This window comes from Micromys minutus (assembly GCF_963924665.1).
Source record: "Micromys minutus genome assembly, chromosome: 32".
NCBI lineage: Eukaryota > Metazoa > Chordata > Mammalia > Rodentia > Muridae > Micromys > Micromys minutus.
This window is the reverse complement of record NC_137967.1, coordinates 16,078,707-16,209,847: the sequence shown is the minus strand read 5'-3', so window position 1 is coordinate 16,209,847 and position 131,141 is coordinate 16,078,707. Positions and strand designations below refer to the sequence as shown.

The 131,141-nt window shown below is 49.6% G+C and overlaps 8 protein-coding genes across 10 annotated transcripts; 4 read left to right on the top strand and 4 right to left on the bottom strand.

Moving 5' to 3' along the window:
- The first annotated feature begins 11,938 nt into the window (after positions 1 to 11,938).
- Positions 11,939 to 14,167, top strand: RPS16 (ribosomal protein S16). Its single transcript, XM_080908203.1, has 5 exons — positions 11,939 to 12,075; positions 12,211 to 12,312; positions 13,643 to 13,739; positions 13,831 to 13,878; positions 13,965 to 14,167. The coding sequence occupies exons 1-5, from the start codon at positions 12,028 to 12,030 to the stop codon at positions 14,108 to 14,110; spliced, it is 441 nt and encodes a 146-aa protein (XP_080764329.1). The 5' UTR covers positions 11,939 to 12,027; the 3' UTR covers positions 14,111 to 14,167.
- Positions 14,168 to 19,443: 5,276 nt separating this feature from the next.
- PLEKHG2 (pleckstrin homology and RhoGEF domain containing G2) lies at positions 19,444 to 31,329 on the bottom strand. Of its 2 annotated transcripts, none has more exons than XM_080908533.1 (19): positions 30,589 to 31,329; positions 29,845 to 29,975; positions 28,976 to 29,235; positions 28,797 to 28,897; positions 27,645 to 27,711; positions 27,490 to 27,536; positions 27,154 to 27,304; positions 26,845 to 26,982; positions 26,500 to 26,700; positions 24,608 to 24,700; positions 24,437 to 24,523; positions 24,062 to 24,095; positions 23,873 to 23,974; positions 23,735 to 23,782; positions 23,621 to 23,659; positions 23,449 to 23,465; positions 22,448 to 22,624; positions 21,425 to 22,325; positions 19,444 to 21,037 (listed from the first exon to the last, which is right to left on the bottom strand). In XM_080908533.1, exons 2-19 carry the CDS (start codon positions 29,951 to 29,953, stop codon positions 19,569 to 19,571), a joined length of 4,041 nt encoding a protein of 1,346 aa, XP_080764659.1. In that variant the 5' UTR covers positions 29,954 to 29,975; positions 30,589 to 31,329; the 3' UTR covers positions 19,444 to 19,568. The 2 variants fall into 2 exon arrangements, with proteins under 2 accessions (XP_080764659.1, XP_080764660.1); XM_080908534.1 differs by having other exon boundaries at positions 28,976 to 29,232.
- A 3,654-nt stretch (positions 31,330 to 34,983) lies between these two features.
- On the bottom strand, positions 34,984 to 37,439 carry ZFP36 (ZFP36 ring finger protein). The gene is made up of 2 exons (XM_080908763.1): positions 37,373 to 37,439; positions 34,984 to 36,693 (listed from the first exon to the last, which is right to left on the bottom strand). Exons 1-2 carry the CDS (start codon positions 37,394 to 37,396, stop codon positions 35,755 to 35,757), a joined length of 963 nt encoding a protein of 320 aa, XP_080764889.1. The 5' UTR covers positions 37,397 to 37,439; the 3' UTR covers positions 34,984 to 35,754.
- On the top strand, positions 35,782 to 54,263 carry PAF1 (PAF1 homolog, Paf1/RNA polymerase II complex component). Its single transcript, XM_080908762.1, has 16 exons — positions 35,782 to 35,846; positions 48,769 to 48,838; positions 48,925 to 49,087; positions 49,468 to 49,497; positions 50,413 to 50,505; positions 50,783 to 50,904; positions 50,994 to 51,060; positions 51,135 to 51,236; positions 51,320 to 51,425; positions 51,502 to 51,570; positions 51,648 to 51,751; positions 51,942 to 52,058; positions 52,156 to 52,284; positions 53,346 to 53,451; positions 53,545 to 53,635; positions 53,711 to 54,263. The coding sequence occupies exons 3-16, from the start codon at positions 49,041 to 49,043 to the stop codon at positions 54,130 to 54,132; spliced, it is 1,605 nt and encodes a 534-aa protein (XP_080764888.1). The 5' UTR covers positions 35,782 to 35,846; positions 48,769 to 48,838; positions 48,925 to 49,040; the 3' UTR covers positions 54,133 to 54,263.
- MED29 (mediator complex subunit 29) lies at positions 43,149 to 48,491 on the bottom strand (the record flags this gene model as incomplete). The annotated part of the gene is made up of 4 exons (XM_080909130.1): positions 43,149 to 44,938; positions 47,320 to 47,404; positions 47,594 to 47,652; positions 48,279 to 48,491. The coding sequence occupies 4 exons, from the start codon at positions 48,489 to 48,491 to the stop codon at positions 44,696 to 44,698; spliced, it is 600 nt and encodes a 199-aa protein (XP_080765256.1). The 3' UTR covers positions 43,149 to 44,695.
- Positions 54,264 to 54,447: 184 nt separating the features above from the next.
- SAMD4B (sterile alpha motif domain containing 4B) lies at positions 54,448 to 92,112 on the bottom strand. The gene is made up of 13 exons (XM_080908840.1): positions 91,977 to 92,112; positions 77,828 to 78,229; positions 68,375 to 68,845; positions 62,520 to 62,759; positions 62,091 to 62,200; positions 61,852 to 61,938; positions 60,991 to 61,309; positions 60,586 to 60,671; positions 60,135 to 60,253; positions 58,724 to 58,922; positions 58,478 to 58,601; positions 56,728 to 56,811; positions 54,448 to 56,521 (listed from the first exon to the last, which is right to left on the bottom strand). The coding sequence occupies exons 2-13, from the start codon at positions 78,021 to 78,023 to the stop codon at positions 56,493 to 56,495; spliced, it is 2,064 nt and encodes a 687-aa protein (XP_080764966.1). The 5' UTR covers positions 78,024 to 78,229; positions 91,977 to 92,112; the 3' UTR covers positions 54,448 to 56,492.
- A 5,032-nt stretch (positions 92,113 to 97,144) lies between these two features.
- Positions 97,145 to 101,975, top strand: GMFG (glia maturation factor gamma). Of its 2 annotated transcripts, none has more exons than XM_080908842.1 (7): positions 97,145 to 97,227; positions 97,628 to 97,724; positions 97,844 to 97,893; positions 99,142 to 99,191; positions 100,923 to 101,005; positions 101,340 to 101,413; positions 101,784 to 101,975. In XM_080908842.1, exons 1-7 carry the CDS (start codon positions 97,225 to 97,227, stop codon positions 101,853 to 101,855), a joined length of 429 nt encoding a protein of 142 aa, XP_080764968.1. In that variant the 5' UTR covers positions 97,145 to 97,224; the 3' UTR covers positions 101,856 to 101,975. The 2 variants fall into 2 exon arrangements, with proteins under 2 accessions (XP_080764968.1, XP_080764969.1); XM_080908843.1 differs by having other exon boundaries at positions 97,210 to 97,241.
- Positions 101,976 to 113,281: 11,306 nt separating this feature from the next.
- On the top strand, positions 113,282 to 122,024 carry LRFN1 (leucine rich repeat and fibronectin type III domain containing 1; the record flags this gene model as incomplete). The annotated part of the gene is made up of 2 exons (XM_080908841.1): positions 113,282 to 114,735; positions 121,130 to 122,024. The coding sequence occupies exons 1-2, from the start codon at positions 113,330 to 113,332 to the stop codon at positions 122,022 to 122,024; spliced, it is 2,301 nt and encodes a 766-aa protein (XP_080764967.1). The 5' UTR covers positions 113,282 to 113,329.
- Between the last annotated feature and the right edge of the window lie 9,117 nt (positions 122,025 to 131,141).

Genomic DNA, 131,141 nt, shown 5'->3' with positions numbered 1-131,141 from the left:
AACTTTTTCAGGAAACTTGATTACATGGTTTTCAAAGAATCTTTATATTCCATAAGTTTATAGTACGTTTGAGGCAATAGTTCATATCATAAATCAATAAGACTTAAAGAACTACAGCAGAATTGTTTACATGTCTTTCTACTAAGACTAGTACCTGAATAAACAGTTCTTATCTGATATTAGCTCCCATACATTTACTAGAAGTTTAAAGCAGGCACTGGAAAGATGGCTCAGTGGTTAGAGCATTGACTGCTCTTCCAGAGGTCCTGAGTTCAATTCCCAGCAACCACATAGTAGCTCACAACCATCTGTAATGGCATCCAATGCCCTTTTTTGGTGTGTCTGAAGAGAATGACAGTGAACTCATATATAATAAATAAATAAATATATAAAAAAAGAAAGATCTCTGAAACACAATTCTGGGGTGGCCCCTAGCTAGGCATTGAGACACCCACACAAACACAAACACTAAATAATAAGATTACGGCCCACAATTCGGGTTCCGGAGATGAACTGAGACATCGGATCAAGATCCTACATGATCTTTATGTCTAAAATCCACAAAAATCTGTACCAAGTTACTACACCCATCTGGATTTAGGGATAGGTGAATCTCTTAGGAACACGTCTTTGTCGTCCACTTATCCTGCTCCCACTAGGGGTATTGGACTGTGACAGGGGACCCCCTTCGTTGGTCTAACATTTATGTCTCAACTTGCCAACAAGGATATCAGTGGCCCACATACACAGACGTCTCTTTCTGCCGAGTAGGACCTCAGTTTTCAGGGGGCTCACACTTTTAGTCACATACACCACACTCAAAACAGAAGTCTGGTTCCAAATAGTCTCTGCACCAAATCAGTGCAGGTGTTTGTCTTGTGTTGGTGGTGGTTCGTCCCTGGCTGGGACAGCTTATAAAAGCAAATACCATCAAAGTTTATACATGGGTGGGTGCAGAAATGCCACTGGGTGGTCGGGTCGGGTCGGGTGCAATTTATCTTGGGTAACTATAGAACAAAGAAAGCAGTTCTACAGGCTTCTATCCTGTTTGGTTTCTGAGGACATGGCACCTAACAGGATATGTAATCAACTCGGACAGTAACAGCAGCAGCAATGTATGAGAAGGGGTCCTTAGAATATTAGTAACAGCACAAAATGGTAAGCTAGCCAGGTGAGAGTTACCTAGGCCTTAACCAATCTGACCTAGGCCTTCACATTTCATCTAGGCCTTCCTTGAGATTTTACCTAGACCTTAATAGGCAGCAGCTTCACCCTCTGAGCCATGAATATGTAGATGAACAGATAGATTTGCTCATTTATGGGAGACAACATTTTTCTACATGGTGCCAAAACATACTAGACAGACCAGGCTGGCCTCCCAAGTAAATCCTACCTCTGTCTTGGCCTCCCCAAAGCTGAGATCAAAGGCATGCATTACCATGTCACCTGTCACATCCCCCCCCTCCTTTATTTCATCCTAGCTGGGTTGTGTGTGTGTATGTGTGTGTGTGTGTGTGTGTGTGTCTGTCTGTCTGTCTGTCTGTCTCTATCTGTGTCTCTGTATATGGATAGGATATATTGACTATGAAGCTATGATCCAGACACTTTGTAGATCACAGTTCAAAAGTGTTTAATACCCATTGTGAAGGAGAGAGAGAGAGAGACAGAGAGAGAGAGAGAGAGAGAGAGAGGACTTTGAAATTAGCCTTCAAGCCTTTTCTTATCCCACCCCCTTACCCCCCCCCAAAAAAAAACCAGCACTTGGGAGAAAGAGGGAGGTGAATCTCAGAGTTTGAGTCCTGCCTGGTCTACTGAGGACTACATAGAGAAACTATGTCTGGAAAAACTAGGGGAAAGAGAGAGAGAGAGAGAGAGAGAGAGATATCTGTGTCTGTCTGTCTTTCTCTTGTGTGTGTGTGTGTGTGTGTGTGTGTGTGTGTGTGTGTGTGTGTGTCTCATTTCAACTGAGGAGGCAATGGCAGACCAGTGTTTGCTCATCCCATATAAGCCAGGCCACCCCATGACTGCCTTCCCCTTTTTCTTACTTTGTTCGGTTTATTCCAAGTTAATTGCATCTATTTCTTTATTGGACTCTTCATTTCTTTAGTTGAGTCAGGGGTCTCTGAACGTAAACCTCGTAAAGGAGCTTTGGAATGGGAAACTATGATCAGAATATTGTATAGAAAATACGATTTAGGGGCTAGAGAGATGGCTCAGTGGTTAAAAGCACTGGCTGCTCTTCCGGAGGTCCAGAGTTCCAATCCCAGCAACCACAGGGTGACTCCCAGCCATATGTAATAAGATCTGATGCCCTCTTCTGTATGTCTGAAAACAGTTACAATGTACTTATATATAATAAATAAATAAATAAATATTAAAAATACAATTTATAGTATTATTTTTTAAAGGCTCTTCACCCTGCCCCCTCCCAAAAAAAGGAAAGAAAAAAAAAAAAAAAAACTACTGACTGCAAAACTTTACTTCTCTACTCTCCAACCACTCCCAGCTATATATGTAGTGTGCAATTCTGTCCCAGATGGGCTATTGAAGTTATGGAAAAGGGAACCACTTATATGGTTATGTGATGTATGTATATGGTGTATAAAATTTAAAAATATAAAATAAAATAAAAGGAGTGGAAAGATAGATAGACATGCCTGGTATTTTCAAGATGCTCAAATTCTTCGAGAGGTTTGTTTTATTTTTCTAAAAGGTGTATTTGCTTGTATTTATAGGAGTACATATACTGCAGTTGTCTTCAGGCACAACGCCAGAAGAAGGCATCAGATCCCATTACAGACAGTTGTGAGCCACCATGCTGGTTGCTGGTGAAGGGAACTCAGGACCTCTGGAAGAGCAGTTAGTGCTCTTAGCCATCTTTCCAGCCCTTCACAAGCCTTATTTACCTAACATTAAACATTAAGTAGAAATACCAAATTCTGTAACTTTGGCCCAGATGAGGCCTTGGAAATCCCTAAGATGGCTGGGTTGAGAACGGCTGAATGAAGTCTTCCTCTTTCTGTTAGGGTGTGTTAACAACTCCATTAGCATTTCCAAAGAGTTCGGCGAGTGCCTAAGGGATTTATTTATTTATTTATTTATTTATTTAGTTAGTTAGTTAGTTAGTTAGTTCAGTCAGTTGCAGGAGCCAGAGCAAGATGGACCTGAGAGGACAGTGAGTTAGTTGTCACCACTCACTGATTTCACACAGAAATCTCTCTACACAGCCCTGGAACTCACTGTCTAGATCAGACTCTCCTCCAGTTCTCGGCATTCCACCCGCCTCTGTCTCCTTCCTGAGTGATGGGATTAAAGGCATGTCCACACCCAGTTTCATTATTTATTTAACCCAGGAAGAGTTTTTGGATTTTCTTTGGCTTTCTTTTGGCCTCCGTTTTTCAATTTTTAATTGTTTTATTTTTTAAATCAACATAAATATCATTCATTGTTCTGGAACTTCAAGAAACTTTCTAGGTAGGCCCGGTTTCAGATATCTGTCATGCCAAACTGACCTAGTCTATACGGCGACTTTCCAGACAGCCAAAAATACATGGAGAGACATTTCACCACCTTCTCAGTTTTGTAACATAAACAAAACTGCGAAAAGAACTGAACTGCTAATATCCTGACAGCCCAGACTGGATTGGCTCCAAAGAACTATTTCTAAACAGATCTGCATCCTCCTTTGCCCCATCAACCTCTCCTTTCCACTGCTTTCTGATACAGAGCTCCAGCTGCAGCTTTTGTTCCATAGGGGGGCTTGAAATTACTTGTATCAATTTAGGAATTGTATCCAATCATCAGGAATTATGAAGTCACTAATTTGTCTATACAGCACAACTTGAATGTACATCTTAATATTGGTTCTGCAGGAAATCTGCCCAATAGGGGTGGGCTGGTGCCTAAGAATCCTTAGGCTCTGTAATAGTGACGGGAAAGGCATATCAGCAGCAAGACGCATTCCTGGGATGAAGGCTCTGAGGACCCTGCCAGCTCAGGGCTCACCTCCAGCAGCCATGCAAAACGGTGGGCCATCTCCATCTTTCCTAGATGGCTTCTGACACTACCATGAGCTATATAGCTCCAGTTTTCATAGGCGTGCTAGTGTATTCTAAAAAATAATGTGTTACATGTGTATGACAGGTTAGACAACAGCTAGAGCAGACTTAAAACGTAACAAAAGAAGGTAGACGCCAGACATGCAAGTATTGACGTTGGTGTCATTGACCTTTGTCAGTCTTAAGGCCGCCTGCCGCTCAGCCAGCAAGCCTGAGGGCCACCAGCAGCAGCTAGACTGAAAGGAGACTGAAGCCTTCATGAGGCCAGCCAGCTCGCTCCAGCAGTGCCCATACACTGTGTGAGCATTTCAGCCGCTCCAAGCGGACAGTTTGCAGAGTTCCTGGATATCTTACCTTGTGAGGAGCTGCCGATAGTTTAATTCCATCTCTAGGTTTCCTGCAGGTACACGCACAGCTTTACTAAGGAAGAGATGGACTACCATGTTCTCGATGAAGGCTTTACTGCCAAGGACATTCTGGGCCAAACGTTAAGGAGCTTTCCTCCTCTGAAGATAAGGATGCTTTTTAAACCACGGACATTCTAAAGAAGCATTAACGAGAGCTAAAGGTTCTTCTTCATGTCACTCCCTTTTATGAAATCATATACAAAGATAGCAGAGCCATAGTAAATACCCTAGCCACCAATGGGGCAGTACCTGCCTGAAATAAAGTTGGTACAGGGTCTTGGGTGGCTCCAGAGAGGTAAATCCTTGTAAACAAGTATCCCAAATCAAGTATGCTGCAGTAATGGAATCCAGATGATTACTTTATTATTATTATTATTATTATTATTATTATTATATTATTATCATCATCATCACTATTATTATTATATAGCTGTCTTCAGACACACCAGAAGAGGGAATCAGATCCCATTAAGGATGGTTGTGAGCCACCATGTGGTTGCTGGGAATTGAACTCAGGACCTCAGGAAGAGCTGCCAGTGCTCTTAACCACTGAGCCATCTCAGATGATTACTTTTGACAGTGAAGTTGATGAAAGCTGCCAGAGCACACCCAAAGGCAAAGCTGTCTTCCCCCACCTCCCACTTCTGCCCCTCATGCCACAGAAGATTCCAAAGCACGTTGTCACCTCAGTGTTAAGTTTAATGGCACACTCAAAACCAGCAGGCTTCTCTTAGAAAGGGCAGAAGACCTATTTTTTTCCTGGAACTTGCTCTCTCAAACTCACAAATTTGCCTGCCTCTGCCTCTTGAGTGCTGAGATTAAAAGCGTGTGTCACCATACCCCCCACCCGCAAAAGAGCTAAATACTGACGTCATTGGTGTCGGCTGCCCTGATCCTGAGACCCTCCTACACAGAGAGTGTCAGACGTTCTTTGATAGGATCAGGAGGAGTTGGTTTCAGCATGAATCTGCTTGATATTGGTGGTGGCTTTCCTGGATCTCAGGATGTGAAAATTAAATGTGAAGAGCTCAACAGTGTAACCAACCCAGCTCAGGACAAGTACTTCCTTTCAGACTCCCCAGGGAGAAGGACTGCAGATACTATGTTGCATTACATCAGCTTTCTGGCTTGCAGTCCGTATCACTGCTTAAAAAAAAAAAAAAGAAAAGAAAAGAAAAAGAAAAAGAAAAAAGAAATCAAAGGAGCAGACAGCTCCAGTGCTGAGAAGTCAGATGAGCAAACCTCCCTGCATTACCTGAATTGTGAAGGCCTGGGTAACTGTTGCCTGTCTATCCAGCCATTTAAGTTGTTACTCCTGTTACAAGGAAACTGTCTCACATCCAAGGTGATTGCATATTTGGTTGTCTTCTGTGCTTTCCTGTTCTTGGAAACCAATCACCAAAGAGGGGTCCTGTCAGAACTGCTTTGTACAATTAACCACAAGAAGCTCCGACCCAAACCAACTGCAGGCACTCCCTGCACCTATGTATAAACTTTTATGTTTTTTTTTCTTCCTTTTTAAACTGCTCGAACATAGAGAGACACCTACACCAATATAAGAAGCCATTTGGAGTCAAGCTTCTATTTTGAGTAGAAGTCTGGTAAAGTTCCCAAGACCTCCCAGGGAACTGACATCCTACTTAGCAGAAAGAGACATGTATGTGGGTAGCTGACATCCTGGCTGGTAAGTTAAGATAGGAATACCCCAACCAATGGGAACAGAATAAATGTAGAGCGAAGACATGTTCCCTATCCCTAAATCCTGATTAGTGGAAAAACTTGGCACAGATGTTTATGGATTTCAGGTGTAAAAGCTCTATAGGAGGCCGGAGAGATGGCTCAGTCTCACAACCATCTGTAATGGGATCCAATACCCTCTTCTGGTGTGTCTGAAGACAGCTACAGTGTACTCATATAAATAAAAATTAATAAAAAAAAATAAAATCAAAAGGCTCTGTAGGATTCTGGCTTGGGGGTTGCAATCAGCTGGTGTGTGACCCTGGTCGATCAGTCCTGGAATAAATGCTCAATAAACTATCCCTCTCAGCCTGAGATCAGTGTTCGCTTGGTTTGTGGGGTAAATTCTGGGCCCAACATGGGTGATGGAATGTATGGATCGTTTAACTGCATTCTTGGTGCTCAGGCACTACTGCAGATGAGAAGATGCTTACCCAGCATCTGAGGATGGACAAGTGATGGCCTCGATTTGACCATGGACCACTGTCACCTCATCAAAATGCATGTGGGTGCATATACTGTTGCCACTACTTCTGATTTCAATGGATTCCAGAGGCCCATTATCTGCTGTGTAATGTCACAGCCAATGTGGCAACCTGTGAACCAGTTCTAGAGCCATGGCTTCCTACCGGAAGTTGAGGAATAGGATGTTGACCCTCTATCCATGTCTCATGCCCAGGAGAAGGAGATGGACAGTCCTCCTGCACCCTGTGCTTCTGCTAGGATTAGTGTGTAGATGCCATTCTTGTAGCTCTTACTTGTAAGTTTAGGTTGAATTAAGAGAATTAGAGGGTGTGAGGAACCATTTAACAATTACTGCTAGTTTTGGAATGTCTTTGTAACACACAGACGCAGCAGTATAGTAAGCTAGAAGATGGAAGTCATGTTTACCTGTGTTCCTATAAAAACCTGAAATATTTGATTTATATGGAGTTTTATTCACTTTTCAGACATGATGCTAACATCAGTAGCTAAGCAAGCATTTGTAGCTTGTACATTGGCAGAATGGGGCAAAACCTTATGCTGTGACCCATTCTGAAAACAAAGTATCTTGGAATAGTTAGAAAACAAAACGAACAAAGACTGTGGCTGGGTAGGATATAGCTTCGAGCTCTGCATTCAGAGGTCTGAGGCAGAGAGATGGAAGTACGAAGTCAGGGGCTAGAGAAATGGCTCTGTGTTTAGGAGCACAGATGGCCCTTACAGGGGACCAGTATTTAAAGAGCCCCATCATACAATTCACAACTGCAGGTAACACCAGCTCCAGGGAATATGGTGCCCTCTTCTGGCCTCTGCAGGCATTGCAGCTACATGCAGAAACTTACAGACATATATACGAATAACCAATAAATATATATAGCCAGCCACGGTGTCAGGGCACGCCTTTAATCCCAGCACTTGGGAGGCAGACGCAGAGGCAGATGAATTTTTGAGTTGGAGGCCAGCTGGTCTAAAGAGTGAGTTTCTGGCTGGAGAGATGGCTCAGTGGTTAAGAGCACTGACTGCTCTTCTTAAAGGTCCTGAGTTCACATCCCAGCAACCACATGGTGGCTCACAACCATCTGTAGTGATCCAGTGTCCTCTTCTGGTGTGTCTGAAGACAGCAACAGTGTACTTACATACAATAGATAAGAAAATCTTTAAAAAAAAAATAAAAATAAAAAAATAAATAAAGAGGAAGCTAAGGGTTTAGCCAGAAGGGGCTAAACTAACTGAGGATGCTTCACAGGACAGGCAGGACCCAGAGCCTCAGTAAGCACAGGAACATAGAGCTGGTTTTTCTCAAACCCAGGCACCAACAATCCCCATCCTGATGTGACCGACATTCTCAGCAGGCCAGACTTGTGGAGCAGAGTAACCTGGTGTCTCTAAGCAGGAACCTGGTCCCAAACCTCCAGTTCTGAGGTTTCTATTGCTTAGCTTGGGACAAGTCCCATTACTTCTCTGGGCCTCAATTTCCTTATCTGCAAAACTTCTCTTATCTCCAAACAACCCTGCCCTAAAGAAGGACATAGTTAGAAAGACATTCCTTCCACCAGATTTCTATAAGATGTATGTATGTATGTATGTATGTATGCAGAGCCAGCCCAGATTCTTTTAATTAAAAAAAATCATTGCTTTATTTTCAGAGTGTGTTGGGTCATGTCCAATCCAGCTCTCTAGCGTAGCACCTGAGAGGTAGAGGCAGCTGGATCTCTATGACTTCAAGGCTAGCCTGGTCTACATAGGGAGTTCCAGATCTGCCAGAGAAACATAGTGAGGATCTGTGTCAAAATATTATTCTATGTGTAGAGATGTTCTGTCTATGTGTCTATGTACCATGCTTGTTCGGTGCTGCAGAGGCCAGAAGAAATAGTCTAATCCTCTGAAACCGAGATTACAGTTAGTTATGAGGTTGGAGGCTAAGGCAGGAGCACTATTAGAAACTCCAGGGTATATAGCTGGGTTCCACACACTGGGTATAATCTCAGTATTTGAGGGACAGAGACAAGAATATCAGGAATTTAAGATCATAGTTTGAAAATACCCTGTTTGTTTGTTTCTTTCTTTCAAACATGGAACACTTCATGAATTTGCGTGTCAACCTTGCACAGGGGCCATGCTAATCTTCCTTGTATCGTTCCAATTTTAGTATATGTGCTGCTGAAGCGAGCATGAAAATATCCTGTTTCAAAACACTCATGCAATGTGCTGGAGAGAGACGGCTCCGAAGTCCAGAGATTGCTCTGCTCTGCTGAGTATCAAAGTTCAGCTGTGGCATTCTGTTGGGAAGCTCACAACTTCACAAATGACTGTGAATCCAGGGGATCTGATGCCTTCTTCTGGCCTCTTTGGATCTGTACACTGTACACACACACACACACACACACACACACACACACACACACACACACCTCACTCTGTAAGACCAGGCTGACCTCAAACTCAGAGATCTGTCTGCCTCTGCCTCTCCAGTGCTGGGATTAAAGGCACACACTACCATTGTCCAGCTAATAAAATAAATCTTAAAAGACATACAAACAAAAGGAAAAAAAAGACACCCTTTCCTTAAGACACTTTTTATTTTTATTTTTTAAAAGATTTATTTATTTTAAATATGTGAGTACACTGTAGCTGTCTTCAGACACCCTTAAGACACATTTAAAACTGGATGTAGTAGTATATATACATCTGTAGTCCCAGAACTGGGAGGTGGAGGCAGGAGAATCAGGGGTTCAAAGCCATCTTCCCCTTAGCCATAATGTGAGTTCCAGCCAGCCTAGACTCTCAAAGAAACTGTGGGGTGGAGCAGAGCAGGGCAGGCATAAGGGGCCGGGTGGACAGAAGGACCAACGGATTAGGATAAAGTATTTTACTGCCATCTGCTGGACGTTGACAAATATGAATCAGTGATATCCAGGACAAATACCATCTTGTGTAGATGTCACGTCTGCCCACCTCATGCAGTTAGCCCGGAGAGAACACCGGCCAATATACTCTATACATTTAGATTATTAGATCAGCACCTAGCACGGAGTAAACACTATTTAAGTGTGACTGTAATCAACATAATTATCATGTATGCGTCTGGAAGGTGTTTACCGGCTGAAGTTTGAGGGAGTGGGTCAGAAACAGCCCATCCAGAGCACCAGCCCTACTGCGCATGTTCGAGCATGCGCAACTGCTCGCACACGGAGCTCCGAGGTTTTTCCCTAATTTTCCAGCTCCGGGAAGGAGTTACCACCGCCAAAGGCGTGGTCACGCAAGTGTGGACGGTGCCATGCTTTGTTTTTTTTGGCTGGCCTGGAACACTCTGTAAGCCACACTGACCTCTAATCCAGAGATTGACTGTGCGTTCTTCATTTTACTACACGGAAATGTGTGTGTGTGTGTGTGTGTGTGTGTGTGTGTGTGTGTGTATACACATGCCACAGTACACATGTGGAGCTTGGAAGTATTCCTCCTGATCCTTCCCCTTCGACCTTCCAAATGTTACGGGTGTACGTGGTGACCATACCTTGTCTTTTTGTTGACAAGTCTGCCTTCCAAATGCCTCCACATCCCTGTGCTGCTGGAGAAACTGAGGCAATCCTGAGAAGGCGGTCGCCCCTTGAGAAAATTCTCTTGACTTAGAAGGATTCTAGGGTGGGTTTCCTCGGGTTGGTGAGAACTCTAGGGTAAAGACATAGGGCAGAGGGTTTAGGGAAGCATTACGATCATTTGGAGGTTGGAAAGACGGCTGGTTAAAAGCACTTACTGATTTTCTTAGAGAGGACCTGAGTGTGGTCACAGGATGAGTGGCTCAGACACCCCGTAACTAACATTACCGGGGAGACTGGAGGCCTCCCTCGGGAACCTGCCCTAGCAAAAGTGTTACATCTTAAAACAAGGCTATTTGGAGGATTCTGGACAAAGATCTTCTAGGATAAATGCCCTGCAGACCGGTCCTGAGGGTAGGCTCTCTAGGGACAGAGACGGGTCAAGCTGACGCCCCTTACTCCACTGTTTATAACTTTTGCCCTGATCAGTTAAAATGATACTGAGAGGGTTGCAAAGCCCCGCCTTTTCACAGGTAGAGAGACAATACCCGCTATTAGTCTCTGTCTTTCCTTTCTCGGCTGACGCTAATTAAGTCAGAGCTCACCTTTTTCCAGTACTCATTCCCAGTTGTCTCTCAACCCCAGGCTGCACAGAAAAAGTGGTTCACTGGCCGTTTGGGAACCACGCCCATCTCTTGGGCAGCCATAGAAGGGGGTGGCCTTCATGTCACACTGTGCTCGGGGAAGCTACACCCTAAGTAACCCCAATCTATTTGTTTCTGAGCGGCCCGATAATCATGGTCTTTAAGCCGAGGTGGCAGTTCTGTCTTCCCGTCTAATCCTGGGATATCCTAGGCATCTAATCCTGCCTCTAAAGAGCACGTATGCCAGGAAGTGGGGGTGGGCTCTTTCGCGATTGACCAAATTACGTCCCAGGTCTGCGAAAGTACCTGCCAAGTCAGTTTTTGGGGCGCATGGGGGTTAGGGGCACTTGCGGCGAAGGTTTACTGGGAAGAGTCTCGGATAGGAAGGCAATTTCGGTGAAAGGCAGATTCGCGGTGGAGGATCTGAAGAACTAGGGAAGAGGGTTCTGGGAGGCAGGATTCTGAAACCCAGCTCGGCTTAGAGCAGTAGATGCAGGAAGACTCAGATGGGATGGGAATTCTGGGAAGGAGCGGAAGGAAGAGGGCGAGTTGGGCGAGGGTGAGAATTGGTCTGGAGAAGGACTGAAGGGGAGTATCAGGAGAGCAGGAATGTATAAGAATTGGCCGAGGGCTGCAGAGATAGCTCAGTGGTTAAGAACACTGACTGCTCTTCCAGAGGTCCTGAGTTCAAATCCCAGCAACCACATGGTGGCTCACAACCATCTGTAATGGGATCTGATGACCTCTTCTGGTGTGTCTGAGGACAGCTACAGTGTACTTATATGTAATAAATAAACAAAACCTTTAAAAAAAAAAAAGATTTGGCCGAAAGCCAAGACCAAGGCTGAGAAAAAGTAATGGAAAAAGAAGCCCAGCCACCCATCTTAACTAAGAGCCGCACCGAGGCCCCGCCCCGTCCCACACAGCTCTGCCCCGCCCATCGAAGGCCGCCCCCTCCCTTGCTTGAGGGCGTTCCCGCCGCAATTCACACATCCTGGTCTTAGACTTCGACGTCAGCCGTAAAGCTCGCTTCTGTCGTGACGTTGCGCTCAGTGCGCCTGCGCAAACCCTGGAAAATCGGCCGGGGTGGCCTCACGCTTTCCTTTTCCGGTGGCGGCGCCGCGCGGTGAGGAGCTCGTGTTCGTACTTCTAGCTTGTCGCTATGCCGTCCAAGGGTCCGCTGCAGTCAGTTCAGGTCTTCGGACGCAAGGTGTGCCAGGGGCGGGGTGATAAGACACGGGTGGGGTGGGAAGGCCCGGGCTGGGAGACATCAGGAACTGGGGCCCACTTGAGAGCCGGGGTCCCGAACTCACACGGCCCCGCCGTCTCCCTCGCCTTTTCGTAGAAGACAGCCACGGCTGTGGCCCACTGCAAACGAGGAAATGGGCTCATCAAGGTGAACGGACGTCCCCTGGAGATGATTGAACCGCGCACGCTGCAGTACAAGGTAATGGGGACTGGCGTCTGAGTGGCGGAGAGACGGAAGGAAAGGCCCCGGGACTATTAGAAACAGAGGTGGAGAAAGGAGGATGATTTGCCCAGCGGTAGATCTAGACCTGAGATTGGTAAAGTCCGAGTTGGTAAAGTGAAGACGTGAGCTGTTTATAATGTGCCGTGTGGTCTCGAACTCTCCAGATGGGAGGAGCCGGTGGCCAGGCGAATATAGCGATGTGTATCCGATCGGATTGAGGATTTCTGTTCTAGAGGCTTGAGTCTAGAGGCTCCCTGGGGAATGACATACGAGTTACAAGTCTATAAAATGCAGTTTAGGTCAGCATGGGGCTACAGTGTGAAACTTTGCAAAATAAAGAAAAGTTACTAGAGCCAGCCCTCTGGAATCTAACATTGGTAGCACTTGTATGGGTTTTTGTTGAACTAGTGGACAAAGACTTTAAAACAGGTGCAAGAACAAATCCTCTTCTGCAACCCAGAACTCATTGTTGTATGAGTTTTTGGTACATGTAAGAAGGAATATCACACCCAAGACAATGCACTAGAAGCCTACTGCTTAGTCTTAATTCAAATCGGTCAGGTGACTGAAAAGGACACTTGGGCTGTCAGCAATCCTGAACTGGGAAGTTTTACGTTCCAGTACAAGACCCCAGCCAATCAGAGTCACTGCTAGACTTGCTCTCCCTTAGGTCCACTCTATAAAATGGGGACTGTTTTCTATTCTTGTGGGTTATATGAGAACACATATGAAAACCTGGCTTAAATTCTATTCCTCTCAAAGGGTAAGAACCATCGCAGAGTGGAAAATACCAGGTTTTCTTTGTAATTCCATATGCAAAATGCATTTTGTATAACAAGATAGGGAGTTTTGTTCAGTGTTTAAACTGAGGGATTCCTGTGTTGTGAACTGGGCAAACATCTATGATCCAGATGGCTCTAGGCCTGGTGCTCATAGAGCTTCTGGATAGACTGGTCTTAGATGCTGGGCTTCATTTGATCCAAAGTAGTCTGGACTGGGGTGTGTGCTGGGTTCAAGAGAGGGTGGAATGACCACTGTAAGCACAGTGGACCCGGCTTTGCTTCCTGTTTCGGGCAGTTCATAATTACCCATAATTCCAGCTCCAGGGTGTCTGAGGCCTTCTTCTGCACTTCGTGGGCATGTGTGCATGCAAGTCTGAAGGGTACAGGGATCCTAGGATGGGTTGCCTCCTTGATTCTGGTGATGGTGGACGCCACACAAGGGGAGGTGCCCACAGAGGGTGGTTAATCCAGGCTCTTACTTATAACTTGACTCCTTAACGTCTTCATTTCCCATTTCTTTATAGTTATTGGAGCCTGTTTTGCTTCTGGGCAAGGAGCGGTTTGCTGGTGTGGATATCCGGGTCCGTGTGAAGGGTGGTGGCCATGTGGCCCAAATTTACGGTGAGTCTCAGTATCTGGGCCTACAGGTGTAAGCCAGCTTCTGGAGCAAGACTGGGTCTTCACAAAGCCTTTCGGTCATTGTGTCTTGCAGCCATCCGTCAGTCCATCTCGAAAGCCCTGGTGGCCTATTACCAGAAATGTGAGTGACAGCTCCTGGTGGTGGGCTATGTGTGAGGGCCAAGGTAAAGGCTAGGGTTACTTGAATCTTGTCTTATTTGTCTCTAGATGTGGATGAAGCCTCTAAGAAGGAGATCAAAGATATCCTCATCCAGTACGATCGGACCCTGCTTGTAGCTGACCCCCGTCGCTGCGAATCCAAAAAGTTTGGAGGTCCTGGTGCCCGTGCCCGATACCAGAAATCCTACCGATAAACCAATCTCAAGGATCAGGGTTTACCTTTGTAATAAAAATCCTAGGATTTTAACGTTCCTGTGTTGTGGTCTCTTTGTACTCTTTGGTTAAACAATGCAGGTGACACTCGGTGTCCATGAAAGCTGGAGTCATGGCTGCCTTCCCGGAGGTAGCCTTAAACTCAAGAACTGTGGCTGCTTCTGTTTTACCTGTGCTAGGGTTGAAGGTGTGAACCATTTAACATTTTAGGGCACCTTCTCTGGCCTTTGATTTGTAGAGGTGGCAGGTAGGTTTAGTTTTGTTTTCCTTGGGTAGAATGTACTGTGGGCAGAGCCCAGGGTATAATGTGTGTAAATGCATGTAGACATGAGAGGGCCATCTTGGATGTTCAGATGCTGCCATTTTTTTTATTGAAAGGTTTTATGTGTATTGAATTTTTGTAGGTATTACTACATGCCCAGTTCCTGTAGAGGCTGAGACAGGTTTCTGCTTTTCTGGCTGTCCTAAAGCCCCAGAGCAGACTGGACTCAAATACCCATATCCACCTGCTTCTGCAAGTATGGGATTGAAGGTGTATGCCATGGGGCTGGCCCCAAGGCTATGTCCCCACCTCTGTAGCCAGGACCTGACTGGGCAACTATCAAATCTTTTCTTTGCCTACTTTTGTTTTGCCTGGGAGCAGACCCAGGGCTTTGCACAAAGCGAGATGTCCCTGCCCTTTTGCTCTTCACTGAGCTGTCCTAACTCCACAGCTTTTGCTCAATCCTGAACTCCAGGGCTCAGGAATGCCTCTGCCTCCCAAAAGCTGGGACTAGCTTTGTGAAGTGCCACACCCAGCCCTGCTGAACACAATGGAGGAACTGTGAGGCCTGTGGTCTTCAATACAAGGAAAGTGGGTGGAAGTTTTAAAATGTCAGCCGGCAGTATGGATATTTGATAACCTGGAAGGGCCACCCAAGTTTAAGGAGCCTCCTATCTGTAGGCAGTAGGCCAGGCAAACTGCATCTGCTCTTCTGAAATGGCAGGGTCTAGTTTAGGTTGAGCCCAACTTCAAGGCAGATCCCCATTGTGCTCAATGTGGGAAGCCCATGGAGAATTTCTTTAACTTAGGTGGGCTCAAGTGCTTACCTCTCACCTATGGGAGCATTTACCTGCTGGGTCTGCTATGGGAGCACATGCCTTTTTTTTTTTTTTTGAAGGGGCGTGTCGAGGCATTGATCTTTGATGTTGATGCTGGTTTCTTTGCATATCCTTGGCTGTCCTTGAACTCTTGAGATGTCTCTTCCTAGGATTAAAGGCAGTGTACCACCACTGCCTGGCATACGTCTACATTCTTAGTGCTTGCAAAGGAAAGGCAGGAAGATCGGAGGTCCAAGGTCACACCTGGCTGTGGAGGAGGTGAGTTCAAATTGGTCGACTTGGGCTGGAGAGATGGCTCAGCGGTTAAGAACACTGACTGCTCCTCCAGTGGTCCTGAGTTCAATCCCAGCAACCACAGGGTTACTCATACATAAAATAAATGCATTTTTAAAAACAAAACTGGCCTGACTTAATGTTTCAAAAGTAATTCAGGGGATGGAGAGATGGTTCAGAGGTTAAAGCACTGGCTGCTCTTCTACAGGATCCCGATTTAATTCCCAGAACTCACATGGCAGATTAGAACTGTAACTTCCGCTCCAGGGGATCTGACACCCTCACACAGACATACGTGCAGGCCAAACACCAGTGCACATTACAAGGTTAGAAGAATAGGAGCCAGTACTTAGTTATCTCTGTGGAGGTCAGTCCTCTTGAATGATCTTTGTAGAGGAAGACAGAATGCCAGGCAATGGCTCACTCAAGGGCACAGTGGAAGCTGGAAGTGAGCCACAACCGAGGCAGGTGGGCGGTCCTGTTTGGGGAATATAAGGTCAGAGCATTCAGTCTTAGGGGAGAAGCTGGCCCAGCCCAGAGGGTCAGGTTGGTTTCTTGGGGGTAGTATAAGTCAGGATCTGTTGGTGGATTGTTAGGTCTTATTGTTCACATACACCTCTGAGAGGTGATCCTGGGACCTCGGTAACCAGAACCCACAAAGCTGTTATTGGTAGAGTTGGCCTAGAAGCAGTTGAGTGGTCAGTGAGCTGCACTATTGGGTACCGGCCTTACATGTCAGTTTAGGCTAAAGTTCACACACCTAGAAGATTCACTGCACATAGCCACTGTCCTCAGCTCATACGTTTAGTTTTTTGGTGAGATGGGGCTTCATTATGTAGTCTTGGCTGACCTAGAACTAGCTATGTAGACCAGGTTAGCCCTCAGAGATCTGCTTGCCTCTAGCATGCTAGGATTAAAGGCATGTTTACCACTTTGGACCCAACCGATAGGCTGTTCCCATAGATAAGAAAAGCTCCATGAACAGCAATGACATCTGGCAATCAATGGAGTGGGGCTTATTGATGCCTGACACGCCTCAAGGTGGCCTTGTGATGGTGAGGAGGGGTGTCCCTGAAAAAACTTTAACAGCAAAAGCATGCTCTGCAGCAGCTAAAGGCAATGAGAACTGTAAAAGGGCACATACTCCCCCCACCCTTTTAAATCAGGGTCTCTACATTGTCCTGGAACTCCCTCTGTAGACCAGGCTGGCCTCTTAACAGCCAGTTGCCTCTGCCCCTAAAGTGCTGGGACTAAAGACATGCGCCATCACGCCTGGCCTGGTTTTTCACTCTTTAAGAAGGGCTTTTGCTGTGTTACCAAGGCTGGCCTCAAGGATCCTCCTTCCTCAGCTTCTGGAACAGCTGGGACTCCAGGCCACGTCCCCACCATCCTCCACCTTTTGGAGCCTGCCGGTAGCTGTATGCAGGCTGATGGATGGGTGGGCAAACGCCCTCCTGGCCCTGGCAATCTGGGGCTTGGAAGATGCATAGATAGAAGCTGAGGTGGGATGAAGAATGGAACTCATCAAGAGGAGGCAGGGCTGAGGCTAGCCTGGAACCTAAGGTTTTCCCAGAGGCACAGCTGGAACACATCTGGAGAGGGGAACTGCTTCTCTTCCTCTTGCCAGGCTCTGAAGCAGACAGCCCTCTCTCCCTCCCTGCCTCCTTTGAATGCCGGGAATTCCGGCGCCGCTGGGAGCCCAGGCCAGGCTGGGAACTTTCCTAAGGCTGGGGGTGGCTGGGAATGTGCAACTCTGCAGAGGAGGGGAGGGCCAGCCTCAGTCCTGACCTTGGGGAAAGTCTTCAGTCACTGTGGATATGTGTATGACGGGGAACACAGAACACAGCTGCTAGGAAGCTCCCAGACACAGTCCAGGCACTGTGGGCACAATGGCATTTAGTAAGAATGTTGCTCCTTGGTGTGGTTGACTCACAAGCTCCCTCTTGTATCCCTGGTGGCTCTTGGCACTAGATGGGCCACTCAGGCTGACTTGTCCCTGCTCAGTCCTTTCCTAGCAGTGAGACCAAGGAGGTGCTTCTGGGTGTCTGTTTCCTCTTCCTGTTTTGGGGGGTTGAGAAAGGGAGGAGCTGGAGAGATGCTTGTAGTTCAAAGTGGTTAATACTGCTCTTCCAGAGGACCCAAGTTAGTTCCCAGCATCCATGCTGGTTGGCTCTTAACTACCCACCCACAAGTCCAGCTCCAGAGGAATCTGACACCCTCTTGTAGACGCCCGGGTCACTTGTAGGCACACAAACAATTAAAACAAACCAAACCCATCAATAATGAAGGCCTGCGGAGAGATGAGATGCAGTGTTAGAGAGTGCTTGCCTAGCAAGCCCAGGGCCCAGGATGGCAAACACAAAAGCCATCTTTACCCGGTAGGGGAGGTAGCTCATGGCCAACCTCTTGAAAGAATGCAGCCCCAGTTTGGTTCTCAGTGCAAAACAAAACCCAGTAGAACCTTCATTAACCTCTTAGGGATGCCGGGGGCCAAAGAATGAGCTCACACGGAGTGACAACCTTAAAGCCAGAAGCTAGTTTGTAATAAAGCACAGTCTCTGGCCTCTAGCCAAAGGCTAACAATCAGATGCCTGAGCTCTGTAGGTCAGGACTGGACCTTATGTGTGTGATAAGACTTAACTCCCTGGTGAGTCATGGGTTAAGACGTCCTGGAGGTGACAGGATGTGTTTACTGGATGCTAAGCTCGTTCTGAGAAGTGGTCCCATTAAAGACAGGAAAGCCAGAGCTCTTGAGGAATGTCACACACCAAATGGAAAGGGGACTTGAATTTACAGCTGTGACTCCGGAATGCCTTAGAATTCTTGGGAGGATTACAGAGGGCGAAGGAAGGAGCTGGCATTGTATCATGGAGCACATTGTTTAAACCAGCCTGCCCTGCAGACCACTGCAGGGAGGGGGCTGGATTTAAACAGAAAATCCCTTTTGTCTCCACCACAAACTTAAATTGCTCTGTGGGTGGCGAGACCACAATGAGGAATCGCACAGGTCCCAAACATGGAGGGACATGGGGTGTGTATGGAGGCTGGACACAGAATATTATTCAGAATATTCATGGGAAAGGGGGGGGGAACTGGGTGTTCCCAGGACAACCAAATGAGGAACAGAGCTCCCACACAACCCCATCTAAATCTGCCCTGGTGTCAGCATGTAAAGGTCCTGAGGTTTCATGGTACCTGGAAGAACCCTATCAAGGAGAGAAGGCCAGGGAGGGGGGTGATGATTGGAGGTGACAGCAGTATTGAGGTCTATAGATGGAACAATGGGTGGTTGGGCGGGCGGCAGCATGCGAGGGTAAATGGTGGAGACACAGATACCAGGTGTATTTAGATGGAAGAGTGGAAAGGAGTTGGAATGAGAGACTATAATTGGATGTGTGGATGGAGTACAGGACAGACGCTCGTGTGCAAGATACTTGATAGGAAACGGACAGAGATGAATACTGAATGGATTTCAGAGGGTCTACCTGGAGGAGGGCTCTTGCCTATGTAGCCCAGGTTGCCACCCAAACTCCTGGGTTCACTTCAGCCTCCCTCGAAGCTGCGACTGGAGGTCGCAGCACCATGCATGTTTGGACAGGTTACCATCGTTCTAAATGCCTCATGTAACGCAGGCTGCCTTTGAACTTGCTATGTAGCCAAGGATGGCCACAAATACCTGATCTTCACAGATTACAGGTATGCCCTGTGACACCCAGTTCTATGTAGTGCTGGGAATCAAACTTAGGACTTTGCCCATGTTAAGCGAGCATTCTACCAACTGAGCTACGGCAAATATTCTCAGAGCTTTGGCATTTTGGGCCACATCAGCCCTTCCCATTTCCCATTACCTCAAGAAAGGCAAAACACACAGCATTTCATAAAATTAATTAACAAAATAACCATGATCTCAGGAAGGCCATCTGAGGGCAGATTCCTGGGGTAGACAGCGACAGCCATTTCTGGACCTGTGTCCAGACTCTGGATGTCATGAAGTTGGGTGGCACCTGGTGGACGTTCTTGAAGCTTAGAAAGCCTAAGGTCCAGGCTTACATATGGAAAGCACTATCAGGAGCCTCCTGGGCCCTGGGAAGGCCCACAGGCTCCCGGGTGAGGGGCTGCCAAGAGAGCAGGGTGGTTTAGCCGGACCTGAGCTTTGGCTGGTCGTAGACGCCCACCTCCTCCTACCTGGAGACTAACTGTGGTGGCGTAACTGAGCCTCCTGGCTGGAGGGGCTGGGGGCTGGGGCTGAGGTGGTGGAGAAGGTGCCCGTGATGTGGGGGCAGAGGAGGACCAGTGACCCTGGGAGGCGACCATGGCCTCTCCCCCGGGTCCCTGGCGCCGAGCCAAGCTCTGGCTGATGTACGAAGCTGCCAGGTACCTTGAGAGGGCGGCTGCGCTGGGGCCCAGGAGCTGGCGGGTGGAGAGTGAGAGGCTATGCGGTGGGGTCAAGTCCGAAGACTCGGACGTGGCAACACGAGAGACTAAACCCCTTGGTTTGGGCAACTCCGAGGTCGTCTGAACTGGGAAAGTTATTTGGCCTTGAGGATCCTCAGTGCATCCTTGTTCGGCACAAGGTGTGGCAGCTGCCGACACGTGGCCATCTGTGGTGTTCTGTTGGCCCAGTGAAGGTAAGAGTCTGGGAGCTGGCATGTCTGCGAGGCTGGGCTCTGGACCCAGAAACTCTGGAGCTTCCTCCTGCTTGGGGAAAGACAGGGGCACTTTGGCGTCTGTAAGGCCTTGTGGCTGGGACATGGGGACAATGGTTGGCATCTGACTATCTTGAGGCAAAGATGGTAGGGGCCTGGACGGGATGCAGCAGTCTGGATGACCTCCCTGTGCAGGCAGAGGTAAGGCACCAGGCCCCTCCATGTCTGGGAGGTCAGGTGACAATGGCAGGGGTGTTGCTGGGATCTGATGGTCAGGGCTGCTTGTGCTCACTGGCACAGGGCTGACACCTTGGCCACCAACAGCAGCTAGGCCCTGGTTAACACTGATATCTCTTTGCTCCGCCGCTGGGGCACTGTCTGGGCTTTGGCCATCTTCATGACCTTCTTGCTTGGGCAATGGCACAGTGGTTGGCATCTCAAAGTCTGCCTGACAATCTTGTCCGGGAAGGGAAGTGGTGGTGGGCTGAACCTGGATCTCCACATAGTTTCTGTGCTCAGTTGAAGCAGTGGCTGCTGGAACTTGGCTTTGTAGCTGACTCGTATCAGGCAAGGTTGAGGTGGTTGGGACCTGGACAACATCTGGAGGGTCTTGCTTAGACACAAGGGACGTGGATGGAACCGGGGGGTTCTGGAAGTTGTTTTGCCCAGGTAAAGGGACAGGAGGTGGAATGCTGTTATCACTCAGTTGGTCTTGCTTGGGCGAATCTGAAACATTTAGACTCTGCTCACTCAGGTCACCTCCTGGTGTACACAAAGGCGTGGCCGCTTGAACCAGAGCAGCAGGGCCCAGAGGGACAGACTCCTGGGCACAGTTCAGTGGGAAGGCCAGCTCACACACAAGCACATGTCCAAATGCAGGCAGGGCCCCTGTATGCAAAAAAAAAAAAAAAAAAAAAGAGGACATAGTGGATCACCTGCCTAGAATCCCCCAGTGCCAGTGAGGGGCTGGGGGTGTGGCTCAGTGGTAGAGCCCCTGCCTAGGATCCCCCAGTGAGGGCTGGGGGCGTGGCTCAGTGGTGGAGCCCCTGCCTAGAATCCCCCAGTGAGGGGCTGAGGGCGTGGCTCTGTGGTAGAGCCCCTGCCTAGAATCCCCCAGTGAGGGGCTGGTGGCGTGGCTCAGTGGTAGAGCCCCTGCCTAGAATCCCCCAGTGAGGTGCTGGGGGCGTGGCTCAGTGGTAGAGCCTGTATCTAGATAGAATGTGATAAATAGGCCACAGGCCTTAGCACTGCAAGGGGTAAAAAGTTTTAAGTCACCTGGTTCAGCCTCTTCCTGGGGTGGGCAAGGGGATGGCTGGGGCTGGGCCAGGACTCGCGGTCTGCGGCGGGGTGCATTGCTGGATGCCCGAGTCTCAGCTCGCTGCATCTGCTGGATCCGCTCACTGTAGAGCCGAGCCAACTCTCGAACCCGTGATGCTGCCCGCTCCGAATGTGGCATTCCTGTCTTCCCGCTGGTGCTGCCTCCACTAAGATCAGAGTCCTCCAGGATCAGCAGAGGTTCTGGGAAGCCAGGTCGGGCCAGCTGCCCCTGTTCCAGTGCTTGCCAGGCACTCCGGATTTCGGAACAAGAGCGGTATTCCAGTTCTTCCGGGAATCCTCGGACTGGGGTGCCATCCTGGGTCTGCACAGCTGGGAATGACACGCCTTCTGTGTCTTCCTCCTGCCCCTCTCTGCCTTCTGAGGGTGGCTCACTCAGTCTTCCCGGATTGCTCCCAGTCAACAGTTCCCTCCTGGTGGCTTGAGACTGCGCTGCCTCCTGCAGGGGTACAGGGAGCCAGGAGCCACATGGGAAGGAAGGGGTGTTGGCTAAGCTGGGAATGTCAGGCACACTGGACATGGGTGAAAGACAGGGCACCTCAAAAACACCAGGGATGTCAGAGAGACTCGGAAGGCAGGGAACCTCGGGAATTTCTGGAAGGCTGGATATGTCACTGGGAATCTTGGTGAGGCCAGGCATGCCAGGAATTTCAGCTGCACTGGAACCTTCCAGCCCCTCTAAGACATGGAGTGGGGAAGGCTCCCGTTCATCTGTCTCCAGCTCTTCCTCCTCCTCCTCTTCTGAAGACTCTCTACTGGGCAGGGCTTGGAACGGGAGGGTTTCAGTTTCAACTGGCACCCTGGAGTCTCTGGAGAACTTGGGAATGTCGTGGGTGGCTGGCTGCAGTGGGTACACAAAGAAAAGCCAAGCTATCAGGGAGACGACGGGGAGGACTGACCGGGACCGTGGGCTTGGCCTGCCCTAGTGCTTCAGAAGGGTTGTGATGGAGTGTGCCAACTCACCCCTGAGTCCCTGAGGCCTCTCTGGTTTAGCAGTTCTAGAATCTCCTCAGTTATGGAAGTCCCCGACGGGTCCAATGTGGGGGGCCCAGCATCCTCCAGGTCTTCAGGAGGGCCGGAAGCAGATACTGGTGGCTGCAGCTCAGATGGGGGATGGAGTTCCCCTTCACTGCCAGCATGCTGTGAGAAGGAAAGGCATAGAAAGCAAGGGCCAGGAGTGCTCCGTGTCCCAAGTTCCCAGCACCTCTCTTGCACATTGTGGAAGTCAAGGAGGACCCCTCCATCTCCTTATCTAATTTTGGGGTAGGGGAAGATTATGTAGCTAAGGTGGTCTTGACCTTCTAATCGTACCTTCTCACCACAGGCAGCCTAGCTCCCCTGCCCCAATAAAATGTGTTGCTGGGAATGAACTCAGGGATCTGATGTTCTAGCTCTGATTGTTATTTCCCCTCGCAAACATCCCCCCCCCCCCACACTTTTGGAGTGACAGGATCTCACTATATAGCTTGAACTGGCCTAGAACTCAATATCTAGACCAGGCTGGCCTCAAACTCACAGAGATGAGACAGAGAACTCGCCTATGCAGTTTCAAACCTTTGACCCCTCTGTTTCAGTTTCCAGTGGGGTGGTGAATTGCAGGAACCTGCCAGGACACCTGGCTTAAGGCCTGTTTTGTTTTTTTGTTTTCTTTTTCCCCCTTTCGGAGAGTCTCACACAGTCTAGGCTAGACCAGAACTTGCCTATAGTCAAGGATAACTTTGACCTCCCAAGTCCTCTGCCTCTACCTCCTGGGTTGGTCTTTCAGGCTTGTGCCAGCACATCTGGTTTTAGGTGCTGCTAAGGGCTCACACTTAAGAGTTCTGTGCACACACAGACACAAGTGCTATGTCCCCGAGCCTTTATTATTAACACATGCTTATTTTGACCCAGGGTTGTAGAACTTCCCTTCTCCACTAGAGCTAGAGATTTAGGTACCCAAACTCTGACAGGGGGGCATTTCTTACCTTGACTTGAGGCTTATCTGGGGATGGAGAAGTAAAGAAACAAGAACAAGACACAGGGGTAAATTATTCCCAGTAACTGATCAGCTGCCCGCTTCTTCCCTTCCCATCCATTCCCAGACATCCCTGGATAAAGAGACAAGGACAGACTGACAGACACAGGCCAGTCACTAACCGTTCTGGGGATAAATAACATAAGGTTCCTTTGCTGGCTCTAGGGGAAGGAAAAAGGATGTCAGGAGGCCAGGCCATTGGTTCCCTGGGTCCCCTTCAAGTGGTGGGTACTCACCAGACTGTCTGCGGCCTCGGCGACTGCCAGAAAGTCTTGGAGATGGAGCTGAGAGGGATGGCCAGAGTTCAGTGTGAGTCCAGCCCTTCGGCCTTGAGAGATGTGCCAAGATCTGAACCCACATCCTATTTCCGTTACCTGGGTTTCTTCTGCCGGGGGTAAAACTTCTAGCATCTAGAGGTCGGGGAGAGTCCAGTGGCGATGGTGGGGGTTCTGGGATATGTTTGCTTTTTGGCGCACCTGTGGCAAGAGTTGGGGGACTGTCTACTTTCTCGGAAACATCTCTTTTGGCAGAGGACCACAGCCAGCCCTGGCCCCCGGACTCACAGTGCAGGCTGTTTTCCAAGAGAACTTGCTTTGCCTGAAAGACAGGGAGATGGAGACGTGTTGGAGAATTAGGGCTGGGAGGGCAGATCCTGAGAACCAACCGTTCCCAGGAACAAATGGCTGCTTCTGATGCCAGGCTGATGACCGTCAGATCCCACCTAAGCCCTACAACAGAGTATTACTGTTCCACCAGGAGAGGAAATGGAAGGCTGTTGCCCAAGATCACAAAGCAAGAATGTGTTGGATTCCAAAACCAGAAAGCAGAGCTTGGCAGGGTTAGCCATCAGGTAGTACAAGGGTCCCACCCACACTACTCAGGGGTGTCATGGACACTGGGTTCCTGCTGTCCAGACCACTTACTGAGCAGGCCCATACCTTGGCAGGGATGGAAGCCGGATGGTTCTCAAAGAAGAGGCGCTGGAGACAGTGGACCCACAGCCGTTTCTCTTCTTGGTTCTTGGCCTGGGGGTGAGGTAGGCGATGAGGGAATCTAGGTTCTGAGCTGCAGGTGGGAGTGGCTGTCAGCCCAGCCCACCCTCTGCATACCTGAAACAGGTGTCTGTGCTTGGGGATGGTCAGATCTGACACCTTAAATCCCAAGGGGTCTCGAGGAGTCTCGCTCACACTGAGGTTACAGCACTGAGGAGAGCAGACAGGGTGGGATGCTGAGAGCTGTCGGGCACCAGACACCCTTTAGAAAACATCGGGTTCCGATCTGCTACAAAGGGGCTCCCCACTGGCTGTTTTGCCTCTTACCCCATCAGGATAGGCTCTGGTCACTCCTTTACCAGATTCCTCCCTATATTCACGTTCCCTCTTCTTCCTGACCCCCATGATGAAACTTCCCACACCTCTCTAAGCTTTTCTCCAATTTTTAAATGATTCCCGAGTCTACCTTACAGGTATTCTGATGAAACACTTTTGTGGGCAATGGCAGGTTTTTTTTTTTTTTGTTTCTGTTTTTTGAGGTAGGTTTTCTTTGCATATCCCTGGCTGCCCTGAAACTACCTCTGCAGGCCAGGCTGGTCTTAAACTCACAGTGTGCGCCATGACTACCAAGTCCCTACATTTTAGAAGTCTGAGTCTCACTATGTAGTTTCAGGCTGCTGCAAAGTACTAATTCTCTGGTCTTAGCTTTTCCACGGCTGGGGTTACAGGCATGGGTAACCACACGTCTGGTTTCCCCCACTCCCTTTTACTACTGAACTGGGACCTCACATATTATAAGTTGGCCTCAGTGAGTTTGTAGTCGATGATGACCATGGACTCCAGACATGCTCTGGTACGACTGGCTTATCCTGGGTTGGGGATGGAATAGGAGGCTCTGTTCATGTGAGACAAGCACTCTAACCACCGAACCACCTTGCTAGCCCATGCTTCCTGTTTTTTGGTTCCCGGGGGGAAAAAATGCTGACTAAATAAGATGGCACACATCTGTAGTCTTAGCATTTGGAGATCTGAGGCAGGAGAATTAAAGCAAGTTCCAGCCAGCTAGGCTTATCAAGAAGGCTGTCGGGAGGGCTTAGTCAGGGCAGAAGCACTTGTGGGTTTCCTGAAGTTTAGAGTTCAGTTCTCAGTTTCCACAGGTGGCAGGACAGAACCAAACTGTGGGAGCCTTCCCCAGCACCCCTTCCTCACACACATACAGATAAAGTCAAATGTGGACCATCGCCGCCCGGCTCAGTCTTCATTCTGTGTCTTCCGTTCTCAAAGTGTATAATGAGACCATGTCTCAGAAGCGAACAAACCATATCTGGGAGACAGGCTATGCGCATGTGCCCCTGGAAACCTTACACAAACACCAGGAGCAAATCTGAATCCTCTATATGAGCTCTCTCCAGCCCTTATGTTTTTATGTTTTTTACATGTACTTGTGTGTGTGGGAGGGGGTATGAACATCACCAAACTGCCAGTGGAGGTCAGAGGACAAGTCTGTGGCATCTTTACGAACTGGGCCCTGTGGCCACCAGCTGTGTTCACTGTTGCTTTTTTGGTTGTGTTTTGAGACAGGGTCTGGCTCACTTTGTAGTCAGTCCTAACTATCCTATAACACGAAGATCAGTGTGTCCCTCCTGAGACAGGATCTCAGGATGTAACCTACGCAGCTTGCCTTGAGCCTTCCTGTCGGTCTTACTGGCCTTAAGCTTTTGCTTCAGGCACCCCCCCAACCCCCACCAAGTGCTTGGTCTTCAGGTGTGAGCTAACACACCCCACTTCTAGCCTTTCCTGTTTTACATCAAGCTGCCCAGGGCTGGTCTTCAACCTTCTCTGTAGCCCAGGGTAGCCTTGAACTTTTGATCCTTGCCTCAGCCTTCCCAGGAACTGGAATCAAAGGTCAAATGTCACTGGGTCCACCTAAACAGTCTGCCCCCTTTGAGTATTCAGGTGGAAATATATTAGTTGTGACTGTCTGACCCAGACCCCTACCCCATACTCACAAAGATGTGGCCTTTGTAGGTGTATTCAGGCCCCCGACGCTTGGCTACCAGTAGCATCCGGGAGAACAGGAAGAGCAGGCGCTCACCCCCACGAAGCCTTGGGCCTCCCCCGCCTCCCCCACGGAAGGTGCCTTCCAGCACCAGCTCTCCAAAGGCGCTGAGCTCCGGGCCAGTCCAGCCAGCCAGCCGCCGCTGCACTTCCTGCTGGGACCACACCAGGCAGAGAGACAGGCGTGGGTTGGTGACACACATTATACAAGCCAAAACAGAGGTGTTAGTGACAGGGACACACAGAGCAATCGGCCCCCACTCAGTTTGGGTGGCCTGGCCCACCCCGGGGGGCACCTGCAGGCGTGCCGCATGCTCTTGCTTTCGCTTCATGTCATTGATGTACCAGGCCACGGCAGTCATGGACACAATAGCTTCCTCCACCATCTCCCGTCCTCCAGTGTCTGGACCCTCCGCCCAGTGCTTGCCCAGTTCCTGCCAGTCATCCATCAGCATAGACAGGATGGGGGAGAAAAAGAAAAGAGGTGTGAGCTAGGAGGCGGAGCAAAAAAAAAGGGGAGGGGCAGACCAGATAGGGTACCAGGGGTGGCAGTTAGACCCAACCATGCCTCCTCCTCTCCATGAGCCAGGCCTCGCACAGCTGACCTGCAGCAGGAGATGGTACTTCAGGATGCGCTGAACAGGCTTCAGCAAGAAGCTCTGCAGAGGCAGGGAGTGACGGAGCTGGGCCTGACGCTCCTGTAGCCACAGAGTGGCTGGCGGGGACAGTGACAGCTCTCGGAGCAGGGCCAGGGAGCTGGGGGCACAGCACAGGTCAGTGGTGGCTGGTGCTCCAGCAGGGAGGTGGCCAGGGCTGGGGATGATCAGATCAGGGGCTGCCCTGGGCATGGGGTGGGGATGGGTAGAGGGTGGAGGATAATGGCTCAGCACATTGGCTCACGGGAATACCCTGGGGCCAAGCAGGGACTTTCTCTGCCTCACCTCGGGTAGTTCATGCAGTACAATGTGTAGATGTCAAAATCTTCGCTCTATGGGGACATGTGAGTCAGCACCACCTAGATTCCCATGGCCCCATGAATCCCCAGCCCAGCAGTTCCCTAGCCTAGAGCTGTCCTCAGAGGCTGGTTCAGACTCACCCTCTGCACGAAGCACTCGGCGATGCCCCCTGCACTGCTGCAGCCCTCCAAGTCCTCCAGGAGCTCGCTGTGTGGGAGGGGGAAGGAAAAGGACTTGCCTACCTCCTTGTCCCATGACCAGACTCCAGAGATCAACCGACAGACGGGAAGGAGCCCGAGATGGCACATGAGAAAGCACAGCCCACTCATTCTGTCTTTGTCCAGCTTCGTTTTATTCAGCCTAATAACCCTGTCACAGCTGGTTGGCATGTCACGACCTAGGGAGTGACACCACAGCCCTGGGAAAGGGGGTGTTGGGAATGCCCAACATTTTAGATATCGCAAAGTGTGTTGTAAGCCAGGGAGTGGTGGTACTACACTGTAATCCTGGGAGGCAAGGGAGGGGGATGGAGGGTTCGACATCAGTGTGGGTCACTTGGTGAGATTCTAGTCCAACAACAACAGAAGAGAAAAGCTGAGTACGTAGCTCTGGAGGCTGAAGCAGGAAGATCTTAATTTGAAGGCCACCTTGAAGCACACCAGGAGACCCTAGGTCATGCTTGCCTCTGATTCCAGCTCTTGGGAAGTGAAGGCAGGGGAATGAGTTAATGTCGTCTTCAGCGACCTAGCAAGTTCCAAGCCTTTATATAGGACCCTGTTTATCTCAAATAATAAAACAAATCACAAAAGCTTGTCTTTTGCTGTGCAGTTGGTGGCACACACCTTCAATCCCAGCTCAAAGGAGGCAGAGGCAGGCAGATCTCGGAGTTCGAGGCCAGCCAGGGCTCCACAGAGAAACCGTGTCTCGACACCCCCATCCTCCCTAAAGAAGCTTCTCTTGGGATTCTGAGATGCCACACTTGGGCCCTAGTGTCTCCTTCACTAGGGCAAGCATCCAGCTAGGTTTGTGCAGAGCGGAGGGTGTCCTAGGCCCATGGAACTGCAGTGGTAAATCTGAGACTGGTCACTCAGACCCCACACGACTCAAGGTCTGCGAGCCTAACATGGCATCTGTATGGCTCTACCCTTCTCCCCACCTGGGGTCCTCACTGTCTCCATCATGCCCAGTGTCACCACACCTCACATGCCAGCCTACATAAGGCCACCAAGAAGCACTCAGGCTAGTGTTAGGACAGCAGCCAGTCCCCTTGAGGTCCCCACCCTGTCCCTCACCTGCTAAACTCATAGATGTCCTCGATGTTGGCAAACAGTGTGCCCACCTGCTCCATGTTCAGCCCCAGGGCCCTGCCATCCATCAGAGGGCCCAGGTAGTCCTGTGGGGATGACAGGGGTTACAGAGGCCAAGGGCCTGGCCTGGGTCACCACCGTCTTCAGGTGCCTGCCCACCTCACCTCCACGATGCTTCGTAGGTCCCGAACATATGCCCGCTCGGTCTCCACAATCTCCCTGGCCACTCTTTCCAACCTGGAAGGTTTCACTGAACCCTGGATTCCCACGGGCGACAGGTGCAGGCTTATGGGAGGCTCTGGCAGGGGCTCTGACCTGGAGGCTGTGCAGGCTGGAGATGGGTCTCCCTCAGAGCCTAAGGTGCTCAAAGAGGTGGAGCTGCCAGAGCCCCTCGGAGAAGCCATGGTGGGGGCTGCAGGAGCTGCTGAGGTGGGGAACAAGTGGTCAGGGCTTCCCAGACAGTCTTTCGGCCCCCACAGTCACCTACACTCAGATGACAGTTCCCACAGGTCTCTCTCTGTTCCACTACTCTAAATGATCCAGTCTGACCCTGTACCTGTCAGGGTTCTTTCGTCTCTGGGGCTTGGATCTCCGCTTTTATTCACCTCCTACATCGACCACAGCTACCATTACGAATTTGTCCACCTGACCTTGTCACTCCCATAAGCACAGGGCCTTTATGTTCAAGTCCAAATTCCTCAGCTCCACAGGGCCCCCCCATCGAATGCGGCCACGGCAGACCCCTTCACCTCGTCCCCTTTCCACATTCCTCTCAACAGCCCCCACCCCTTCACACTCAACGTTGTCCAACTACTTAAAGGTGCAGCCGTGGGCCTTTGCACATACTGTTCCCTGCATGCAGAATTCTTTGTGTCCAACTCCTTTCTCCTGAATCCTCCTCAGCTTAGCAGTCTCCTCCGTGGTGACAGGGCTGGGCTGTCTTGGCCACGCTCTAGGCGAGCCACAGAGGGATGCTCATTGTCCTGAAGGAAGGGACAAATGCCCAAAGGCTCCACCTGTCTGGGCTGCTCACCTGTTGGAGTATCACTCACAGCTGCGCAGTCGCAAACTTCACCTTGGTGGCCACACCCCAGCCTAAGGCTGGGTTTGGACAGGCTGAGTCCCCGGGCTCCCTCTGGCATGGCTGAGTGGCACAATTCGGACCTACAAAGAGACCCACTTCTTGGGAGCTAGACTTCACTGGTCTCCCAGCCGCTCCAACTCACAGGGTTGCTGGAAGTTGATCTAAATCCTAAGGAGGGGCTCCAAGAAGATAGAAAGTGACAGAAAGAAGGGGCTCAGAAGACAAGCTAAAGATGGGAAAAGGTTGAGACAAAGAACGAAGACAGCAAAAGTCCCTGAGTCTGCAAGTCCCATCTGTCTGGGGGGCCCCCCTTCCCAAGGCTCAGGGATCCTGGGAACTCTCAGGCTCAGGCAGAAGCTGAGGGCGAGGGGCAGGGCTGGGAAAAACCGTGGGCGGGAGAGGCCGCGGGGTCCCAGGGGAGGGCGGAGGCTGGGGGACCGGATGCCAGGGTCCTACAGACGGTTCCTTACCCCGCCCAGGACGGCGCACTGGGGCGCTGGCCCCGAGTCCTCCACCCTGCTCCAGACGGTCCCTCGGCGCCCCAACCGCGGTCCCCACCGTTGGACCCTCCCCTGTGCAGTTGCAGCCCCCAACTCCAGCCGGCGCCTCCGCTACCCCCCGCCGGCACGCCCCCTCATTGTTCCGCTTCGGCGCCGCCCCCTCCCCCAGCCCCGGGCCCCTCGCTCCCCTCACCTCCCGGGGAGCCACGGGCCTTGGGGTCGGGAGTCCCGCGCGTCTCCCGGGAGAGGCTCACAACCCAGACTTTAAGGTCGTGAACTTGGGGGTTCTCGGACTCCAGAATCCGGGGAGAGTTGGGATCCAGAGTCCGAAGTCTCGGTGTTCTAAATAGAAGATGCTGCAACCCCTCTACTCGAGTCTCAGACCAGGGCGCTGGGGACCCAAATTCCTCAGTCTTCTAGGTAGGGCTGTGTGTGGTCGGGGGCACCGGGATTCCAGAGTTTCCAGAACCCGAGGGGCAGGGATGAAGTCACCTCCGGGAGGGACCCGCAAGGACTGGCTAACTCCTCGGTCTCCTGGAGGGGATGGATGCTGCAGCCCTAAGTCGAGGCGCGAGGTCCTGTCCCCAAGTGGCTCCAGGAGGGGGGTCTTGGACTCAGAGTTGGGACCCCATGAGAGGGATGCACGGCCAGATCCTACGGTCTTCGAAGCCGGGTGCGGGACGGGCCTCCAGCCTCGGGGCTGACTTCCCGAGCCCCCGGCTCGTCCAGGAGGGGGCGCTGGGCATCAGAGGTCCCGGCCCCGGCGCGGGAGCCGGGACTTGTGGGTCTCTTAAGACGCGGGACAGAAGTCCCGGACGCCTGGGTTCCACACCACGGACGCCTCGGGCTCCGGGATGAGTGTCCTGGGGCTCTGGGGGCGGCGACGCCGCCGCCGCATCTGGGGCGGGGAGAGTCGGGTCCAGATGTGGGGCGGGGGGCGGCCGCCCGAGGCTTCTCCTCCCCCTGGCCGCCTGTGCCGCTCACATCCTGTTCCCGCCCGCTGGGGGGAGGGGCCGCCTTCCGGCACGCCCTCCCGCAAGGGCTTTTTTAAAAATGACTCCCCGCCCCCTACTCTGAATAATCGCGAGCAGGCGGGTCCAACGGCGAGTCGCCGCCCACATTCCGAGAGCCTAGAGCCGGGAGGACTTTTTACCTTTTACAGCAAAGGGACCCACGAGGCGTGAGAATCCCGAATAGTCTCGCGCTCTCGTTCTTATTGGCCGATCGGCCGGCTCCGTATTTGCATATGCAACGTCCGGCCGAGCCGTTCGAGGAAAGTCGCGCGACCGCAGCTGACTGAAGGACTTTGTGGCGCGAGGGTGCGGCCGGAGCTCCAGTGGCGCAATCGGTTAGCGCGCGGTACTTATATGTCAGTGCTAGGCGTAAGCGATGCCGAGGTTGTGAGTTCGATCCTCACCTGGAGCACTTCTTTTTTTTTTTTTTTTTTTTTTTTTTCCTTGTCTTTTGGTGGGCGTGTGTTCTCTCATCAGTTTACAAGTCTTCACATTTTAGAATTCGACCGAACGGCTTGGTTTGTTTGAGACAGGGCTTCACCATGTAACTCTCGGTGATCCAGAAGTCACTATGTAGACCAAGTTGGCCTCGAACTCACGGAGATGCGCCTGCCTCCTCTGCCTCCCGACTACTGGGATTAAAGGCGTGCGTCACGACACCGGGAAACTACAGAAATTTTGAAGAATGAACATTTTCTTGTGAATTTTTTGCAATGGTTGGTGGAACAGTTCCAAAGTTGCAGTTTCTACTATGGTCGCCAGGGGGCAATAACGCCTCTCATTAAAATGGCCCGAGCGTCAAATGGAATCTAAATCTCGGATCCTAGAGATGGATGACGGATACTCACAACAGGCTCTTTTTGTATATTTTTTCTTCTTCGGGTTTCTGAACCGATTTTTTTTTTCAACACATACTGAACACTCACTAGGTACCATCCCTTCTGTCTCTGGGGACTTAACTTTTTACCAAGAAGACTGACTGCTAAAAGTCTATGAATTAAGTACGTTTTTAAATTTGACTTTCACTGTTATCCAGACTGGCCTAAACTCCTGGGTAACCATTTGGGAGTGTAAGTATATCTTTAGATACTGAAAAACAGGGAACAGTAGGGTGGGATGCAGATTATCATAGTTGTCAGGTAGAATTAATTTTTACTTATGCGTATGGGTGTCTGGCTTGCAAGTGTGTCTGTGTACCACGTGCATGCGTGGTTCCCAAAGACACTGGAGGAGGGCGGCAGTTTCAGAGGTTATGAGCCTCGTGCAGGGAGTCAAAGCAGTACGTGTTCTTAACTGCTGATCCATCTCTCCTGCCCCAGGGGAGCTCTTTGAACAGACACCTGGAGGAGGGGAGAGCCATGGGAACCAGGGAGATGTTCCAGATAACACTCTAAGGCTGAAGATGGGTGTGTTAGTGGAGCAGATGAAAAGAGCTAGCAGGGGAGTGTGTTTGTGTGTGTGTGTGTGGCTGTTGGGCTGTGGTGAGGATTTTGAACTCTTGTGATTCGACTCTGGTGTTCTAACACGCTTCCCAGCGCAACTGCTCTATAGGGTTGAACGAGAGAATAGGTACTTTTAGGACTGGGTACTAGCAAGGAGGGCTTTTGATGAGCGGGCCCTGAAGGCTGGAGTTGTAGACTTGGCTGTGTCTCCAGGGCAGGGCTAGGGGGCTGGTGTCAGCATGCCTAGTGTCCAAGGAGGCCAGGAGAGGGCTCTGGATCCTCTGGAATTGGAGTGGTCAGCCGTCAAGTGGGTCCTTTGCAAGAGAAGCAGGTTCATTTTCTTAACCTGTGAGCCATCTGTCCAGGACCTGGAGAGGTCATATACCAGGGTTTTGCAGACGCTGAGCAGGCACTATACTGAGCTACATCCTCAGCCCATGGTGTGTTTATGTGTGTACGTGCATATGCCTGTGGGTAACGAGAGAGACTTTCTGAGGGGGGACCAGTGTCAGGGGTAGCAGCTGTATACTTTCTTCTAGTGACCATCCATTTCTTCTTCTCAATGTCCAGGGCTGCTTACCTCTACCTTCCCGATGCCTCAGGGACCTTTGAGTTTCTGTTTCCCTCCCCCAACCCTGTTCTACGAACCAGGACCTGAGCTCTTTCTCTCAGGGAGGCAGTTTCCTGGGAGAGGAGACCAAAGGTCAGTAGAACGGAGTGACAGACAGGCGGGGTGAGAAGAGCGAGGATAAAGGTATACAGTTAAGGGAGGAAGCAAAGAGGAACCCCCCCCAAAAAAAACCAAACGGAACAAAAGTCCTAGGGGCTATGAGACAGAGGGGAGACTAGGTGGGAGGAGTTGGGGAGAAGAAAAGAGGAGGGATGAGAGGGAGGAGGCTGAGAGGAGGGGAGGAAGCGGAGGAAAACCAAGAGGGGCGGGGCGCGGGCCCTGACGTGGGCAGCTTCCGGGCGCGGCTCGCCCAGCCTAGGCTGGCTGCCGTCGCGGCCTTTTTCCTTGTATGGTCGGACGACGAGGCTGCCCTACCGCTGCGCCCCGCGAGCCGAACTAGATGAAGTTCCGGAAATGCCCGATCGGGGTCTGCAGATGCTAGAAGGCCAAGATTCTTCAGGTGTCTGGAGACTCTCAAGTCGCCTGGTGCTGGGGCCCGAGATTCTCGGGCCAGAACTCTCTCACACTTCTTTAAAGCCCATACATACCCTACCCCAAACCGGGAGGGTTCATATCTATAATCCTAAACATTCATTAAGGCTGAGGCAGGAGGATTGCCAGGAGTTGCTCGGGGTTCAGAGGGAAACCCAGCGTTCCCTTCCCCACCCTCCCCTCAAAAAAAAAAACAAAAAAAAAAAAAAAAAACAAAAAAAACACGAATAAAATCCATAAAGAATCGGGTGAGAGGGCTCAGCAAGGTGCCGGCCACCAAGCCATAAGACCTAGTTGGATCCTGGGATCAACTTTGTGGAAGACACCCGATTCCTGACTTAACACATAACACATTAAAAAGATAAAAGTTGGGCACGGTGACCTGCGCTTGTTATCCCAACATTTCAGAGGCTGAGGCAGGAGGTTGCTGAGAGTTAAGAGCAGTTTGAGCTAGGTTCGACTTTACTTTAAAAAAAAGAAAAAGAACAAACAAAAAAAAAAAAACTCGTTAAACTAAAATCAGTCCTCTGCCAAGCCCGCCCAAGCTGTGTACGCGGGGTTCAGAGTCCCCTAGGGCCCGGCTTTGGGGTGACCCCTGACCCTGGCCTCCCGGGCTCGCCTTCCGGCACATTCCGTCCTCGCCTCCCCGCCCCGCCCTCCTTCCTTGGCCCTGTGGGGACGGAAACATCCCGTCCCTGCCCGAGCTGGGTCAAGAGCCGGAGGGACAGGCCCAGAGCACCCCTTACGCCAGGAGAACTAGCTCTCCTTGTTCCTACTGGGTGATCTCATCTCGCCACGCCCCCTCAGGTGAACAACCGGGCCGGTAACGTCACTTCCTGCCAGGTAGGCGCCCCCAGGCAACACCACTCAAGGGAAGGTCTGGAGGTCAACTTACCATCACAAAGCTGTGGGCCGCGGAGGGGGGGGGGAGAGAAAAAAAAAAAAAGACAAATTCCATCACAGTTCACACTCAAGATTTTATTTAAAAATTCCAAAAAAACCCACAAAAATAGACTTGTACGGTAACAATATATTACTTAATATATTATTGTATATACTTAATACAGCATCAGCTTTAACATTACAAAAAGTAAAACGGAGTAGACGACCCAATATATATAAATACTATAAAATCTTATTACAATAAATAAAGTCGTCATAAATAAAGGGCCCATTGGTTGGGGGGAGATGGGAATTTGGCAATGACTTTGGCTATTTGCTTTGGGAGGGAAATTAAGAGCACCAGGATTCTCAGGAGAGGCTTCAACCACCGGGACACTGAACTTCGGGGTCTGGTAAAAAACTTAGGTTGTATTGTGGGAGCCGGCTCTTCACAGCACTTAAATATTCCAGGAGACCAGAGTTTCAGAGGAGCTGGTGTATACCTGTAACCCCAGAACTTGGAAAAGGCTAAGGCAGGATCATATTGAGTTCAAAGCCAGCCTGGGGTACCGTAATAAGCCTCTCTCTCAAAAACAACATAAGACTCGGGGCCTGGAAGCTAAACTGTCAACCGTCCCCTTCAAACATGCAACATCTTAGGTACCCTAGGAACGGATCCACCCAAACACTGAATCTGCCAACTAGGGACCTGCCCCAGCCCAGCACCAGGGGAATGGGTTAATGCAACTTGGAATGTCCAGAAGGAGGGACTAACTAGAGGAGTCCCCCAGGTCCCCAACAGCAACAAGCAGTCCCCTCCCTCTGAGATCTCTAGCTGATCCATACTGGGTAGGCACTTGTCACTCAGAGACAGAGATGCGATTGAAGATGGGGAGACGCCTTGAGGGTGCAGGAGGCTGGGGAGGCCCAAACACCCCGGCCTCAAAGACAGGTGAGTCTGACCCACCCAGACTGCTGCCGCTGCTGGCATAGTCATCAGGGTCGGATCCCAGAGAGTGTGCAGACGGGCTCCGAGCCAGGCCACCCAAGGGCCCCCAGATGGTGCTAGGGGTAGTAGATCTTCGGCAGGAGGGGCAACAGGTTTGGGTAGGGTCTCTTCGAGTCACAGGGGTCCCAGGGGCAGCAGAGAAGGCAGAAGGGGAAAGTGGAAGGTCCCCAGGCGGAGGCGGGGAGCTGGAAGGCGAAAAGGAACAGGAGGACAGGGAAGGGCCAGAAAAGCCTGGAGGTGGTGGTGAGGTTCTGCGGCCTGAGGGCAAGCCTGAGAAGCTGATGCTTTGTCGGAGCACATGGGGCTGGCCAGGGAGAGCCAGGTCCTCGGTGGGGTTGTGGATAAAGTGGCATCGAGAGCCATAGGGGCAGCGGCCCTGGAGGTAGAACTTGTGGCAGAGTTCCGTTTTGTACTTGGGGTGGCGATTGGCTTGGCGCAGTTCACCCAGGCCGTGGGCAAACTGGCACTTGGCCCCGTAGCGACAACGCCCGCTCTCTGAGTAGGTCCGACAGAGCTCGGTCTTGTATCGAGAGGAGGTGGTGGGAGTTGCTGTGGGCGAAGTAGGTGAGGGTGACAGCTCAGGGCCTGGGCGGGGAGCCAAGGGTGCGAAACCAGGGGGTGGGGGTACCCAGCCACAACTTCGGCCCTCCACCAGGCTAGTGGAGCGGCCAGGCAGGCGAGAGGTGACCCCAGATGGGATGGAGTCCGACGAGTTTATGTTCCAGAGATCTCCGGGGGACTCAGTTCCTCGGTGGTCCGGTGACAGTTCAGGGCTTATCGATTTTAGGCTCTGAAAGAGAAACAGGGTTCGGTTAGGCCACCAGAAAAGGTAAGGTGACGACGCCCCGCCCCCGTTGTAAAGCACTTCATGAGCTTGCCATTCCGGTTTGTGGGTTCTCGGCCTGAGCCCCACCCGACTCACACAAAACTTCAGGGGTTCTCCCGACTACAGAGATTTGAGTGTTTCCACATGACTGAAACTAATCCAGAAGGATCTAGGAAGCCCAGTATCCCGGACGGATCGAGAGAGGGTACCCCTAAATCAAAGCACCACCGCTGCTCACCGATTTTGGGGGCTCTAGACCTCCCCGGATATGACCGCTCATCGGGCCCTCGTTTCACAACTTAGAGAAGCCGGTCAGAGCCTACCCAGGAGGCCAGATCTCTCTAGAACTCTGACCGTGTCAACTGCTCCCCCCTAACCTTAACACCTGCTTGGACGCCAAACCGCACCATGGGCAGGGAAGGGCACTAGACAGGTGTGGGGCCGCTTCCGCCCTGCGCCAGTGACAGCAGCGCGCCAGCTTTCTGTCCCCAGGGGATCGCTGGTATCTGGACCGAGGCGCCGGGCTCGCAGGTTCCGTCTCTCACTTCTAGCCAGCCAGGGCTAGTCTGGGAAGGAATGCCGGGGTCCCCGGGCTAAGTTAGGTGCGTCCGGGACCCGGGGTGTCGTCTAAGCAGTTACTCACCTCGTAGATGGCAGAGAGATCCATGGTGGCGCGAATGGCCGTGGAGAAGACACCGACTGTCGGCTCGCAGAAGTCAGGCTGTGGCTCGCAGCCGGAGCTTTCGCGTTTTATAGGGCGGGCTGGGGGCGTGGCCACGAGGGCTTCCCGGACGCGCCCCCGCGGCATAGCCCGGCCGGCCTGGTACTAGGCCCCTTCCGCCCATCTGCTGGTTAGCCTGCAGAATGTGCCTGAACTTGGCTCTCCGACCTTCCCGGCCCCGGGGAGGAGGGTTGTGTACACGACTGATTCGGTGGTGATGGTTAGCGGGGCATCTGAGTCGTTTTCAGAGGTTGAAGGCAGTCGGGAAGAGAACTGGGGCAGAAGTGGGGGCAGGGCTCTAGGGACAATTGACAAGGGCAGAGACTGAGAGGGCGTGTGCGTGTGAGACAGACGGGGGCGGGGAGAGACAAGCTGGAAGAGACAGAGATGGCCAGAAGCTGAGAGAAAAACAAAGAGACAGTGAGAGACATTCACATGTAGGACCCGCTGGTTTAGGACTGTGATTCCGGGGAATTCCAGCCACTCCTGCCTCAGGAGACTAGTGGGTTCTAGGGCAGCCTGGGTAACTTAATGAGGCTCTTGTCTTAAAAAGTAAAAAGGTGCCAGATGGTGGCTCAAACTTTTAACCTCAGCACTTGGGAGGCAGAAGCAGAGGGATCTCTGTGAGTTCGAGGCCATCCTGGTTTACAGAGCGAGTTCCAGGACAGCCAGGGCTACACACAGAGAAACCCTGTCTTGAAAAAACAAAAGACAAAAGACGGTGGCATGTGGTTATATTTTGGAGGTAGGGGAAGCGGGATCAGGCGTTTAATGTCAGCCTCAGCCATTGAGCGAGTTCCAGGTCCTATTTCTAAAAAAAAAGAGAAACCACCAAGGTAAGGAGGGAGTGAAAAGAAGGCTCAGTGGTTTGGCGTGTACTCCTTAGAGCCAATCCCTACTACAGAAAGAAAAAAAAAAAGGACCTATACAGAGTGGGGAGACAGTAGGGAGAGGGAACTGGGAAACGAATCTAGGCGAGGAAGCAGGTTACAGAAAAATAAAAGGGGAAGATGAAAGTAATACTAAAACCCGAAGGCACAGACAGAATCTTTAAGACAGCTCCCAGGTAGGGAGCGCTCGGAGCCTCTACTTAGCTGTTGACCCTGAGGTGCCCTTCCAACCCCAAGTCTAGCAAGCCTGGACTGAGCCCATTTACCCAAGCTGGGCTTTACATTCTTAAAGAGATTTTGCTTCCGAAAACTCAAGGTTGTAACAGCTTGACTCTTTTATTAGGGAGGAAGTTGGCCTCTTGAAAAGAATGGGCCACCTTCAACGTTGAATGGGGTTCTTGTAATGCAAGCAGTCTTAACCCAACTTTAATCTCTCTCGAGGGCCGTCCAGTTTTTGTTTTTTCAGTCGGCTCTCCCTCGAGATCCTCCGGTCTCCACCACCCAGGTCGTGTTAGGATTACTGGCAGGCCGCCACACCCAAGTAAAAAAGTGTTATTTCAAGGCTATCTCCAGTAAAAAAGTGGGTATGGAGTTTATCATTGCCAGGAGTCTAATTACTATGCTGGGAAGTTCTAGCTCGGTGCGTTGCGCACTCGTATCGAGGTAGGGAGATTCTGCCAGGCTTGCCTCACAGGAGAGGGGTGTGTGTGTGGGGAATCCCTGGTGCAGCGCTTTCTGGGGCTAAGGGGCCTTCCTGGGCTGGTCCCGTGAGCAGGGCGGGCCATAGGTTGCTGTGGCACGGTTGCGGCCTCCGGCTCGCCCGTGACTCACTCGCTTAGGGCGGAGGAGGAGTGGGGGCTTCCTGGAAGCCGTGACGAGGACGCTCAGCCCGGACGCTTGGGTTCCTCTCTTGTAACCAGGGTTCCAGTCTGTTGTAAACAGTCTCGAGGACAACGGGAAAAGAAGGGAAGGAGGGGCGCAAAAACTTGCCTCCCGCCCGGTTTACAAATCCCTGAGCCAGCCAATTTTAGGACCGAACGCAAAAAGCGAGGGTTGGGGTGGGGCATGCCGGGGTTTTCGGAGGCCAGCTGGGACTGGATCACGGAGGAGTAACCCTAGTTTCGATCCCCTGGAGACTGGGAGCCTTTTGCCATCCCTGACTCAGCCTGGCCCCCTCCTCTATCTGCTTAGTCACTGGGACTAAGGTCTGGCATCTAAAGGATGCTGGGGTGGGGGATAGAAGCGGGTAAGCATGACAACCCCTCTGAAAATCGAGACTTTAAAAGTGAGACGTCATTATCTAAAGTACGGGGTCAGGTGCTCAGCTTTTTCCTGCCCGGCACCGGGTGTCTCGACTCTCAACTTTGGTTCCTTTGCTTGTCCAGTGGTCCAGACACCGAGACCACCTCCTTCAGCACCGGGAATCCAGTCTCTACTTATTCCCCCCTAGACCCCTGCCCTCCTCCCTCAGACCTAGGGGTCCGAGATCTAGGCCCCTGCCCCTGTTCTCTGGATCTAGAAGTCCCGGGTTCTGTCCAGCCCCCGCTTGTGTGCCCCAATCCCAGGAGGAAGTTCATGGCCTGACTCCTCCTTGCTCCCCACGTAGCCAGCAGGGAAAACCCGCGGCCCAGACAGTGGCCGGGAATCCCCTCTGGAATGACGGTGGGGAAGGGGGACGGCCAAGGTCCCACGAGGCACACGGCCACGTCCTGTACGCGCTGGGTTTGGGGGGCTGGGGTAGAGAAAGGGGCGGAAACCAGAGAGGCTAAAAATAAAGCAAGCACTTCCGGCCTAGGGGGAGGTGAACTCAGAGCTGAGTTTCCAGAAAAACAAGCAGGGACGGGAAACGCGGGGGTGTGAGAGCCAGTGGGCGGGCTGGGGCCGTGTACACGCGGCACGTGTGTGCCCGTCGTGATTGCCTGCGAGTGTGGTCCAGGTAGGGTATTGCAGAGGGGACAACCAGTATGACAATTGTAGTGTGCCCACAGGATCAGGAGCTGTGCTTCCTCTGTATGTGTTGTGGGGACTTCCTAAGTTCCCACTTATGTAATTGAGGGCGCAGGTGCGGGGACTCGCCTGTGACCGGTGCTTAAGGTCCCCATAGAACAGGGTCCTGTAAATAAATGTGAAGCCAGCAGTCCGTGTCACTGACTACTCCACATGTACTGCAAGTGGCCTCTGGAGAATTGTCAACTGTAATGACTGCAGCTGTCTTTGAAGGGACTTCATGGGAACTGTCATTACTACTCCACCCATCTGTGTGTAACCGAGCTACCCTACCCGTGGGATCTTGGCTGACTAAGTGTGTCATTCCTAGCAGGTGCCTGGGTGACAAGATTGTACACAGAGGACCTTGAAGGAGATAGTGTGGGTTTTCTGTGTACAAATGTGATTTGTGGGTCTGTGCCCTTGTTTGTGGGCTGTCTTGGAGGTTGCCTGTTCCTGACGATGCGGTAGACCTGAGTCTGGACTTAGTTCCTCTGCGGACCAGTCATAAGGCAGTGAAACCAGTGAACTTTGGTGCTTGACGTCGCTGCAGGCGCGTGATGGGGAGAGCGGCTGGCACTCCTGTGTCTGTCTGCCTCTGTGGGCAGAACCGACTTGCACACACCCGAATCCAGATGCTGAGTGTCTGAGCCAATCTTATCTGTCCCCAGCGAATGAGGCTGCTCCGACACAGAGCTGAGTCAGCCTCTGATGGGCAAAGTCTTGATGGGGTGAGAGATAGTGGGTTAAATGGTGGTTACAGGGCTGGGCAGTCACGTGGCTAGATGGTTGCTTTAGTGTTTGTGGTACTTGGTCATGGAGCAGGGTCCATGTGTGTGGGAGGGTGTGCTAATCTCTGCTGGGGGTGGGGCATGTGCCCACAGTCGGTCTTTCTTTTCGGGAAGCAAAGTTGGCCTCGAACTTGTTGCAAGCCTCCTCCTTCTGCCTCTCGAGGGCTGAGATTACAAGCATGAACCACTTTGGCTGGCTGTTGTGGGGTTTGTACAGGCCTGCACAACCCCCCTCTGTGCCTATAAGGGAGAAGGCAAGACTTAGCAAGGACCTTCATGATCCGTCTGGGCTTTCTCCCCTGTGCCCCTGAATCTAGGTCCTGCCAGAGGCTGGCCCATGCTCTGTAGTTCCTTCGATTTTGCTGAGTGTGTGTCCAAAAGACCTAATTCCTTCTGCTTCAAGTCACGGGCCTAATAAGCGTTTGACATGTCAGCTTATTTTTAAGTTCAGGCTGGTCTCAAACCATCCTCTTGCCTTAGGCTCCCAGATGCTAGTATTATGAATGTAGGCCATCAAACTCCTTTTAAAAATGTGTGTGGAGGTCAGAGGACACCTTGTGTGAGTCAGTTCTCTCCTGCTAACATGCCAGCCCAAGGGATTGAACTTGAAAATCAAAATTTTAAAAGTGAGACGTCATTATCTAAAGTACGGGGTCAGGTGCTCAGCTTTTTCCTGCCCCGCACCGGGTGTCTTGACTCTCAATTTTGGTTCCTTTGCTTGTCCAGTGGTCCAGACACCGAGACCACCTCCTTCAGCACCGGGAATCCAGGCACTACTTATTCCCGATTAGACCCCTGCCCTCCTCCCTCAGACCTAGGGGTCCAATTTCTCACTTAGAGATCTAGGCCCCAGCCCCTGTTCTCTGGATCTGGGAGTCCTGGGTTCTGCCCAACCCCCCACTTGTATGCCCCAACCCTAGGAGGAAGTTCATGGCCTGACTCTGACTCCTCCCTGCTCCCCACGTAGTAGCAATTCTCTGAAATCTTCAGCCCAAAAGCTTCCATGTTTTTTGAATGAATATAAATTGTTTTTTAATCTTCTAATAGTGTGGGCTTGTAGAAAACATACCTGTTACCCCATAGTCTGTTGTCGCCCAGAGCGTGGTTTTAAGCAGTCAGGCCTTGTATCCTGGGTGCCATGCCTACCTGCATGTGGTCTGTTGACATCACCCTGAGGGCCTAGCTGTACTTGTCTTCTTGAGCTGCAAACTACCATATCCCAGCCAATGCACAGTGAGCTCCTGGCTGGAAACTGACATGTTCTGCCTTGGACAGGATAAGTGTGTTTTTAGTTGTATCCAAGATTACCGATTTCCTGAACTGTTTCTAGAAACAAAGAACGGTCAAGGAGATGTGCGTTGGGTGGCCAAGTGGCGAGACCCAGGATGAGTTCGATACACCACTTTGGGACTTAGCTCATCGCTAATCATACAGGAATCTAGGCATCACTGAATGAAGACAGCTTTTTTCTTTTGGCTGAGATGAGGCTCAGAACGACTTTGAACTTGAAGGTTTTTGCCTCCACCTCAAGACAAGGTGCTTTGTAAGTGTAAAGGCCCATTGTGGTATGCCCCTACAGTCCCAGGACGTGGGAGCCAGAAGCAAGAAGATCCCAAGTTCAAGACTAGCTTGGGCTACACAGTGAGATGCTATCTCAAGAAGAAATGACTATGACAATACACCGTAGTGACACTTTTGGTTTCTTTAAAAACAGAAATATAAGAATGTGTTGGTTTTAGTCCCAGGTGTGGGGATATGGGGCTGCCTCTGACTAGCTATGGTTTGCCTCGTGTTCTAGCAGAGGTGTGGTTTAGACAGCTGCAGATAGTTCCTGTGATGTTTGGAATTCTGGAACTTTAGACGGTATTTAAATGGTGGAGCCCAGATAGGCTGGGTGGGTGATTGTGGGACATTTAGGGAGGTTGGCTGCGGTTTGTTAGTAGCCATGGTCAAAGATGAAATAAATTAGATTCAGCCGAGTTTCCTTTATTAAAAAAAGATTTATTTATTATATACAAGTACATTGTCGCTGTCTTCACACACACCAGAAGAGGGCATCAAGATCCTCCCTTGTTTATCTAGTGTTAGGGGGTAAAACTGGGCGGGGGGGGGGGGGGCAGGGACAAAGAACCACAATGTACTGAGACCAGCTACAGCGAACTCTCATGACTTGTATGGCAAAGTGGGAGGTGAAGACGGGAACTCGGCTGGGAGCACCTAGGGTAGCCCGCAGGATGGTAAAGGACAAGCAACAGTATGGCAAGAGAGCCCCTGTACCCCAAACAGCAGAGAACTACTCGGCATGAAAGGCCGTGTTCACCCCTACACACGGGTGCCCCTCCATACATGGCGCACACGTCAACCCTGCCCCCCCATACGATATAATCTCAACAGCTGGCATGTTGAAGCAGGTGTTACAGGGTAGCCTGGACTATACTATAAAGCTAGCCCAGGCTATGGAGTGCGATCCTATCTCTACAACTCCAAGTGAGAAATCAGGCCTACGATCAAGCTGGTAGAACTCTTCTTCCCTGCAGAAAACCCATGCGGGGGCATTGAAGCTAGGCAGGGAGAGGAATGCCTGACAGGTGTGTACTCTCACTTTGACGAAGTTCCAGTTTTCCTGGTGTGACAACTTAGGCTCCTGTACTTCATGGATGTCTCCACAGTCTCAAGGACTTTTGCACACACAGGGTCCAGGTCATGAGGCTACTGGCTGGTGACATGGGAACCCAGGGCACAGAGGGTATATGGGGTGGGGCAGCTCCCCAGTCAGTCACCCTAGCCCTTCGCACTGACAGCTGGGCCTGGGTTGGTAGCTCCATCCAGCACTTGTTCAGGCTCAAAGGCTAAGGCCTTCCCTCCCTCCCTGAAGCCCCTTCCCCAGGGCCTGTTTCCCGGAGGAGCTGGGTTCTTCCCCAGAACCTGTGATTCATTCTAGCTGAGGCCTTTTCACTTCTGCTTTGGAGCTAAAAATATAGAGACCAAGGAGTCTTGTTGAGCAGGCCTCCCCACACATTGCACAATGCCCCCTCTTGCATCCCCCCACCCTGCTAGAGAGCTCTGCTGACGCAGGGTCCAATGCTGACCCAAACTGCTCCTAGGCTGTGTGTGCGCTGACCTCAGGGCCTGCATTCATGCACTTCTTTTGTGAGCCAGAAAGTCCCTTCCTGTAGCCCCAGGTAACCCAAGCATTTTGGTTCCTCTTACATACATATGATCCCAGTTAGGCGTTGGGGCAACAAAAGGGACTGGTAGAGAGAGAAAGGCAGGGCTGGAGGAGGAAAGTGGGTTAAAGGAGTCCATACATTGGGACTGACCGAGGAAGGTTTAAAGGCCCAGTCAGTGCTACGTCCAGGGCCCGGCAGGAGTCCCGAGTACAGAGGTCCCCAGATCGCCCAGTGCAGAGGTCCACCCTAGGTCAGGGAGCAGAGTGGGTAGAGGCAGGTGCTGCATGCAAGTCTCTGCTGCCCCCTGCTGGTTCCAGCTACTTTACTGTCATGACAAATCAGACAGGAACCACCTGTTTTCCCTTAGGCCATACTTCATTCTCGGCCCCTTCCCCACTCGCCAAGTCCTCAGAGGCTGCCCCCAGGGCCAGTCGAGGGTGCAGCAGTCTTGCCAGTGACCTTGTTGGCACAGTCCAGCAGGGCAGTGTGAATGTCTTTGGCACAGGTAATCTGGGCTTTGATGACAGCCAGGTACTGTGGGTAGGGCAGGCTGTCTGGCTGCACTGCATCTGGCTTTGTGGCCGTGGGTACCAGTGTTGGAGAGTGCTTGGCGCTGTCACAGCTCTGTGAGAGGCACTCGTGGGCCAGGCGCTGTGGGAAGGCAGGCAAGGAGGAGGTCAGCAACAGTGTCAGTTCCAAGAACCTGTAGCCTTCTCCCACCCTCCCAATCTGGGGCTGAACAGATGGGCTCTGGATATCCAAAGTCAGACTGGATTGTCCAGCATTATGTGGCTACTTCTCTCTGGGATTCTGTTGTTAACTGTTGTTGCTGTTGCTTGAGTCGGAGACTAGCTATGTCGTAGACACGGCTGTCCTCAGACTTTTTTACTCTACTGCTTAGTTCTCCTGAGAGCTGAACTACGTGAGTTGAATACAGCTGAGCTGGTGAGACTGAGGATCTGGGTTCTAATTCCTGAGGACTCACATGGTAGAAGGAAAAAAAAAAAAAAACAACTACTGCAAGATGTCCTCTGACCTCTGTGTGCACACAATGGCAGGCTGTGGAGGAGTGGGAGGCGGGGTAAGCACTGCACTGTTTTAAATACTAACTGTTAGGCATTTGCTGCCCTCGTCCTGTTCCAAGTAAACCCAGGCTTGGTATCTACTCGATGGCACTGCACCCAATGGCTGTCTTGTCCTGGTTCCCTCCAAGACTGCTACTCTCCTTACTGCTGAGGTCCCACCCAGCCTCCCACTATCTCCCCAGAAGGCTTCTTGTCCTTGTCTCAGAGCTGACTCCCTTGGTAGGAGTAGTCCTCCTAACTCAGCCAAAGTAACTCCATCTTGCAACAAAACTCCATTCAGCTGTAATGTGTGCCAGACTGCAAAGAAACCGTCCTTCCCATGGCTGGACAATTCTTGCTGAGGCTAGCAGAAACCCTGATAAGAGCCAGGCGTAGGGGTACAGGATGGGGGTACAAGCCAGTCCTCCCGAGAGGGTGGATCAGGAAGCCCACAGTCACCCTTGGCTACATAGAAAGTTCAGCTCATTTAAACACACACACACACACACACACACACACAAGCAGTAAAATTGAAGGCTGGTGGCAAGGGTTGAGACTGCTCGGTGGTGTAGCTCCTTGTCCAGTCCTGTCCCATCCTGTCCTGTCCTCCCCCAACTCCCATGTGTCTAATGAGCTCACATCACCATGTTGGACTCTGAGCCTTGCTTTATTTAGTTCCTATGCCCTTATTTGGAGGGTGAACAGATGTTTCTCCTATAGCTCCAGAAAAATCATTTAATGCCCACTCTTCCTATTTCAACCATGGTGCTGGGAACTCCTTCCCCAACAGTCCTTCAGCCTCCAAGCTTCTGTCTACCCCTAACTCTTCCTTCACAGCTCAACCAGGGCTGCCTCCTTGGGCTCCCACCTCCAGTCTTAGGCAAGTCTCAACATGCCCCCGATTGCCTCAAAAAGAAACTTCACTTCAAATTCTCCATCACTCTCTGACACACGGCTTATGTCCAGTCTAGTAAGACCCAGCCCACCACACCCCAGCACACACCACACTGACGTGCCGAAAAGAGTGTGCTACTGGGGATTAACTTCACAGCTTTACTTATATACCCAGTTCTCTTAGCCCAGGCTAGCCCGGGACTTATGGTAGTCCTCCTCCATCAGCCTCACGAGTTATGACTGCAGACTGGAACCAACATGTCTACTTCTTTTTACCTTTTAAAGCAAGATCTCACCTAGCCACCCAGACAGGTCTTGAACTTTGACCATCCCAGCAGGCTTGCTCTCTTAGGGGGAACTTTTTTTTTTTGTGTGTGTATGGCCAAAGGTCAACCTTCTATGTTTTCCCCTTGTTTTTTTAAGATAGATCTTTCACTGGGACTGGAGCTAGCTAATTAAGCTGGAGGGTTAGCTAGTGAACCCCAAATATCCAATTCCCTCCACGTCCCCAGCACTGGGACTGTAGGTATGTGTTGCCAAGCCCACATTTTTAATGTAGGTGTTAGGAATCAAACTTTCCCAACTCAACCTCAGTGTTGCTGCCCACATCTCTCATGGTCCTGGCCTACGCTTTATCATGTCTGCTTCTTGGCCTGATCACTCAAGTCTCCTTGGCTTTGTCCTTCCCCTATCAGCTGAAGTCACAGCTTCAAGCTCATGCCAGTCCCTACAACAAAGCACAGGTCCCCATGCTCTCCCCTGTCCTTGCTGCCCTTCCAGCCAGATTGTCAGGAATTCATGCTCCACCAGCTACCTTCTGTGAGTCACTCTCCCCATTCTGGCCTTCCACAGGCCCCTGGGCTTCCTCACCCTACAGAGCTTGACCACTCTGGTCTAGGCTGTGTCATCACAGCCTTGGCCACTCTGAGCTGTCCCTCTTCGGTCTTGTAGTTGTCACTCCACTGAACCAGAAGCTCTGCGAGGGTGAGAATCAGGAGAGATTTCGCCCCCAGCCTCAGCTGAAGCACATGTCTTGCTCAGAGCAAGTAACTGATAAGCTAGGGAGCTCCTCACCAAGCAGAGTTCCAGCTGATCACACAGTGCGTAAAACTCCTCCAGACACTTGTCAAAGCGCTGTATGGATCCATCACTGCTTTTCCTACGGCCAGGGAGAAAACAGTGTTTGGAATCTGAAACATCAGCATCTATGTGTAGACAGTCAAGTGACTACCAAGATATTAAAGGCAGGCGGGGGGGGGGGGGTTCCACGCAGGGCTTAAAAAGAAGGGGGTGGAGCAGCAGGGGAGGGGTTTCTAGGGTTGAGGTAGAGAAGAGGGGGTTCACTCACTGTCCGTTGTCAATGTTAGTGTTCTGAATCAGGTTCTGGGCTGCAACCTTCATCAAAGTCTAGTTTTAAAAGGACATCGAGAGAGAAAAGTAAGTCACAGGAGATGAAAGCGCACAAACAGGATCAATAGTCTTTTGTGAGGTTCACAGGCCTTTTCAGTTGGCACCTCCATCCTGATAATAGAGACTAAAGCTCACTACCATCCCCATATCAATTTCTCCTTGTATTTCCCCATAAACCTGCTCTCGTTTGGAAGTCATCAGGAACAAAAAAATGACACACTCTCACATCTCGTTTTTCAAGACAGGGTTTCTTTGTGTAGCCCCGGGTGTGTTAGAACTCACTCGGTAAATCAGGCTGTCAACCTGACCCACTTTCCTTACCTCCCGAAGGCTGGGATTAAAGACATGCACTACCACACTCAGCTAAAATTCTCATTCTCTATAGGGTTTCATTATGTAGACCCTGGTAAGCCTTGAACTCACAGATCCGTCCCCCTCTGCTGTAGGAGCGCTGAGATTAAGAGCGTGCCATCACTACAGCTGGCCAAAGCTTACGCTTTGGTTAGACACAAACACAGCTAGTCCTACATCTCTTCCTGATCTCCTTCAACAAACAGCCCCTAGGCGCACCTCCCCAGAGTCAGCCCGCCAGCCTCTCTTGCTCCCCACCCCCGGCCCATTACCTGGAGACTCTCCTTCAGTTGCGGGATGAGCATCTTGTAGCGCTGCACAGGATCGAAGTCCTGCTGCTGCTGCTGCAGGAGTCCGCTCTGCGCAGAGCCCACTAGTTGGGTTGGCTGCGGCTGTTGCTGGGGACCCGGACCACCGGCCGAACCCGGACCCGACACACCGGCAGCAGAAGAAACCGCCGCAGATTGTGGCTGGGGCGCAGCCATTTTCCTTAGCTAGAACGCCGGAAACACGTCACAAGCGCGTCTGCTCCGGTGGCTCCTCAGACTCTTCAGTTGGCTGGCCTCCTTTCCTATTTAGCGCTGCCTTACCGACGGGCTAGCCAATAGGAAGAGAGGATATGCATTTTTCTCCGCCCTCTCAAATCCGAGGCCATGACTGGATATGTTTTCACCAATCATAAGAGGAGTTCTCCCGCAGCTCCGCCCCTTAACCCGCAGCTCGCCAATCGCTGTGAGGGACTGACCGCACTCTATTTCCCAGAAGGCCTTGCGGCCAGAAGCGACCTGTCCAGTCTTCAGCGTCTTGGTAGCAGTCGGAGCGGGAGCTGCAAGTCCGTGTCTGACGCTGTCCACGCTTTCCCTTGAGTCACACCGGAGCCTTTCTCGCCGGCCCACTTCATCCCGCCTTTCCCCTCAGAGCCCGCGTCTACTGGAGCCTGTCCTTGGATCCGGCGTCTCTCAAAGTCGGCACGCCCCTCAGCGTCTGCTCGAGGCCAGCGAAGACGCCGTCCGCGCCGCCGTCGCCTGGTCGCGATGGCGCCCACCATCCAGACCCAGGCCCAGCGGGAAGATGGCCACAGGTAAGTCTCCTGTCACCTGCCGTTTCAGTTTGTTTTGTGACCTGAAAGCTGGGACTAGGCCGAGGGGGGCTGTTTACGACGTCACTGGTTCCTTCAGGTCGGCCCGCGATGTCGCGCAGCGCTCACCCCTGACGAAGGGCCGGTCCCCCCTGGGCCTCTGCGGTCGCTTCCTGGTCCCCTGCTATCCAATTTCGGAATTCCACCTTGGGGGAGGTTCCTAGTCCTCAGTCCCCTTCATTGAAGCTTCTGGAGCGCCCTCCTAAGGGGATTGAGCATCTGGCTTCATGCACTGAAGCGTCACTCCTTCATAAATTCGGGGTCCTTTCTTTCCACTCACATGTCAAACTCTTGACACCACTCTCTCTCCTTCCCGAAACCAGGCCCAATTCCCACCGGACCTTGCCTGAGAGGTAAGCTCCCAGCTACGCTTTCCAGGAGGGGTGGGGCACGAACGCATTGGGGGGGGTGGCGGTTGGGGGTCTTTTTTGTGCTTTTGAGACTCTCATAAAGTGGCTTAGACTGACCTCAGACTTGCTTTGTGCCTCAGCCTCCTGGGTGCTGGGATTGTAGCCCTATGCTTCCCAGTATTACAGGCCTAGGTTGTTGTTTTTCTTTTAAATTGTCTGTACACACCTTAGTTGTGTGTGGCACTCTCAAGACAAGTCATAGTCACTTTTTTCCTTCTACCATATAGGTATAGGTCTAAGATATTAAACTTGTCCTCAGGCTTGACAGCAGGCGAGTTTACCTGCTGAGCCATCTTGTTAGCCTGAGGCTCTTTTTAAAAATTGTTACTTCTCTTTCTTTTGATTTTTTTTTTTTTTTTTTTAAGACAGGTTTTCCTCTGTGTAGCCCTGGCTGTCCTGGAACTCACTCTGTAGACCAGTCTAGCCTCAAACTCAGAGCTCCACCTGCCTCTGCCTCAGGAAGGCTGGTATTAAAGTTGTGCACCACCTCTGCCTAGCACTATTATTCCTTTTGAGACAAGAGTTTCACTTTGTATCCCTGACAGGTCTGGGACTCACTATGTAAACCATCAGTAGCTTAAACTCTCAAGTCAGGGCAGGGTTTAAAGGCCTGTCGCCAACTTGAGACATTTATGTTGTTTTAAATTAGATGTGTAAGTATGCGCATGTTTGTGCAGCTGCCTACAGAGGCCACAAATGTCAGGTCCCCTGGATCTGGTATTAAAGTTGGTTGTCAGTAGCTTGATGTGGGTGCTAGGGACCAAACTTGGGTGCTCTGCAGAACAAATGCTCCCCCTTAACTGCTGAAGTCATCTCTGTAGGCCTGCATGGCCTAGCTCTGAGCTACTGTCTTCTTAGGTCTGGAGTGGTCTGCCGAGTCAAGTACTGCAACAGCCTTCCCGACATCCCATTTGACCCCAAGTTCATCACCTACCCCTTCGACCAGAACAGGTGTGACTGAACTCGACGGAAAAACTACTAAAAAAATCATTCACTGAAAGCAAGGACTGCTTATTTCGTTGCCTCTTCATTCCTTGGATTGGCACACAGGAGGTGCTCAGTAACTAACAGAGAAAGCAGCATGCAATACCCTTCTTACTCAGAAGCTGCCAATGCTGGATACTTACATTGGGGGTTCCTCTCCAGAAAAACTTAGCTTCTACAAAGGGAGCATGTTGGGGTGGTAGGGTGGATCATCAAACTGTAACAGGCATGTTTTCCTACCCAGGTTTGTTCAGTACAAAGCAACCTCCTTGGAGAAACAGCACAAACATGACCTCCTGACTGAACCAGATCTGGGGGTCACCATCGATCTCATCAACCCTGACACCTACCGAATTGATCCCAATGGTGTGTGGGGAGACAGGGAGGGTCTGCTCTAGGCTAGCAAACGCCAGGCCTGGGTATCCCTCATGGTCCTCCTGCCCCTCACCCCCTAGTTCTTCTGGATCCGGCTGATGAGAAGCTTCTGGAAGAGGAGATTCAGGCTCCTACTAGTTCCAAGAGGTGAGGTGGACCCCATAAGTACTGGGTGGACTTTGCCAAGCATGGGACCCTGAGTGCCTGGTTTTCCTCTCCAGATCCCAGCAGCATGCAAAGGTGGTGCCATGGATGCGTAAGACAGAGTACATCTCCACTGAGTTCAACAGATACGGCATCTCCAATGAGAAGCCTGAGGTCAAGTAAGTAACAAACAGGTGGGAAGGGAAGAAGACTTTAGTGATGTCCAGAGGGAGGCCCTTAATGACATTTTCTTCACTGCTAGGATTGGGGTTTCTGTGAAACAGCAGTTCACAGAGGAAGAAATATACAAAGACAGGGACAGCCAAATCACAGCCATTGAGAAGACTTTTGAAGATGCCCAGAAAACGGTAATCGGGGGACTAGAATAGAGGCAAAAGTGTTGGCTCAGGTCCTTCCTCTTTCTCACCGTTCTTCTTCTATCAGATTTCCCAGCATTACAGCAAGCCCCGAGTGACACCAGTGGAGGTCATGCCTGTCTTCCCAGACTTTAAGGTCAGACTCAGGGTGGTAGGCAGGGGCAGCCACTTGTGCTTGTCTAGTCCTTACTAACTTTAATATCTATTTTCCAGATGTGGATCAACCCATGTGCTCAGGTCATTTTTGATTCAGACCCAGCCCCGAAGGACACAAGTGGGGCAGCTGCATTAGAGATGATGTCTCAGGCCATGATCAGGTCAGTGCTCCTGCTTTCTACCTTGGTGTGCTCCTTGTTGCCTCTCCTGCATTTGGGTGTTTTTGAGATAGGTTGCTGACCTCTAGGCTCCTTGCATTCCTCTTGCCTCAATCTCTGGAATGTTGAATGTATAGGCATGTGTCACCACACCCAGCTTTGTTATTTCTACTCTCTTTTCCCCCAAACCCAGGGGCATGATGGATGAGGAAGGGAACCAGTTTGTGGCTTATTTTCTGCCTGTGGAAGAGACGCTAAAGAAACGAAAGCGGGACCAAGAAGAAGAGATGGACTATGCACCAGATGATGTGTAAGTGGGTTAGGGTTAGGGTCAGGTTTTAGAATTCAGAAGTATGTCTCTTTTACTCCTCAGGAACCAATGGGCTGATTGTGTACCTTCTTCCCAGGTATGACTACAAGATTGCTCGGGAATACAACTGGAATGTGAAGAACAAGGCCAGTAAGGGCTACGAGGAGAACTACTTCTTCATCTTCAGAGAGGGTGATGGGGTTTACTACAATGAGCTGGAGACCAGGTATTCAGTACTGTTTCGTGAGTTTGGCCCTTTGTGTTTTTGAGACCATGCAAGAACTACCCTGAAGTCATTTGTACCTAAGGATTTGTGGTGGGCTGGACTCAGCTTTGTTCCTAGTACCGTAAACCAGAAAAATTTCACATAGTGAAGGATATAAACCTAGTTCTTCTCACACATGATAGGCAAGTGCCCTCCTATAAGATACATTTCTAAGTCTCAATAGTTTTAATAGGCTTTTTCTATGTGATGTGTTTATGTTCATGTGTGTACATATTGGAGCCAGAGGTTGCAATCAGTTTTCCTTTGGTACTCTTATTTGTGTGCATGCATGATTTATGTATAGACCTAAGCATGCATGTGGAGAAGGTTAGAGGGTAACTTGGGGAGTTATTCTTCCCTCTTCCACCATGGCACTTTACCAGTTGCACCCACGTCTTCTAGTCCTTTAACAGGTTTTAAATACTTGACACAAATTTCAAAAGTGTCACCTCAGAACCTTTCTCTGAGGGCTGAAAGCTAACTTGTCTTAGTGCCTGTGCTTTGAGTTTGTTTAATGTGGCTCTGATCCTGTTGTCTGGCTGGAGATGTGAAAACAGGCAGAGTGACAAGACCTTCAGTGAGCATCACAATCCAGCTGCAGTCCGCTGCTTTTCTATTTAAAAGCCAGAAACCCAAAACTTGCCATTTTCTTGTTTGTATGCTTTGGGTAAGGGTCCTTGGGAAATTACTTTGCAGTGAAGAACACTGGCTGCCCTTCCGGAGACTCTAGTTTGTATACCAGTTCCCAGATAGACACTGTTTTGCCAAGAGAATTTGATGCCCTCTTGTGGCTTCTTGGGGTACTATACATACCACATGCAAAAAACACTCATTCACTTAAAATCTTGAAAACCACCCCCCCAAACTTAAGTCAGGTAAATCAAATTCATAATGCCATCTTTCATGCCCACTGCATGTATACTTTGTTTTCTGGTATGCTCTTGGTCTAATATTGATAGGGATCCAGGTTTCAAGCTAGACTGGTTCCAGTGGGGCCTAACTTCTGCAATTGTCCACTGCAGGGTCCGTCTCAGTAAGCGCCGGGCCAAGGCTGGGGTCCAGTCGGGTACCAATGCTTTGCTTGTCGTCAAACACCGTGACATGAATGAGAAGGAACTAGAAGCTCAGGTAAGCTCTACTGGCTAGGATACCCAAAGGCTTCTAGTGAGTGAGTGAGAACAGGGTCAGGGGTCTTCCATCTTCCCAATTTGCTGGTTCCAGGAGGCACGCAAGGCCCAGTTGGAAAATCACGAACCAGAGGAAGAGGAGGAGGAGGAGATGGAGGCTGAAGAGAAAGAAGCTGGAGGCTCAGGTAAAGGACCAGCCATATCCTGGGAGCCCTGGGAGGGTGGGCCATGGGATCTCACCAGTCCCTACTTTCTCACAGATGAGGAACAGGAGAAAGGCAGCAGCAGTGAGAAGGAAGGCAGCGATGATGAGCGATCTGGCAGTGAGAGTGACCGCGAGGAGGGTGACAGGGATGAGGCAAGTGACAAGAGTGGCAGTGGTGAGGATGAGAGCAGCGAGGACGAAGCACGTGCTGCCCGGGACAAAGAAGAGATTTTCGGTAGTGATGCTGATTCAGAAGATGATGCTGACTCTGATGATGAAGACAGAGGGCAGGACCACAGGGGCAGTGACAATGACTCAGACAGTGGCAGTGATGGTGGCCAGCGGAGCCGTAGCCAGAGCAGGAGTCGTAGCCGGAGCGCCAGCCCTTTCCCTAGTGGGAGTGAACACTCAGCTCAGGAAGATGGCAGCGAAGCTGCAGCTTCTGATTCCAGTGAGGCTGACAGTGACAGTGACTGAGCCTCAAGGCCTTCTAATGAGGTCAGCACAGACACCGTTCTTAGGGCAGGGAAGCACTTTTCTAGTTTGTTTTGTGAGCCCTTTGTTTGTCCCTCCCCCTCAATCTTTGCTGTTAATAAACCTAACTTCTCTTTGACTTCATCTCCCAGAGTCTGTTCCCCTTCACATCGTCACACCCCCCACCCCTCGCTCAAGGATCTCTATGAAGTCCCCATGGATTTCCCAGGAAATGTATCATAAATCAAAAATTAAGAGTCTTTTTTTGGTTTTTTTGTTTTTGTTTTTTTTTTTTTTTGTTTTCCAAAATAAGCCCAGACCATTAACAATTGAAACTCCAACAAATAAGTCTTCTCCAACAGCAAGAAAAATGTACAGTTACTCAAAGCTGATTCTGCCAGTGGGGCTGGGGACAGAAGTGGGTAGGGTAGGGTGAAACCACAGAGGGGAATGGGGTGGGTGGGAGGGTCAGGGTCCTGCCTGTCAGAGCGAGGCCGCCTGCGTCCTGCACTCTGCTGTCAGGTGGGTGGGATGCTCACCTCCCTCTTGGGGAGGGTTATCCCTCATCACCTTCCAGTGCCAGGCAGGGTCAGTAACCCTGATGGGAAGTGAACAAGACAAGACTAGACCGGCTTGTGGAGGTGATGGTCCCATAAGAGGGACAGCCTGCTTATTCCAAACAGGTGGCCTTTCACCCCACTTCCCACTGTTAGTGGGAGGGGCCGGAGAAGCCCGGGAGTTAAGAGGGGGGATGAGCAAAGGCACAGAAACCTGGAGGGCCGGGATGGGGACTTGCATAGGTTGATGAGTGTGCAAGAGGTACATAAATACACCTGACACCCCGCCCAGCCCGGCACTGGGAGAGGTGGTGGGGACCACAGGCAGGTGGTCCCCAGGGCCACTCTACCCCCTGGCTTCTTCTCCCTCCCTGGGCTCAAAGCAGGGGAGGTCCACGGACCAGGAGGCAGGGGCAAGGTCTGGGGGGATGGGCTGATAGTGCAGGGAAGGCTTTCTTTTTTTCCTTTTTTCTTTTTTTTTCTTTTTTTTTTTTTTGGTTTTGTTTTTTTCCCAACATTTTGTATCTTTAATAACATACACAATGGTTACCAGCCATATTCATAACAAAAGTTATTCATAAAATGTATCTAAAAATAACATTTTTTTTCTTTTCGTGTGAAAAGCTTGAGAATGTCCCAATGAGGGTGTAGGTTGAGGGGGAAAGAGGAGTTTGGAATAGGGGACCCTGGCTTCCCCACAGCCTGAATCCCAAATTCCCTCCCTCCACCTGGGCCCCAGCACCAGCCCTCATCAAGAATAGGGAGTAGAAGAGGGTTTATGTGACTCAGGCTGGGCTGCACCTCTGGGTTATGATATAGTGTTCCACTTACATGAGGTCATGACATTATGGGGTTGGGAAAGGTTGACAGAAAGAGAGGAGGGTAGGCAAGAAAACAAAAACCCAACAATCCCCATTCCCTGGTTTCTACCCATAAATCTTGCCAACAGACCTGGGGAACAGAGAAGGGTTATGTTGGTGAGGGGAAGGGACATTAAGGCAACAGACTTCCTGACCTCACTGTGGGCCTGGGGCTGCCCACCTTCAACCTCTGCATCTGGGAGCCGGGGCTGGGATGGGGAAGGGCAGGGGGGTCTGCAGGAGGGGGCTCTGCCCTCTCCTCATAAAGTTCAGGCTCCCCCTGCCACTGTCCTGGCTCAGAGAGAGGCCTGGGGATTCTAAAAATGACAGGGAATGATCAGAGAAAAACCGTTAAGAACTATATAAATATGTATCTTAAATAGGCCTAAGAAATTAATTGTAGAGAACCTCTGATAAACAGGGCAAGAAAAAAAAGGAAAGTGGTGCCTGTCCTGGGGAATGGTAGGGACGATGAAGGATGAGGGGTAAGGAGATGGGCTCTTCTCCAGTGACATACTGGTAGAACAGGCTGTCCACACTGCTCATTCCCCCAGTGTCATGTGTCTAAAGGGCAGGCTGCACAAGGTGGCTGTCAGTTTGTCTCTGAGGAAGTCTGCTCTCTTGGGGAAGGACAGGTGTCAGCAGTCTAAAGGAGGCAGGGATAGGATGGGGCCAGTAGGATTTGGGAGGGAAGGGGCAGGCAGTCTGGCTAGTCCTTGCCTCTGGCTGCCCTCTGTGTCCCCGGCCTCAGCTGAGATCCCTCAATGGGCCTGGGAGTGAGCAAGGCGTGTGCCAATGTTAAACAAAAGTTAAGAGGATGAGTAGAAAAATATCAGAATGTATAGCTGCGCCAGCCCACCCTCTCGCTGCCGAGGAGAAGCCTGTTGGGGGATGGTCCCCGCCCGCCGCCCAGGGAGCCCATGGGTGCGCTGGGCTGTGGGTCCCGTCAGATGGTGGAGGTTTTGTCTGTCCCATCTGTGGTAAGAAAGGGAGGAAGGGAGGAAGGTCAGGAGCTGGTGGGAGGCCTGAGCAAAGGCACTCACATAGCATGTCATCCCAAGTGGGCCCTCCCTGGAGTCTGGCCTCCCCTTGGGACCCTCAGGATGGCTCCAAGTAGCTGGGTTCAGAGCTGGAGAGGCTGGGTAGGTGGGAGGTAGGTCAGGGGAAGAGGAAATGCTCACCACCCAAGGCGTGTTCTGTCATGCTCAGACACAGAGACTCCAGGGTGGGATTGATCTCCAGGTCAGGCCCAGGTACTGGGCAGTCTGAGTGGAAGAGAAGAGAATGGTGGTGGTGAGGGGAGGGCCAACCAGAATGTAAAGTGGGAAGGGCTAGGAGCATAGAGATAAAGTGCTCAGAAAGCATGCACAGGAAGGAGTGGAAGACACTGTTGAGAAGAGACAAAGACAGGCCTAGGGATGTCACAATGCAGATGAGGAGTTGGGCAATGCAGAAAAGGCAAGACTTTTCAGAGAGAAAGTGATATGAAGCTGAGGGAGTGTTCTTGGAGGCCACACACAGGCTTCGACTATTTTGAATAGGGACTCCAAGTTGCCTTGGGCAGTCTGGGCAGACACTGGGCAGCTTCTTGATGACTGATGGCCCACCGTCTATGCTTGGTGGAAAAGCTAAGCTAAAGCTCTTGCTAAGCCTACTTGGACTTGTTCCCTCAGACAGGATGCAATCAAAGCAGGCTGAACAGGTGGCACAAAACAGCACAGCAGCTATGGAGCCTGTCCTCAAAGTACTTCTCAAAAGACCTCCTCTTTAGCACCTGCATGAGAACTCAGGTACCACACTGCTAAGTACTTTGCCTTGTCTCAGGACATCTGAGCTTTTGATCTGTACTCCTAGGGCCTGGATTGTATCTCAAGCCTCATTTTTTACCCCAGCCACTCTAACCTTGAGGTTAGGTCTCAGGGACACTTGTTTCTCTAAAAAACAAGCTTTGAACCTGAATGCTCTTTATACCTGAGTGGTAACTGGTGAGGTGAGAACACATTTGAGCACCCTTTCTATGAGTATCAGGGAGGGTTCCATCCAACAAGTGTAGGAAGGCTCCTTAATGGGCTGGCACACTGGATGGAACAGTTGCTACCTTTTGCACCTCTGGCACACCCATTCACTCAACAGCATTTACACAATATATATCCCTACAGTGCTAAGCCCCGCCCTACGATGAGCAGAGAGGAGTTCTCTGGGACCACAGATGGAGGCCTGCAGTATTTCATCAATTCACAAACTCTACTGGTTACAAAGTTTCTGACTGCAAGAATTTATGTCACCCCCAAATCTAAGACCTGTCCAGAGCAGCTCACTGAAGCCAGCTTCCTGTCACAGATGTCATGCCTAGTCCAAGCATGCAGGATCACAACAGTCAGAAGCCACTCTACCTTGTCTAGTCAAGCAGGGACCCAGAGCTGGCATATTTTTTTGATTTCTCAACCCTCCTGACCTCTGACTTCCAGGCTGATGTGAGCAGAGGGGAGTGAGCCCACTTTCACTACCCTTTTCCACAAAACCTCATTAAGAGGTGTAGTCATTGGTTCCACTGGTCACCCAAAACCTCCACTGACCCCTCAGATTTTAAGCCCTTCTGAGTTCTAAGTGAGCCTACAAAGAGATAGTGACAGATCAATACCAACACTGAGACCATAGCATAGGGAAGGAAAGACATGCAAACAGAGGGGAGCTAACATATGCAGTGAAGGGGAGAGAGCCCCGATACTTAATGGACATACAAGGAAAACGCCTCCCTAAAGATGCAGGGAGATGCATCTTTATCTATATATACTGTGATATATAGAGAGATGGTACATAGCCAGGAGAGACCTGCTACAAAGCTAGAGAGTGGATGTGATGTCCAGGTGAGCAGACAAAAGTCAACTAAGGAGGTTGGCCAGGCTGAATGACAGAGGCAAGGCACCTCACCTGGAGGGAACATGAGAATAGCCTGGGGTGACGAATGAACTGGGAGCGAGTGAGTACGCTGCACAGAGCTTCGGCTCTGGCTGGGCATGCTGTTGCTGCCTCCAGGATTGGCAAACCACAGGTTCTACATAGGACAGGGGGAGAAAGTGTCAGGATGAATAAGAGAAGCCCAGGCCCAAACACACATCCCAAGGTACTGCCACCTCAACCCCAGAAGCATCTGGACTTGTATAGCAGCTGACTCACCTGTCGGCCCTGACCCCCAAGACTGGGGCTGGTTAGGGCATGTCGAGGAGAGACACCCCCAATGCCTGAAGGGCTCAGGAGGCCCATCCTGCCAGGTGGTAATGCCCGAGGAGGCATCGGGAATTGCCGCTGGGTCCGCCGGGCCACACCCATCCCCACAGAACCAGCTATGGGGAGCGAGTTGGAGCCAAATGCCCAGCTGTCAGAGAGCAGAGCACAGGTTATTAAAGCTTAGGCAGGTCTGTATCTGTCCTTCCCACAACTCCCGTGGGTAGGACAAAACAGCAATCTGCTCTGAACAAGGATCTCCTGACCATGTCCTTGCACCCTACACTTCTGTTTCCTCCTAACCCGAGGTGGAGATGGGGAACAGTGAGGTGTCCTTGTACCCTTCAACACAGTTCTTCAAATGTCACTTTTCAATGAAGAAATGTGTTATCTGGTGTGAAAAGGGACCTAAGAGCCGTCTGCATATAGGTAAGGAGACAAAGGTATAGGAGCAGGGTCTATTTGAAAGACGGGTGCTGGGTTTTTGTCACCTCGGCATCCACGTGGTGCTGGGGAAAGAAGTCAGGGCCTTAAGCATTGTAAAGTTGTCCTCTGACATTCACATGTGCACCATGGCATGGGTGTGCACACATAACATAAATAAATGCTCAAAGTATTATGCTGTGACCTCGAGGGTCCTCCCTCTAACAGCTGTCATGGTTCTACCTAATACCTACTTCTGGGTCCTATGGTATGTAAGCTAATTATGTGACATAAAGCTGCTCATTTCCCTGAAAATCTGTTAGAGCCAGAACCCCACTGTTCTCCAGATTTGAAAGCAAAAGCTCCCTCTTCTCTCCCTTCAAAGTCCCACTGTGGCTGCCAATGGCTTGATACATTTCTCCTAAAGAAGCCTCTCCAGACTGAAGGCCTTGTTCTCCCTCTTCAGGGCCCCATCTCTTAAATTCTTCGGGAGGGTAATCAAATGTCAGCGCCTTTCCACAAATCAAGCTTTCTTTCCATGAGTCCCACGTCCTCATTCCCAAACTGTAGAAATCTACTTGCTTCTTCCTCCGAGAGCTGGAATTGAAGTCCTGGACCACACCACACTTAGCCTGTTTCTCTCTCTCCCTCCCTTTCTCTCTCTTTTTTGGCATTTTTGAATCAGGGATTCTCTGTGTAGCCCTCACTGTCCTCGAACTCAGAGATCCAAGTGCCTTTGCCTCCCAAGTGTTGGGATTAAAGGTGTGTGCCACCACATCTGGCCTTTTTTCTCTTTTAAGTTGTATTTCACCTTAATTTTCTAGAAAGTCTGTGCTGGGTGATCTGAGTAAGTATAGCAGGGGGCCCATTTCAAAACACACAATCACCCTTTTAGGCATCCACATGCCAACTCCATCTGCCCAGGGAGGTGCCCACTTACCCCTTTTGCTGCCGGTAGCTCTGCATGTCCAGTGCAGCTTTGCGTGGGAATGTCCGGAGGAGTTTCAGCACTTGCTGCTTCCAGGACAGCAGCCGCTTTTTCTGTGTCTCTGTGAAAGCCTGGAAAGGGGGAAAAGGAGGCTGCTGGACACAGGACCATTTTTATAGGTTGGCTGGGAGAGACAGGTACACAGCGGTAACTTAGTGTAGTCATCTCTCTCTGTGATCAAGAGCAAGAGGCAAGAAACCCTGAGTTGGGAAACGAACAAATATTGGCACTGAGAACAGGGATGAGCAGAAAGAGGTGACCACTTCCCATAGGGTGTATTTAAAAGCTAAGAAGCATTTGATGGCAATGCTGGAGAGGATGGGCTGGAACCTGGTGTACTGGGTGAGCTCTGAGGGGTTGGAACGGCCGCACTGCCTCTTGGGAACCCTAGCAAAAGTCCTACCTCATGAGTCAGGCACTTTTCGATGAGCTGGAGGTAACTGGTGATATTCTCCTCGTCTGGTCGGGACACCAGCAGCTGGGTGCATACTGAGGAACATGGGAAAGGGCAGAGCTTAGTCCCAACATACTCTGCCACTTTGCAGCCTTCCCAGTACTAGCTGGTGGGTACAGAGGAACAAGAAATGTGGGCTAGATGAGTCCCAGCTCCTTGGCTTATAGGGCAATGGGTAGTACCATCAGCCCAGACAGGCCTGCTGGAAGAAACCTAGTCACACTATATCTAACCTACTCACAAGGTTTAATAAGAAGCACTGCTCCCTTTCTCTAACTTGGACTTGATCCCTGGTACCTGGGTTCACCTGGTGTTTTGCCTCAGGATTCTGGGCTAGACACTGGCTGCTCTCACCTTTGCCCATCACCCGTGTAAACTGGCTGGGGATGTCTCCGTCGGCGACGGGAGCTGGGGCTGGCTCACTGCTGTCAGAGGGGGCTGGAGCTGGTGGAGGAGGATAATTTTCTGCAGCTGGAGGGTCCTTGGCCTCAGTGCCCTTGTCTGATCCAGGGTGGGTGAGGGGAGGCTCAGCACCTGGCAGCAGCGGCTCCCCCCGACCCCCATCCTTGGCAGTAGGGGTGGCCTGAAGGACACTGTAGGCCTTGATAGGAGTGATGATGATCTGCTGCAGCTCCTGCAGAGCATTGCGCAGATTGCCACCTTCCAGCACATCCTACAAGGGAAAATGTAGCTAGGTCAGGCACAGACCCCAAGATGATGAGCTTCAGAGAAGCCTACATGGTATGCAAGGTTCTAGCACAAAGGTCAGAAGAGCAGCTCTGCCTATCAGCCAGACAGACTCCTTTTCCCTCCAAGGAAGAAGCAGAGTATCAGACTAAAACAGTTAAGGAAAAACCAGAAGGAGAAAGCAAGGAAAAGAGAGAAGAAAGATAAATGGAAGCAAACTCAGGATGAGTGGAGAAGGAAGCAATGAAAAGATCCCTACACATCTGCAACTCATCCATAAACTCACTCAGGTGGTAAAAGATGGAGACATTCTGGAATCTCAAACCAGGACAGGGAAGGAAACAGGGACAGAGGGTAGGTGGGAGCCACTCAGGCAGCAGCAAATGAACCCTTTGATGACAACTTGCTCAAGGTCTCTAGAATCTAGCTGCCCATGGTAGGGGCCAGCAGAGGTCCAACTGCAGCTGCTAAGAAGACTGATCCACAGTCTTCTACTTGCCCATGGAGATGAGAATACTGGGTCCTCACCTTCTCTAGGGACTTGAGGACACTCTGTCTCTCACGCAGCTTCTGGATGCTCAGGGCTATCTTGTGCCGGGCACCTTTGGTGACATTCTGTGATGGGGACAGAAGGAGATAGGAAACTGAAAATAGGTGAGGTACATAGGAGTAACCCAACAGGAACCAGGAACAGAAGAGACTTGATGACAGGAACAGCACCCATTTGTGCTGGGCCCAACACCTCCCCAGTGGCCTCTTATATTCACCTGCGACTCTAGGTGCTGCTCAGTTAGAGTCATCATCTCTTCGTAGCTCATCTGTGAAAACAGAGCAGCATACTTGTGCAAGCGGAGGCTCTTGAGCCATGAGGGCACATCTGTGGAAAAGGGTGGAGAATAGGTCAGAAAACGAATAGTAGTGACCAGAGGGGGTTGTGGGCAGAAGTCAAGCATAAGCCACAAGTACCCTAGACGACTTAAACTACACTAGGCTGGAGCCAGAAGCTGCCTTTTCAGACACCTTTCCCTAGCAAATGCCTAACCTACTGAGCTGCCAGGATGGGCTCCATGATTTATCTCCTCTATCAATTATCTGAGCTCTGGCTGGCTGTGAGGGTTCTCTTCAAACCTGCCCCCTCCCTGAGGTAGCAGCTACAGGCAATTTTCTGTCCTTCTGGCCCAGCCCTCTGGAAGCACCTTTCATCCCGCTGCCATCCTCCTGGAAAGTGTTCCGGCTGGAGCCCTGCTCCTCCGTCTGCTCACTGCCAGAGGAGGCCACACTGCTCTGTGGCGAGAGGGGTGCGTGGTCGGGCGTGGTGAAAGCAGCCCGGGCCCCAAGCTCCTCTGGACTCGGCCACTCACCAGGGGCCTGGGGGCTCGTAGGGATGAGTGACATGGAGCGCTTCAGTGGGCTAGGGTGGATTTGGCAAGGGAGACCTGGCCAGAGAAGAAAAACCAAAAGGTCAGGTTGAAGGATCTGAGCATTAAAAAAAGACCATGGCCTGATCAATCTTATAATCCTTGAAGGGAAGAAGCAAAGGGACTTCAAGGGGAAGGAACTGTCTACAGATATTGTTCAGACTCCCACCCAAACACCCAACTTCCCAGCATGATGCCAGGAGCCCATGGACTTACCCCACTCCTTTACTCACACTCATCCAAGCCCCAGCAGCTGTGGCTGGAATTCTTTTCATGCCTAACTAGATTTTTCCCTTCATTCTTGCTTATAGCCCCCTTGCCTTAAAGCAGCCATGCTGACCGTTTTTAGAGGTGGGGCTTTCTGAGATTGATTCTCACTTTGTACCCAGGTTGACCTCAAACCCAGTGGTCTTCCTGTGTGCTGCAACTACACAACAACACCTTCAAATGTGCAAATTTGGTCTGCTTTTAGATCCTGGTGGCTTCCTTCACACTGACAAACCCAAAATTTGTATACACCTGAAAGCCCTGGCCCCTAGTTAACTTTCATCTCTGATAGCCCAGTCCTTGGCTCAAGACCATTCTAATCCTCATTTCTCTGGAACCACCCCACTCCTCCTTTGAGACAGGGTCTCTTAAAGAATTCTTGTGCATCTATCTTGTAAGTGCTGGGATTAAAGATACATGCAACCATGCTGACTCTGAACACAAAATGCTTGCTCCTGGTTCAATCAAGTTTACACCAAAGGACTTTGGCACTTGCTTTATTAATGGGTGATGTTGGTCATAGGTGCCATAGTAGAGAGAGAAGTTCACCAAGATGCTAAGCCTTCATTTTCCAAAGGAACAGAGGCATTTAGCCTTCTTGGAAAGGACTGAAACCCTGACTAGTTACTCCAGTTATTTCTACTCAATCATTATACAAAACTAATTGGGGTTGGTTGGGAAAGGTTCCAACTACCAAAGGTATCTTGCTTTGCTGCCTGAGAGAGTAGACAAACCACACAAATTTTTGATTATGGCTATTCATAATCAAAGGTAAAAATCCCAAGTTTGCCAGGAGTATCTCAGTACCAAGTACAGACTTTCTGGGAAGATATCTCTTAAAGGTTCAAACAGTCTCAAAACAATTTCTCAGCTTTTCCTCATTAACCCAAACACAGTAAAGGCTTTGCTGAAACATTTCACTCAAAGCCAGATACAAAGGCTTCACTTTTCACATCACTACACTATATCTGTTATTTTCTTTTTAAAGATTTATTTTATGTATGAGTACACTGTAGCTGTTTTCAGACACACCAGAAGAGAAATTTGATCCCACTGCAGATGGTTATGAGCCACCATGTGGTTGCTGGGAATTGAACTCAGAACCTCTGGAATATCAGCCAGTGCTCTTGACCACAGAGCATCTCTCCAGCCCATACACTATATTTCTTTACCTTCTTCCTGTCCTCTTTTCTGTGCTACTGAACACGACAGAACCCAGGATCTCCTGTATACCAGACAAATACTCTACCTCTGAACCCAGCCCCACATTTTCAACTCACCAATCATAGCAGTTGGCAGCCTCAAGCCTCAGTTAACTGTTACCTCCTAAGGCCTACATTAAGTCTTCCATCCTGTCAATGCCTTCTAATCCACCATTCCAACTACTCTCCCATCTTTCTCTTAACACCAATCACAAGCCATATTCTCTTGCTTATTTAACTAAACCCCTTTGCTCTGCTGTGAGCAGAGACCTACATACTACATTATCATATCCTCAGCAATCACAGGGGTATGGCCCAGGAAGCTGCTTCCTTAGTACTTACAGGTTGGCCTCAAACTTATGATCTCCTGCTTTAGTCTCTCAAGTGTTGGGATAGGTATAAACCATCACTACTAGCTAATGAACTGCTTCTTTAACATCTCTGTGACTAGGCCTCACATCTCCATTTTTTTCTTGGACTGAATCCAAACTGACCACCACCTAAGAGGCCTGTAACTCAGGGTGAAGTTAATACCCTCTTTCCCCTTTCAAAGTCTATCCATTCCATTTCTGAGGTAAGCAAAGGGCTCCAAGTTCTCTAGGTAAGGCAGTAAACACCCAGACCTTGCCGCTGCCTTTTCCCTGTCCTATCAATGCTTCAGCATTCCTTTCCAGTGGCTGCTTCTGCCTCTGGGTCGTGCTCAAGCACCTCCTTATGGCCCCTGAAAGCCAGGCACTTGTTCCTCTCTGTGCTAGCCAGTCTCTTGTACTGGCCTGTGGGCTTATGAAGGACAGCAACACGGCCTAATCATTTTTGCTCCTCAGGCTCAGGGTATATCACACAAAAGCCTTCCAACTGAGTTTCATAAAAAACAAATGAGTGCTAAGAGGGCTTGTGAGCTCAGCACAGGGAATCCAGGAGTTCCCGTGGCAGCCTAGAGAGAAAAAAAGGAAGCCAAAAAGCCTGGTTAGGTGAGGACAAGGCCCAGGAAGCTGAACTCCGTCGTCCCAGTTCCCACAGGAAAGAGGAGCCAGAGAAAGAGTACAGGCCTTGTTCTGGTAGTGAGGCTGAGGTTCCTGTCATTTCCCAGTGACATTCTACCCACTCTGGTTCAGGCCCCACAGTACCTTCCATTACTATCTGTGACTATACTGAAGCTCCTAGCCAGAAAGTTATCTAAGAGAGAGGATTTTAACTGACCCACTGCACACAGCTAGTGTCAGGCTCTGTGTTTATCCAGGATCTTGTTGAGTCCTCTACTCAAGATTCCTTTTAAGTTTCTGGACACTGTGAACTCTGGCTTCTGCCCCATTTGGGGCCTCTTGGAAGAAGATGGCACTCTGGGCCCCAAGGCTGGAAGACCATCAATACAGGCCTTTGTGCCTATCTTGGTGTGCTTGGCCACCTCCGTTCTCCCTCTTTAGCCAAGAAGTGGGCTGGTGAGGCTGAGAGGGCAGGAAATTACCCCGACTAGAATGACCATGCAGTTCCTGAGGAACCCTGCTTGGCCTGTGTTGGGGTGGAGGCTGGCCACTGCCTGAGGATTATAAAAACAGAAATGTCGGCTGCAGATCCATGGCCTTGTACTCTCCAAGAAATCCTGGTCTGTCCTTGGCAGTACACCAAACTCACCCTGCCTGCCCTACCAGGCAATCTTTGCTTCCCACTCAAAAATATTTTAATTGTTTCCTGCTTCCTGCAACTGTCTGATGTCCAAATGTTTCATTTTATCCTTCAAAGTCCCAAATTGTATCCCTAAGATGTGAGTTCAAATTCTAACTCTTTACCTCTAAAACCAGTGCTCTTAAATAGGAACCTGTTTCTGTGACCACATGAAGTCCTCAATGGATGCAAGTTAGCATAGCATGTACTAATATGATCAATCACTGGAAGAATCTCTAGACCTGCATACTGGACACCATCATGCCTTTCAATCATGCTGTGCCCACTACATGGCATGGCCCTTTCTTTTCTCTCTTTTGCTCTAGAACAAACACTATCCAACACTGTGAAAGCTGGTTCTTCAAAGCTACTGGAGTGGTAGGGCTGCAGCTCAGTGGTATAGCCCTGTTTAATACAGTCAATATTCTGAGTTCTACCCCCAGTGTTGCCAAAAAGAAAAGCAGAACCCAAAGCCTACCAGGGTTTCTGAGCCAGGAAGTACAGAGGTATGGGGTAGTTACTGCATGAGTCATTCTTAGGCAGAGTCAGTGCAATAGAGGTGTTCAGGCTCTGGGCTCCAGAGCCACACTACTTGGATTATTCTGATACCATCTTGGGCTGATGACTTCTAAGACTAAGCCAAGTTTTAGAGTTTACATTTCTCAAGTTCTCAGACTAGCTCCTAGCAAAGTGCTCAATATTTCCCAGTGTTACCAATCACTGTTAATATAACCTCCAAACCTGGTATAGGAAGTGTGGTACACTGAAACCAGAAAACAAATCCAAAGTAACAGGGCAGCTAGAGTCCCTGGAAATGCCCTATTTCCCCTGGCCTGCACTAGCCATAGCCTGATGAAAGGGGCCGACCGCCTAAGGCTACATTCCAAGCATTCACCTTCAATCAGGTCATGCTACTCTCTGTGGCTTAGAAAAGCCAGTGTCTCACATTGCTCATGTCAAACAGACTCTCAATACCAACTCCTATTTTACCCAGTTTACCTCTGGGCTTAGCTGGTTAGGACAGCACTGGTCAGAGGTAACTCTGGACCAGACTGCTCAGGCCTGAACCTTGCCAGTTCCATTATTTGTTCTATGTGAGACCTCAACTACGTGGTTACAGTTCTTTGAGTTCTAAGTCCTCATCTGTGAAATGGGCCAATGGTCTAAGAGGCTTAGATGAGACTGTATCTGTAAAAGTGCTGCGGAGAGCACTTGGCACTGAAGCTCAGCAGTATAAATGTACAGACATACTTCTCATGCTGGCCCCTAAGACCAGAGACAAAAATCCTGAATGAGCTAAAGAGAACTCAGGTATGGTAACCATCCTAGTCAGGGGTCCTCAGCAGCCAGTTGGGTATCAGAAATGTGGACAGGGAGTGCTGGAGAGATAACTCAGTGGTTAACAACCCTTGTTGTTCTTGCAGAAAATTAGGGTTCAGTTCCCAGAATCCACATGGTAGTTCACAATCATCTGCCATCCTCCCGACCCCCACTTTTTCTCCAAGACAGGGTTTCTCTGTGTAGCCTTGGCTGTCCTGGAACCTGCTCTATAGACCAGGCTGACCTTAAGCACAGCAATCTGGCTGCCTTTACCTCCCAAGAGTGTTCACCACCACACTTGGCCTAACTGCCACTATTGTTCCAGAGATTCAACAACCTCTTCTGACCCCTTGGACAATGCATGCAAGTGATGCAGACAAACCTGCAAAATATCCACCCACACATTAAATAAAATGCTGAGAGGGTCATGCACCTCATGCACAGGCGTGGCAACTCAGCTTTCTTTCAGGCTACAACTAGGAATATAGGCTGTGAAGCTCCAGATACCTGGACTTTTCAAGAGAAGCTAGAAAGTCAATTCTTAAAACTTTGTATAATGTATTTACTTAAAAACAAAAATCAAGAGCAGAAGAGATGGCTCAGTGGTTAAGAGGACTGGCCATTCTGAAGTCAGAGAACCTGGGTTTAATTCCCAGCAGTCACATGGCAGCTCACAATTGTCCATATTATTAATTCCAGTTCCAGGGGATCTGATACCCTCTTCTGGCCTCCAAGGGCAACAACCCAATAAAACGGAAAAGTGACATACCTAGAAGAAACACACACACACACACACACACACACACACACACATATATATAAAATACAAATTAAAAAGGAAGCCGGGTATTGTGGGGCACAGCTTTAATCCCAGCACTCAGGAGGTGGAGGCAGGTGGATCTCTGAGTTTGAGGCCAGCTCAATCTACAGAGTGAGTTCCAGGACAGGAAGGGCTACACAGAGAAACCTCATCCTAAAAAAAATTAAACAAACAAACTTAAATGTGAGTTCCTAAGACAAAGCTACAGGTCAGATTTAGCTCTAAGAATGCCAGTTCATCCTCTGCACTGCCACTCACATAAAGCTGAGGCCAAGAGATGGGACTTGCCAAAGCCAGAGTAAGAGAAGACAGCTCAGTTTTATTTCCAAATAGATATGGCCACCTAAGAAGATGGCCCTCACCTGTGTTTGCATTGCTCCCAATACTGTTGATGGCCGGCGGCACAGAGCTGGATGGGTGGAAGGGTACATGTCCGTTTTCCCGGGGTGGCTTGTCCTGCCAGCCTGGCCCTGCCTCTCCAGGGGCCAGCTCAGCAGGTCCACCCCATTCATCTGAGCCCTGGCGTGAATGGTAGGAGGGCTCTGGTCGGGTGCGGAACCCACTAGCTAGCCGCTCTTCCAGGTGGCTCAGCCAGAGGGCTAGCGCGTTGCGGTCCTCCAGCGTGGTGGCTGGGTGGATGAGGGCATAGGAGAGGAGCTGGCGGCTCTCCTCAATGAAGGCATTGCTCTCGATGGAATAGGCCAGCACTTTCTGCAGCAGTCTCATGTACTCAGACTTGGCCTCCGTGTTGCCTGGCTGGAGCAGGGGTAGATGGGACAGCAGGAGGGACACCACCTTCTCTTTGGACTCCTGTTGCCACTGGCTGACAATGGCTACAGCAGGAATAAGAGAACATCAGGAGTGTGAGTGGACAGTGTCAGAACCCAAAGCCCATGGTCTCTCCCTCATCTTTAATCTTCTCCACCTTCGACCATGTCCCTTACAGAGCTGAGACCAAACACATGTTCCCGCTTCTGAAGTCATTGTTGCTAGTTCTATCACTCCTGTCCTCAAAACCTTGCAGTGACCTCCAGTTCAGTCAGTCATGTGGAAGTCCTCTTACAACATGAAGGCCTGTTTCTTTGCCTATATCTACCTGCCTACCACCATCAGCAATATTTCCCTCTCTATCAAACAGCTTCTTGCCTAAAGGGAGAAGGTGCTGGAATATAAGTCAGAAGTTTGTTTTCTGGCATAAGATGGTATAGATTCTTCACCAGTTAGATTCAGGTAAGTCACCTTAAATCCCAATGAACATTGATTTCTTTGTTTACTTTTGGAGGCAGACTCTTGCTAGGTAGCCCAGGGTGGCCTTAAGCCTTGTCCCAAAACACTCTACCTGTAAAATTTGAGAGGAAATTATAGTACTTGATTCACAGTTTGGGCTTGAGACTCAATGAGCTAATAAGAAAAGCAGAGTGGGACTGGTGAGGTAGTCCACTGGGTAAAGAAGGCACTTGTTCCTGAGTCTGACAGGCTGACATGAATTTCTGGGAGGTACACGCTGCAAAACATCAGCTTCCTATAAATTGTCTTCTGACTGCTATACTGCTATGGCTTACAACCATCTTTCAAATGAGTGAATGAGTAAGTAAAAGCTAAAAATAATGGCCTGGAATAAAAAACTCTACATATGGGCTGGAGAGACAGCTCAATAGAGCACTGACGGCTCTTCCAGAGGTCCTGAGTTCAATTCCCAGCAACGACATGGTGGCTCACAACCATCTGTAATGGGATCAGATGCCCTCTTCTGGTGTGTCTGAAGACAGCTACAGTGTACTCATATACATACAACAAAATCTTTTTAAAAAGCTCTATATACAGTTGCTACAGTTTTTTAAACTGGTTTCTCTGCCTTCAAGTGACCACCTCCAATCTGTCCTGTCCATACAGGTGGGTTTATCTTTCTAAACCACTCTTCTGAGCAGAAGTTTACTATGGCAGCCTGCACCCAGACTCAAACCCAAAAACTCACAACACAATAGCAATTTCATTTCTATGCCACGCCTCCCCCCAAACACACTCATCATCAGATACTGATTTAGTACAAGTAGACCACCCCGTCTTCCTTGGGGCTCACCACTGTATTCATTCAAGCTCCCACAGTGAGGGTGAGTGAGATTCAAGGGTTCAGCTGCAATCACTTCCCCCCCTAGCCAAATACTAAGTATTAGCTCTGCCTTCCTCTCTACCCCTATAACTGTGGACTGAGCCTGAGGTCTTGAATGTGTTCAAGAAACACTCTACCACTGAGCTATGCCCTCAGCCTTCTTTTTCCCTTGTATTTTAAGATAGGGCCCACTAAAAGTAGCGCAGGCTAGTCTTGAACTCATTCTGTAATCCAGAGAGGCAATGAAGTGTAAGTGTAGTCCTCTTGCCTCAGTATACTAACTAGCTGCCATTTCAAGCCTGAACCACTAGGCCCAGATTGGTTGTGTATATTTATGCCCATATGTGTGTGTGTGTCCATATCTGTGTCTCATAGTACACTCATGGTGGTCACAACTTGTAAGAGTCAATTCTCTCCAAATACCATGTGGGTCCCAGAAATCCAACTTGGGATGTGAGGCTCACTTGCAAGTACCTTTACCAACTGAGCCAGCCATCTGCCAGCCCAGCTTGGTTATTTTAACATGATACACAAAACTAATATGGAATACTTTATAAATTTGAGTATCATTTCTGCACAACACTCATGTTAATTTTCTTGCTACTGTTTCAATTTTAGTATATGTGCTGTTAAAAACGAGCTGCAAATTCCACATTGTTTTTTTCCTTTTCTTTGAGATAGGATCTCACTAGCTCAGACTGGCCCCAAACTCTAAATTCTCTTGCTTCAGTTTCCTAAGTGTCCTGCTGTATTAAGCTTCAGCTCTACTGTATCAAGGGAACTCAGAATCATTCCTACTCGGCGTAGCTGTTACGAACTAAGTGAGATTCAGTTTATGGTCAGTCCTCTGGAAACACTGTTTTAACTTTTTATTATCAGTATTGTGGTCAGTGTATTTTACTGTGGTTTCTTCATTTTTCAACAATATACAAAGACTCTAGTTAGCCTAGGAAACAGAATGGGATTAGACCTCAGAAACCTAGATACAGCCAGGCCTGATGGTGCAAGCCTACGATTTCTATTCAAGCTCAAGGCCTGCAGTAGCTACAGGGTAAGTTCAAGGGCAGTGTTAGCAAGAGCATGTCTCAAAGGAAGAGAGAGAGGAAGGAAGGATGAGAGGGAGTGTGCACTGGGAATCCAGCTCATGGTGCAGAGCACACATCTGATGTATATGAGGCCTCCACATTCAAGACTAGGGGAAAAAGAAAGTCATGTGCCCGTAGCCAGTGTAGAATGGACACGCAGAAACTTGCAAATTGCTCCTCTGTACCTTCTGTTTTAATTCTGTAGCCTGGAATTCACATTAGTTTCTAATTCTACTTAAATGTGTATTTGGGAATACGTCATAGAACTGGGGCCTGGCCTGCAAGTCTCTGTTCTATGCTTTCTTGGAGAGCCCTGCTAAAGTACCAGGAGATCCATCCAGTCAAAGCCACCAGCTCACTTCATGACATCACTAGCTCCAGAGTAACAGAACTAGCAGTACTGCAAGCACCTCTCAACAGACCAATAGTGACGGCTGAAACTTGCTGAGCTCATACTAAGTATGGCTGTCCACCCCAAGCTTGACCATTTTATTATTTCTACACACAAGGAAGACTTGGGAAGGTAAAGTAACAGAACTGGCAAGTGACAAAGCTGACACCTAAGTTGCATGTCCTGCCTTGACAACTGGAAGAAACTTTCTCCATGACTTTCTTCCTTCATTTTATATGTACAGGAGTTGGTCTCCATGTGCATGCAATGCCTGTAGACGCCAGAAGAGGGTGTCAGATCCCCAGGTACTGGAGCTAATTGTGAGCCAACATGTGGGTGCTGGGAATGGGCCTGGGCCTCTGGAAAAGCAGTCAGTGATTACTGAGTTATCCCTGCAGCCTTCACTATGTAACTTTTCACCTTCCAGTACCAATGCTTTCTTCTCACACTGTACCTGCCACTCAAAGCCAGGAAACTGCCTCCCTTATCTATCTCATCTGAACCAGCTCTCAATGTACACAAAGCTCTCCCTCCAACCATCACAGCATTTAAAAAATAAAATAAACTTCTGATGGGGCAAGTTCTTCCTCAAGTCAGGAAACCCTTTCTACCCTACCCTTCTACTTCCAACTGGCATGGAGTCACATTAACTCTTTGATATCTTTCTTTTTTTGGACTTAGTTCCAACCTTTAATTTTTGATAATATAGTAAGTAATATTAAGGACAAAGTCAAAGGCCCTGCATTCCAGATTTCTGTAAAAGAAGTACAGGGTTGCCGAGATGTGAGCTGCTCAGATCTAGGCAAGGGCATCCATGAAGGATTAACAGTCTGGATGTAGTTAATGTGCAAGATGTGGCTCAGTGATGGGCGTATTTCTCTTTGCTCCTGCATCCCTACCCAGACTTCTCAATTGCTGTTGTTTAGGCGTTACAGTGTAGCCAGAGGCATCTAGGACAGAGAGAAGCCTTGTCTAAAGCTTCCCCCACCCACAGAGTACTGCCAGGACCCCAGGGCTATGGGATGCAGCTTCTCCTCTGGTACTGCCAGGGGACGTGACAGAATAGCCTCAAGGGTCGGGCTCAAAGAAGGACCTTGTTCTACTGCCCAGAAAGAGAGTAATTCTGAACCAATGAAGGCTGATCCTGGGGAAATGTGTGTTCATGTGTCTGAGTGGTGGTGGTAGGAAGGGCGGGCCTCCCAGGACTGGGAAGCATCAATGAGCACTGGAATGAGTCCAAGGAATGTGCACAGCCTCAGGCCTCGTGGGGTGAGCCCAGCTGGGGCTGCAGATGACGGGTGGAGATGGAACTTCTAGTTTCCTGTCCAGATCAGAAAACTCTGGCCCAGAGTTAAGGCACAGCAGGGGGCCAGTGAATACCTGCACAATTGAACCCAGATGGTCTGTTGGTAGGCAGTGGTGTCTATGTGTGTAATGTGCTCTCTCTGGGATCCCAAACATTCAGTCATCCTGCCTTAAGTTCTAGCAGAGCATATTCTGCAATTTCAAAAGGAAAAACCTGCCTGGAGTTGTAAAGAACAACAACAACAAGAACCTTTGTCTCCACGACTCAGTATACTGTAACCATGAACCAGTTCTTTAGATTCACTGAATCTTGGTTGGTTGTCTATGTAACGTTGGCTGTAAAAGCCCAGCAATCACAGGGTTGTACAGAATAAGGGTGCAAAACACCTGGCATGAGCAAGTGCCCAGCACATGAACATAGTATGTCCACTGTTCCTGGGTGGAAATCTTTCTTGAGGCCGTCTCAAGGCTCACCCACCCAGTGGTTCACTTAGCACAGCACATATGGGACTCCCCCTTAGGATTTCCCATGGGGTTGGGAAATTTACAATTATTTACCCAAGCCAGACATATGCCTGCCCTGAAGTTAGAGGCATAATTTGTAGTGATAAAATCCTGGAGGTGGGTGGACTGGCTTTGGGGGACCAAGCAACACAAGGATGCCAGTAGTCCGTCCTGTCAGAGATTCAAATTCGGGCTCTGAGGACATGGAGAGGGTAGACTGTGTGAGTGCCCTCTTTGGCTATGGGACAGGACTGACCAGGTGATCCAAGCAAAGTAGGTCATGACCCTGGGCCCTGGCAAATCATAGGAGCCAGTCTTTGAGATGATCACAAGAGTAAACCCATTTTTATACGCTTAGTGTTGCAACAATCATGCTGGCCTCTGGCACTAATCAGAGGAGCTGGGGCTTGGCTTCAGACATACTCTTCTCTGCCTCACCCCAGCTCAGAGACACGGGTTCACATTTTTGTTTGATGAACTATGTCAGTAGAGCCTGAAAGGGAAGGGTGGGGGTATCGGAGGATGAGTTCTCATGACTCACTCGCCATGGTCCCTTCTGACCCCAGTTTTCCCACCCAAATTCAGGGGGCTAGAAAGGAAGAGGCTTACATCTGCTAGATATGGAGACTGACTCAGAAGACTAGATGTAGAAAGAAATGCAATAACTGTAGACCAGGAAGCCACAGGATGAGGGAGAAGAGATCTTGGTTGCCTAGGCCCAATCTCCTCCTACCAGTCTATGGGAACATCCTTATGGTTCAAGACACACTAAGTGGGAAGGAGGCCAGGATTATTGTTGGAGCTCTAAACAGCAGAGAATTAGGAGAATTAGGGGTGATGACAAAATTCTAGGCCTCTCTGTCCTGGTTGGTTATTTTTGTCAACCTACCACAAGCTAGAATTTTCCTTAGAAGAGGAACTTCAATTGAGAAAATGCTTCCAGAAGATTGGCCTATAAGCAAGCCTGTGAAACATTTTCTTGATTAATTTTCTGTGGGTGGGCCCAGACAACTATGGACAGGTGATCCTGAGTGGTATTAAGAAGGCAGGTAGAGTAAGCTATAAAAATCCATTAAGTGGTGTTCCTCTGTGATATCTGCTTCAGTTCCTGCCTCCGGGCGCCTGTATGGAGTTCCTGCTTTGCTATCTCTTCAGGATGGACTGTCAGCTTAAGATGAGTAAGCCCTTTCTTCCCCAAGTTGCTTTGATCAACGTGCCTGCAACTCTAAGACAAGTAGATGGACCAGAAGGACATATGTCACACTACTTGGTCTTTATAAGAAGCTGGATCTCTCTCTGTGCCCATCCCTTCAGGATTCTCATTTATTGTGTCTGGGGTTGGGGGAAGGGAGGATTAGGAATCTAGATTTTAAGTTTTTCTGACCCTGTTCCTGAGATTCTGAGAATACATGCACGGGAAACACAAAGGAATGAAGAACCATAATGAGCAGAAAGAAATCAGTATCAGGAGAAACAGCTTTTCCCGAGGGCCAGGTACCAGTTCCAAGAGGCAGGAACAAACAGATAACTGGGGAAGTCTACCTAAGGGTGGATGTGACGGGAGATGCCACCTCTTTAGACCTAAAGCCTCAATCCATTAGGAACAAGTATTCAAGGCCCAGACTTTATCCATGGGCAGTTCCCTGAAAGTGATGCTGTGCTGGCAGATACCCTCCCTGCTCGATATGAGATATGCCGAGGCCTCCCTCTCTTCCTCATTCTGTTTTCCTTACCACTCTACCCATCAGTTTCATAGAAAACCTCTCAACAACTGACAGAAATGTAAGAGCAAATACGTTAGAATAACATATCTTCAGACCAAGAGCTCTAAGATGTCTAGAGATTCATCCTAGAGCTGCTTAAAGGATCTTTATTACAGCTTGAAAGAGCAAAACCAAGTGGACCAGGTGGTGGACAGAGCTAGCGGTCAACTATTCCCAAGTCAAAGTTGATTCCTACCCTCTAACCCGGCAGTTCTCAACCTTTGGTTCACGACCCCTTTGGGGATTGTGTATCAGATATTGTGTATATCAGATTATGATTCTTAATAGCAAAATTGCAGTTATGAAGCAGCAATAAAATGATTTTATGGTTAGGGGGGTCAACATAACATGAGGGACTACGTTAAAGTGCTGCAGCATTAGGAAGGCTGAGACCCACTGCTCAGACCCTATTCTGTGACTCAAAGCAAGTCACTCAGCTTCCCCATCCATAAAAATAGGCTTTTCTTACAGGTGCTGTGAGGGTTAGACAGCAATAGACAAAGCACTGCTGAGCATTACTGCGCGTGCCTGCAACCTCAGACTTGAGAGGCAGAGGCAGAAGTCACTGCACTGAAAGTTTGAGGCCAGCATAGGCTATAGGCTGAAATCCTGCCTCAAAAATATAAAAAAATAAAGGCCAAGTGTGGAGGTGCACACCTTTTATCCCAGCACCCAGAAAGAAACAGAAGCAGAAGCAGATGGATCTCAAGTTTGAAGACAGCCTGGTCTATATGGAGAGTTTCAGGCCAGGCAAGGCTACAAACAAAACAAGACCTTGTCTCAACAAACAGACCAAAACCAATAAATGAAAGACCCCACCTTTAACCTTCTATAGCAGTTGGTTTTTCTTGGAAGTTCTGAAACCAAATGCAAAACCTGAAAGTGCTCTAATAAATTAACAGTGAAAGCAATGGCTGACCTGATAAACAGATAAGGCTGGTGCTCAGGACTTGGTGGTGATGAAGAATGTGTAATGAGAATGTGATGAAGCTGTGTAAAACACTGGCTTGTCCCAAAGGAACACCACCCCACTTCTCCAGTGTGGGCAGAGCCATTCACTAAACAGACTTCCATCCTGGGGTACCAGAGCATGAGGAGCCTTCTTCTTTGGTGGAGAGGCTGGCAAGAGTGGAAGATCGCTGAGCTCTGAGCCTGCTGCAGCTAAACTGAGCTCAAACTGCTTTTTGCCTGCTAGGCCAATGTGACTCCTTGTCTACACAACTATTTTCTGTTGTGTGTGGTGCTTTTGCAGCTTTTACATCCAATTTAATAAGAAATAAGGGTGTTTTTATGGTGAGTGGGCCTGGAGAGATAGGAGAGGCCAGGTAGCTCTGTGGCTCCTCAAATCCCAATCTTGGAGACACATGCTGGAGCCCTCACCTATGAAACAGGGACAGCAGCACTAATCTTATAAGGTAGCTCTCGGGAGTGTTAAGTATGGCTGACAATAAAAACAATGGACAGTTACTGAGTATCTCCTGCTTATCGGGCATTGTGGGAAGAATTCCACCTGCATAAACTTACTGGCTCCTTATAAGCACCCTAAACATAGGTGGAATTAACCTTAAAGATGAGGAAACTGATGCATAATTATGGCAACTAACAACTGTTACTTCAGTCTAGGCAATGTGACTCAAGAGCCACCAAAGGACTCGACACAGTTAAGAGGCATTTGGTTTACAAGGGCTACATGAAAACTGCTGTTATGAAGATAAAGATAGAAAGAACAAAGGTGGGGCTGAAGTGATGGCTCAGTGGTTGAGAGCACCGACTGCTCTTCCAGAGGTTCTGAGTTCAAATCCCAGCAACCACATGGTGGCTCACAGCCATCTGTAATGAGATCTGATGCCCTCTTCTGATGCTCTTCTGGTGTGTCTAAAGATAGCTACAGAGTACTCACATACATAAAATAAATAAATAATTCTTAAAAAGAAAAAAAAAAAGAGAGACTCTGCAAGGAGTCCCCCAGTCCCCTTCTCAGCCAGCTTTTGGTTACTGACAACTCCCCATCTCCTACCTGTGTCACTGAGATCACCAGCTCTGCATCCAGCTAGCTGTGTCAAGGCCAAGAAGACGGTTACGCTTTTAGCAGTAGCCTTTGAGACAGTTCTCTAGACTGACTGTTCTTAGAATCTAAGGACAGGTTCTAGGGATGTCTGGCTCACCTATACCAGTGTCAGCTTCAGGGACAGAGTGCCTCTCTGCTGGGTTATTAAAGAACTGACATGAAGTTCTTTACTACATCTACATTAAAAACTCTCTTGAAGCTATTTGTGGCCTGAGACCAATCTACTTTTGGAAGTGAAACCTCCAACCCTGTGGGTTATAGAAGACTCTAGAACTCCTCTCTTAGATTTTGGTGTCCTAGGAAAACAAATCATTGCTCACCTTCTACTGACTCACTTCATGACTTACTTGCCTGTTCCTTTCAGCAGCTCAAATAAGCTAGCCAACATCTTTGCTCTATGTGGGCAGTTTCCAGTTTATATTGCTCTCCTTCTGGGAATCTCCATTCCACACCTGAGGACAGCTGACAACAACACAGCCCCAGGAGACCAGACAAGCACAGAACATCCATTTCTCAGCTCTAGTGTTGGTTGGCCTCTGTGGCACCTGCTCCTCCCACTGTACTTCCATCTCTAGGGGCAGAGACTCACCAGCACTGTTGGCCTCTGACTCCAGCAGGTGGATATCATTGCAGTCCGCCAGCGAGTGCTCCAGGCAGAGCTGCAGAAAGCGGGCTTGGGTACGGGTGACCCGCTTCAGAAGTGACAGCAGGGCCACTGTCTGCTCACACTCATTCCAGCCCTTGAACCAGCTAGCGAGGATGCCCACTTGGTCTCGGAACATCATGGTGCCAGGCCTGGGGCCAGGGTTGGGGGACGGCGGTGGCAAGGGCCAGCGCCGTCACATGGTCTCGGCTCTGGGATCCTGTTTCCTCTCCCCTAGGGGCCAGGGCTTGAGGTTGTCCCCTGGCGTGGTGGCAACGGGTGGTGGGGGGAGGAGGGAGCCTGCTTACATCAGGGGAGGTCTTGGTCCAGCCACACCTCTCCAGGCTCCTAGAAAAGAAAGCAAAGGGATCAGAGGGGGTATAGGGGTTGAAATTTGTCATGAATAAATTACAGGATAAGGGCCCTGTTCATGTTTCATCGAGTTTGTTCTAAGTTTCTGGGAAAAGCCAGCAGCAGATACTGAACCAGCTCTTCTCAAACTGAGGACCCATGGAACAGGCATGACTGGCACCCCTTCAAGACAAATCAAAGATTAAGCCAAAATGGTATTCAGAAACAAGAAGGAAGAGATGATGTATATCTGAGAAAAGATCTGAATGAAGGAAGGTCTGGTTCAAGATGGCGTGACAAAACAGACATGTGACCTAGAAGAGAATCCCTGACCTTGCTAGTTTCATGCTGCCTCCTTTTAGAGCTGAACAGTGACTGTTCACCAGCAGAAAAAAACCCCAGGGCTCCTTAATTACTTCAAATTAAAACCCACAATTCTGGCTCAAGAGTGGGAGGTGGAGCAGTGACCCCAGTAGAGATCCCAGGTATGCAGACAGCAGATGTTGACAGCAGTTATCTAGCCACGAATTGGATGGTAAATATGAGCCCAGGGCATGAACATGGACAGGCTTGTTTAAAGATCACTACCATAAACGGATCTCATGCCTTTCAACCCAGCTCTGCTGCTCTAAGACTCCACCTCTCTGTGAAGTAAACCCCTTCCAGCCTTCCTCTTCAGTCTTTGAAGTCAGCTTCAGGTCCAGACTCTGAGACAGAAATTCCCTTGACTTTTCAGGAGACCGGATTGTTATCAAAGAGCCAACACAGTGCCAACTTGAAGGGAATGGGGCAGATTAAAAAGCAAAGATACCCAAATAAGTAAATGTCCAAATTCCTCTAAAGCAAAGTGAACTATACAGAAGTTGTTTGAAGTGGGCAAACAGTAGGTCTAGTTGTATTTCAGTTGACTTGTTTCTAGACATTCCTCTGACGCCTTTCTCAAGTGTCTGGAGCTTCAAGTGTCCACCCAACATTCCCCTATCTGTCTCTCTTGCAACCAGTGCCCTCCGTTAAATTCCCCCAGGGCTACGCAAGAACCAAGAACTCTATACATAGACCTACTGTGCATATGACCTGTAGAGCCCGACTTACAGTATCCTGACCAGGGCTATAGGCTAGCCAAGTTATTTGGATCTCAGCACAGTATCACTTCCTCAGTGACAATATTCCAGAAGCTCTCCCATGATCACACATTTGTATTAGTGCTCTCATGTCTATATAAAATGACACTATATTCATGTTATATGTTTATTGTTCTCACCAAAATTTAAGTTACATAGCCAACGTGAGCCCAACTGTCCCTCACTCATTTAAAAAATTATTACATTTTATTTTTTTATATGAATGCCTGTATATGCACATTCCACAGAGCACATGTGGAGATCAGAGGACAATTGTGAAAGATGGCTTTCCCTTTCCATCATGTGGGTCCCAGAGAATTGAGGCTTGGTGGCAAGCATCTTTACCCATCAAGTTATCTTGCTGGTCCAGAATATACTTTAAAAATAAATATCAGCAAGCTATGGGAACACATACCTTTAATTTCAGCACTCAGAAACAGGTGGATCTCTGTGATTCTGAATCTTTGAAAGATTTGTGGATCTTTGTGTATTTGAAGCCAGCCTGGTCTATATATTAAGGTCTAGGCCATCTAGGACCACATAGTGAGAACTTGTCTTAGAGCAAAAACATAACCCAAAAGCAATGGGATGGGGTGGAGGTCAAGACAGGGTCTTTACAAAAGCCTGCCTTGCTATGTTCTGCCTAATTTCTTTTAACTATCTGTGTGTGCGCACTACATGCATATTCAGGTACCCGAGGTGGCCAAAGGCTTCAGATACCCTAAAGATCCTTAAGCCTTAAGCCATCTGATATTCATGCTGGGAACAGCACTCAGGTGACCTCCTCTGACTGTGTAGTATACACTCTTAACCACTCTAACCAAGACAAAAGATCTTGTTATGTGACCCTGAATAGCCTGAAGTTACAATCTTCCTTGCCTGAGACTCCTACATGCTGGTATTATGGTCATGCATCGTGGTACCTGGTTCAATGACAATACTCATCAACAGGGCATAACTAATATAATGTGACAGATGCTAATAAGCAAGGAGGGCCAAAAGCATAACTAGTGAAGAGGGGCAGCATGAGATTCACTAGCAGTGGCTATCTGTAAGCCTATCCTCCAGGAGGCTAACTCAGGAGAATTGCTACGAGTTCAAGGTCAACCAAGACACAAAGTGAGATCCTGTAAAGAAAGTGGTATAGAACCATTAGTATTTCATGTGTGGAAGGATGAACTCCAGGCTGTTGAGATGGGTTACTCTGGGGAGACAGGAGAATTACTAATACTCTAAAATGTATACCATTTCACTAGATATGTATAAACACACACTCTCACTTAAAAGAATTTCAGCCTTTAATCCCAGCACTTGAGAGGCAGAGACAGGTGGATTACTGAGTTCAAGGCCAGCCTGGTCTTACAGAGTGAGTTCCAGGTCAGCCAGGACTACACAGAGAACATGTGTTTTGAAAAACCAAAACCACCCAAAACAAAAACAGAACTGAGGCTGCTTTCTACTTCCTCCCAGTGAGAGAGCACTGTGCCACCCTGGAAGCAGCACTTGCCCTCCCTGCTCCAGCAGTTTGTAGCTTTAGGTCCCAGGGAGACAGCAGCTGCTTCAACATAAGACTTCTATATAATGGAGCTGTCCAAGGATGGAGCAGGCCACCATGTGAGGAGGTAAGAAGTCCCTGGCTGTTGGAAGCAGTTAAGCAGAGGCTGGGTGGACACCCCTTGGGAATGGAAGTGGTTCCTCCACTGGGAGACAGCTCTTGTGAAACCAGGCATGTTACTATTTCAGGGAGGTTTGTTTGATATGCCAAAAGTATTTACAGCAAAAAGATGACCAAATTATCAGGCAAAAATGGTGCATATTTCCATCCATTAATTCTTTTACTAGGTTGTTACTTTTCCTAAGCAACAACACTGTATCACCAATAAGCTGCTGAATAAACATCAATTCAGCTTCTTCCAGCAGAGCTCTGGGACAGCATGAGGTCTCAAATGTGGTGCTCACCAGGCTAAGCTTTAGCAGAGCTGGCCACTGGGGACTATACTGAGTTGCACAGCACACAGCTTGTTTAGAGGCAGAATACACTATTCCACTCTAATCAACTGTTGCCATGTGGAAACAGATTCCTATTAATTCTTCAAATTTTTTTAAACTAGAAGAGGAAATCTGGCTTTGAAAAAAAAATTCCCTATTTTTAAATGTTGGAAACTAATTCACATTAAAACAGCAACTGTGAACTACAACACAGAACAACAAAACCCCAAAACATTGTGGCTGTAGTACTTGAAACAAACTGGAAATAGGCCAAAAACCAACTAAAAATTCTTCCCCAGGCCCACTTCAAGTCACCCAGATGTTCAAGGGACATAATTGGTAGGGAGGAGACAGGTGGAGCTGTCTCTAATGGTCTGCAGTGGATCTGGGGTTTCCACAAATTCACCCGTAAGACCAAACTATGGAAAACCATTCCTTAGTTAAACCCAAAGACCTGAGATTGATTCCCAGAACCAACATGATAGAAACAACTCCAAGCTGTCTTTCTGACGTCCACACACGTACACACCATGTGCTTGCACAAACACACTAAGTAAAATGTAATTCAAAATACTTTTGTTTTGTTTTAAAAGATCTCCATGAATTGCGACCAGTCTGATCTATACAGCAAGTTCTAGGTCACCCAGTGGTACTTAGTAAGATTCTGTCTCAAAAAATCAATAAGCCATCCCTAATGGGACTAAAGAAATGACTCCATGGTTAAGAGCACTTGCTGCTCTTACAGAGGACTTAGGTTTGGTTCCTAACACCCATATGGCAGCTCACAACCATCTGTAACTCTAGTTCCAGGAGATCTGATGCCCTCTTTGGTTCTCTGCAAATACTTGTACATATACCACACATACATATACACAGGCAAAATACTCTCACATATAAATCTTTAAGATAAAGAAGAAAAAAATGACGTGAGGACTTCAATGCATTTATAGCCAGCTTGGGCTATCCAGCAAGTTTGAAGCCAGCCAGGGCTACATAGCAAGATTCCATCTCAGAAACAACCTAAAAGTAGTGTTCTTAGGCTAAGAGATAGTTCAGGGGTAAAACACTTGCTGTACAAGCTGGACGACTTGAGTTTAGATTGCTGCAATCCACGTGAAGTCAGAAGTGGTAACTCCTGTCTGCAGTGCTCCTACACCAGGATGAGAGAACCCCTAGAACTTCCAGGCCAGCTATATCAAGTGGCAAATAAGAGGCAACCCTACCTAAATAAGGTAGCAGGCATGAATCAATACCCAAAGTTGTATTCAGATCTCATAATTCCTACCATGGCTCACACACACTTGCAGCTACTCACATAAATGCATACACACATAGAGAGGTGGGGAAGGGACGGGGGGGTGGGGAGAAGACGGAGAGAGAGGGGAGGGAGAGGGCATGAGATTGAGAATGTAAGAAAGAATAAAGAATGAACAGGATGGAAGGATGCGGAATACTGGATGTAGATGGTAACTCATGAAAATGAATGAATGGCCCCTTTCCACTGACATGCAGAGGCTCTTGGCCCCTGTGTCCCTGAATCCTACCTCTTTGTTTGAAATGAGACAGTACCTGATAAGGCATTAGCACCAACTGTCCTGTAGCAACTCATGGAAGTACTCATCTTACCATGATGGTTTATCTGTCAAAAAGCCATTCTATCTTCTGGTTCTAACAATGAATTCTCCTTCTTGGCTGCAGAAATGGACATGGATAAATTAGCATAAGAGTTTTCTTGGAACTTTCAATGCAACTACTGAGGAAACTTGCTTTAGGTTTTTAGTTATTACATCTGCTACCTGTGGCTCACCTGCTTTTTGAATGAAGCCAACATGGATGGAGCATCCTCAAAGAGGTGAAGGAAGGAGATGACTCAGGGGCCACAGAGCCTGAAGTCTCCTTACTGCGCTAGACTTTTCTGTTCAACAGGCCAATAAATACACTCCTCAGCCCTGTTTGAACTGGATTTCTTACTACTTAAAACTTAAAACAGTCTTGGCTACTTAAATATAAAACTACATTCACTACTGCTCTGTCTCTGTCCTCACATGGCCAAACCTGAATCTTCTTGCTTTTGAGTTAAGTCAGGAGAGAGGGCCTGCTATAGCAAGCCTCTAGATAGTGAGCGACACTGCTGACATATGGCCAGATTTAGAATGAATTAACTTTCTTGGGAAGTACCTACCAACCCGAGGTGAAAAATGAAACCAACAGCTGAGCGGTACCAGAGAAACTTTTCCCCAGGCTTCTTCCCTGACCCTCAAAAGTGAGAAAGGGTCCACAGACAAGTACTCAATCAGCACTCACATCCCTCTCCCCAACCCAGGTTTCTCTGTAGCCCTGTCTTGGAACTCACTCTGTAGACCAGGCTGGGCTCAAATTCAGAGATTCACCTGCCTCTCTCCTGAGTGCTAAAATGAAAGGTGTGCACCAGCACTGCCCAGCTCAGTCAGCTCTCTTCATTTAAACACAGACCTGGTTCAAATCCCAGCTCTCCCACTGACACTACTATGAGTTTTGGCAAGTAATTCAGCTTCTTCCTCAGTGAAACTGTAAGAGTGAGATGAAACAATGTATAGGAAGACAACTAGCCAGAAGCCTTCCTCTCTTGCTAGTTGGTCCCTCACAGGCCCTGCTAACAGTTCTTCACAGATCCCAGGCATCTATCTCTGTAGTTAGTTTAAGACAGGTTCTCTCTATGGAGCCCAGGCTGGCCTTGAACTTGAGATCTGCCTCCTTTAGCCTCTCAAGTGCTTGAGATCTATTTTAAAAACATATGTAAGACTTAGGGAGGGGGCTGTAACTCAATGACAATGTACTTGCCTGTAAAATGTGAAAGTCTGGGATTTAGTCCCTATCAACACACACATACATAACACATAAAGGTCACATATATTTATAAGACATGATTAGTCTCCTTTTACAGATGGAAAAAATGAGTTAGACAAGAAGTCACCACTCACGGTTGTGTAGGATATGTAAGGCCCAGGTACTATGCTTTCAGACCTCTTGCTCTTAATAAAGAGGCTGAAGCTTACTCTAAGTCCCCATTAATGCCCAGGAATTAGGCTTATGGAATATCTTTTAACACCAGATCTCTGGGTACTATCAGTCTCCCCATCCATTTCTAGTTCTTTTATAGTTTCTGACTTGGGCCTTTGAGGAACACACACTTTATAAACAAAGTAATAGGCTAGTTTTGACAGGCGCCTGTCAAAAGCAAAAAAATCCAGTCTTTTTGTACGAACTATTGTTTTCAGAAACTTCTCAAATATGCACACATAAAAAAGAATAGCATTGCCTCACTAAAAAGAACCTTTTTTTGGTTAATGAACTGTCCTGGGGAAACAAAGAGGAGAAAAACCAAACAGGACCACTGGAAAATAAGTGCAACATGGGAACTCTAGGAAACCCTGGAATATAAAGGAAGTTGCATCTCTCTTCCTATACCAAAATCTCTTGACTTTTTTTGCCTCTTATAGAATGTTCCCTGCTCCCCTGTCCTCCTATAAAATGTCACCTTTGTGGATATCTCAGACTCTCTTGTCATCTGTCTTTCCTCTCCTGAAAATGCAGTTTTTTCCCCTGGAGAGCTATGTAGTTGAGTTAGCTTGGAACTGGAGATCTTCATGCCTTCTGAGTGCTGGGATGACAGGCATATGCCCCACAATCACATTTTTTTCAGGGGGTGGGAAGAGGTAGTTTGGATTAGGTCCTACTATGTGGCTCTGGCAGGCCTGGAACTTATGTAGGCTAATATTGTCCTTTAACTCAATATGATGAACTTCCTTCCTCTGCTTCCCGAGCCCTGGAATTTCAGGCATGAACAACTACATCCACCTGTTTTTTGTTTGTGTGTGTGTGTGTGTGTGTGTGTGTGTGTGTGTGTGTGTGTGTGTGTTTTATTTTAAAGAGAAAAAAAAAGAGGGTTGGAGAGATGGCTCAGTGGTTAAAAGCACTGACTGCTCTTCTAGAGGTCCTGAGTTCAATTCAGAGCAACCATATGGTGGCTCACAATCTTCTATAAAGTGATCTGATGCCTTCTTCTAGCATGCAGGTGTACTCATATAGAGAACTCATATACCTAAAATAGACAGATATATTTCTAAATAGAAAAAGCTAGTTTATCAAGAATACAAGGGCACAGCAGATATGACTGTAACAGAAGAGCTGTCTACCTGATTCTAGTTTTCTTTTTAAGAATTTAGCTTATTTTCATTGTGTTTAGCCTCTATGTATGTGTACCACATGTGTCTAATACCTGCAAAGGCCAGAGGACGGTGTCAGATTCTCTGGGATCAGAATTAGAGATGACAGTGATCTGTCATGTGGGTACTGAGAACTAAACCCAGGTCCTCTTGAAGAACAGCCAGTGATTGTAACTGCTGAGCCATCTTTCCAGCCCCTAGTTTTTTTTTTTTTGTTTGTTTGTTTGTTTTTGTTTTTTTTTCTTTCTTAGTGGCAGCTAGATATGTCCTTATCTGTGCCAGGAAAATGACTCAACAGGTTAAATGCATGCTACCAAGCCCAACAACCTGAGTTTAATCCTTGAAACCCATAGTGGAAAGAACATATTCCCATAAATTGTCCTCTGACTTTCACATATGTGCATTATTAACATTTGTATGGGGCTGGAGAGATGGCTCAGTGGTTAAGAGCACTGACTGCTTTCCCAGAGGTCCTGCGTTCAAATCCCAGCAACCATATGGTGCCTCATAACCATCTGTAATAAGATCTGATGCCCTCTTCTGGTGTGTCTGAAGACAACTTCAGTGTATATAACAAACAAAACAAAAAACCCCAAAACACATTTGTATGTCCAGATATGTTCATAAGCACAAATAAATGTTCCCAATTCTCTTCATCAGACTTTGGTTCAGACCTATCCCCATCTTTCCTCAAAAGGAGGATCTGATATCTTTACAGGTGGTGTTTTCTTCAAGGGCTCTTCTGACTCTCACACTGCCTAGACTGTAAGAGGCATGAAGGAAGGGAAGGCTATGGTTATACGACACTGCATACCTATACCATAGTACCTGGAAAGAAAACAGCTATGACCCATTTCCCCACTATGCAGCAGTCCTTCCCCTGCATGCAGCAATGCTAGGTTTAGTGTCTCACTTCCTGGTCTTCCCACAACCGGTGTCACTCATCTTTCCTGCTTATCAGGCTCAGCTGTCACCTCTTCAGCAAGGCCATTTTTGGCTACTCTTGTCTACAGCAACCACCTTGCAACCACCTTTTACACCCGTCCATTTCCTTCATACCATATATCACTCACACTTCTTTTTTAAATGTTATTATTTTATGTGTGTAAATACACATCACAGCACGCATGTGGAGGTCAGAAGATGACTTGTGGTATCAGCACTCTCCTTTCACCTTTACTTGGGTCCTGGGAATCAAACTTGGTCTTGAGGCTTACACAGCAATTGCCTTCACATGATCAACCACCTCACTAGGGTTTACATTTTTTTAAATGCAGTATTTCTTCTCCATCTGAATGTAAATTTCATGAGTTCAGGCCTTTCACTATTTTATCCTTAACTATATCTCCAATTCCCAAAATAGCTCCCCCAATGAACACTTGTAGGTAGGGACATTTAAGACTTGCATAGTTCTAGTTTGCTGGGTAGTGCTAGTGCACACCTCTAGTCCCAGCACTCGGGAGGCAGAGCCAGGTGGATTTCTGTGAGTTCAAGGCCAGCCTGGTCTACACAGTAAATTCCAGGACAGCCAGGGCTACACAAGCGAGACTGTCTTGAAAACAAAACAAAACAAAACAAACAAAATCATGCATGGTTCATAAACTGCTGTTATGACCCACTTTCGACCACTAAAAAAATAAAACCTCTCCAAAGTTCTGGGCCCTAGAAATTCAAAAGGACTAAATCATAGGACTACTGTGTTCTATGTTCTAAGGCCAACAAGCCAGGCCACTCACCTTCCTGCCTGCCCTAGTGAGATCTTGAAACAAAGTCAGTAGGGTCATCCTGGCCATTAAAGCAGGGAATTACTGGGGATGGGGACAGAGAAAAGGATCCATTAGTACTCATACAGTTCATGGGATAGAATCACAATCCTATTTGCTTCAGCAAATAAGAGGCCCAGTTGTAGAGTACAGAACCCCAAATAGATCCAAGGATCTTCCACAACCCTACTCGGGAGAGAAATTGTTTCAAATCAGGACTCTTACAGTGTTTGTTTCTTTCCACTGTGGCTACTAAAGAGGTAGAGTTTAAAGCTGGAGTTGTTGAGGACAGTATCTGTCAGCCCAAGCAGAAACCTGTTAAAAAAGAAGCTACTAACTCAATGGAGAAATGTGAAGGTCGGGACTATTATCTGAACCTTTGGATGCAGCTATAAGCATTTTGGAATTTTCAGTAACATGATCCAATTAACCCTCACCAAACTCCCCTGCACACCTCCCTCCTATCCCTACTTTACCACTAAAAACAGCACAAAGTAGTTAAAAAAATCCCCCTTTTAAAAACTACTTTGTGCCAAGATTCTACTACCTTTTAGGGCCTGGGCTAACATTAACTACTTTCTGCTCACAGCACTCAGTGTGTGCAAGACATTGTTTTAAGTACTTTACATGCATTAACTTAGTCCAAGAAGTAAGATATCATTACCACCTTCATTTTTTTCAGCTGTAGAAATGAAGGGTAGCACCCAACCCCTATCTGAACAGAAAAATCCAACTATCTAACCCAAGGCACTATCATTTTGGAACAGGCTGGGCCCACAGACCTTCTATTAGCCCACCTATCCTCCACCTCATCATATGTAAAACGAAGATAGTAGTAGTTTATCTACCTCAGGTTCCTGTGAATATGAGATTACACAGAAAAAGCATTTAAACAGCACCTAGTAAACAGCAATCCCTGTTACAGCTGTGGGTCACTCCAGTACAGCTGTGAAATATCATGCAAATGAAAAAGTGCTTCCTTCCTTTAACTCTACCCATTTACGGAAGATACTATGGGTGAGAGATGAAGAAGTTGTCTTGAGGCTTCGAGTGCAGCTGTCATTAACCACTTCTTTCATGCCCCCGGCCCTGAGTTCAATTCTCAGCACCATAAAACAAAAACATACAGTGTTGGGCTGGAGAGATGGCTCAGTGGTTAAGAGCACTGACTGCTCTTGCAGAGGTCCCGAGTTCAATTCCCACCAACCACATGGTGGCTCACAACCATCTGTAACAAGATCTGATGCCCTCTTCTGGTGTGTCTGAAGATAGCTACAGTGTTCTCATATATAATACATTAATTAATTAATTTTAAAAAAAGAACATAGTTTAGAAAACAAAACAAAACCATACAGTATTTAAACTATGTCATCTGTCTAGGAGTCCCTCATTGTGGTCCCGATTCCTACGGAACTTTACCTCACCTAAAATACCACCTATTCCATGAAGTCTTCTCAAATAGCTCATTCCCCACAGCATATAATCTATACCTCATGCCCTTTTTGGTGCACCTGCCCAAGCTCTCTACTGACTCCTTAAAATCAGTATTTATCTTGAGGTCTCTATTTCCTCTTCTTGGCTCTACAGAGAAATGGATTCTCTTGGAAAAAGCTAAGAGTACTATTGAGATCTGAAACAGACTGAGAAGCTAACCCGATGAGGTGAAGTAGGACACCAGAACAGAATATATGATAGTTCAGACTCAGTGCCAGACATGAATGGGGAATGGGATCTGGAGCTATCCATTCTCCAATAGTGCCCACTCATTCCTGGGGAACGCCTGGCACATTCAGATGCATCCTGTGCTTCTCACTTCCTGCCTGGTGAGGGTAAGAGGGAAAGTGCATATAAAACTATAAGCAGGAAAGTGAATGGTGCTCTGTGAAGTACATTGAGGGCCCTTGGCAGTTGAGATACAGAATGGGACCTGAAGATGGCTATATGAAGAGAGAGATGAGGAGATGAAAGGGACATGTGTGCTCATGGAGGCAGCAATTTAAAGTAAAAGCAGCAAAGGCTCTGTCGTGAACTAGAGGGGCAGAAGGAGAAAGTGCTGAGGAAGAGCTGAAAGGGAACCATTCAAAGGCAGAATCTGAAGTAATTACTCAGAGAGTGGGTAACCTTGTGGAGAAGCCAAGATCCTTCCAAAGTGGGTAAGAAGTCTTTCTGGAGGATGAGTACTTCACACAGTAGATTCTTGGGAAAATGGGGGTCTGCAGCAGGGCTTAGAGGCACATTTTTAGGGCTCTTTCAGGGAGACTTTTTATAGAGAGAGAGAGATCCTCTTAGAAGCAGTGGTACTCTCAAAACTTGAGAGCATACATCAGAATCACCAGGAGTATTTGTTAAAAATTCTGATTGGGGGGGCTCTGCTTCCAGGTTTTCTAATTCACTAAGTCTGAGTAAGACCCAAGAACTGGCATTTTCCAACCAATGCTGCTGCAGGTCTAAGCGACCATACTTTGAGAGCCACTGACAGAGGGAAAGGGAGTTCTTCAGTACTGGGTCTTCAAAAATGAAAGAGAAGAAAGCAAACTAAGTCCTCAAAAAGTTTCTAAGTGAGTGTTAGGATCTTTCCATTTCTGAAAGGAGAGACCTATGAGGGTCAGGTCTAAAAGTAGATGAAAGGAAGGAAGGAAGGAAAGAAGGAAGGAAGGAAGGAAGGAAGGAAGGAAGATAGGTAGACCAGTCAGTTGTTCTATTGAGAGAAGAGTCTCCAAGCACTGGGATTTCCAGAAGTAGAGGAAGTTTGGGAAGGGAGAGTCTGAAGGATGCTGAGGTTCCTGCAAAAATAGTGGGGTGTAGGCTGAGAATACAGAAGGGTCCATAAGTTCAAAGGAGTAAGAATGGAGAGATAAGAGAAAGTAAGAAAAGATTCATCCTAACTGGGATCCACCTGACAGAGTCCTGAAATAAGACGGAATGTCAGAGGAGAAAATTGAGGGAGGGTTCCCACAAAGTGCTAAAGATTACTGACATAGGCCTTGGGAGAAAAATCTCTAAAGAATGTCTTAGGAAGTGGTCTTCTCTGAAAGATCCCAACAGAGGGATTTTTAAATATAGGGTAGGGCAGGGGTTAGGGGGCTTTATGAGAAACCAAGTTAAAACAAACAAACAAAAAACACACATACAGGGCAGGGGGAGGGAGTGGGCTCCATCCTCATGAAGACCTGAAAGTATTCAAGTAGGTTTTTCACAAAGAATTCTAGGTATTCAACTATACCAAAGGAAGATTAGGAAGGTGTGTAAGGCTTTCTAAAGATGGCTCTAGAGAATTGGGGGGGGGGGGGATTCTGAGGAAGAGATAGCTAAAGTCTGAGAAACAATTCAAAAGGTTCTAGGAATATCAGGATCTCTAAGAGGAATTTTAAAGGCCATTTAAGGGCTTCTAAGTTCTTTGATGCAAGGGGGTCCTGAAACCTGTAGCTTAGAGGGGTATTTTAGGATTGTAAGGAAGAGCTTCAGAAAGTTTATCAAGGCTAGAAGGGGAATTTTTAATTTTCAGGTTATCCAAGAAGAGTTCTAGAAGAACAGAGGCTACGAGGAAACTTTTTGGAGTTCGTACACTACTTTTAAAACATGTGGACTGTGTTACTGCAAAGGATTTGGGATTCAGAAGAAGGGATTTGGAAGAGGTTTTGGGAATATGAGAGGAACTCTGGAGACTTTGGGGATTAGTAGATGCAGGGGCTCAGGAGAAAAGGGTTGGGGTACATGGAATCACCTCTAGAGCATTCCAGGGTGGGGAATATTTGTGGAACATGAGGTCTCTGGGACAGATTTTGGAAATCTATAGAAGGGTCCAAGGAGTACGAGAAGAGGACGGGGTGCATCTAGGAGATGGAAGCAAAGAGAGAAGAGGATCCTCCAGGTGAGTTTTGGTATTTAAGAGCAGTTCATGCATATCTGAAGAAGACTGTTCTGGGGTATACAAGCTCTTCAAGAATGATGTAGTGTTCACCAGGGATATCCTGAAGAATTTGGGGATAAAAGTGAAAAAACTCTGAAGATTTTCTGGAATGGGGAAAGGTAGGAGGGTAAATTCTTGGGGTATTTGAGTAAGTCTGAAGATGGCTTTAATATGAGATGCAGATGGGGGGGTTAAATGCAGAGGGAGTGTATGGGGGCGGTTTAGGGGCTTCAGGGAGGTTCCTGGGGGAGATGCCTGAAATATATGTGCCGTGGGGACACATGACGAGTAGCCACCAAGGGATGTGTTGCGATCCAGGAGGAAGATGTGGGGAAAGAACCAAGGACCAAAGGGCGGGGATCTATGGAGAACGTCCCCAGAGGAGGCAGTTGAAAGCTGAGGGTGGTCTCCGGGGAGGCCGCAGGAGTCGTGCGGGAGGACCAGGCAGATGCGTGCCCGGTCAGGACAGAGGTCCCCAGGCCCAGCCCCTCGGCTATCCCCAGGGCGTGACGGTTTGGGAGGGAAACTGAGGAAGGGGCCCGGGTGGGGAGAAGCGGGCTGAGTGCGGGACCCTAAGGGGTCTTCCGAGATCCTCCGGCCTCCTGAGGCCCGAGTCCGCCGCCCGCCGCAGCCCGCGGCGCGGGGTCCCTGAGGGGGCGGGGCCGGCCGCGCGGCCTGGGTCGCCCTGAGGGGAGCGCCGCGCGCCTCGACCGCCGCCGCCCCGCGCCCGCCGGCCCGGCCTTGCCCGAGACTCACCACTTCGGCCTCTGCCGCCGCCGCCGCCACCCGCGCCTCCTCAGGCAGCCGCCGCCACCAGCTCCACTGCCGCCGCCGTCGCCGCCGCCGTCGCCCCCTCTCTGGCCCGAGAGCTCCCCTCCCTCCTCCCGCACCGACCACCGCCGCCGCCGCCGCCGCCGCCGTCGCGCTGCGTCACCGCGCCGTGCGTCACCGCCCCTAGCCCCGCCCCGGAGGGCCACTGTGCGCCAGCATTAGCTCACACCCGATTGACAGACGGTGAGCTCAGCCAACTGGCGGCGAGGGCAGCCCTAAGGGTGGGAGATGTGCAGCGAGAAAGGCGGGGTCCTGGCCTGGAGGGGAGCGACAGGGCTGGAACGAGGCCTGAGAGGCCCGCCCCCTCCTCACTACGATTGGTCTGACGAGAAGGTGACGGACAGACGGCCAGGCCCCGAGCGGAGAGCTGAGGGCCGGGAAGAGGAGGGGCGCGCGCCGCGTTGCCCCGGACAACGGGGCCGGCGGAGCCCGCGATTGGACCTACGGGCCTGCAGGGGGCAGTCTCGCGCTGGTCAAAGTCAGTGGCGGCGAACCAAGTCACAATTCCTCATTCTGGCGTTCAAGGACCCCTCCTCCCGCCCCTCGGTCACGCCCCGCCCAGGGTCTGTATCCTGTCGTACCATCGCCCTTTGGGATGACAATGCTGCATCCCGGCTCCAGGTGTCGACCGGCCGCGCCTCCAGTGACACCTCAAGATGAGCGAGGTCGACCCCTTGAAGGGTGGAAAGAGATAAGACCCCACACATAAGAGGCTGTCAATAAATGGAGATGGCTCCCATCACTTTTGTCGTAATCTTAGTCCATCCACAAACTGTCCTGAGTCGGGGTGAACTGATTGGAAAGGGGCCGGCGCTCCAGAAGGGTGACAGCGACGTGGCTTGTTCCGAGAACTCCAAGAAACACAGGGTGGAGTGTCGAATTTACGACAGGGAGTGGTAGGAAATGAGCTGCGGTCAGATGTTTGGCCACTGGAGGGAGTCTGCACTTGTGCTGAAGGCACAAGCGACTAGAGAGGGACGGGGCAGGGATTCAAGGCCAGAAAGGTCTTGGGGACCTGGGAGTTTGGAAGGGACGCCTCTGGCTTCCATAGGGAAATGGGATGAGAAGGAATGGAACACAGAAGGGAGAGCCCAGGGAGCTACCCTGGGAGTTGGGGCGGGGTTGTATCTGGGAGGAACTTTGGGGAGAGAGGAGGTGCAAAGTGGGAGGGACGCCCAGGTGGCCCATTGAACTAGCCTTTTGCCACTGGCTGGCCATGGAGCAGAAGAGAAAAGTCCAGGACAAAGCCCTCTGGGAGATTTGGGTCCCAGAGGAGAAGCTCAGTGTAGGATACCCAACACTGAGGTCAAGAACATTGCCCCACTTTGGGACAAATTGAGTCTGGAGACCAGGATTTAAGGATCATTAGAGATGGTAATTGAAGCTATGGGAGTTGGTGACCGATCCCAGGAGAGGGCATGAGAGGATGAATGGAGACAAGGATCAGACTGAACTCCGAGAAATAAGGGCACATGAATTGAGAAAAGAAATGAGCACAAAGCCAAGACTATGAGGATGCCACAAGAAAGAGTAGACGGAACTGGGCTTAGCGGTGCATCCCATCCCAGAAGGGCATTTCTGTAAGCTGGAAGCTAGCCTGGTCTATGCAGAGACAGAGAGGCAGAGGCAGGTGGCTCTCCGAGTTCAAGTCTAGTCTGCTTTACAGATGGAGTTCCAGGACAGCCAGGGCAACACACACACACACACACACACACACACACACACTTTTAAGCTAGCATTGTTTAAGTTAAGCATGGAGTTTAAGAAAAAAAAAATTGAGAAACAGCAAGTATAGATGATTGCTTTGGAGAAGTTTGAAAGGAGATAAACCACAGGTGTTCCCATGGCATACGAGTGGAGATCAGAGAGCTAACTGGTAGGAATCAGTTCTGTCTTATCATGTGGGTTCGAACTCAGGTTAGTCAGGCTTGTCACCAGACACCCGAATCTGCTGAGAAAACCGCTGAGCCCTGTTTGTTTTGAGACAGGCTCTCACTGTATAACTCTGGTTGTCACGGAACTCGGCTACATAAGCCAGGCTGGCCTCAAATTCACAGAGCTCCATCTGCTTCTGCATCCTGGGTGTCTGGGCCACGCACCACCAAACCCAGTTCTTTGTTGTTGTTGTTGTTTTGGGTTTTTTGAGACAGGTCTTGTATCCCAGATTGGCCTCCAAACTCTCCGGATAGCTAAGAATGACCTTGAACTGTAGACCTGGCCTGCACCTCTTGAGGGCTAGGGAGTGCTATTATTTACAGTTTATATGGCGCAGGGGATTGAACCAGGACGTGCATACTAAACAAGCGCTCTACCAACCAAGCTACAGAGCTTGCCACGTTACAGTCAATCTTTACAGGTTAGGTTTTATTGTATGTGTATGGGTATTTTGCCTGTATGTTTTTGGGTGCATCATCTTTGTGCCTGGTACCCATGGAAGCCAGAAGAGGACATCATATCTCCTAGAACGGTTACAATTCTTAGAGACGGTGTGTGTTCTGGGAACGGAATGCACATTCTGGTAGAGCAGCTAATGTTCTTAACCATTGATCTCTCTCCTTCCTTCCTTTCTTGGAGATCTATTTATTTTATTTATATGAGTACACTGTAGCTGATTTCAGACACACCAGAAGAGCATCAGAAGAGGGCTTCAGATCTCAATACTGATGGCTGTGAGCCACCATGTAGTTGCTGGGAATTGAACTCAGGACCTGGAAGAGCAGTCAGTGCTCTTAACCACTGAGCCGTCTCTCCAGCCCTCTCCCCTTTATTTTTGGTCTCTGGAGACAATGTCTTAATAGATATTTGTGGCTGGCCAAGACTCCCGCCGCAGATTCCTGAGTGTTAAGACTAGAGATTTGTACCACCACAGAAGCTGGAGGGGGGGTTCTTTAATTTTAAAACAGAAGGACCAACAGTGCATGGAGACTCGGGAAGATCCATGGGGACAGGGACAGCTTAAAGGAAGACTGAGAGAAGAGCTGAAGAGGTGGCCTGGCAGGTGGGGTGGACCAGAGCCAGCACAGAAAGCCAAGTGGAGCAAGAACTTACAAATATTTTCTTTTGCTTGCCAATGTTTCTTCGCTAAAATACATGTGTTTCTTATAAGTTACTTTGCTCTTATCTCTTCTTTATAGGACAGTTGGGTTTATGAATTGATCTTTTTTTTTTAATTTATGCATGTAAGTAGGTCACATTGCCCAGGAATTATTTCAAGGGAAGGGGGGAACAGTATGAGCACTTGTGTATCTGTGTGGGACACACAAGATCAAAAGGCCAGGCTCTGTGCGTGCAAATGTGTGCTCTCACTGAGCTACAAGCAACCCTTGGTGCCCATTTGTTTACTTTATCAGATTTTCTAGAGTTTATGTTTGTTTGCTTTTTGGTTTTTTGAGGTTTCTTTTGTTTTGTTTCGAGAAGGGTTTGTCTCAATAGCCAGGGCTGTCCTGGAACTCACTGTATAGACCAAGCTGACCTCAAACTCAAAGATCTGCCTGTCTGCCTCCAGGGTGTTGGGGTGAAAGGTGTGTGCCGCCATTTCTCAGCTACCAGTGTTCTTAACTGGTCTTCAATGGTGAGTCATTTTTGGAACCAACCCCTGTCATTTGATGTTTTTTTGGGGGGTTTTTTGTTTGTTTATTTTGTTTTGTTTTGAGACAGGATCTTGTGTATGCCCAGGCTGGCTTCACTGTGGTTCAGGTTGGCCTCAAATTTGCTCTGTAGCCAAGGTTGCCTTTAGTTCTTGATCTCCTGTCTTTACCTGCCAAATTCTAAAATCAAAGGAGTGGTTTTGTAGTCTTTGACAAAAATCTGAACTGTGTAGCTCAGGATGACCTACAATACTGCCTCCCCAGTGTTGGAATTTCAGGCTTGCAACACTGGCCCTGCTAGCATTGACTGTTTCCTTTCACAGTTTTCATTTGGTTGGAGCTTGTTTATGTCTGCGTGTGCATGAACATGCCAAATCACATGTATGGAGGTCATTGGGCGATTTGTGGGAATCAGTTCTCTCCTTCCCAACATGGGTCCTAGGAATGAATTCAATTTTCTCAGGCTTGGTAGCAAGTGTCTTTACCTTCTGAGCCATCCCACAGGCCCTATTTTGGTCTTTGGGTTTGCAATGTATATGAGTGTGTGTGTGTGTGCGCGCGCGTGTGTGTGTGTATGTATATATATGTATAATATGTTGAAACTGTTTGGCCTTTTCTATGCTTGCCTTTGCTCCTAAATAACACGAAAACCTTTATATTAATTTAATAGCTTTTGGCCTTAAGATAGGCTTGTTCCCACCTAGCTTGTAACTCAATTTTTCTGTTTATTCTAACCTAAGTTCTGCCACGTGGCTGGTCACTTCTTGGTTTCATACAGCCCACTTCCTTCATGTCACCCACCCCAGATTCTTTCCCAGAGTTCCTCTCTCTGTCTTGAAGTCCCACCTTGCTATTCCGTCTTTTGCTATAGGCCATAGGTGTTTTATTTTAACCTATCAGAAGGTGCCTTAGGCAGGAAGGAATATCAGAAGCCACATCTTCACACAGTGCACAGAAACATCGCCCCAAAACATGCCAGCGTTTCCCTCATAGCCTGTGTTAGTTTTTTGAAACAGGGTTTCTCTATGTAGCCTGTCACTGCTCTAGAGGCGGTGGGACCTGGGAGAATGGAGTTGATAAAATAGTTGAATTTAGCAGTAGGTGGGTGGCAAACTTTAATCCCAGCACTTGGGAGGCAGAGACAGGCTGATCTTTGAGTTCAAGGCCAGCCTGGTCTACAAGAGGGAATTTACACAGAGAAAAACCCAGAAAATAAAAAAAATAAACATGTGTTGTGTGCTCCACAACCGCAGGTTTATTTAGTCTTTATCAGGCATCTCGTTCTAACCGGGAGATAGTCAAAGCTAGTTTCTCTTCCCAGCAACCCCAAACCAGAGATGTGGCTTAACTAGGGCCACAGGGAGGCAATATTCGAACCCTTATCTTAGTGACTGAAGCCTCGCAGGTTCTGACAGATGCAGGGAAGGAAGGAAGGGGAGGAGCCCTTTGTGACAGTTGTCCTAGGCCAGGCATAAACAGGATGTGGTGTTAGATGAAAGCTTCCCCCTTTCACAGCCTGTCCCTCTTAGCCCGGGCCCCCACCCCCAGAAGACAGAGGAACTGAGGAAGCCTGAGGACAGAAAAACATGGTCAGAGAGCCCGGGTAACACGGAAGGGTGAGGGGGCTGAGGTTTAGGGTGACCTGGAGCAAAGGGGGTACCTGCACAGAGGTCAGCTAGGGGAGGAACTCAGCTTTGGCAAAACCGGGTTGTAGAGGTAGTGGTTTGGCCCCAGGCTAGCAGATCCTTGGGTCTTCTGGAGTAAATCAAGAATCCTCCAGGAAGGTGGAACCTGACCTCTGTGTATACCTCAGAGCTGAACCATGGGTCTTGGTAACTACACCCCCCCCCACACACACACACACTGAGGCCCAAAGACCTCTCATATGGGCTAGCTTCAGCTTCTTCATTGACTTGTGGAGACACCAAGTCAGGAAATGGGCCAGGTTAGAAGCAAAGGCAGCTGAGCTCCTCCCTGTCCCGTTGGCAGTCCGACTCCCTGGTGGTGTGCGAAGTGGACCCGGAGCTAAAGGAAACACTGAGGAAATTTCGGTTCCGAAAGGAGACCAACAATGCCGCCATCATAAGTCAGTGACCTCTGCCCTGTGAAGGGTGGCACGGGGGTTGGGGGACAAGGCAGGGAAGGCTGGGCTGGTGTCCCTTGGGATGGGGAGAGGCTTGTAATCTGTGTTCTATCCCTTCCTAGTGAAAGTGGACAAGGACCGGCAGATGGTGGTGCTGGAGGACGAATTCCAGGTGAGGGTCTGGGATGCTGCATCTCCTACATACAGAGAGACGTCTGGCCACAGAGTTGGTAGGGTGCTCCCAGGGTTGCATCCAGGTACCTCATAAACAGACCATAGTGACACATGCATGTTATGCTGGTGCTCTGGGGGTGGAGAGAGAGGGACCAGAATTCAAGGTCATTCTTGGCTACAGTGTTAGTTGGAGGCTAGCCTGGACAACAAGAGACCCTGTGTCAAAAAGCCAAGTAAAGGCTGGGTGTGGTGAGCTTTTAATGCCCGAACTCAAGAGGCAAAAGCAGGCAGATCTCTCTGTGTGTTTACGGCCAGCCTGGTCTACGCAGTGAGTTCCAAGCCTCAGGGTCACTATTATGATGAAACACCGTGACCAAAAGCAAGCCGGGAAGAAAAGGGCTTGTTTGGCCTACATAGCCTGAATCACAGTCCACTGAGGGTAGGAACTCAAACCTGGCAGGCACCTGGAGGCAGGAGCCGATGAAGAGGCCATGAAAGGATGCTGCTCACTGGTTTCTCACGGCAAAGTTAACCTGCTTTCTTACAGTACCCAGCACCACCAGTCAGGAGTGGGCCTAGCTCACTAAAGAAAGTGCCCTCCAGGCTTGCCTAAGTCTGATCTAATGGAGGCAGTTTCTCAGTGGAGGTTCCCTCCCCTTGGATGACTATAGCTTGTGTCAAGTTGGCAGAAACCAGCTAGCATGGGAGTTAAATAAATAAAAAGAAAAGCTTGGGAAGATAGCTGTACAGAGCTCTTGCCTGTAGAGCAAGGCCCTAGGGCTTTAAAAAAAGTTTTCATTTTAGATGAGGTACCCCAAAGTCTCTAGCAGTGCTATATAACTGGATAACCCCCCCACTGTGGCCTGGCCCTCTGCAGCAGCCTGCCTGCCTTCCTTCTGGAGCTAAGGCTGTTTGGCAGGGGAAGAGTATTGACCAGGAAGAGCGAGGCTCCCTCAGGTCCCCAAAAAGGAAGTATACTAGAGTGGTTACCATGGGGACGCAGACTCAAATCCAAACTCTGGCTTCTACTGTCTTGTGCAATGTGGGGCAAGTCCCTTGACACTACTAGGCCTCGGTTTCTGTAGCTGTTAAGTGGGCATAACAAGACCTTCCCGTAGGATTCTGAGAAATCTCAGTGAATCTACATGTGCTTCTTAGATCAATGTCTCTGTTCATTTTAAGTGATCATTGAATGAATGACACCCATTTGTCTATCTGTCTGTCTGTCTGTCTCTATCTGCCTCAGAACGTTTCCCCAGAGGAACTTAAATTGGAGTTGCCGGAGAGACAGCCCAGGTATATGGGGGGAAGGGGTAGAGTGGGGGATTATGGGTAGGGGTGGTAGACCTATAAACTGGGGGACTGTTGGGTTCTCATTCTGTTTATGGGCTCAGGATCTCTGAGTGTGAAGCCAAGATGCCGCAGTCTAGAAACTTCTGTTGATATAGTATTATTTTATAGCAGAATGTTCCACTAGCATGTTAAAGGTCTGTCTATTTGTTTTACGTACGTGAGGTATTTTGCCTGCAGTTATGACTGTGTACCACGTACTTGCCTGGTGCCAGCAGGTGTCACAGGACATCATAGTATCGCTTATCCATGGAGCATTAAAGCTACCATGTGGGTCTAGGGAATGGAACTGAGGTCCTCTGCCAAAGCAGCCAGTGCTTCTAAAATCTGAGCCATCTTTCCAGCCCTTATACTAACAATTTGTTAAGGGGTAAATAAATCAGGAGGCCATTTTTAAAAATTAAGGACAGGTGGAGGTTGCACACACCTTTATTCCCAGCGCTGGGGAGGCAGAGGCAGGTGGATCTCTGTGATTTCGGGGCCAGCCTGGTCTACAAAACCAGTTCCAGGGCAGCCAGGGCTAGATAGTGAGCCCCCTGTCTCAAAAAAGATTTTTTTAAAAAAAAATGTATGTATGTCTGTACACTCTGTGCCCTTAGAGGTCAGAAGGGGGCTTTGGATCCCCTGGAACAGGTGTTATAGAGCATCGTGAGCAACTTTGCGGGTGCGGGGAACTGAACCTGTTCCTCTGTAAGAGCAACAATTGTTCCAAACTGCGGAAGCATCTCTTCCAGCACCCCCCCCCTTTTTTAAAGATTCTTATTTATTTATTATATATGTGTACACTGTAGCTGTCTTCAGACACACCAGAAGAGGGCATCAGATCTCATTACAGATGGTTGTGAGCCACCATGTGGTTGCTGGGATTTGAACTCAGGACCTCTGTAAGAGCAGTCAGCGCTCTAACCACTGAGCCATCTCTCCAGCACCCAGCACCACCCCCCCCCTTTAAAGAGGATTTAATTTATTATTTATGCATATGTGTTTGTGTCCAAGTATGTGCATGTGTATATGTGAGCCATCCAACATTGGGTTCTGGGAAACTGATCTCAGCCCTACACAAGAACAAAAAAGCACTCAATCATAGAGCTCCAGCTCCTCTTGTTTCTTTGAGACACAGTCTCCTGTCTACCAGGTTGGCTCTGAATTCAGTATGCAGCCAAGGACAGCCCTAGATTCCCAATGGCTTTACCTCTGTCTCCCAAGCGCTGGGATTACAGCTCCATGTCATCGGATTTCCACCCTCCTGTTCTTTCTGAGTACTGGTATCAGAGGCCTATGCCACTCTGCCTGACTGAAACTGGTCTGTCCTCATCTTTCATCTTGACTCGTTTCTTTTGGGGGTCTCTCTGGTTTTGGACCTCATTCCCCAGTTCAGGGACCTTTGACTACAGCAAAGAGCCAGGGAATCCTCGCCCCCCGGGGGTAGGGGTTCAAGGCAGATTTTTGTTTAAAGTTTTATTTTACAGTTTGTCTTTTCTATGGAATCCAATCGATCAGACGGTGGCACTTAGCACCCTGGTTCACACGCAGTTCCAGCTCCTGGGTCAGGCACCAGTTCCCAGGTCTCGGTATTAGGATAGGGGAGTCTAGCCCCAGCCAGATTCAAGGATGCGAACTCAGAGAGCATCGATCGATCGCGCAGCTTCTTGAGTGTGAATTCCTTCTCTTCCACAGGTTTGTGGTCTACAGCTACAAGTACGTGCATGATGATGGCAGGGTGTCCTACCCTTTGTGTTTCATCTTCTCCAGCCCCGTGGGTGAGGAGCCTTAGATTCTGAGGAGCAGTGTGTGTGTGTTTGTGTGGGTGTGCGCGCGCGCATGCGTTGTACGTGGAAGCTCTGAAGTGAAGGTAGGCATTTAGATTCATCAAGAGCTCACGAAACACTGTTCATGTTACCTGGAAATCCCTGGTAGACGTCTAAATCTTCTCCCAGAGACCCTTACTATAACTTGAAGCTCCCAACAAATGTAGAAACTCTTGAGGACAGGCGAGTTTCAAGGCTCCTTGAACTTCTGTGCCTACCGGACACTACTAGAGCTTTGCCCGTTATGTTGTGTTCCCAACCACATCCATTTCCCTTTCTCACACAGGCTGCAAGCCTGAACAACAGATGATGTACGCGGGAAGTAAAAACCGGCTGGTGCAGATCGCGGAGCTTACAAAGGTCCTGAGGGTCCCCATCCCACCCTCCCAGCAGGGGCTGGACCCCCCCCAGGGGCTCCGGGGCTGGGGAGCTGGAGCTGAATTATAGACCCCAGAGAGAAAGGCTGAGCCCGGATCCTCAGGCAGAGGGGACAAGGATGGGCCTGGACTCCAGGGTCTGAGAAAGGAGGGATGTAGAGGTGGGATTTCTGGATTTGAAGCGGGAAGGCTTCTTGAAAAAAACAAAGTAGGAAGATGACCCCTGGGTTTCTAGTAGGTGGCTGAGGCGCGGAGTCCTGGGTTCGAAGATGGATGGCTGGATTCCGGACTCCTGAGTCCTACGGGGTGAGGAACCCTCTTTGGATCATAATGCCAGATTGCTCTTTATCCAGGTGTTTGAAATCCGCACCACAGACGACCTCACCGAGACCTGGCTTAAGGAAAAGTTAGCTTTCTTTCGTTGACCTTTGAGCCAGGGATGTGGAATCCTTACTTCCGAAGACTCGGGCCGATAGGATATAAACATCCAAGAGCTAAATAAAGATTAAAATTTCAGGAACACCAGTACCTGCAGAATCTGCGCCTCTTTGCTGGTTGACAGTCCCTGCAGTTCCAACTCCTGGCCGGCAGGGGGCGGACGTTTCTAGCGAAACCAAGCTGGTCCCAGGAGAACAGATAGACACCTGTTTCTCTGAAACCAAGGGAGGGGACTATGTCATTTCCTGAGATGGGAGGGGAAACGGGTAACTTGGGTCCCCTTAAGGAATTTGAAGGAATGTTTGAATCTGTGAGGGGTCACTCCTAAGGGGATAAAGACCCAAGACCCTTGAGAGGAGAGCTCGGAGTCCTTTTTCTCCAGCTCTTTCCTCCTCTGGGGCTAGATAGAAGGCATCTTTGGCTAAACGCTACTTTTCTCAACCGTAAAAAAAAAAAAAAAAAAAAAAAAAAAAAAAAAAAAAAAGCCAAAGAATCAAAATGTAATTGCTTCAGGCACTCAGGAGAATGCTGGGGGATGGGTAGTTTAAGGGTTTGCTAAGTTTGAAGGCCCAGGACTGTGGGAGAGGAGGATTCAGAACTCTGAGTGAGCCCCAGCGGTCCTGAAGAGTCAAGCTTTCCTATAGTCTCTCCTCTTTCTTTTTTCTGGCTCCTCAGGGCATTGCATTTTTTCCTCAGATCTCTGTCTCTCTTTGAAGGACATGTATTGAGCACCCAAGGCATACAGGGTTGGGATAAGCCGTCGTCACAGAGATGAATCACGCTTCTTTTGCTTCTCCCAGTGTCTCCCATGGTTTCCTGAATCCTCACACCCGAGGCCCCTGGAACTCCCTCCCTCCAACTCTTTCCAGGTTCCCCGGTGAGAGGTGGCCGTTGCCATGGTAACAATGACACAGTGACCTTGGGCCGGGGCAGTGTCTCCTCCAACCCTGGTGCTCTTCGATGGGCCTAAAAGGGGATTCTAACCCTTCCTCTCTCCCTCAGTCTTCAGGTTCTTCACCCCGTCATCCCCCTTCAATCCATGTTCCCTTGTCCTCAGTCAAGACAAAGACTTTGTCGAGAAGTTCTGCATAGAATATCTCCAAATTGGGTTATGGAGAAATTCCCCTAGTCTTCCATGTTCTGGGACATTTGGATCAAGCTTGTCTCTCTGCTAGAGGCTTCACACCCCCCCCTTCTGATCACAGCCTCCATCCCCAATGACTGGGGGTGGGAAAGAGAGGTCTGGGGATAAAAGGAGGCATCTAATGAAGAGGTCAAAGAACCCCCAGCCTGGTCAAGATCAGAGAGGCAGTGGAACTTGTCTAAGATCACACAGCCACAACCTCACACAGCTAACTCCCCCACTGAGCGCTTCCCCTGAGCCAAGTATTTGGAGGCACCATACAAGCATTAGCTTAATTAATTCCTTAATTAATGGAGAAGTAGCCATGGTTAACCTCAATTTGAAGACAAAGAAACTGAGGCACAGAAGCCAAAGTCATAGACTATCCCGTGTCCAAGGACCACACCAAGGTTTTGTAGGCAAGAGCCTCAACAGCCACTGCCTCCTTTCCCTCCTCCCTCCTCCCTATCCTGAGTTGAACTGGCTTTTAGGGTAGAACTGTAAATAATCCAATCCCAAAAGACCATGTAGATGACTTGTCCAATCAAGAGCAAATTTGGAAAGCAAGGACTAACCAGAGAGGGGGAAGGTTCGATGGGTTTGTTCAGTCTTCTAAGAAATACCAGCACCCTGCTGTTTAACTTATTTTTTTTTAATTATTGATGTATTTTTATTAAACTGTATTTGTGTGTGTATGTGTGTGTGTGTGTATAGTCTTTCTTTGGGCAGGAAGGCAAAAATGCAGAGCATGGCTTAGGCAGTAGTGGGTGGGGCTTGAGTTTATGGGTGGAACTTAGAATGAATATTATAATTAAGTCTGGAAGGGGAGGGGTGCAGAGATGGTTCACACCTGTAATCTCAGGACCAGGAAAGCACTGGCAGATGGATATCTGTGAATTGTGGAGTGAATTCCAGGAAAGCCAAAGCTACAGAGAAACCCTATGTCAAGAAAACAAAAAAAGAATCCTGAGTCTCAGGGTGGGCGTGTGGCACGTGCCTTTACTCCCAACACTGGGAGAGGCAGAGTCAGGCACATATCTCTGAGTTCAAGGCCAGGTTGGTTTACCCAGCAAATACGGGGCCAGCCCGCCCTAGAGACCTAGATTTATGCTTTAGGGCAGGGCTTAAGGGAGCAGAGGTGAGGGTAGGGCCTAGGTGAAGAATTATGGGCTAGGTCATGACTTCCGGGTTGGAAGATCCGGTGCAGGAATTAGAGCTCTGATTAAACGTCTGCACCACGTACTTTTAAATGCTCTTACCCATTATGGGTCCCTATTACTTCCCCTCTTTGCACATCTCCAGTCCAGGGATGACTCCTCCTCCCTTGTACGCTGTGTGTGCTCATGTGTGCGTCCACTTTGTTCATATGCTACGCTGCCATTTATTTCCTGTGTGACCCTAGGCAAGTAACTATCCCTCTCTGTCTCATTGTTTCTCATCTGTAAAATAAGGACAGTCAGGGGAGCTCCTTCTTACTTGAATGCCCAAGAACTAACTGCAACTAGCTACATCTATCTTGTTTGCATGTTTCTGTGGTTCTTCTATTCCTTTATGTGTGCCATGAGTGTATGTTTGTGTGCGTGTGTGTGTGTGTGTGTGTGTGTGTATGGCAGAGGTCAACGGTCAACTTTAGGTGTTGCTTCTCAGGAGTGGTTCACCTCATTTTTCTTTACTTATTGTTGTTTTAAAATTATTTATTTTTATTGTATGTGCTTTGGTGTTTTACCTGTACACATGTCTGGGTGAGGGTGTCAGGTTCCCTGTAACTAGAGGTATAGTTGTGAACCACTACTCACAAGTGGGTCCTGGGAATTGAACCAGGGTCCTCTGGAAGAGCAGCCAGTGCTCTTAACCACTGAGCCATCTCTCCAGCCCCCATCCCCTTTGAGTCAGGGTTTCTCTGTGTAGCCCCAACTGTCCTGGAAGTCCCACTGTAGACCGGGCTGTCCTCGAACTCAGAGATCTGCCTGCCTCTGCCTCCTGAGTGCTGGGATTAAAAGCATGAGCCACCATGACCTGGCTTTTCTTTCTTTTGAAAATTATTTTATCTGTGTGAGTGTCTGCCTATCTGTATGTCTGTGCACTATTCACGTATCTGGTGTGTGTGGAGGTCAGAGGGGGTGCCGGATCCCCTAGGGCTGGCAGATTAGGCTACGGGGATGGCCAAAAAGCTCAAGGGGTCCACTTGTCTCCGTCTCCACAGAGTCTGGGTTATTGGAGCGAGCCACCATTCCACTGCAAGCTCTTCACAGACTGAGATATCTCCCCATTTTTTTTTTTCTCCTTCTGTCTCCTCCACCCTGTAACCCTTGCTCTAGCTGAAAGGTGAGGTGGGAATGGTTTCTGGAGAGCATGGGGCCGGCGGAATCTGGAGAGGGGAGTCTGGGAGCATCCCTTGGTGCTCCTCTTGTTTGAATTGGACCATTGTCATCTGCATCTGTGAGCTGCTCTGAAGGTATGGGTAGAAAGGATTTATAGGGTTTGGGTGAAGATCTCCACATTGGGGGGTCCCTAAATGGGAAGTGTTTGAGACACTAGGGATCTGGGGTTCGAAATAAGATAGATATTGAGCGTTTCCCCATTTCTTTCGGCTCTTGCCACTATGAGTTTTTTGGGGTGCAGGTTCAGACACCAGAGCCGAGTGCCCGGTGCCTTGCCTTGGAAAACTGAGGAAATCAGGGACTTCTGCTCATGGCCCTGCAGAAGGACATCATATCTATCGAGATCTACACGAACAACGATAACGTGAAGTTCAAGGTTCACGGCAGCAGGTGCCTTTACACCCTGGTCACAAAAGTCCAAGAGAAGGCAGGGAAGCTGAAACAGGTTCCTAGCCCTAGGTTTGGCAGTGAAGGGGCCAAAACCCAACCAGATCTCTGCATTTGACTATTAAATACCCCGGAGGCCTTGCTGAGTTGGGGGTCCTGTGTGTCAGAAAGAGGGAGAACTTTTTTTTTTTTTTTTTTTTTTTTTTGCAAAAAGTGCTGGAGGTCAGCTGGGGGGTGGGTAGGAGTTGGGTACTGAGGGTCCAAACAAGGAGTAAGCAAGGTATTCAGGATCCACAGGAGAAAGAGTGAGGAAGAGGTCGCAGGGGGCTGAAGGCAGCAGGACTCATTGCTGGGACCCTGGGGATTAGGGGGTGGGAAAAAACCTACAGCAAATGAGGGGGTGACCAAGGGGCACTCTGAAAGAAACAGAGTGAAAGATCCAAGGTTCCCAAGAGAGTTAGATGAAGACCTGAGGTATGGGAAAATGAGGAGAGCTTAAGGGTTTCCTTTCCCATAGGCAAGAGAGATGTTTGGGGTCCCTTAGACATCAGCCATGACATACAGTGGGCAGGGAATGGTTTAAGTCCCTGATGGAGGAAAGACATTGTTGGGGTTTTTACTCTGGATGGCCTATGGAAACATCGCGTGGCTCCCCGGGGTTCCCCAGTGAATCAAGCTATGGCCGGCTCTTTATGGACGCTGACATATAGTCTGAGTCCTCCCTGGATTCCTGGGTGTGGTCTGTGGGCTATCTGAGCCTCCGGTCTGATTTAGGATGGCTGGGAGGCAGGTTGGTGTCTGGATCCCTTGGGATACTGTGAAATGATCTGGGGGCTGCCTCTGGGATTCGAGGTCTATGGTCTAGGGTTCCTGACTGGGTGTGCCTCCACCCCTGTCTGAGGTCACCAAAGTGAGTAGAATAGTTTCTGCTTCCAGGTGGCTCTCCAACGTGGTCTGGGGCTTCAAAGACCCGCACTTTGAAGGATGTGATGTAGAGAGCAGGGGTGTGTGTGTGTGTGTGTGTGTGAGTGTGTGTGTGTGTGTAGGGGGGGGTCCAAGTAGCCGCTGGGGCGTGGTCTGGGTGACAGAGGTGGGGCCGGGGCGGGGGCTGGACCCGGGCGCTCTGCAGTGGAGAGGGGGTCTGCGGCGACCTGAGAGTGCGTGTGGCCGCCCCACCTCCGGCCCGCGCCCCCTCCCCCCTTGCGGCGGCGACGCGGAGGGCGGAGCGCGGCGGCGCGCGGGAGGGCGGGCGGGAGGAGGGAGGCGGGCGGGAGGCGGCCCCGCGGCACCGCGCCCCCTCCCCCGGCCCTCCCCCCACCATGGCGCGGCGCGAGGCGGCGGCGGCGGTGGGGCCGGGCCCCGGGCCCCCTCCCCCGGGCTGGGTGAGCTTGGCCCGCGGCGGCCCCGGGGGCTCTTTGGAAGCGGCGGGCGGGGGCGCGGGGACGAGCGTGCCCGTGTGTCCGCGGCGCTGCGGCGGGGCCAGGCGTGCGCCGGCCCGCGGCCCTGTGTGTGCCGGGCGCCCCGCCGGTGTGGCCATCCGGGCGTGTGCGGGGCCGCGGTCGGCCGTGCGTGTGCGTGTGTGCATGTGTGCGTGTGTGCGCGCGTGTGTCCCACACACTCCGGGGCGCCGGATCTGGGGGGCTGTGGCGCGCCCGTCCGAGGGGCTGTGTGCAGGTGTGTGCGGGGGCTGCGCGCCCAGGTGTGCGGGGGCCCCCAGCGGGCCTGTGCGCGCGTGCGGCTGGCTGCGTTGGGGGTCTGTGTCCGACTGGGTTGAACGTCCATCCGAAGGGCTGCGGAGCCGGGTGTGTTCGCTCGGGTGTGTGTGTGTATGTATCTGTGTCCGTGTGTGTGTCCGTGTGTGTGTGTGTGTGTTCGCGCGCGGGTTAGATATCTCCCAGGGTGTGTGTGTGTCTGTGTGTGTGTGTGTCTGTGTCAGGTACCCTGCTGGGGTGGGGGCTGAGGCTCAGCTCATAGTGGGGCCAGGCCTCCTAATGGATGTGGGGGGGAGGGGACTTGGCTGCTCCCTCGGTCCATGTCAACTGGAGGAGGGGGTCCTCAGTGATCCTTGGGGGAGACGGCCATGTCTTTCTCCGCTTCTCCGTGGCTGGTTGGGGAGGGGGGATGGGAGGCCGGGAGGTGGACAGATGGAGGAATGAGAGGCCGAGGGATGGACAGATGGGCCCTGGGGTTGGGACTGAGGGGTGGAGAGTAGAGAGTGGGGTTGAAGACCTGGCCCTTCCCACCCCACCCCACCCTAACTCCCCCACCTGCCGGGTATCTGCAGATAGCGCCCCAGTTGCCTATATCTTGATGGTAAGGCTGGGGAAACTCTGGTGGCAGAATCTTGTTGGAACCCGGCTTTGGACCTCAATCCCTTCCTGATGGAGTCCCACCTGCTGAACTATGACCTTTGGCCCTGGCTTGGGCCCGATTCTTTTTGGGGAAGGTTATAACAGGGACTGGAAAGGGTGTTAGAATGTATTTGGCCTGGGAAGTAGGTGGGGCAGGAGTGCCAGGGCCATGAGGGCTGGGTATCAGTGACTGAGTGTGAATCTAGCCGGTCTGTTGACTGTGTTCTGGGCTTTGCTATTTTGTGTGCATTTACAAGTGAGCTGGTTCCTCATGGGACTGTGGCCTGAATGTATCTGTGATTTATGAGCCTCTTAGAGTGCTTACTAAGTGCCCGTGTGCTTGTTCATGGCTCTCCGCTTTGCCACTGTGTGGTCCTGCTGGGGGGGGTGTCTGTGTACCTGTGTAAGGTGTGTACCAGCTGTGCATGCATGTGTTTGTTGGTGCTTTATCTGCTCTGTGACTATACAGTGGGCATATGTGAAGTTGCACGAGTGTGTTTAGGTGTGTAAGAGTGTGCACCTCTGTATCTTTCACTGTGCAGGTGAGTCTTATGTGTGTAAGCCACTGTGTGTTGACAAGTGTGCAAGGGCTAACTAGATGTAGGTGTCTGGTTGTCTAGTAAGGGGCACATGGGTTTTTCTGCATCTGTACATCTGAGTGTGTAACGGATAGCGTGTGTGTGTGTGTGTGTGTGTGTGTGCACGCGTGTGTGTGTGCAGATATGCCAACTTTGAAGGTGTGTGTCAATCTTGGGAGTCCTTTCCTACTTTAGTCTCAGAGGACCAGGTTCTGTATGTGTAGGCCTGTATGTGCAAGATACATGTGTACCTGTTCCTTGGGCACAAGACTGACCCTACTTCTGGGTCTAGTGAGTGTGAACATAGGCTGGTGTTCCCTGGTAGAGCTTGGGTTAAGACTCACATAGATCAGGATGGATCCACTGATGTAAATGTGGATGCAGAGGAGATGGTAACATAGAAGCCCGAGTGCTTCTGGGCTCTGGATACCACTCATGCCTTTGAAGTTGGGGAGCCCAGATGAGAAAGTCTCGGGTTGTAAAGGAAAAGATGTCTGGTCCATACTTCTGATTCTCAAAAAGAGAAGGCTGGGAATTTAGAATTCTAGAGCGGCCAAGAAGAGTGGGTAAATGCCGTAACCAGGAACCGGTGCGGGAGGGGTGAGGGTTCGGAGCTCCTGAGACCTCAGAGGACAAAGCTCACAGGCTGGACTCCTGAGGTTTGGAGGATGAATGACCCTGAGGCCCAGTTTCTTAAGGCTGGACATGACTTCTGGGTCCCTTTGAGAGGACGATGACCCTGAAGCAGGAGGCCTAGGAAAGCCATCAGGATAGGGATTCCCTTGGCTCACATGGTCTCCGAGGTAGGCTTCAGTGACCAGACAGGAGCTGCTGCAAGGTGCTAACTCCATTGTTGTTCTTCTGCAGGTACCGGCCCAGGCCCTGACTCCTTGAAGAGAGGTGAGTATGGTGGCCTCGGCTTGGGGGAGAGATGGGGGAGGGGACCCTGGTCGTGAGCCCGCCCAGGCCCAGAGTTCTACCTCAGCGGACTCAAGGGCAAATTACCACAGTGTCTAGGGAGGCGGGTGCCCACTCCCAGGAAAGTGTAGAAATAAGCCTCTGAGAATTGGAGTTGGGCATTCATTTATCTCATGGTGGTCAGGAGGCTCAGAGGGGTCCATAGGTCAGGATGTGACCTCTCTCAAGAGAGGTAAGGTGACGGGGGGGGGGGGGGGGAGCGGAGTCCCTTTATATCAGGAAGGATCCGTGAAGATTTGTAGGCAGGACTTAACCCTGACAGCTGGTGTAGGCTGAGGCAAGAGAATTGCGAGTTTGATGCCATCTTGGGCTATTGGGCTATAGAGTACAACCCAGTTTCAGAAAGGAAAGAGGAAGAAAGGAAGGAGGAGGAGAAGGAGAAATGAGTGGGGGAATAGAGCACTTGCCTAGAATCCATCAGTGAGGGGCTGGGGGCGTGGCTTAGCCTTAGAGCATTCGCTTAGTGTGCACAAGGCCCTGCATTCCATCCCCAGCATCACACACACACACACACAATGCTAGCATCATCTCACATTGATGTGGCATTTATGTAGTCTGAAGCTAACCTAAGCCCATTACAAAATATTCTCCTTGGGTCCTCTTCAAAGTACGGCGAGGTAGGCGGGTGCTATCACTGTCATGAGTGAGAACAGGGAGGTACAGAGAAGGATGCTGTCCCACCAAAGCCACACGCACAAGGGCTTTGGGGTGTGAACCCTGACCGAGGGACAGGTTCTGACCCGTGGTGCTGTGATGCCTTTGAGTAAGCTCAGGCTGGTTTCTTTGCAGCTGTTCGAGGAGAAACTCTTAGAACTGGGTTTTGGGCCCTAGAGACCCCAAGTGGGCAGGTGCGGTGCCAGGGCTCCTCATGGTGGAGGCCCGCCTTCTAGACCAGGGTTTCTAGTCAGTAAGGAACGGTAACTTAGAGGGAGAGGAAGGTGGAATCTGGGTGCTCAGAGATATGCTGGCCTGGCCCTGCCTCAGTTTCTCTCCTCAGCCCCACTTCTGTCCCCTTCTATCCTATCTCTTTCTTCTCTAACTGTCCTCTGCTCATCCTCCCCCCCCCCCTTCTATCACCCTGGCTCAGGCTCTTTTCTGTCTGTTTCCTTCTTCACTCAGATGTTTTTGTTTCTTTGTCCCACTGGTACTTGTCTTTTCATTGTCTCCTTGGTTTCCTGCCACAGGGTTTCCATATGTAGCCCAGGCTGGTCCACATCTCTCAACTTTTTGAGTGCTGGGATTACAGGTGTCTATCACCGTACCTTGCCGTCCTCTTTTTGCAGTGCTTGGGAGGGAATCTAGGACCTTAAGCATGTTAGAAAAGTGTATCACCACTGAGCCACGCCCCCAGCCTCTCATTGGGGGAATTCCAGGCAGAGGCTCTACCACTGAGCCACGCCCCTAACTCCTCATTGGGCGATTCCAGGCAGAGGCTCTACCACTGAGCCACGCCCCCAGTCCCTCATTGGGGATTCCAGACGTATGTTCTAATGAACCATACCTGGAACCTATGCCATCTTCTTGGGAAACTTTTTCTTTTTATGTCTTAGTTCCCACCCCCCCACCCCCACCCCGCCGCCAGTCTATTCCTCCCCACTTGCTTCCTTTTGACTCTCAGCCTTTCTCTGACTTTCTTGGTCCCATTCTTTTTCCCCTGGGTAAAAAAATCAAGGTCACATATGGTCACCATTTCACACAGATCCCTCAGAGGTTGGTCAGCAAGGGCTGGGGCATAGGACAGTGTGGGATAAAAAAAACTTTGAGGATGCCCCCTTCCCATCCTTTCTGTTTTACCCTGCCCCCTGCCGCCCACCCTGTGTTATGATGGGAACTGACATGGCGTGGGTTTGCAGCTGCTGGTGGGGGAATCCCTGCCGTAAGGTTTTGCCTGGAGCAGGGGCATAGCGTGTGTGCATACATGCATGTGTCTGTAGGCTCTGTATGGGCCTCCTGTGTACCAGTTGGTATCAGTCAGCCCTGCTGGGGAGCTCAGATGAACCTGGAAAGAAATCATACTCAGAGGAAGACCTCCTCAGCCTGAGATGGGAAAAATTCTGATTTTTTTTTCCTCAACCCTTTCCGCCTTTTTGTCTTTTTGTCTATTAATTTAGTTGGAGGACCTTAACACTCACTGAGTGCTTACTGTGTGCGAGCTAGGCCCTGTACGCAGTGGTTCCCATATGAAAACTCAGTGAGGATGGTATTGTTCTAATATATAAAGTGAAGAAATTTTGGCCTGTCTGTGTGTGGTACCACACACCTGTCATTCCAGTACTTGGGAGGCAGAAGCAGGAGGATCAAGAGTTCAAGGCCGGCCTCAACTGTATAGTAATAGCAAGTTCTAGATTAGCCTGGACTACATGCTGTCATGTCTTAAAGAACAAGATGGACCAGGCAGTGGTGGTGCACACCTTTAGACCCAGCACTCAGGTGGCACAGGCAAGTGGGTCTTTGTGAGTTCCAGGACAGCTAGGACTTTACAGAAAAACCCTGTCTCAAAAACAGACAGACAGACAGACAGACAGACAGACAAAATAAAAAGAACAGGATGAGTGTGCTGCACCACCCTTAATCCCAGCACTTGAGAATCAGAGGCAGGTGGATTCATGGCCAGCCTGGGCTACAGAGTGAGACCTTACTGCTTGAGGAGGTTTGTGAGTTCATTACTTTCGAACCTTTGATTTTAGTGCACTTGCAGGTCAGCAAGCTGGCGTAGCAGGTAAAGGAGCTTGCGGCACAAGCCTAGCAACCCAAGTTCGATTCCTTGGCTTCAAAGCCACGTGAAGGTAGAATGAAAGAGTCAGTTCCACAAAGTTGGCCTCGGACCCAGCCACACATGTGTAGTATTTGTAATAATAACATTTAAAGTAAAAACATTTTCTCTTATCATAACACACAGGCCTAGTTCTGTTGGTATCATTAGCACTTAGTGGCGTTGCAGCTAATAATGTTAATATGTGTTGAACCTATCTTATGTGCCTGCTCACCAGTGCACATAATCCTCACCAAAGTAAGGCCTGTGTTTTTTCTATTTTACAGATGAAGAAACCGAGATTCAGAGAGGTTCAGACACTTGCCCAAGGTCACACAGCTAGTAAGTGTAGTATCTGGTGGGCTGGGAGGTCTCGGGAAGTTGGGGAGCTCCCAGAGGCATGATAGGTGGGAGGGTTGAAGACTTCAGTGTAATGCGGCGGTGACTTGCTTGGAAATGTTGTAATCAGATCTGGGTGCTTTGGTCCAGATCTGTAATCACTGCCCTTGGAAGGCAGACACAGGAAGTTTATGAGTTCAAAGCCAACCTGGGATATACAGTGACACTTTATCTCAGAAAAAGAGAAGCCAACGAGGCGGCGCAGGCCTTTTATCCTGACACTGGGGAGGCAGAGGCAGGCTGGTCTATGTGCATTTGTGGTTAGTCCGGTCTGCAAAGCAAGTTTCAGGCCAATCCAGGATATATAATGAGACTCTGTATCCAAAAAAACCCAACCAAAAACAAAACACAACCCCCCCCACACACACACCAAAAACCAAACACAGGAAGAAAAACATGGCCATGGTCTTGTATACTTGCTGCTTTGAGGTTGCGGGAGTAGTGAGCAACCCTGGTTGACTCTCTTCCTCCCCTCCAGGTCTCTCCCACTCCTCCTGCCTCCCCCCTGCACCATGGCTCCAGGCCCCTTCTCCTCCGGGTTCCTCTCGCCACCACCTGCTGCTCTCCCTTTTCTGCTACTGCTCTGGGCCGGAGCGTCTCGTGGCCAGCCCTGCCCCGGCCGCTGCATCTGTCAGAACGTGGCACCCACACTGACCATGCTGTGTGCCAAGACCGGCCTGCTCTTCGTACCACCCGCCATAGACAGGCGAGTGGTAGAGCTGCGGCTCACTGACAACTTCATTGCGGCTGTGCGTCGTCGAGACTTCGCCAATATGACCAGCCTGGTCCACCTCACCCTGTCTCGCAACACCATTGGCCAGGTAGCAGCCGGCGCCTTTGCTGACCTCCGCGCTCTCCGGGCCCTGCATCTTGACAGCAACCGCCTGGCAGAGGTGCGAGGGGACCAGCTCCGGGGCTTGGGTAACCTCCGCCACTTGATCCTCGGCAACAATCAGATCCGTAAGGTGGAATCGGCAGCCTTCGACGCCTTCCTGTCCACAGTAGAGGACTTGGATCTATCCTACAACAACCTAGAGGCACTGCCATGGGAGGCGGTGGGTCAGATGGTGAACTTGAACACCCTCACACTGGACCACAACCTCATCGATCACATTGCGGAGGGAACCTTCGTGCAGCTGCACAAACTCGTGCGCTTGGACATGACCTCCAACCGTCTACATAAGCTGCCCCCGGATGGACTGTTCCTGAGGTCCCAGGGCGGGGGACCCAAGCCACCCACCCCACTGACCGTCAGCTTCGGTGGGAACCCACTACACTGCAACTGTGAACTGCTCTGGCTCCGGCGCCTGACCAGGGAGGACGACTTGGAGACGTGTGCCACGCCCGAGCATCTCACTGACCGCTATTTCTGGTCCATCCCCGAGGAGGAATTTCTCTGTGAGCCCCCGCTCATCACGCGGCAGGCAGGTGGCCGGGCCCTGGTGGTGGAGGGCCAGGCCGTCAGTCTCCGCTGCCGGGCGGTGGGTGACCCTGAGCCCGTGGTGCATTGGGTGGCACCTGATGGGCGTCTCTTGGGGAACTCCAGCCGGACTCGGGTCCGAGGTGACGGAACGCTGGATGTGACTATCACCACCCTGAGGGACAGCGGTACCTTCACTTGCATAGCCTCCAATGCTGCGGGGGAAGCCACTGCACCTGTGGAGGTGTGTGTGGTACCTCTACCACTAATGGCGCCCCCACCTGCTGCTCCACCACCTCTTACTGAACCCGGTTCTTCGGACATCGCCACGCCAGGCAGACCTGGTGCCAACGACTCAGCCACTGAGCGCAGGCTTGTGGCAGCTGAACTCACGTCCAGCTCCGTGCTCATCCGCTGGCCGGCCCAGAGGCCAGTGCCTGGTATCCGCATGTACCAAGTGCAATACAACAGCTCTGCGGATGACTCCCTAGTCTACAGGTGAGTGTGGTGCTGCCGCTCTAGGACCTCCTTTCTCACCCTGACATCCTGTCTTCTTTCCTCCCACCTGCCCATTCCTCCCCTTGACCTTGCTTAGTTCTGGCTCTTGATAGGCCCGTCGTTGCCTCCTTCCCCAACCCCCCTCTGCAGTCTTTGTGTTTCCTACACTTAGGAGATGTTTGAGTAGTACTTAACATGAGCCAGTGTAGTGCTGGACAGTGGAGATAGAGCAAGGATCAGAGACTTGTTATCCTAGGGAAGCTGAGACATAGCAAGGACAAAGCTTGCCTGGATAACTTGGAGACACTCTGTCTCAAAATTTAAGAAGTGGAACGAAAGAGAACTGGAGATGTAGCTCAGTTATAGTAAGATAGAGCTCTTGTCTAGACTTCTCCAGGGAGCAGCTGGGGTGTCCCTCAAAGTAGAGCCTCTCATGTAGGGGCTGGAGTGGTAGAGCCCCTGCCTAGAATCCTCCAGTGAGGTGCTGGGGGCGTGGCTCAGTGGTAGAGGCCCTGCCTAGAATCTTCCAGTGAGGTTCTGGGGGTGTGGCTCAGTGGTAGAGCTCCTGCCTAAAATCCCCCAGTGAGGGGCTGGGGCGGTGGCTCAGTGGTAGAGCCCCTGCCTAGAATCCCCCTGTGAGGGGCTGGGGCTGTGGCTCAGTGGTAGAGCCCCTGCCTAGAATCCCCCTGTGAGGGGCTGGGGGTTGTGGCTCAGTGGTAGAGCCCCTGCCTAGAATCCCCCAGTGAGGGGCTGGGGCGGTGGCTCAGTGGTAAAGCCCCTGCCTAGAATCCCCCAGTGAGGTTCTGGGGCTGTGGCTCAGTGGTAGAGCCCCTGCCTAGAATCCCCCTGTGAGGGGCTGGGGGCTGTGGCTCAGTGGTAGAGCCCCTGCCTAGAATCCCCCAGTGAGGGGCTAGGGCATGGTTCTGCAGAGCACTTGCTAAACTGGAAGACACTGAGTTCCATCCTGGTACTTCCAAACAATAAATATCTCACAGAGTTTATGGTCAACATCACTGGCTCTCCAGAGACTTTTGATCAAGAATGCCACCAGTTAAACATTGTGTCACATAAAACACACATGTTTATAGTTATTGCTTCTATTTCTGTCAATGCTACTATTCTAGTCCCCTACAGAAAAAGAAAGCAAAATGCACAAGGAAAATAGAAACATAATGTTCTAGTTTGCTTCTATTGCTCTGATAAACACCACGAGCAAGCCAGGCCGTGGTAGTACTCACCTTTAATTCCATTACTTAGGAGAGAGAAGCAGACAGAGCTCTTGAGTTTGAGGCCAGCCTGATCTGCAGAGTTAGAAGATAGCAAGGGCCACACAGAAAAACATTGTCTGACAACAACAAAACCAAAACAAAACAAAAAAAAAAAAAAAAAAAAAAAAAAAACCAACAAAAGCAAGTTGGGGAGAAAAGGGTTTATTTTTTAATCTTACAGCTCACAGGTCACAAGTTGATCAATGTAAGAAGAACAGGAACTCAGGGCAGGAACCTGGAGGCAGGAACCTGAAGGCCATGGAGGACTGCTGCTTACTGGCTTGCTCTCTATGGCTTACTCAGCCTGCTCTCTTATATAACCACCCAGGACCACCTTATACAACATTCCCAGTGGCAGGAATACCCTCAGTGGACTGGACCCGCCCATCCTATGTCAATCATTAATTAAGAAAATGCCCCACCCCTTCCACCTGTCTACAGGCCAATGTGATGGAAACATTGTTTCAGATGACTGTGCCAGATGAGCCTCCTTTGTGTCAACTTGATAAAACACTAATCAGTGCCTGTGAATTATTTCCATGCCCCTCAGATTGGAAGCCACTGTCTTAGGATGAACAGGCTGCAGTGTAGACACATGTCAGTTGGTTTCCTCACCATCTCCAGAGTTTGTTGTCTTTTCCTCTTGTTTGTCTCTACTTTCTCTTCTTCCTTCCCCCACTAGGCATTTAGACTCTGGGTTATACTGGGCCCTGAATTGGGCATGGCTATGAGTCATAGAGAAGAAAAGAGTATAAGATAGAGAAGCACAGAAATAGGAGTATTTTTATCACCACCATCATCATCATCATCATCATCATCATCATCATCATCATCGACAGGGTTTCTCTTTGTAGCCCTGGCTGTCCTGGAACTCACTATGTAGACCAGGCTGGCCTTGAATACACAGAATTCTGCCTGCTTCTTTCTGAGTGCTGGGGAAAATGTGCCATCACCACCTGTCTCTGAAATAAAAAGTATATAAAGAAATAATTACCTAGCCCCCTTCCATCCTTACTTGGGAAACAGTAGGGATTCAATACATGTGCATCCTGAATATGAGAAAAACGGCTCTTAGGTAGACATTGGCGCCACGTTCTTGTGATCCAAGCCACTTGGGAGGCTGAGGAAAGAAGATCTTTAGTTCAAGGTCAGCCTGAGATGCATGGTGAGATCTTGTCTCAAAAATTAAAAAAAAAAAAAAAAAAAAAAAAAAAAAAATGGCTGCTTTCATTGTGACCATTGGCACCTGTGCTCTGAGGAGACCAGGAGACGCAGCCCCAGGGAATACACAGCCTGATGGGTAGGGGCCCATTGGGAATCAGTACCTGTGGGCTCCCCATCTTGGTCGTCTGTCGGCATGGCAGTCACAGAGCCTGGCATGGCAGGGATGACACGCAGTGGGCACTTGATAAATGACTGTTGGCTAAACAGATACATCTTGTTCTTGCCTTCCTTCTGCCCTATAGAGTCTGCTGAGAGCCTAGCCCCGGCTTCACTTTCTTTGGGTTACTAGAGGGTCAGGAACCATTTCCCTATCTGCAGTAGCCCCAACAAGTTGAGTGCGCATAGCCCTTCGCAGTAAGCCTGTCTCTTGGCCTCCATCTCGGTCCTTCTTGGCCAGTCTGCTTGCCAGGGCCCTCTCTTTTCCCTTGGCTCTGCTTTTGTTTTTGAGTCGGGCTCTTGCCCTTGTACCCTAGGCTAGCTTTCAACTCACTCTAAAATCTAGGCAGGCATGGAACTCTTTCTCTTCTGAGATCACAGGGACTATATCGCTACACCAAGTACACATTTCCTCATTTTGCTTCTGGCTGTCAGAACTGAAGACATTGTCAAGGGTGTGTCAGAGCCCCCTTTATATAGACGAGCCCATTCTTACAGTCAGTCACCCAAGAACCCAAACAGGAACCTTTGCAAACTATGTCCAAAGATACAACTGTTTGCTATAAATCTGTTACTATCACCCCATTTATTTCATTTAAAATTTTTAAAATTACTTTTTGGGTGGTGGTGCAAGCCTTTAATCCCAGCACTCAGGAGGCAGAAGCAGGGGTATCTCTGAGTTTTAGGCTAGCCTGGTCTACAGAGTGAGTACTAGGACAGCCAGGGCTACAAAGTGAGACCCTGACTCAAACAAAAAACAAAGAAGAAAAATCACTTTGTTATGTGTGTCATTTAATATTCTTAAGATTACACGCGCATTTATTTCATTTTTATTAATTCACTTTTATGGTACTGTTGGTTGAACTTAGAGCCTCACACATTTTAGGCAACCCTTCTGTAATAAACCCAGCCCCTCACTGGAGGATTCTAGGCAGGGGCTCTACCACTGAGCCACGCCCACAGCCCCTCACTGGAGGATTCTAGGCAGGGGCTCTACCACTGAGCCACGCCCCCAGCCCCTCACTGGAGGATTCTAGGCAGGGGCTCTACCACTGAGCCACGCCCACAGCCCCTCACTGGAGGATTCTAGGCAGGGGCTCTACCACTGAGCCACGCCCCCAGCCCCTCACTGGAGGATTCTAGGCAGGGGCTCTACCACTGAGCCACGCCCACAGCCCCTCACTGGTGGATTCTAGTCAGAGGCTCTACCACTGAGCCACGCCCCCAGCCCCTCACTGGGGGATTCTAGGCAGGGGCTCTACCACTGAGCCACACCCTCAGTGCTCTTTTTAATCAAAACTTGATGCTCTGTGGGAGAGATCATTTGCTCTCAGACACAGAGAGTGGAAGAACTATGTTTCATATGCTTGAACGCACACTTATTGAATACCTAGTGTTTGCCAGGCAGGGGTGTTGGGGAGATGGATGATACATTTCTGTCATTCGGATTGTGTGGTTTTTCATCTCCTTTCACGGTTCCTCTCTGATCCATAGCCATTGTGTGGCAGGGTGGGGGAAAACCCCAGACCCAGTATGTAAGCAGATCTTGATGGTCCCTTCTCCCCAGTTAGGCAGGGACTGTTCTCCCCCGAGGGCCCCAGTTCTACCCTGCAACCTCCATTGCAGATGCTTCTACGTAGCATGGCACTGCAGGGGTTAACTTCCTCTCTGCAGCCACGGGCTGAGGTGACATCCAACAAGAAGCCTTCTCAGCTGCTTGCTCCGGTCTGGCAGCCAATGAGAGACTCGTGGGCTCAGGCTTTCTTAAGGAGCCAGTGACTGTCCTTGAAAAGAGGGGGAGCCCCTAGCAACTGGTTATTTGGGGAGAAGAACCAAGGAAATCCATGCCTCTAGGAGAAGAAAAGGGAAAGATACAGCCAAGAAGGGGGTCAGGGCAGCTTTTATGAAAAGGGAAGAACATAATGTGGGGTCCTTGGGGGAGGGTGGGACCTATGCTTGAAGTCCTGGGGTAGAGGGTGGTACTTGATGGCAGGGACCTTCTTGGTGAGGGTCTCAGGACCAGCAGGCAACCCCACTGGCAGGCCTGTGGAGCTCTGACAGGTAAGCATGCTTGGAGATGAGGCATGGCTTTTTAGAGGGGGTGGGACTTCTTCCTGGTCTCAAGCAGAGGAAGGGGCGGTGCTTGTCTCCGGTGAGCCACTAAGAGCCTTAGCAGGAGAGGCAAGCTTGCAAGGTTGGGTGCAGTGCATGCCAGTCAGGGCGCACTCCACACTCTGGATTCCCTGAGGCTGGAAAGTAGCCCAAACAGACTGTGCCAAGATATGCTCATCAAAAGAGACCAAAGTCTGGGAGGGATTGTCCCTAGGGTGGATCTGAGAGGAATGTAGAGGGTGCACCTGGTGAGATGGCTCTGTGGCTTAAGGCACTTTCTACCAAGCCTGATGACCCGAGTTAAATCCCTGGGTCACATATGGTGGAAGGAGAGAACAGACTCCTGCAGGTTGTCCGCTGACCTCCTCCTCCTTACACACGTTTATAGATGTAACTTAGACGAAGTCAGACCAGTTAACGATGGTATTGTTGTAGACTGACTGTAATCTAAAAGGAGACAGAGAAGGGCAGAGAGCCTGGGAATGGGAGCTCACGGCATTACTGGAAACCCTGAATGGGACATTAGCTCATAGTGACATCCTTAACTTTAGACAATCTCATTCATTCATTCCTCACTCATTCATTCCCTATGCTATCCTAAGGGTATAGGAATTCTCGTTGTCCCTGTTAGAGGGAAACGGTAGACAGAGAAGTTAAGATACCTGTGTTCACTCACAGAGTTAGCAAAGGGTAGAGAGGTTGCGGCTCCCGGGTGTTTAACTGAAGGACCAAGCTATACTATGTACCTCATTTGAGAAGAATCTATAGCAATGGGTGAAACCCATGCTTGGCTACAATTTAGGCAGTTGTAGATGAGTATTTGGGGAGTATGGTTCCGGGAATTGGTCGCTGAAGTTCTGGTGGGACAATGATGAGTGTGCTTAGAATAGCGGTTGCTCCTAGAGGAGCTGTCCCAAGGTGTCTCGAAGGGATATGGCTTTAAGCCAGAGTGCAATTAGAAGGGTGATGAGTCGGGATATATGGCTTAGGTGCTTGGGAAACTGAGCCAGGAGCTTGAGATTTACCCAAAGGTGGGACATGTCCTGCAGCATGCTCCCTTCCCCAAAGGCAGGCGTGTGCATCAAAGAGGAATTAGGGCTGTAAACGTACCTCAACTATCGGAGTACTTGCAGGAAGCCCGGGATTTGTTCCCTACCACCACAAAACCAAAACCAAACAAACCAATATGTCTGTAAGCCTGAAATCCCAGCATTCAAGAGGTGGAGGCTGGATGAAGACCAGGGACTACAAGTCTACCACTGTTGACTCCAGTGTCAACATCAGGATGGAGGAAGGACATGTAGATTAGGGGGAGTGGCCATAGCATTGATCTCCTTAAATGGTAGCTGTGTACAGCCGAAAGAGCTTGAGTGACAGTTGTCCAAGTTAGAGCAGAGACAGTCCCAGTAGGTGATGCTAAAGGCAGGTGGTTCTGGAGGCGGGGCATATAGAGGAGGGGGTGTGGTCTAGAGCAGTGATGAAAAGCTGGCAATATATTGATGGAGGAGAGACATGAATAGATCCTGTATTCTGTGTAGACGCCAGTTGCACGGTTTCCCACCGTTAGGGCGTAAAGTGAAGGGACATGGTTAAGAGTGGGGCTAACGACGTCCTGATCGCACCCCTTTCCACAGGATGATCCCTTCTACCAGCCAGACCTTCCTGGTGAATGATCTGGCTGCTGGCCGCGCCTATGATTTGTGTGTGCTGGCAGTCTACGACGACGGGGCCACCGCTCTGCCAGCCACCAGAGTGGTGGGCTGTGTGCAGTTCACCACCGCGGGAGATCCTGCACCATGTCGCCCGCTGAGGGCCCACTTCTTGGGCGGTACCATGATCATCGCCATCGGGGGCGTCATCGTAGCCTCGGTCCTCGTTTTCATCGTTCTGCTGATGATTCGCTACAAGGTGTACGGCGATGGGGACAGCCGCCGCATCAAAGGGACGTCCAGATCACCCCCTCGGGTCAGCCACGTGTGCTCTCAGACCAATGGCGCAGGTGCGCAGCAGGCCTCCGCCCCACCAGCTCCAGACCGCTACGAGGCGCTGCGGGAGGTGGCCGTCCCTGCTGCCATCGAGGCAAAGGCCATGGAGGCCGAGGCGACTTCCACTGAGCTAGAGGTGGTGCTTGGACGTTCTCTGGGTGGCTCGGCCACCTCGCTGTGCTTGCTGCCCTCCGAGGAAACTTCTGGGGAGGAATCTAGGGCTCTGACCGGCCCTAGAAGGAGCCGTTCGGGGGCCTTGGGGCCTCCAGCGTCAGCACCACCAACGCTAGCTCTGGTTCCTGGGGGAGCCCCGGCCCGGCCGAGGCCACAACAACGCTATTCCTTCGACGGGGACTACGGGGCGCTGTTCCAGAGTCACAGTTACCCGCGCCGCGCCCGGCGGACAAAGCGCCACCGGTCCACGCCCCACCTGGACGGGGCTGGAGGGGGCGCGGCCGGGGAGGACGGAGACCTGGGGCTGGGCTCCGCCCGAGCACGCCTGGCCTTCACTAGCACCGAATGGATGCTGGAGAGTACCGTGTGAGCGGCGGGCGCACGGGCACCGGGACGCCTGCGGGCCGCACTTAGTTGCCCAGCCCGGCCGGATGCGGGGGGCGGGGGGAAGGCTGGAGAGAAGGGACGCGCGAGGGGCGGGGCCGGCCGCACTGGAGGCCACGCCCACTCGCCTCCGGATTGGAGGCAGGCCGCCGGCCTCTCCGACTCCACCCCTCTGCCCCGCCCCCCGCGCGCTCGCGGACCTCGCCGGAGCCGGTGCCTTACACAGCGAAGCGCGGGGAGGGGCGGGGCCCCCCCACACTGCAGCACTGAGACACGAGTCCCCTACCCTACCCGGGACCCTGGGGCAGGGGCGAGGGGCCCATTCCTTGTATCTGGCTGGACTAGATCTCTTCTGCCCCGCGGCGGCCTCCAAAGCCTCCCGTCCCCTCACCCAGCCCCGTCCCTGGTCCCACCAGTCTGGTTTGGAGGGAGGGGCTTTTTTTTTTTTTTTTTTCTCTCTACGTCCTGTCTTTCCCGCCCTCTGTCGTCTGTTTTAAGTCCTTCACTACTTGTCTCCCCTTTTTTCTGTCCCATTGTCGTCTTTTCTCCCTCTGCCCTCCTTTATTTATTTATTTATTTTTGTCCAGTGTCAGTGTCTCTCCCGATTCCCTGTCCTCACCATCTTCCGGGCAGGTCCCACTGAAGGACCAGACTCTTCTCTCTATCTTCCTTATCCCCACAATGAATCCCCACACAAACAAAAACCAAATCCCACTCTCGGAGCCGGGACCCTCCGCCGCAGCAGAATTAAACTTTTTTCTGTGTCTGAGGCGGCTCTGCTGACAGTGTGTGTGTGTGTGTGTGCACGCACGCGTGTGTTTTGGCGTGGGGGGAGGACTCTGAATCAGACTGAAGAGAACATGACAGTGGGTGTGGGGAGGTTGGCAGGCAGACTCAAGTGGGGAGAAACAGAAAATGATAGTGACAGGTGACCAGTATGTGGGTAACCTTTAAACCATCCATTCCTCACAATTATCCTAGGACATCCTTACTGTTAGCCCATTTTAGAGATGAGGACACTGTGGAATAGATATGTCTGGGCATAACCAGAGGGTGGAAAATTGAGATCATTTATTTAATATTGATCTCAGCTGGGCAGAGTGGCCCTTGCCTTTAAGCCTAAAACCCAGAAGGCAGAGGCTGGGAGGATGTCTGATCTTGAAGCCAGCCTGTTCTACAGAATGAGTCCCAGATAAACTACATAGTAAGTATTATCTCAAAACAACAACAAAAGCAATTCTGCACGCAGAATGTACTTACTGACTTAGTATGTGGGTGTGGTGTGGACCCTCAAATGCTGCTGCAGAGGGCAAAGGTAAATTGCTGGGTGAACTCTGTCATCTGCCTTAGCTTTTGAGACAGACTCACTGTAGCTCATCTATCAGGCTAGAATGGCTGGCTGGTGATCTCCAGGCTCCTCCACTAGCCACTTCTGCCCCCCGTGCTGGGCATCTGAATCCCCCCCCCCACCGTGTTTGCATGACAAACACTATTCACTGAGACATCCCCTCAAGCATACACATATATACATACATGTATACATACATACCCGAGTGTGTGTAGTTGTTTCTGACAGAGTCTCCCTATGTAGCACTGGGTTGCCCTGGAAACTCCCTAGATAGAGTAGGCTAGCCTCCCAGCCTTTTGTGAACTTTGCCTCTACCAAGTACTGGGATTGTGGGTTTGCACTTCCATGCCCAAACACAGAAGTGCATACAAACATGCACGAATGTGCACACACCTATGGCTGACAGGTTTGAATCTGTGGTAATCCTTTTGTCTTTGCCTCTTGAATGCAGAGATTGTATGTATGCACCATCACAACAATGATATATATATATATATATATATATATATATATATATATATATATATATATTTTTTTTTTTTTTTTTTTTTTTTTTTTTGGAGACAGGATCTTGATAAAAATGTAGCCCAGGCTGGCCTTGAATTTTCAATTATCCTGCCCTATCTTCTGGATTGCCAGGTTTATAGGTGCGTGTCTTGGAAAAACTTAGCAAAGCAGGTAGGAACTGGGCATGACAGAGCATGCCTGAAACATGAGATCTGGAGGGTAGAATCAGGAGACTCGGAAGTTTAAGACTGGCTGGCAGGTTGGCTCAGTGAGTAAAGACAACTTGCCACCAAGCCTGGCGATCTGAATTTGATCTCTGTGACTCAAATGCCATAGCGCATGTGAACCACCCCCCCCCCCAATTAATTAATTAATTAAAACATTTAGCCGGGTGGTGGTACACACCTTTATCCTAGCACTCTGGGAGATAGAGGCAAATGGATCTCTGAGTTCCAGGACAGCCTGGTCTACAAAGTGAGTCCCAGGATAGCCAAGGCTACACGGAGGAGTTTCTTTTAAGTTCAAAATTAGGGACCGGAGAGAGTTCTCAGTGGTCATAGCACCCACTGATCTTGTAGGGGAACCTGGTTTCATTCTCAATACCCATTTGGCAGCTCACAACTGTCTGTAACTCCCGTTCCAGAGGATCTCGTGTTCTGGATTCTGTGAGCATGTGTGTGTGTGAGCATGTGTGTGTGTGAGCATGTATGTCTGTGAGCATGTGTGTCTGTGAGCATGTGTGTGTGATGCACAGACATACTATACATAGAACAAATCAATTCTTTTAGATTAAAAAGTATTTATTTATTATATGTAAGTACACTGTTGCTGTCTTCAGACACACCAGAAGAGGGCATCAGATTCCATTACAAATGGTTGTGAGCCACCATGTGGTTGCTGGGATTTGAACTCAGGACCTCTGGAAGAGCAGTCAGTGCTCTAACCACTGAGCCATATCTCCGGCCCCAACATTTTTTTTTTAAGATTAAAAAAATTGAAGACTATTCTCTTCTACATGTGGACTTTGAGACAACCTGGCCTCCATGAGACCCTGGGTTGTTTTTGTTTTTGCCAACAAAATATGGCTTTGTTTAGTTTGTTTTGCTTTGTTTGTTTTTTTTTTTTTTTTTTAAGGCAGGTGGATTTGGGCAAGATGCCACGACTGGACTCTCAGCTACTCAGGAAGCTGGGGCAGGCTGAATGCTTGAATCCAGGAGTTTGAGGCCAGCCTGGGCAACACAGCCAGGCACTGTCCTAACCCTGTAAACATCAATGACAGTAAAGGGCAGGCGGGCAATTTCTGACCCATCCTCAGCTTTAAGCCTTTTTTCAGCTGAACAGTTTCTGCCCCTGCCTGGCTGCCCACTCTGTAGGATAGATGTCCAGAGTCTTTTGCACAGGTAGGGGTCAGAACCAGAGGGAGGGTGTGTCCCTTGTCAGAGGGCTTCCCAGGAAGAAAACAGTGGAATTGGCATTTTACCTCTGGAGCTGTGTCTAGAGGCTGGGGAATGGCTCTGGTGAGCCTAGCTGAGCTGGGGTCTCCAAAGCCGGCTGTTAAGGGAGGAGACCTGTATGAGTGTAAGTGGAGCAGGGTCTGCTGGAGAGTGGAGGGTAATGGAGCAGGGACTGGAGACTTGCCCCGGGAGGCATAAGTGGTTTGGTTTAGGTCAGGGGCTCTGGGCATCTCAGTCCTTGCAGATACCCAGCCGTGAAAAGTCCTTCCTAATCCTGGTGCAAAAGGAAGAAGGCTTCAAGCTAGCCAGGGGCCCCCTGAGGCCTTGGCGGGAGGAGAGCAAGACAGAAATAGAAACGAAGCCAGAGGGAGGAAGCTGGTCTGGGCAGAGAGGGTGGGAGGTAAGGACAACAGAGCTGGAGAATTCCAGGCCAGGTGGATTTCTTACCCACCGGCCCAGAATGCATACACATTCACAAAGAGACCTGTGTGCAGAGTACTCCCACTAGCTGGGCTCTGTGCTCACACCCCCCACTTAAATGTGTGAAGTCAGTATAGGGTAGAACCCAAGGCACTACATATAACACCCAGGGAAGGTCATTACTGCTGTAAGAAGCAGGGTTACAATATATAACTCTGGTTGCCTCACTCACAAACTGATAAAGCTTTACTGGGCATGTGCCGTGTGCCTGACCCAGCAGAGGGGCTTTAGGAGTGAGTAAAGCAGACACAGGCCTGTAATCCAGCACTGGGGAGGCAGAGGCAGGAGGATCTCAATTCTGGGCCACCCGAGGGTACAGTAAGACCCTGTCTCAAAAATAAAGGCCACAAACAAGAAAATGGCCCCGGTGGAACATGTCTATGATCCCAAGATTCAGAAGGCTGAGGCAGGAGAATCAGAGGTTTGTCATTATAAGTTGGAGGCTGGCCTGGACTAATTATTTTTCAAAGACTTTTCCATTTGCTTTCTTCTTTTCTGCTTACTTTATCGGTACAAGGATGTGAGACCTGCGCATTCTGCACCCATTCTGTGGCCACGTGGCATTAAGCTTAGGATTTAAAGCTAACATTCTGAGGAAGGTAGAGAAAAAGGCACAGAAAGCAGGTCTGTGACGAACTCCTACATTCCAAATATAGTCAGATGACATACCTGAACGGTGTTTTCATTTATTTTTGTTTTATGTGTATTTTGCCTTCCTGCCTCTCTGTGGACTATGACTGTGGTTTGTGCCAGAGAAGGCCAGAAAAGGAACTGGGGTGACTGCTGGTTGTGAGCCACCAGGTGTGTACTGGGAACCAAACTGGATGCTCTGGAAGCAGAGCCAGTGCTTTTAAACACTAAGCTGTCTCTCCAGCTCCATAATAGAATATTTTAAATATTTAAAACATATCAGCTGGCTTTTCTTACCATTTTCCCTTGGCCTCAGCATCTTGCTATGTAGCCCTGTCTGACCAAGAGTGTCCTACACAGTCCAGGTTGGCCTTGAACTCACTCAGAAACCTACTGCCACTGCTTCGGAAGTGCTGGGATTAAAGGCGTCCACTACCATGCCAGGCTTCCTTTTCTTTCTAAAGGTTTTTAGATAAGATCTTAAGTAGCCAAGGACTAAATTCATGATCCTTTTGCTTCTGCCTCTAAAGTGTTGGGATTATAGGCATGAGTCACCATGCTTGACTTTTCTTAATTAAACTATATACACTCATTCATTCATTCATTCATTCATTCATTCATTGTATATGCATGTGGCACAGATGGAAGACAAAGGACAATTTGCACTGTTAGGTTTCTCCTCTCTTCCATGTAGTCCCTGGGATTGAACTCATTATCAGGTTTAGTGACAGATACTTTTACCTGCTGAACCATCTCACCAGCTAGCTTGATCTGTCTGTCTGTCTATCCGTCTATCTATCTTCCATCTGTCTGTCTTAGTTAGGGTTTTACTGCTGTGAGCAGACACCATGACCAATGCAAGTCTTATAAAAAAGACATTTAATTGGGGCTGGCTTACAGGTTCAGAGGTTCTGTTTAGTATCATCAAGGCAGAGACATGGCAGCATCCAGTCAGGCATGTCACTGGAGGAACTGAGAGTTCTATACCTTCATCCAAGAGAAGCCAGGAACAGACTGGACATCCTCAAGCAGCTAGAAAGGTCTCCAAGCCCACTCCCACAGTGACACACTTTCTTCAACAAGGCCACACCTTCTACTAGTGCCACCCACTGGGATAAGCATGTGCAAGCCACCACACTCTCCATCTATCTTTATATCAATTTTGTTTTGTTTTTCAAGACAAGATCTTTCAATACAGCCCTGGCTGTCCTGGAACTCACTGTGTAGGCCAGGATCGCCTAGAACTCACAGGGATCTGTTGAAGTTATGCCTGATTCTGCTTCCCAGATTCAACATATATGTACAAATACCTCAGCCATGTTTCTAGGCTCTTCTCAGACTAGGATCATAACTAAAAACTAACCCTTTTATTTTAACCTACATTTGGCCACATGGCTGGTGACCTGTCCTCACATCTTCCTAGGCTGATCTCCCTGTGCCTGGCTCTATCCCAGAATCCTTTCTCCTCCCAGATGTTCCACCTATTTCCCGCCTAAGCCATAGGCTTTTTAATGGACAGACGATACATTGATACAATGAGATGTTCTCTCTACAGGAATCTGCTTGCTCTGCCTCCCAAGTGCTGGGATTGAAGGCATGTGCTTCCATGTTCAGATGGGAAGACAGTATCTAATTCTGGAGCCCAGACTAGTCTTGAACTCCCAATTCTCCCCCCTCATTCTCCCAACTGTCAAGACTGGTATCCTGGCGTTCTTCTCTGGGTCTGAGGGCACATGCTTCTGAATCATGGGGCACAGCCTGCACTTGCCTAGTGAGTTAGCACTTTATCAAACCTGGATCCCTAAAACAATGACTTTCTTGTTGACACCCTCGTCCCTTGTGCTCCTAAGCGATTGGCTACAGGAACCTGGAAAACACAGACATCTGGAGATGCTGGAGTCCCTCATGGGGAATGCTCATGGGACCACACACACACCTTCCCCTTAAATCCTCTCCAGATGACAATCAGGCTACATTCATTGTAACTTAGGCACTATTTGGGTGGTATTGTTTAGGGGATTGTGACAAAAAGAATCCTGGACATGTTTAGCCTAGACACAGGGTGGGTTTGGAGTCTTCAAACATCTTCCATTCTTTAGAGGTTGGTCGTATGCATGGATGCAGAGGTTCTGGGTACAGAGGACTGAAATTGTATTCATGTTATTTTTATTTTTGAGACAGGGTTTCTCTTTTTAGCCCTCCCTGGCTGACCTGGAATCTTTCTGTAGACCAGGCTAGCCTTGATCTCAGCAATGAGCCTGCCTTTGCCTCCCAAGTCTGATTAAAGGCATGCACCACCACGCTAAACTTTTTATTTTTAAGCATGTGTGTGTACATATGTGTACATGAGTGCAGGTGCCCACAGAGGCCAGAGGCAGCAGAAACCCTGCAGATTCCGTTCCAGGCGGTTGTGAGCCACCAGACATAGGTGGGTCCTGAAAACTGAACTTGGGTCCTCCACAGAAATAGCAAGGGCTCATAACAGCTAAGTTACCTCTCCGGCTGCATCCCCAGCACTCAAATCCCCACATCCCCATCTCTGCGCTGCCACAGGGTCTTGTGAGAAGCTGACACCAAAATGTCCCCCTTCTCTCACTGTTACACTGTGTAGTCCTGATGACCTCAAACTTTTGCATTTTCATATTTTGATGAAGGTTAGGGCTGGAGAGATGGCTGGTTCGGGAGGGAAAGTGCCGGTCGCACAAGTCTGAGGACCTGAGTTCAAATCCTCAGAACCCATGCAGGGATGGGCGGAAGCCAGGTATGGTGCCATGTGCTTGTAATCCAGTGCCAGGGAAGCATAAAGAGGACCTCTGGGCTCACTGTACCGCTTGTATCGCCTAACAGACAAACCACAGGCCAATAACTAAACCAACAAAAGGAAAACAAAACTAGGGCACAACTATTGAGGGGTGATAGTTGAGGTTGTCCTCTCACCTCCATGTGTACTCACACACACCTGCATGCACACGAGTAAGCACACATGTGCGTGCATGCACTCGTGCGCATGCACACACACACACACACACACACACACACACACACACAGAAGTAGCACATCATGGGAGATCCACTCCAAATCAGTTTTATAAGACAAACACAAAGTTACAGGCTCCATGTTCAATAGAACATGGCCCGGCTCCGCCTCACCTTCTCTCTGCTCTGGGTAAAACTGCAGCCATCTTCCTAGGGGTGGGTTGCAGGGATAAAGGTTTCTCTCCAGCCTTGCATGTAAATCTTTCTTGTTTGTTGAGGTTTTTTGTTGTTGTTGTTGTTTTTGTTTTTTGGGTAAGATATCATGTATCCTAGGCTGGTTTTGAACCGGATAGGTAGCCTGGGATGACTTTGAACCCTCATGCCTCCTCTTTCTCTTTACAGGCGTGTGTGCACCAACACACTCACAATCATACACATACTTATTTTTTAGTTACTCATTACTTATCCACTCACATTTTGGGATCGGACAGATAGATGGCTCAGTGTTTAAGAGCACTGGCCTCTCTCAGAGGATCCGGGTTTGATTCCCAGCAATCACAATCATCTGTAACTCCAGTTACAGGGGATCGAACGTCCTCTTTTGGCCTCTGTGGGCACCAGGCATGCATCTGGTGCACAGACACACATGTGAGCAGAACACCATACATAAAATAATGATAATGATAATACTAATACTAATAATAGGGTTGGTGTCAGAGGACACGTTGGAAGGTAAGTTCTTCCATCCTTGGTTGCTAGGTGTCAAGCTATGAACATAGGTTTAGAGCAGGCCCAATACTCTGTGATAACAAATTCCTTTTTGTTTCTTGCCATAAGGGATGAGTTCTCTTTTCCTTATCTTTCTTCAGATGTATGTGCACCTGTGTGTTGTACACATATGTACGAGCTTATGTGTACACGTAGAGGCCAAAGGTCAATGCCAGGTATCTTCTTCAGTTGATATCCATCTTTTTGAAAACATGTATTTATTTTATGCATGAGTGCTGGCCTGCATATATGTATACCGAGGGTGTGTCTGGTGCTCGTGGAAGCCATATGAGGGCATCATATCCCCGGGGCCGGAAGTTATGAGTGGTAGGGAGCCTCCATGTGGGTGCTGGGGTCCCAACTCAGGACCTCTGCAAGAGTAGCCAGTGCTATTAATCTCTGAGCCATCTCTCCAGCCCATGGTCTGTGTATTACACTCTTTAATGTTTATGCACTTGCACACACACACACACACACACATACACACACGCATGCCTGTGTATGGGACCCGAAGTGCATGTTGAACGTCTTCTCAATTTCTCTCTCCCTAGCTTTCTGAGCCAAGGTCTACACTAAACCAACAGCTTGCTCTTGCTAGACTGGTTGATTAGCTAGTCCCAGGTATCCCGATGCATCCACTTCCAAAGTTCACTGTTTTTTGCTTTTGTTTTGTTTTGTTTTGTTTTAATGGGTCCCCGGTTTTCAGATCTAAGGTTCTCACCCTTGTGCAACCTCTCCGGCCTGGGTTGGCTTTTCTGATTCTATTATAGGAGATGCATCCTGAATGAGAGAGAGCCCCAATCTGTCCCAGAAACATGGTTAAAAGAGAGATAGATACACACTGGGTACAGCCTGGAGAGAGACTTTTACGCATGTTTGTAGACGCATGAGCACATGGCCAGGCCGCACAATGACTCATCCTTGTTTAGTCTCTGATTCA

What these genes read in the sequence shown, in the direction of transcription:
- GMFG (XM_080908842.1), top strand. An exon ending in TGCTGGAGGACGAATTCCAG is followed by an intron (nt 97,894 to 99,141) that starts GTGAGGGTCTGG and finishes TATCTGCCTCAG; the next exon opens with AACGTTTCCCCAGAGGAACT. An exon ending in TTGCCGGAGAGACAGCCCAG is followed by an intron (nt 99,192 to 100,922) that starts GTATATGGGGGG and finishes TCTCTTCCACAG; the next exon opens with GTTTGTGGTCTACAGCTACA.
- SAMD4B (XM_080908840.1), bottom strand. Translation starts at nt 78,023, where the DNA reads ATGATGTTCCGAGACCAAGTGGGCATCCTCGCTAGCTGGTTCAAGGGC. An exon ending in AAAAGTGCCTGACTCATGAG is followed by an intron (nt 60,254 to 60,585) that starts GTAGGACTTTTG and finishes CCCCCTTTCCAG; the next exon opens with GCTTTCACAGAGACACAGAA. An exon ending in TTGGGGGTCAGGGCCGACAG is followed by an intron (nt 58,602 to 58,723) that starts GTGAGTCAGCTG and finishes TGTCCTATGTAG; the next exon opens with AACCTGTGGTTTGCCAATCC.
- PAF1 (XM_080908762.1), top strand. Translation starts at nt 49,041, where the DNA reads ATGGCGCCCACCATCCAGACCCAGGCCCAGCGGGAAGATGGCCACAG. An exon ending in GCTCCTACTAGTTCCAAGAG is followed by an intron (nt 51,061 to 51,134) that starts GTGAGGTGGACC and finishes TTTCCTCTCCAG; the next exon opens with ATCCCAGCAGCATGCAAAGG. An exon ending in AGAAGGAACTAGAAGCTCAG is followed by an intron (nt 53,452 to 53,544) that starts GTAAGCTCTACT and finishes TGCTGGTTCCAG; the next exon opens with GAGGCACGCAAGGCCCAGTT.
- ZFP36 (XM_080908763.1), bottom strand. Translation starts at nt 37,396, where the DNA reads ATGGATCTCTCTGCCATCTACGAG. An exon ending in ATCTCTCTGCCATCTACGAG is followed by an intron (nt 36,694 to 37,372) that starts GTGAGTAACTGC and finishes TTTCTCTTTCAG; the next exon opens with AGCCTAAAATCGATAAGCCC.
- PLEKHG2 (XM_080908533.1), bottom strand. Translation starts at nt 29,953, where the DNA reads ATGCCAGAGGGAGCCCGGGGACTCAGCCTGTCCAAACCCAGCCTTAGG. An exon ending in AGCATGCGGCACGCCTGCAG is followed by an intron (nt 26,701 to 26,844) that starts GTGCCCCCCGGG and finishes TGGTCCCAGCAG; the next exon opens with GAAGTGCAGCGGCGGCTGGC. An exon ending in CCGAGGCCGCAGACAGTCTG is followed by an intron (nt 23,660 to 23,734) that starts GTGAGTACCCAC and finishes TCCTTCCCCTAG; the next exon opens with AGCCAGCAAAGGAACCTTAT.
- RPS16 (XM_080908203.1), top strand. Translation starts at nt 12,028, where the DNA reads ATGCCGTCCAAGGGTCCGCTGCAGTCAGTTCAGGTCTTCGGACGCAAG. An exon ending in TTCAGGTCTTCGGACGCAAG is followed by an intron (nt 12,076 to 12,210) that starts GTGTGCCAGGGG and finishes GCCTTTTCGTAG; the next exon opens with AAGACAGCCACGGCTGTGGC. An exon ending in CCATGTGGCCCAAATTTACG is followed by an intron (nt 13,740 to 13,830) that starts GTGAGTCTCAGT and finishes TGTGTCTTGCAG; the next exon opens with CCATCCGTCAGTCCATCTCG.